This window comes from Caretta caretta, chromosome 9, assembly GCF_965140235.1.
Source record: "Caretta caretta isolate rCarCar2 chromosome 9, rCarCar1.hap1, whole genome shotgun sequence".
In the NCBI taxonomy this organism is placed as follows: domain Eukaryota; kingdom Metazoa; phylum Chordata; order Testudines; family Cheloniidae; genus Caretta; species Caretta caretta.
In genome coordinates, this window is record NC_134214.1 from 17,151,920 (window position 1) to 17,296,098 (window position 144,179).

The window sequence follows — 144,179 nt, forward strand, 5'->3', positions numbered from 1 at the left end:
TAAACCTATTTCAACAGTTAACCTGCTAATCTGTTGTTAGCCTTTAAGATGCTTGGTGCATTCACTTAAAATCTTATTGTTCCCAAAAGAAATGCAAGAGAAGGTTCAGAATTGCCTCAGCTCTTTTCTATAATACTTTGTTTCCTATTGATTTTTAGAAGCTACATACTTCTGCCATTTGGCCAGCACATAGCTCAGAATTATGTATCCTATTGGATTGGGAGGAACTAGAGGATGACAATCCTGTTAAGCATATTGTGAGGCTAACACAGGGATCAGATGGTTATACTGCTCAAGCTGACAGTTTACTCTTTAATTCTCACAGTCAGTGAGTTAACACCTCTCAGAGTGAATGCATGGTAAAGGGCGGACTTTAAAATGTCAGACATCTACTTATTTCTTTTAATGTCAGTCTCTGCCATCAGGAAACTTGCTAATGTTGTTGTAACTGTTAATCACCTGTGCACTTGCATTAATGTTCAGGGAAGGGAGAGAACCTAAATGAAGCAACAGTAAAATGGTCCAAAAAAACAGCTAACTTAATGGCTAAACCTGGAAAAACATTGAGCCGCTCCCACTAATCATTGCTCCTGGAAAGAAGTTCTCACCAACAAAGAGAGTTTATTTACCTTTAATGGTGCCTTTTCCTAAAGAGTATTATGACATTAGTTTTGAAGCCTTTTTAGGGATTGGAATAGTGTAAATTTTCCTTGTTGTGGACATTGTCATGGTTACTGGATGGCTTTATGTAATTTCACCATGAGTGAGAACATGAAGGCCAGGGCCACAATCTTCAGACAGTTTCCAGTATCAGATCTTGAAACTCATTTCACGAACATAAGTTTGCCAGCAGGCACCAGCTGGCATAGACCATAGAAACTTTTTTTAATACAGTTGTTCAACCCATGCACGCCTAGGTAGTGCTAGGAAGCATCCTATGCTCAAGAATAATTTTTCCCACCTGGGTTTTTCCATTCACCCAGCCAGGCACCTAACATGGAAAACCTTAGCATCTGAAATGTAATTAGTAGATCTAATCTGCAAACATGTTTTCTAATCAGGTGATTTTTAAGTAGCATGGCCACAGCCTAAAACTAGGAAACATTGGGTAAGTTGGCCAGTTTCCCCAGTAGACCAAGAGCAGGGTCTTGCATCAAGAGTCTCTCACAAAGTTTGCTAGGAAACATGAATCAGGTTTCAAAAAGTGGGTTTAATACAGACAGGCAAAAAGGCCCTCTCAGGCTGAAACAAAATCAGCAACATAATTATGACTTTTTTCTTTGATTTTATCTAGCAACAGAAGGCTGGAGACAGGGAAGTAACTTTGCAAGATTGGTGGCATCCAGAGGTGGTTTCTTGAGAAGAAGCAGGATTATTGCATGCTTTAGGGAAGGGGGATGACATCATTTTCTGAAGGAGTCACTAAGCACATCTGTCAGTAGTGGGTCTAGCTGGTCTTGGCTGGATTTTACCAGCCCTAAAGCACAGGTTCTGAATCATGCAGTGGTCTGCACATCTCTTTATGATTCTAGTACTACCCCATTGTACATCTTCATTGGAGGGGAAGTGGGGAGAGCAGCAAGGAGGGCAGAGAGAGACCCAAGGGATGAAATGTGGAAGGGAGCAAAGAAATGGAGGGGAATTTATGGTTAACAGAACCAAATGTAAATCATGAACTGGCCATGGGGAGTGGGGGGAAAGAAATCTTCTCTTATGTCACATTGTGACTGAACCTATCGGTTCCTTTTTGCCACCTCTTTGAGGTGTCAGTGCCCTGACACCTCCCTGCTTAAGGAAAACCCTCTCAGGCCAGGCCACTACCAAGACTTAGTCTTCCAGGGGACTAGAAGGGCCAGAAGGAGACACTGACCAACTAGGGGCCAGTAGACCAGTTAAGAAGGCTTTCTTGCACCTGCTTAGGGGAATGCTGGGTGAGGTGGGTGTAGGAACTGAGTGCCTGAATACTAACCCAGAACTCCAAGGGCAGGCTAAGGCCTTTGCTTAAAATGCTGCAATTAACTTTTATGTTCCTTTGCTCGTTTAATTGCACAAACAGCCAAATTCTCATTTGTTTGTTGTTTCACTATTTAAAGATTGATACAGAGATCATGGAATGAGCCGTACTGTTCCATGCAAGCTGCCACATTCGTCAGTGTCACCATTATCTAAGAGGATGATTTGGAGGGTCACTTTATCATGTATCATAAGAAATTTGAAGAGGACTATCCAAAAAAAATAACATCAAAAGTGTAAGTAAGTTATCTTTAAGATGCCTTGAGAACCCAAGAGAGTGTCTTTCTGAAGTCATTACAAAAGAGAAGGCTGCCCCTGGTATGTCTTAAGTTTCAGACATGCTCATGTACCTGCAAAACATAACAGGTTGTCAGTGGTGGTGCAGTGGTGAAAGAAACAACGGATGAAGCAGATCAGCTTCCATTCAAAGAATTTAGAAATAGGCAAAGAATTATTAATTCAGCTTGCGGTGTGCAACCGGCTGCAAATACAGAGACAAGGTGAGACAAATCAAATTGTTGTCACAAGAGGCTTGTCAACAGTAGGAAAATAATTTGAGGCAGAGAAGTCTTCTCTCCAATTTGACAGAAACACGGGATATGATTGACATGACTCAGCTGGTGACATTTGTGTTTGAAAATGGCAGTGTAAAGGAAGATATTGGACAAAGCCACCTGTGAAGAAGTAAACAAGAGGGAATGTTATTACAAGTTCAAGAAGTACATTATTTACAACAAAGTAACAATGGACCTGGCTTGTGTAAGCAGATGCAGCATCAGCTATAACTGGATCCAAACAGGCTTTATCACACTCTTCAGTCCAGACACTGATTTTCTGAATGGTCACCGCCTTAGTTGTCAGCCAGCATATTATGATGAGTAATATGTTTCATCAAGTCCATTTAAGTCAGGTCTTCCCCTATGCAAAATGAGATGAGATTGTTGGGCCAAGGTAGAGTTTAGCGGAGGTTTTTCAGTCTTTTACCTGAGATCACAGAATCAAGAAATGGAGAAACATGATCTTGCCAGCAAGGAGTTGTGGCCTGAGAACCTCTTGATGCTAACTGGTGAAGTGGTGCATAGGCATCACCTGGGTCTGGTATGTAACATTTTAGTTCATCAAAGAGTGTCATGTGAGGTCTCAAATAAAAGACGGTGTCACACTGGTCATCAGTATCATTGTGAAATGCATATATGGATGTTGTGTAAGAAGTCATTCATATACACTGAAAATGATGTTCTTAAAGGTGTGTGTTGAGGGACTGGGTACCAGGAAAGATGGAAAAAAAGAGGTGTTTCTCCCCGCCACAGCAGCTCCGGGGCTAGGGCTAGGGCTAGGGCTGAGGAAGAGGCATCTCTCCCTGGAGCTGTGGGGAGAGATGTGTCTCCTCCCTGTGCCGCAGCCCCAGGGCTGGAGGAGCCTCAGTGCACAGCCCTTGGTGGCCTCCTGCACTGAAGTGCAGGCATGCAGCTTAGCGGGAACTTAGGTTCTGAGGATTCAGAGATTGGTATATGTTTCTTGCTAACCTGTACAGAGAAATGAGGCTTGTTGCAAAGACCTGGAAGGCAGTGCTTGTGCTGCCAGAGGCTGGTGGTTTCAGGGAGCTGATCCACAGGAGGCACAGACAAGATTTCCTTAGGCTAGGGGCAGGTGGTGTTGAGGTGACTCGCAACCCTGGGTACTTCTGGGGTGCATCACAGGATGAGTAGCTGGACTTTGCATTTCTGATTGACATTGTTAAAAAGCTGACGTTAGTCAATTAAGAGCTTCAGGACAAAAAAAATTATGTTACACATTTAATTCATTCAGTGTGAAATTGGATCTGTGGATAGCTCAGATAAAAAAGCAATACAGCGCTTCCCAGCCATGAAAACCTACGTTGGAGAAGTTTGTAGAAGAGACTAAAAATTAACATAACTAGGGTTATGTCTACATTATGCCATTGTAGTGCAGACATGAACTACATGTACTACAACGAGTGTTTCTGGCTATACAGGAAACATGCAAAGATCATGCCTTATTAAGGATACTGTTTTTATATTGCATATAGAAGTCAATGCAATTTTTGTGCTTTGTGTCAGTTAGGTTAGTGTAGTGTGTCCTGTTGGGTTTTTTTTTTTTTTTTTGGTGCTGCCATCCTTCCAGGATAACCACTGCTAGAAAAAGAAAGAACGAAACAGGGTAGAGGCAAATTTAAAATACATATTTAGAAATGGGCCTTATCCTTTAAGTTCAGAACGAGACTTGTATTGGAGTACAGATTTTCCCAAAGTTCAGGGCTGTTCTGATGTTATGCTCAAGTTTGGCCCCATCATAAAGATAAGAGAGAGCCATGAAGATATGACAAGGAAAGGTACAAAAACTGCAGTTTAAATTCTCAAGCATAAATACCAAGTGGAATATGTCTAATTATCTAGTTCGAGAACAGACTCCAAGTTTTTATCCTAATCAACCACAGAAAAGAGAGTTTAAAGTTAAAGATCAATTAGGACTCTTCATAAATCATAAGATAGTATGGAAAAGCTGATCAAATTTCAATAATTAGAATTTATGTAAAGAAGTCTGTTTCCTTAATCCCACTTCTTTTGGTAAAAGAGGCCAAATGGAGCTAAGAATCCTTGTGAAAGAGTGCAGGGAGTTAACAGATTAGCCTGCACTCTGATCACTCTGACACCAATTAGTATTTCCCTCCCTCTTCCCTCTCCAAGAAAGGTGATTGAGGTAATTAAAGATAATTAGCTAATCAGGCTAGTAGGCTGTGTGAGCTAATTAGTCCATCAGCTCAAGATTGATAAAAAGACACATGTAGGAAGTGCAGCTGGTGGATAGGTGAAGCTAACACTAGTGCTAGCTGAACCCAGTCTCACAGAGGCCTCAGGGAAGGGAGACCTCTGCTCCTCTCAGTTCCTGAGGGAAGGGCCTAAAGCACAGGGGACATTGTAAATACAATAGTATTATTGCACGGGACTGTATGGTGGAGGGAACTCAAATAAATGGCACGGTGGATACACAACCAATAGAGTCCAAGATAGTTCCTATGGTGCGAAAAGGCAGGAGGGGAACATACCATGATACAGTCCAGTTATTTGTTTTAAGGAATCATGTCTGACTCCTCAAGACAGATTTAAATGTGCAAGTATGAGGCTGAAAGTGAAGGAACTGGAAAAATTAAATAGAGGACTAAAAGAATTGTCATTGACATTAATGCAAGATGGTTGATGAAACATGAGAGATGGCCTGATCAAGTCTGCAAGCATCCCTACCAGGGGGCAAACATTCCTACTTAATATCATTAATACTGCTTCTGAGAAGAGAACTTTGTGTCTGAGTTGCTGAAGGTGCCATCCAAAAATGCAGAGAAGAAAGTGACAATGAGCTTTTTGCCATTTGTTCAAGACAAAAATAAAATGAAAAAGAAGAATGAACTTCTTGGGTGCAATCTGCAACAGACTGAAATATGTCGAGTTGTGAATTCCACTTTGTATTGTAACCTCCCATTTTTGAGCTATATGCAGAGCATGTGTCTAACCTTCCCCAAGGCAAGTCTATTATGATGTGTTCCAGACACTTACCCTGCCCAAGAAAGGTGCCTGGCACCTCACTGAAGATCTACCACTGAGAAGCCATCATTGAGCAATCTAGAGACATTAATTTTGATTGTCTCTCAATTACTAGCCCAATCCCATGGAACAATGGATTTTCTAACAGGGGTGCCTGCATAGCTGCAGGTTTTGCAGCTTCTCAGTTTGGGCATACCAAAAACCCTCCTCCCTCATACTTCCTCCCTAACAGGGTCCTAGAACCCGGGCTCCAGCCGAAGCCCAAACATCTACACTGCAATTAAACAGTCCCTTAGCCTGAGCCCCACAAGCCCAAGTCAGTGGGTACAGGCCAGCCACAGGTTTTTAATTGCAGTGTAGCCATACCCTAAAGGGCTTGAGAGGTCTGAGGCCCTGTTTTGGGGAGCAAGGATAACTGGACTATGGAATCTCATGTCTCAAGGAAGGTTTGAGCCAGGGAAGTGTTTCCTAGAATCCCTGAGTTAGGAACAGTGACTAGACTCTACCCAGTCTCAGACCCAGTTGCCTTAGAAGCATTTGGGACCCTGCAATTGGGTCCACTTGCAACAGACTGGTAACTGTCCCTAGTTGGCCTGAGCCAGGTTGTGACACAGTCAGCCTAAGCATCCTAAGTCATCCTAAGCATCTGACGCATTAATGTTCAACACAAACCTTAATGAGAAAGTAGTAACACCTATCGGAGACCTAGAGCACGTGGTGGAGGTTCAAAAATTCTTCCAGAGTCACCATCGGACTCATAGTTGGTTAACTATGAAAGGAGGACAGATGCCCTAGTCTCCCAATGATCTCAGTGGGGCTCTTTGGAAGACTGTGTCTCTGCATTTGTATGTATGTTGAAATTTGCAGCGAACATATACTGGACTTTCACTGAAACACAGCATGCATGTTATACTGGAAGCAGTTCTACTAAGTTTACAAAAGCACCTGAAGGAGGTTTTGGAGCGAAGTGGCCGATTATAGTCTGATGACACAATTGCCTCAGTCTCAATGGAAATCTGACTTGATCTAATTAGCAACAAAGAATGGGAACAACCCAAAGACAAAACTGGAAAACCATACCTAGAAGCCAGTGAACCTATCCATGACCGCTCCCAAATACAAAGGTCAGAGGCTGAGCACAGAGCAGTGACCTTGAGTTCCTTTCCTTTCTTTTAACAGTTCATAGAGTCACAGATTTTAAGGCCATGAGGAACCATTAGATCATCTAGTCTGACCTGTATTACAATTTAAAACAGGGGCTCCAGATTTCTATCCCAAACCTATATTTTTAAAGGAGATTGTGTCACAGCTCATTAAATCAAAATGGTAGAAAATTATGGGTTTAAAATTATGGAGTATCCATGAATTCAGACTTGTCAGTTTTTAGAAGACGTGCCCTCCTCCCCATCTAGTCAGTGAAATACACAGCCTGACATCATTATTTAGGATGACTTTCAAAAGTACTTTAGTATGAATTGCTGATCACCAAATACAAACATGCTCAGTCCAGTAATACTTATTCTGGCTAAAATTCTATAGAATTTAATGGAGAGTTTTCCTGAAGTGAGGCCTGTAGGATCAGATCCGTTATACCAGATGGTACCCTATGGAAGAAACACTGATCCTTTGACTCTCTTGATTTCTAATTAGGTTTCTAGTAATTAATATAGTTTGCAGGCCTTGCATGAACTCAGCCAATTATCCATTCATGTAAATGATTAACTGAAAGGGGATTACTCCTGGCATAAGTTCAACCAAAATAATTTTCCAGCACTGAAAAGCTGCTCTGACAAACTGGAAAATGGTAATACAGTATAAAAAAATTGTAAATGTATTTTTCTAGCCATGCAATTTTTCAAAATAGTCTAATATCAAAGCACAAAGAACACAAACATGATAATATAAAGATACATTTCATATTATCAATCACACTTTTTTTCTTTTATGAAATCAAAGCACATTCTCAATGGCATTCTTAGGAATGGAAATTAGCAAAAAGGTCAATTCATTTTTTAAAATACTTAAATTGAATAAACTTTAGTCCCAATCTTACAAATGCATACTTTTGGGTGGACCCCTGTGCCATGTATATGAGAATGCATGCCTGGCACCTTTATTGCTACAGTGAACTTTTGGGAGGACCAGATAAGCACTCTAACGAGTTCATACTCTTCCTTCAGGAGACCACTACAGTGTCCTAACTGAGACAGTTGGAAGGTCACAGGCAGGGCTGAAGAAAAAGTTCAGTTTGTAAGTATTAACATCTCAATCACCTTCTATGGGAGAAAAATATTGAGGATACCCACACCATAATTTCAACACTACAAAACCTCTAGCAAAGAACATTTTGAATGGTATTTTTGAAATGTAAAAAACATTGTGAAAAGTTAAAATCTGAAGCCCTATTCCTGCAACCCTTGAATGCATGAGTAGTCTCATTGAGTTCAGTGGGATTACTTGTGCAAAATTACTCATATACATACATGTTCGTGGGAGTGTTTGGTATGTTCTCTGTAATACAATCACTGTAACTTCAAAGACTTTGTTTCTGGTCATTCTTAAAGACATTAGATAAATATTAGAATAAGGCGTTAGTTTAAATTTTCATAACACAGTGAAACCTGATTTAAACAGCCACTCAAGAAACCAGTGAAAACAGATTGTCTAGCAGAATCAGCTAAAGGCCAAACTCCAAAAACTTTCAGCTGAATTCAGTCCTCATGTATGCACACTGAAATCAATGTAGCTACACCAGTGAGGGTCAATGGAGCTGCTTCCTCTGCACCCATCTTCAAGTAATGACATTTCCTGCTAACTGTAGCCTAGCCAGGGTACTTTTCAGGGTTTCCAAAGACTTTTTTGCTGACTTTGCACGGTTGATGCGCATCTGTCTTTGGCAGGAGTTCCCTTAGTTTAAATGTAGCCAGCAACAGATTAGTGGATGACACAGCACACAAATTTGAAACAAACTGGGAAGAGGCATGAAGAGGTTATAGCAGTGAAGGCTGCAGACAATGAGATTGTTCCAGGAAAAGGAAATAAAATAGCAGATATACAAATTAAGGGGAGAGAAGAATGGGCAGCCGTAATAATCACATTAAAACAAGTTTATTTTCATCCAGTCTCCTTAACAGTGTTGTAGCATAACATTTTTATATAACCAGGACCTGAAATTTCTGTAAATAAGGTGTGGGACCAGTTTTGGGATGTTGTTTGGTAAAACAAGGTGATGATTTCTGATCCGGCACCACTGAAGTTAATGGGAGCTTTGCTATATTGACTTCAATGGACATAGGAGCAAGCCACAAGACAGGATCTCTGTCTTAAGAAGTTGCCTACATTAGAAAAAAAGCAAGGACCACATGGCCATTAAATGCTATAGTCTGAATTCAAAATAACTTTATTTTAAATTCTTGGTTATTAAATATATAAGTCCCTTAAATTTTGTAAAGACTTTGGGCCAAATTCATTTCTATGGAACTCCATTGAAGGGACTGGAATAAGAGTAGGGGTGACTTTGGCCCACTATACTTATGTTCTGTGTTATTTTAACTAGATGTGTTTTTTTTAAATAGGTGCATGAAATAAATAATTGGGAGGGTAGATTTATGTTAGAAGAGGCACTACTAAACTGAAGAGAAAATTCCCAAAATGATACTCAGTAATTAAGTACATGGAATATAGCATTTCAATGTTTGCAAATCCTTTTTCCAAATCAATTTGTGGCACTAATCTTCTAATGGCATTATTCCCTTGGAATATATGCTGGATTAAGGAGTCATGATGTGGCAAAGTACAAAAATTCAAATTAATCTCTCTATAGTGGATGCTCAACAGGATGCATTTTTAACTCGTTTGTTCTAGAGCAGGTTCTGTTCCTACCCTCACCCCAATTATTACACAGTGGAAAGAACACGTAAGCGTATTTACGTGGGGCACTCAAACAGTGGTGCGCTCACAAACCACCTCCCTGCATATCAACTGGGAGATACAGCTGATCTTTCATTAGTCAATCCTGCCCTGTCCAGTGGGGGTGCCCTAGTGCGGGAAGAAGACACAGAGTCTGTTCATCATGCAGCAGTAGAGCAAGTACCCAAGAGTGCACACTGGAGGGAAAGTCGACCATTGCACTGCTGGGTAAGGAGGACATGACCAGGCCCATACACTGCAATCTGCCGCACATGCTAATCCAGGGCACAAACTGTGCCATTCCAAAGCAATATCAGTGTTTACTCCACCACACTGCAGCTGTCTGTCCAGAATCATCCTGCTCTGCACTGGAATCACTCTGCTTCCCCCTTTCCCTTCATAGCTCCTGCAAGTAAGGCCACAGATATACCCTAAGGGAGGAGGAAATTAGGTCACTGACAAACTGCATTTCTAGGTGCTGTTGCTGTGGCACTAGATTTCCTGCACAATCCTTTAAAAACCTGTAGCAGTGACAGCATTTTTGAATGGACAGTACAACCCATAAAGTGTTAGTGTCAAAGCATTAATGTTAGCTTTAAACTAAAGAACTTGAATGAGTCTTTAAGAAATCCCCAAGCACCATGAGCACAGATTGTCACAAACTGCAATTTAACAGGCTCTGTGGCGTTGCAGTGAGAGTGCAGCGTTCTGTTCCATCAGCACCTGAGCCATTATTGCAGGAAAGAAGGGAACAGCTTGTCCACATTTCAACCCCCACCACTCAATTCCCAAGCAGGAAGGAAAAGAGCAAGGCATGGCAGTGGGTCAGATGGACTGGAGATGGTCTGACAGTGGCAGCAAATGTGAGATAAGGTGATCAGAGACGTGACATGAGATGTTTCAGAGTAACAGCCGTGTTAGTCTGTATTCACAAAAAGAAAATCTGTAGCTCACGAAAGCTCATGCTCAAACAAATTGGTTAGTCTCTAAGGTGCCACAAGTACTCCTTTTCTTTTTGTGACATGAGATGTAACATAGTGAGATGATAAAAGCATAGCTCACAGGAAGGGACCAGACGGAATGAGCATCTCCCATGCAAAGAAACTAGCATCGGGAGTCATGATAGCATTATCATTCCTGGTGTAGGATAATACTAAAGAATGGTAAAGGCCAGTAGAGACATACTTGGAGAATTATACTAGCTGGAAATGAAAAAGACCTATTAGGCCAACTCCTCCAACCCTTTGCCAGAGAAGTGTAGTGAGTTCACTGCAGTATATTTTCTATTCTTTTTTCCAGTCTAGTGTAAACACCCCACCCCAAGTACAACTGGGAGACTCTTTCACAGCCTAATACTGTCAAGAAGATTTTCCTGATACTCACTCCAGGTTTTTCCTGTCTTAATCTCATCCTGTTTACTCCTAGCTATACCCCTGTGCATCGCCCTAGATAATTCCTCCCTCTCCTTGGTGTTTAAACCATGCAGCTATTTACAGACTGGCATCATGTTTACCCACACCACCTGTCTTTTAGCCAAACTATGTAACTGCTTTTAAATCAGTCCCTCCAGCCCCGCTGATCAATTTTGTTGTTCTTTGCCAAATGCCCTCTGGTTTGCTAGTACCTTTGGTGGATTGGGTAGGTTTTGCTGGGTTCATGATTTATTATCAGTGGGCCTCTGTTTGTGATCACAGTAGCTTTCTGTGTGTTGGGAACATAGACTCCTCTGAGGATGGATTTAGTAACTCATATTCCTTAATTTTTATTAATGTATTATTTGAATGGATTTAATGCTCACTCAGGCCATTCTCAGAGTCCTGGAGATGAAGGTACTCTGTTTACCCACAAAACAGATACAACACAGGAAATGGCAGAGCAAGTTTCCATATATAGCCCTATCCATATGCCTCCTCCTTGACCCGGAAGAATTGCCTCTGCAGATGCGGGTTGTTCAGTTTCCGTGAGCCGTACAGTTCTTAGCCTTTCTTCTGTGACTGTAGACACAATTGCTTACCAGTAGTCAGGGCTGGATTTAGGGGCAAGCAAGCCAGGTGACCGCCTGGGGTGCCTGGCTAGGGGTGCTGTAAGGTATTCAAAAGTTTAACAAATGGAGGGGAGGGGGTTCCAAAGACACTCCTCGGCTGGGGCACTATTTGATCTAGGGCTGGCCCTGCTAGTAGTAGTCATGGTAGTATGTCTTGGTTGGTGGACTCTTGTCAACTAGGAACTGAACTGATATTGCTGTACAGTTAAACACACAGGGACAGCTCCTGCAAACTTTACTCAGTCAAAACTGACTTCAATTGAAGCTATGACTTAGCAAGGATTTCAAGTTTGACCCATAGAATTGCATCAGTTTACAATCCAGACAATCGAGTACCTAAGGTGAATGAAAATGAGCTCGCCTCTATTATCCCTCTTACGAAAACATTTCCAACCAAAGTATGCAAACTATTTAAATGCTCTGCTTTGCTTACACTCTTGCAGTTCTTTTGGAGTGTACTGAGGGTGAGTGAAGAGGTGAAGGAAACAAAGAGCTTTTTCTTCAGACAGTCATGTAATTTGATCTATAAACTGATTCAGCCCTTCTAAAATCAGCTGCTTCCAACAACCTGTGAGAGGTAGTAAGCTCAGTACCGAAGTACATGCAATGACTTCCTCATTTTTTTACTATTAATTTATTCTAAAAAGAAAACTGACAAGACTAGTGAAATGAATTATTCCTGGACCTGGTTATAAAAAGAGTGTTTGCTACATATTTTGCGAGACCTGACAGCTCAAAATCAGCAGAACAAACAGCCCAACAAATTGCAGTTGATCAACTGGTTTGCACTGAACAGCTGATTTCAAATTTGTGAAGACAGAAACTCTCTGCCAGACAGCAACAACCACAAATGAAAACAGCCAGACAAATCTGGCTTTTAAGGAAGAGAGAACTTCACTTCTAGAGCATGGTACATTCATTTTCCAAGCCATGAAAATGCTTTAAAAGGTGCAACTGATCCTTTATTTCAGAAATGGAAAAGACAGATACGTAACTTTGTCTATTACAAATATTGCAGTGCCAGTACATGAAAAGTTACAAATGTAAACAAAATTGCTTTACATCATGTATATATAATTCTGCTTTATATTATATCATTTGTTTTGTACATTGGTCATGAGAAACATAGTTGTGACTAATCATCTAATACATAATTGTATTTAAAAGTTCTCCTTTCCCACCTCTTAAGCACCTGTCACTTCACAGACTTTCCAACAAAACATCATGAAAACCAAATAAAACATTTAAAAACAAAGTGGCATAAAAATTAGCTGTATATAAAAGGAATGTTTGCCAACAGACTTTGTTTTACCATTTTTTCCTTCAGCCTAATTGCTGGTAAAATAGCATAAGAACTATATATGAAGGACCCCGTGTTCCTTGTGTTACTTTTCAATTTTGTTTTTCTTTTGAGAGAAGTAATGCTTGCACTGTACCCGAAATTAGTTGGTAAAAGAAAATGACAAGGCTTTTCTGGCTAGTGTAAATACAGAGGATAAAATCCTAATTCCACTGAAGCCAGTGGGAACCTTTCCAGAATGTCATCCCCAACACTTGACACTGAGATGTCTGTAAATAATTTTCATGTGGAATGTTAGGAAGGAGGTGACAAAAGAGCCACCCACCTAGGTATCCCCATCCGTTGACAAGATAAGGTGGCTTTTAGGACTACTATGCCCAATGAACCAACATAAAATGACACCAGTATAGCAGAGACTTAGGACTATTAGGTCCACCTGTGCAAAATACTGAGCACCTCCACTGTGGTGCTCAACACCATCAGCTCCCTTTGTAGGCAACAGAAATTGCAATGAGTTCAGAATCTGGTCCACTGAATTGTATACCATTGATACTGACATGGAGAGAATGATGGGAAAGTAGCTAAGGAATTCCTGATAATATCCACTATAGGGGGTGGGCGGATAACCAATTAATAAATGTTGCTAAAAACAGTTCTAACTATGTTTGCCAGTCTTCTGAAAGGAGCAAACTGGAGTTCCCAGGATAGATGTGAAGAGGGCATCTTGAAGCGATCCCCATTTCAGTTGATTATGAACCAGATCAAAAGGAAGAAATCCTCTGTGGAAAAGGGAAAACCTCAGTGCTCATCAGGCACTAGATTCTTCAGGGGCTTACACACTGGGAAATCTGATGGTGAAAGCAAAGGAGAAAGTGAAAGAGCAGAAATTGATAACTCTAGACCAGATAATCAGAATGAGAAGCAAGCTCCCTGTGTAGCAGGTAATGCTGATACCACAGTGATGGGTGCATTAGAAATAGTATTAAAGAATGAGTGCTTGGTTTTACTGCTAGCCAGAATCCTCTTATTTGTTGTTGATAGCTTATTTTGTATGTGTTGTTTTCTCCTGATTAAGCCATTATCTTGCTGTGCCTTATAATTTGAGAGACACAATGCAACAACTGGGACCCATGTTGCTGAGGCTGGAAGGATAAAGTTTTTGAGTTACCTCCCTCTTGATTCCTAGTGCCAGAAGTCAATATCAGAATCAGCTCATCGGTTGTAGAGTTTCTGTGGGACATCAGCACCTCAAGTGGTAGCTTGGTTTGCTTGCGTTAAAGGTCAGCTTCTGCACACCCTGCTGCTAGAAATTTTAAGACAACAACAAAAGCAGATCACAGAATATCAGGGTTGGAAGGGACTCAGGAGGTCATCTAGTCCAACCCCCTGCTCAAAGCAGGATATTTCTCAACACTTGATATCGTGAGGCTGGAAATCAATCTTCTAATTTTTGTGTGTATACAAGGTTGCTGTTAACCTCTGCACCATGGAAGAAAAGCTAAAGCTATCATTGAAAGGCTGGTGGAAGGTGAGGTTTGCAAAGGGGATGGAGATGGGGTGGAGAGGCAAAATGTAGAAAGAGGGGGTTACTGTTTTTTGTGCAGCTTTTGGCTGCTCATTTTTGGCCAAGGATATTTGCTGGAGGAGTATTTTTACATATTTGCTAAGCGTTCCTGAAGGTCATGATAGGTGCACTGTTACTTTATGTATGAATTGAAATGAATAAATAAGATGAAAGAGGGGTTGCTGAGCAGACCCAAGACCCGCCAAGAGCCACCTCAGTACCTATTGGGCATCCATAAAACGAGGTTAACAGATGGTAGAGACCGTGGTCAGAGCTGTCACTGAAGGACGGGGCAGAAGCCTTGTGGGATTGCACTGCAAGGACTAATTGAACTGGTGATGCTCTGTTGCCTGTGCTTCCAATCTGTACCAGCACAATAACAGGTTGAACCGAGGTGGATAGAATACTTGTGCAGGACGAGTGCAGGGATAATGATACACAGAATACATCCGCTTAGTGATTTACAAGCATTTTATGTGCTTGAACTGGTGCTGTTAATGTCAAAAGTCTCTAATGTAGACCAGCCCAAAGACTTCCAATGGCAGATTCTTCTCTCATTCAGCATCAGGTACCATCAACCAGAGCATGGCGCACCTGTTCCCATTACTTAGGGTAACTATGGACAATTGACATGGTCCAGAGGTTCCACCAGTAATCTCTAAAATGGGAATGCAGCCATTCCACAAATTCTGCCAGGGTCAGTATGTTTCATTATGTCTTAAGCGGACAGTTGTAGTTACACAAGACAAAATCTCACTGTAGTGGGGTGGTCACCCACTCCCGTCTTAAAGGGCTTAAAACAGCCTAGGAGAGGGCTGTGGCTGGGAGCAAGCAGTTCCCAGGCTGATTGGGGAAGTAGGCTCAGCTATGGCCACACCCCAATCAGGGCTCAGCTGGCCCTTATAAGAGGGCAGTGGGCCAGGAGCACACAAAGTATCCTCTAGCTGCAGAGAGAGATGGGTCTGGCTGTTGGGGAGCCCACCTCAGGTACCTGAGGTGAAGCAGGGCTGGGGAAGGCCAGAGGAGCTGGGAGGCTTGAGATGGGAAAAGCCTCAGGCTGCAGGCCTTGAAGATGATCTAAAAAAGGGTACTGGAGTTGCAGGGAGCAGCCACGGGTAGGCAGATGCAGCAGGTCCAAACCCCCCTTGCCTGTGATGATTGGCTTTTGTACTGCAGTCTGCCCCATTGTGCGGGGGCTCAACAGTGACTAGCAGTAGACAAAGACTGAGGTGAGGTGGGGATAGTGGGTGGGCATTCCCTGGGGAGGGGAGACTCAGACTGTGGGGTTACTGCCAGGGGGCAGCACCCTAGGGAAAGGGGCACTGGGGTCCAGGAGGGACACGGGGGCCAGCGGCAAGTGGGACACCGGCTTGCAGAGGGTGCTCTGGAGGCTAGAAGTGCTAATTCTGTGGCACCTCCTGCTGGTGTCTCACGGGGGTGAGTCTTGCCCTGTGACACTCATCAATAAGATTACTGTTAGGGGTAACAACAATCCTGGTTTTTGGTTATGCAGATGAACCTCCATATCTCATTTCCAAAACAAACACAACATCTGGTATGTGGCGCATTAAGCAGTTCATGCAAAAACTGGGTAAGAAGCCCAACAGCAAGAATATGGACCTAAATAATTGTGCATTAGATGCAACAGATTTAATGGAGCTGGGTAAGCAAGTTTTCCTACCTACTGAAAGCTTCTGGGACAGAGTTTTCTATTCTCATTTGCCAATGAAATAGTCCAACCCCACTCCTTTCTCCTCTCTTTCTGATAATGATACTTATTCAGTATTTTCATTTGGTGATCCCAAAGCATTTTGAAAACATTAAATAACACTTTAAGTCATGCAGCAATGCTGTGAATCAGGTAGATAGCCTTATACCCATTCTACAGATAGGGAAATTGTGCCTCAGTTTCCCTTCTGAAGACAAATCACTCTATCCTGTTACCATATTAGTTTAGAAAAGCACCTCTATATTAAGGCATATTGACACATAACATTCACAAATTAAGTGGGTTATTTTTGCTGCTGTTTTGTTTTTACCTCTAGTTCCTGTGTTTCTACCAGAGCTGGAGGAGCTCAATCTTTCCTGGAATGATTTTGTAGGAGGGGCTCTGAAACCCCTTGCTCTTCGGCTCCATCATATGAGCAAGTTAAAAATCCTCCAACTAAACAACTGCAGGTTGACAGCTGAGGATGTTACTTCTTTAGGTACAGTATGGCAGTTACATTTACTCTCCAAACAGCTTGTTACCAAGGGTCTATTGTGACCTATTAAATCTATACTTCTATCACACCACAGCAGCCAAAATCTCAATCCGTGTCTCCACACTGACAATTTAAACTCTCGGCTATAAAGAAGTGTAACTCACTTATACTCGTGAGTAACTTTATACATAAAATTAGTCCTATTGAGTTCAAAGGGACTATTCATGGGCAAAAAGTCTCTCACATGCAGAATGGCTGAAGAATCAGCTCTTATTTGTGCAAGAGCAACAAAATTACCCAAAGTGGTTTAACATTTTAAGCAACAGGCTTGAAAAGCCTCCTAGTAGACTGATCAGAATTGGAAGATCAAATCACAGCATGATCAGTTTAGGCCTTTTTCCTTCAGCAACAGATACAGAGAGTTCTGTGCAGATGATAGTGTACTGAGATCTTTTGGAAGAGACCTTAAAAACAGATGGCATCTTTTGTAAGAAATTTGGCTAAAATTTGCCTTCCTCTCACTGTTTTGCTGTAATTGGCTGCAACCGGCCACCCAACAAAGGGTGAAGTTCCATTTTAGAGATGGCATTTGTATAAGAAGCCCTGATCTTGCAAACACTTACAACTGAAAGTAGAATTTACTACTGTGAGTTCGTTGTGTACATACAAACGAAGGGCAAACCCAGTGGCGTTTGAGGCTCTGCAAAGTTTATGGATTATTTTGAAGTTCACAAACTGTCATGAGCTAGAGTCTGCTTTTAATTTATTATTTTTTTCACTCCTTTTTTATACTTTTTTTTCTTGTGTTTTATATTTTATCTGCCAGTGGATATTTTTCCCCCTCTATCCTGTCTCTGCCCCTTTTTCCACCGCAGCCTTTGCTTAAGGGGATGCAAACCTGATGATAGCTGAGTTGAACTTTCAAATCACGGCTGGATTTGAAATTAAGCAAAATGAACGTGTCCAGCATTAATTTTTATAGCTGTAAATGCAACTATAACGGTAATTGCTGTTTCAAGACTTTAGTCCAGATCAGGACTTCAGTTTTATTTTTAGGGCTATGGAATACCAAAGTTGAAGTCTGGAGGCCTGATTTTCATCTTGCTTACACCAATGTAAATTAGGTATACTTTCCTTGAAGCTAGTGGAGTTACCCTGATGTAAAAAAGGTTTAAGAATCAAACCGTAGGCCTTTGGCATGTACTTTAGAGCTTATTTATTTATCCGTCCATGATGCATTTTGAGAACAGTATGCACATTTGGTGATAAAATGGTTAAACTAAACAGGTGCCTGTTTGAATATATGTCTGCTTTTCAAAAAGCAGGGGGTTGCATTGGATGTGTTCACAGTAAGAAAACATAGGCCTGAAAACACAATTATTGAACCATACTCTTTCTTGTAGAAGCTCTGACTAACTTGTGTGAGAAGTGGAAGAAAACTGTTATTCATAGTCATTGTCCTTTATTTATCTTTAGGGTGGAAAAGGTGTCTGGAATGTAAATTGCTCCACCAAACATTAACACGTTGCACTGCTTAGGACAAACAGCTTCTCAATGCAAAAACTCTGGTCCATTTTCAAGATCTGGGAAATTATTCTAAGTAGATAAAAAAAAAAAAAATTAGGCCTGAAAAGCTCTGTGTAAGCTCGAAAGCTTGTCTCTCTCTCTGACAGAAGTTGGTCCAATAAGATATCTCACCATCTTGTGTGCCTCAAAAATTAGGAGGCATTTTAAGGGGTCTCTCTCTCTGACTTCTATACTCATTTAGTACAGAACAACAGGCATCGTTATTTTTGTATTACAAACCATATAGTTTTCAGAGTAACAGCCGTGTTAGTCTGTATTCGCAAAAAGAAAAGGAGTACTTGTGGCACCTTAGAAACTAACCAATTTATTTGAGCAGAAGCTTTCGTGAGCTACAGCTCACTTCATCGGATGCATACTGTGGAAACTGCAGAAGACATTATATACACAGAGACCATGAAACAATACCTCCTCCCACCCCACTCTCCTTCTGGTAATAGCTTATCTAAAGTGATCACTCTCCTTAGGGAGGAGGTATTGTTTCATGGTCTCTGTGTATATAATCTGCAGTTTCCACAGTATGCATCCGATGAAGTGAGCTGTAGCTCACGAAAGCTTCTGCTCAAATAAATTGGTTAGTCTTTAAGGTGCCACAAGTAAACCATATAGTTATAATTTATTATTAAAACAGTCATATGAGGATTTCCCCATTAAACTATAACTGTAAATTATCATGTTGGTAATTAAAAAAAACAAATCTTCCTTTGTTTTTAACATCCCAAAATTGCATTTACATGTAGGCTGACCAACTGATTTCAGTTGTGAACTAGTTTAAACTAACAACATTTTTTGTTTTTTCCCCAAAAAGGAGCTAGCCTTTTAACCATTGTGTACTATGGTTCATAACTATTACTTCAGTCAGAATGCACACTAGGTGTCCCTTTTGAAGCATGAGATTTGCAATTAAATATTAGCATTTCTTTGAAATGCTAACACTTTTCATTGCCATGCCAATGGCAGTAAAGAGATGAGATGACGCGCTACCTCTGAGTGCACGCAAGATGGCTGGTGCCTGCATACTTTGATTCAAATCCAGGTTTAACTGGAGACAGCCAGTTTGAGTCTAAGGGCTTGTCTATACTATCTGCCGGATCAGCAAGCAGCGATTGATCCAGCGGGGGTTGATTTATCGCATCTAGTCTAGACGCGATAAATCAACCGCTGAGCGCTCTCCTGTCAACTCCGGTACTCCACCGGAGCAAGAGGCACAGGCGGAGTCGACGGGAGAGCGTCAGCTGTCAACTCACCGCAATGAAGACATCATGGTGAGTAGATCTAAGTATGTCGACTTCAGCTACATTATTCACATAGCTGAAGTTGCGTAACTTAGGTTCCCCTGCCCCCTCCCTCCCACAGTGTAGACCTGGCCTAAACAATGTTTAAGTGGCATCTTTTTGCCAGAAATGATGCTTTTAAAGGTTCAAAAACAGCTATACGAGGACTTCTTTCTTCTTAGCTCTGCACTTATCCAAGATGGCCTCAGTGTTGCCAAATCTCATGATTTTGTCATGTCTCATGATTATTTTTCTTAAAGCTCCAGCTCCTGGAGTCAAGGGGATATGTAATGATTTCAGCCTTCATTCTTAAAGGAAAAAATAAGTTTCTAGCCCTTGTGGCTGTGGAGAAAGCTTCAAAATGTGACTCCAGAGCACTCTAAAGGCTCAAGAAGAAGGCAAATAAACACCAAATCTATTTTTACATAATCTCATGATTGTAAAGTCTATCTCGTGATTTTTGGTGAGCTGGACGTGTGATTTTTTTTTTTTTAACATTTGGGGTTGGCAATACTGTGGTCCCCAGATGCAGTTCAGAGGGAGTTGGAAATTTTCCCAGATGTCTACAAAAGCAGAGCTGTAAAGGATAAGCCATACAGATCTCCCATTTACACTGGTTTCCCTGTAGATTACAGAATCTGGGTCATTGACACAGGTCTACAGGGAAACTCAAGCAATGTGGTATTTTTTCTGAGGCCAGGCTAAGGGTATGTCTTCACTACCAATGTTAAAGCCCTGCTGCAACAGCACTTTAACATGGCTGTGAAGCCGTGGCACCAGCGCTGGAAGAGAGCTCTCCCAGTGCTGTAAAAAAACCCACCCCCACGAGGGGAGTAGATACCAGCACTGGGAGCCCGGCTCCCAGTGCTGGTGCACTGTCTACACCACCACTTTACAGCGCTGAAACTTGCATCGCTCAGGGGGATGTTTTTTCACACCCCCGAGCGAGAAAGTTTCAGCGCTGTAAAGTGGCAGTGTAAACAAGGCCTAAGTGTCAGGGGTGGAGAGTAGAAGGTGGGTGTGTGTTACAAGATGTGTATTTATGCAACAGCAAATCACCTCCTGACTTGCACTTTCTTTTTCAAAGACGAAAACACAACTGCATAATTAAAATGAGAATTAAATGACATCCTTTCATATTGTGTCAAACTGTATTTTTATCTTGTACTCAAAATAGTATCTAGAATGGTTCGTCTTAGACTTCTGGGCTCTTTCTAACAGGAGAGGCACTTGAAACCATTCCTCATCTTGAAGAACTGGATTTATCCTGGAATAATAACATAGGTGGAAAACTATCCCTCTTGACCAAAAGATTCCAGACAGGCTGCAAGATCAAAATCCTAAAATTTACAGATTGCAGTCTAACAACAAAAGATGGAGACTCTCTAGGTAAGTGTATTTCACATACCTATGTTGAAATACTGGCTCCTCAGACCTGCAACTATTTTGGTTTCAGTTTTGGCATTTTACAAGAATCAATATTAAGCTTAGTATTGATTGAAAGTTATTAAATTTCTGGCTGTCCACTATAACAGTATCTGTATTGGTTTCCAAAGAAGCCCTTTCTGTTAACCGTATGAGGTCAGATGATTTTGTGGTTATAGCATGGGGTTGGGAGGAAGGATTTCTGGGTTTGAATCTCAGGACTGCCTGTGATTTCCTGTCTGACCTTGGGCAAGTCACTTAGGCCAAAATTTTCAAAGCTGAGAGTCTAAAGTTAGACAATTAAATGTGTATTTAAGCACGTGCATAAAAATGGCCTGATTTTCAGAGATCTGGAGACTCTTCAAACAGAGACTAAGGCCTGGTCTACACTGGGGTGGGACTGATCTAAGTTATGCAACTTCAGCTATGTTAATAAACTAGTTTGCAAAACTAGCTGAGTTATGATACTTCTCTTTTCCCTCTACACCCACCCCATAACTGAATACTGTGTTCTTTTGAAGTGATTCTGTATTTTGAAAACCTTTTTCTGTCTAAAGGGAAACTTTTGTGCTATGAGCTAAAGATAAAGGATTAAACCTTCTTCCCACTCCCCAAAGCTAGAATAGCTCCAGTGGGTGGTCTGTATTCAATATATATAGTTTATCCTTTTGCATTAGAATGTTCTCTTCCCTTCACTGTTCCTTATATAGTTCTTTGTATTTTTTTCCACTTTCTCACCCTACTGTTTCACTGATTTTTATTTCTCTAGTCCCGCCTTACTCCTTTTTTCACTGTTTCTTAAGCAGAACATGAACCCAATGAATCTAAATCAAACATTTGAACCCATGTTAGTGTGTCTGAATGCAGACAAAACAAGTTGGCTCAATCCTGCTTTATAGTGGGGTTTTCTGCAATATCCTTCCAGTAAATCTGGTAACTAACCAATTCTGTTTTCCTTTTTTTTTTTCAGCGGAGGTTCTAAATGTCCTCCATGACCTTGAAGTATTAGATATTTCTTTTAACAGAAACATTGGCTGCAGTCTGAAGAGTATTGCTCAGGAATTGAAAAATGTGCCAGTTTTGAAAGAATTAAATTTGCACATGTGTGGATTAAAGCAAGATGGCTTCCAGCATTTAGGCTAGTCTAGATTTAGAGTGCTTTAGATTTGGAATACCAAATCTAAAACCCATCTAAGAAAATGTCTAGGCTAAAGGCAATGAAATAGGTATTTTGTGTGATAGAAATCATAAGAATATCAAATATTGATAGATAATTATTCTCTTCTGTTTGGGGACAGTCTGTTTCCTTTAATAAACAACTTTCAGCACCAATTTCTTGGTTCAAAGTCATCTGAAGGGGCTAGTAACACAGGATATGTCTACATTGCAATGTGAGCCCAGGGTTAGTGGGACTTGAGTCAGCTGACCCATGTTAGGGAACCCTGGCCTTAAGCATCTATACTGTATTTTAACCCTGGGTTAAGACTTTTGTGACCCATGCTCAAACTTAGGGCTCTGCACGCTGCAGTGTGGATGCCAGACCCAAGCCAAAAAAATCATATCCCAGAGTCGCTAGTGCTTCGCCCTCCCCACCTCCTGAAATGTGGCTGCTCTGGCCCTAGGAATGTGGTGCACTGTGGGGAAACTTTACTACCTGGCCTGCACATTACCAGGAACCAGCTTGCTTTGCAAAAAGCTTGACCGGTTCCCTTTTCCTTTGCAAACGAAGGAGGTTCTCTGATAGTATGCTTGCAGATTGGTGATCAGAACAGAATGGGTTAATGCTGACCTGAGCTGCTGCCATTTGCCAGGGAGGGCAGGTTTGAGGGGCTTCCATTTTCAATAGTGGTTTGCCAATTGTTGAGTTAGAGAGGACTAAGTTAGTTGTCCCATGGAATTGTGGGATACTTCTGGATGACTCCTGGAACCTGAGTCAAGCAGGGCTGTGACTACACTGTAAAGCAATAGGGCTTGGATCCTGGGCCCCAGCTTGACTTGAGCTTGGACCCTCCAGCCCTGCAGGGTTCTGGGTCCCTGGGTCCGAATCCTACATTATACTAACCCAGATGCCCAGGCTCAAGCATGAGCTTACATTACAGTATCGACATACCCTAAAAGTCATCACCTGAAGTCTGTCCAAATTATCTTTGTCTAGTTCCTAGCAGACTAATTATTCACCACACAACTCCATATCACAAGTGGTGCTATTTGGCACCCTTGATGGTTTTCTCAGTAAATAGACTGTAACATTAATGGGTATGAAGGGGGAGCTGCTCTCTCACTTTTGGGTGGTTCTTTTAGAGTAAGGTTGAGTGACATTGGTGGGAAGAGCTTTGCAATGTTGACTGACTTCTGATGTAACTACACAGAAAACCTCATTCTCCAGAGCTGTCATTCTGACACCTTTCACAAATATTAATACTAGAGTAAACAAACATTAAGTCCAGTCTGCCTTGTGTGTTAGAATAGTCAGTGACCATGAATTCTGCCTTTTTCATTTTAGACAGGGCTTTCCAGTACTTACCAGAACTAAACAAATTAGACCTATTGTGCAATAAAGAGATTGGTGGAGGGTTTAAGGATTCAGCAACTCATTTGGCCAGTTTTAAAGACCTAGAAGTCCTGGATCTCCACCAGTGCTGTGTAACAGAAGAGGACATGGTGGTTCTCAGTAAGAACATTGTTAGAAAATTCATTAAGAATATAAATGTTTTTAACTTTGAAAATTTCTCATAGGCAGAAAATGGACTCCACCTCCATCAGATTTTAATAGTCAGGACTAGTTTATCCACACAGATTTGGTATTGCAGTGATTGTGGTGAACAGCTAGCCTTTTGGTTAAGGTACAGGACTGATTATCTTGGGCTAGTCACATGGGGGCTGATCTTGAGAGGTGCTAAGAACCTGCAATTTCCCTCATTCAGCACCTTAGGACTTGCCTAAACTTAAATGCTACAGCAGTACCCCTGCAGCTGACCCATTGTAGCACTTCAGACACTACCTATGCTGACAGGAGGGATTCTCCCATTGGCACAGGTAATCCACCCCCCACAAGAGGTGGTTGGAAGAATTCTTCTGTTGACCTAGTGCTGTCTACACAGGGACTTAAGTCGGCTTCACTACACCTCTCAGGGCATGGATTTTTCCCCACAGTTAAACAGATTAAATTTTCTGGTGTAGACCAGGCCTTAGATAGCCTCATGTGTAAAACAGAGCTAGTAACAGTTACTTGCCTCTCAGATTTTGAGAGCCTTAATTCATTAATGCTCATAAAGTACTTTGAGATGCTTGAATGGAGAGAAAATACTGTTAGAATATTATTTTTGATAGGCCACAACACTAAGGGGCATTTCTCAATGCAAGTGACATAAGCCCATTTGGACAGATGTCCACATCATAGACACTAGTACCAACTAGGCAATCTTGTTTTTTTTGTTAGTTGATCACCCTGGAGAAACCAAGGGCCAGATCCTCAGAAGGTGTAGTTGGCATGACTCCCAGGGATGAATGCACATGAAAATTGAACTCTCCTGTGGCCCATAGTGGTAACTCCATATCAAGGCAGAAAAAAGTACAGTGGCAGGGTGGTGTGGGGAAAGCTTGCACTGCTGTTCTTTGAAGAAACTGATTTTATTCTCCAGGGCTTGTTCAAACCCTGTTCTAGAGCACTAATTTCACTTCCTATTACAGGAAATACACAGTTCACCTTCCCTCCAAGGAGATGGTTTAGTTTCTTTGTTTTCTGTTACCATTGTATTTTGACATGGATTTTAACCTTTAGAGTAAAAAAAAATAAAATAAAATAAAAAAAATCCCATGACTTGAAGCATACAAGCTTGGTCTTCCTATGAGGAGGATACTGTGAAAAGCTACAGATGAAGTAATACTAGTAAGGAGGGGAGTTAACTTAATCATTTTAGTAATAATTTTCAGTCCTGGTGATTTTTTTTCATTTGATGCACATGTAATAGGACTTTGATAACGAACTACTGGTATATAGTATATGAACATATACTACTTGAGGTTAGCAAAGGCAGTGAGATTTGGATATAGATTCCCCCATTAATTTTAATAGGAGTTGTATGTTTAAACCCCCTAGTTGGCTTTGAAAATCTTAGCCAATCTGTCTGTTGGAGGCTAGACTCTGACACCCTTACTCAACGCTAAGTAGTACCTACTCCTTGAGTAGCCCTATTGAATACAATGGGACTATTTATGGGGTAAAGTATTACTCAGCATGTGTAAGGGTGTCAGAGTCTGGCAGTATGTTTTGGGTTGAGTGATAAATAAAATTGTAGCAAATAAAACTACAGCTATATAGTCATTTAGGATCACGACTAATAAATATTGTGTATTTTTAAAGCACAGGTGATACCTTTACTCTCGAGTCTTCAGGAGCTGAATTTATCATCCAATAAAAACATTTGGAGTGTCTTCCAACTACCTTTTTAGCAGGCTCAGATTTTTACCAAAGTTGAAATCTGTGGTCGTCAGCAGTTGCTCTTTAGGGGAAGATTCTTTTGCATCACTAGGTAGGAATGTTTTTTAAACTATTATATATTCTCTGTATGCAGCAAGATGCGATAATGCAGTGGTTTTGCATTATCCTTTGATGGGATTCAGCAGATCTGTGGTTGAATTGTGGCTTTGGTCATGAGTAAAAATGTATCTTTTGGTCTCACCCTTGGCTCTGTCTGCCCATGTCACAAAACCATCACAGAATTTGACCTGTCTGCAAAGGGAAGTCTGAAAGTGGAATACCAGCAGTACTATAGGTCAGGACTTAAGTGCATTGTAATAGCTGCATTGTAATTAAAATGTATTAATTTTAGAAAAGAATGCTAAAGTGTATGATCTCATACTGTGCTGGAATTTTAATCATTAGTGGGCAGACCTTGTAGTAATTATCCATTTAATACTGATGTCTTAATATTTACCACTCCTAAGTGCAAAGGGATCTTGACACATGCCCATAAGAGACCCATAGTCGTGAGCATATACCTTTATGTTTGAGTAAAGTTTTTTTGCATCCGATGAAGTGAGCTGTAGCTCACGAAAGCTTATGCTCAAATAAATTGGTTAGTCTCTAAGGTGCCACAAGTACTCCTTTTCTTTTTTTTTTTTTTCCATCTCTAGGTACCAACAGAAACTTTCTGGCCTCCAAGTAAGCAGCATGTGTGCAAATCAAGAGCCTATAAACATTATAGTAAATGTTGCATACAGAAAAGAGAACCTGTTACTGCTTGCTCTACTGACGTCAATAGCAAAATTTCCACTGACTTCAGAGGAATCAGAATCAGGCTAGCACTGGCTTGAGGTCTTTGCAGGCAATGTGCTAAAGAAGCATAAAATGTTATTGAATGGTGATTTCTTGATATCTTCAAGTCAGCATTGTCAGAAAATGTAACGAATCTCACCTTGCATAAATGGGTTTGCAGCAAGAACTGCTCCCTTTAAATTGTCATAAAATGGTCAAAAGTGCTTTTTACATTAAATTTACTTCAGTGGGGCAGGATCAGGCCAATATTGCTAATGTAAAACAAAACAATCCATCTGTGATGGGTTGGGTTTCACCCAGGCCAGTAAGGGGTTCAGTTAACACCTGCCTTGCAGCTCTGGGTGCTTAAATGCTATGTTGCTGTGTGGCCCACAGACAGAAATGACCTATGCCTGCTGATGGTGAGGGCAGGGAGGGGCAGAGTGAGGGCAGCTAGCTTCAGCAATGTTCCTGAACATGCTCAGTCCATGTGAACATGCTCAATACAAGCCAAGCAGCAAATCTGTGAGGGGACACATGACCCTGTATGCCCACAGACTTGACATCAACAGTCCACATTCAAGCTTGCTGGTCACATCTTGGCTTTCACTTCCCTGTTACTCTGACAGGGGGTCTCAACAACCCTTCCAGCCCCAAGTTCTCCTGCAAAAATGTCTCTGCTGTAGGGTTGCCATCCCTCCAGGATTGGCCGGGAGTCTCCAGGAATGAAAGATTAATCTTTCATTGAGGATTATGTGATGAGACCTCCCAGGAATATGTACAACCAAAATTGGCAACCCTATTCTGCAGTGCACAGCTTCACACACATAGTACTCACAAAACCTTTTCAGGTTTGCTGCTCCTATCGAGACAATACACAGCAGCCTGTTAGTTTAACTGGGGTTAACATATCCTTCCCTTCAATCACAGTGCAAGCTGGTTTATAGTAAAACCAAAACAAATTTATTAGCAAAAGGACATAGGTTTAAGTATAGAAGGAATAAGGATAGAAATGGTTACAAACAAAAGTTAAAATACTCTACTTAGACTGAAACACAACTTAACAAACTAGTCTTTTGTTCATAGTTTTCTTACCATAGTCATTCTTCCAGTATGGCTGGCTAGTCCGTAGTCAGAATCCAAATACAAAGTTCACAGCACTTGGTTTCTTTGTCTGCTCAGATAAAGGATAACTTAGGGGTTCTCTCACTCTTTATAGCCCAGTAAAAATCTGAAATGTATACTTCTGAAGTGTATCCCCAGATCAAGTTCCTTTCCCCTGGGGCTGTAGACACAATGTTTAGTGTAAATGCAGGGCTGGCTTCTCTCCCACTTGTGATTTTTTTTTTTTTTACAATGCAAATGATCTTCCTGCAACCTCTGATACAAATGAATAGGCCTCTGTCCTTGGGCACACCTGGCTTGAGGGGTCGGCCCCTTTTCTTTGTCAGGAAAAACCTGTTTATCAACTACCCCTTTTAAAATGATTTAAATACATTTTAGTGACCTATTTCTAGCACAGCTGGATGCACTGAACTGGTCAGGCCAGCTGACACATCACTGCTGCGTATCGGGGAGCTCCAGGACATCTGACACTGGGATGCCCATAGGGTCACACGTTCCCAACCCCTTTTAAGGAAGACGGCTCAAGGACTTGTCTGTTAAATACCCATTCTATATGTGAAAAATCAAATGTTGAACTCTTTAGGGAGTATGTGAGATTTTATTTTGTCTAACTTTTACTGAGATCCAATAAGCCTATGTTCTAAGCACAAGTAAGTAGGCAACATACTTAAAACCTATTTTCAGGTGAATACATGGTGAAATGTCTACTAAGGCCACGATTTCTGTTAGTAAGCAGAAGTTCCTGGTGTTAATCTTTTCAGCTGAGACTGCCCTTCACCTCCCTGAACTGGAGATATTAGACCTTTCTTGGAATAAATGCGTTGGTGGGAACCTAAAGCTGCTTTTGGAAGCACTAAAGCTTGCAACGGAGATTCGAACGTTGAGACTGAGCAGCTGTAACTTGGTGGCTGAGGATCTGACTCTTTTAGGTATGTATAATGTGATGTTTACTAGCAGGCAAGCAGCTGCTGCATTTATACCACAATTCAGAGACTTGTTCCTTGGGTAGAGCAGATTTATGCATTAATCAGATGACAGGAGGCAGAATGCGGCAGTATCTTTCCACCAGGGAATTTTCATCCTGCTGATGAGGGATATTTACTCAGTACTTTACACAGTGACAGGGCAAAAACTGAAGAGTGTAGACAATACTGGAAAAGTATGCAGGGATCCATTTTAGCTGAGCTATTTGTATTACTTCACAAATGCAACACTTAGAAAAATAAAATGTACAATATAAACACTAGATTTAAAAGCGGCAAACAGTCCTGTGGCACTATAAGGTGCCACATGACTTAGTCTGGATCTGTAAAAGCAGCAAACACGGCTACCCCTCTGATACTAGATTTAAAGCCACTTCTGAGAAGTTTTATATTGCACAACCAGTATTTCCAGGCTCAATAACTCCAGCTAAATTATATTTTAACAGCATTACGTGTAACTGTAGTGGTGCCAAATCTCTGGATGTTAGGTGTTTTTGTGAAAAGCCCCAACTCCTGGAGTCCATGTTGTTAGAGGAGAATATCGGCTTGTTTAAAAAGTAAACTTTTAGCCCTCTTAGTTGCTGAGAAATGCTGGAAAATGCGAATCCTGAAGTCTCAAACACCAGAAATCAAATTAAAATTTCTCATAATTTTTTTAAAAACCTCCTGATTTTTAAGTCAGTCTCTTGATTTTTGGGGGCCTGACACATGACTTTTGAATGCTTGGAGTTGGCAGTACAGTAATAGCTGCTTTAAAACATTTTGGGTCGCTGTAGACCACACAATGGTAAAAAAATGCTTGAGCCCTATTGACCTTACAGCCTTCACTATTACTACCACTGACCAAATGGCACCACTGGTAAATTACAGGTCCTAATTTTCTTAAGGAAAACAAGACTTAACTCCCATTAGCTTTTCAGAATTAGGCATGGCTCTTTCAACATTTCTCTCGCCAGATCTCACTGTAAAATCTTCCTGCTGGTTTTGTCCTATGCTTGATGCTAAACTCCCTCTGACTGATCCATCATGAGGTTGCCACACAGTTTTAACCGAACACCTTTGTAATTCCTTTAGTTCCCTTTGAATTGCATGTTGTAAACTACACACCACCTTTTGCGATAAAATAGGCTTTGTGAGACCAATAGCAAGTATCTCTGATTTTGTTTGAGCAACATGTTTCGTATCTCTGAGTGAGTAACCATTGCCATGGTTTATTGCTAAAGGACCATAAATAACATGGTAGTAAAAGAGCACTATTCTTAGTCATATGATTTTTTTAAACAATATTTGTAAGTATATATTCAATGTGTATTCCAATATCTATTTCTTTCAGCATTAGAGGTCCAAGGTGGGCATCTAGCCAAATTACAGAAGCTAGATCTGAGTTATAATGACACTGTTTCTGATGAAGGATGGGCCACTTTCTTTCAAGGCTTAACTGCACTCAAAGAACTTTCAGAGTTGGATGTCAGTCTTTGGCCATCATCTTGTCCTGACTGTGGAATGTGGTTCAGCAAGTTGCTAACAGATTTGTCAAAGCTGCCTGCATTCACAGAGATAGGGATGCAAAGGTGGGCCCTTCCGGAATCACAGCAGAGGCAAATGGAAAGCTTTAATCAGGACACTAAAAGGAATGTTCACTTTGAGTATTGATGCAGGGCCTGGGTTTCTGAAAAGGCCTTTCCAAGTAGCACATGCATTCTGTATTCTGGGATTCTGACTCAGAAAATAGCCTTTTTTTTTTTTACTAGAAATCTGTTTTCATTGTGTCTCTTGAAATAGTTGCGAACTACACCGTTATTTAACCTGTGAAATACACAGATAAACTGCAAATGTCTGGGTATGTAAGGAAGGTCTGTCTTATATACATATCTAACCGTTTTTAATAAGCTACATTTAAAATGTGAGCCTCTTCTGCCTCATTTGTGGTAATGCTCTTTTGTCATAAATATAAAGGGAAGGGTAAACACCTTTAAATCCCTCCTGGCCAGAGGAAAAACCCTTTCACCTGTAAAGGGTTAAGAAGCTAAGATAACCTCGCTGGCACCTGACCAAAATGACCAATGAGGAGACGATACTTTCAAAGCTGGGGGGGGGACAAAGGGTTCTCTCGGTCTGAGAGTTGTTTTTGCCAGGACCAGAGCAGGAATGCAGGTCAGAACTCCTGTAAAGGGCTAATAAGCAATCTAGTTAGATATGCATTAGATTCTGTTTTGTTTAAATGGCTAATAAAATAAGTTGTGCTGAATGGAATGTGTATTCCTGTTGTCTTTTTTGTAACTTAAGGTTTTGCCAAGAGGGATTCTCTGTTTTGAATCTGATTATCCTGTAAGGTATTTTCCCATCCTGATTTTACAGAGGTGATTCTCTTACCTTTTCTTTAATTAAAATTCTTCTTTTAAGAACCTGATTGCTTTTTCATTGTTCTTAAGATCCAAGGGTTTGGGTCTGTGTTCACCTGTGCAAATTGAGGATTTTTGTCAAGCCTTCCCCAGGAAAGGGGGTATAGGGCTTGGGGGGGAATATGGGGGGAAAGACATTTCCAGGTGGGCTCTTTCCCTGTTATATTTGTTAGACGCTTGGTGGTGGCAGCAATAAAGTCCAGGGACAAAAGGTAAAATAGCTTGTACCTTGGAAGTTTTAACCTAAGCTGGTAAAAATAAGCTTAGGGTACCTGCATGAAAAACCCCCTAAAGTTCAGAGTGGGGAAAGGAATCTTGACACCCTTAGACATATCTGCTGATAGAAAGGTTGGAGCACCTTGGAACACTTATTCATAATTCAGGACTGCACACAATTCTGGCCCTTGTATGGTATGCCAATGACATATGGGGGCCATAAAAGGACCACAGCATAGGGGGCATGCTGGGGATCGGTGTGGGCAGGGCAGTAGTATGCTTATAACTCTCCATGCTGCAGCGATGCTGGACTGCAGAGCAAGTCATAGGCATTCTGGGTATGACTGTAACAAATTACAGGATCCCTTGGGGCTCTTCCTGCTTATGTGAGGGTCTGATTAAGCCCCTGCCACAGCCTTTATTGCCCTCTAGCTAGACTACTCTGTGTTGCCTATCTCAGTAGGTACAGCCATGGAGTCTAGCCATTACCATTAAGGGGTCTGATCCACTGCTCACTGAAAGCAATGGGAGTCTGTGATGCACTGTCCTTCTCACACCAGCCCTGAGAGAGTTGAATTAGGACAGGTGAGCCCAATCTATCAGTTAAGCTCCAAATAGGGGAGGTTTACATTGCTTGGAGAAAAAAGAAAAGGAGTACTTTTGACACCTTAGAGACTAACCAATTTAGTCTCATTTCATCGGCTGCATCCAATGTAGCTCACGAAAGCTTATGCTCAAATAAATTGGTTAGTCTCTAAGGTGCCACGAGTACTCCTTTTTCTTTTTGTGAATACAGACTAACACGGCTGTTACTCTGAAACCTGTCATTGCTTGGAGGACACTAATTAGGAAGAAGCTCAATTGTGAGGGAAGAGGCAGGGCTTCTATAAAGCCAGGAAGCTGGCAACAGAGATGAGTTTGCAGATCTTCTCCCCGGGATACGAGAGAAGATGTATGGTAGGAAGGGGTCCAGGGATGAGAGCAATAAGGTGGGTGTAAACACAGACCTTAATGGCTTGGTACAGTACCCTGAAGTGGAACCTAGAGTAGAGGGTGGGCCTAGGTTCCCCTACCATCCACTGCAGAGTGGTACTGCTAGGAGCTCTGAATGGGAAGACTAGCTTACTCCCACAATAACTCAGGCAGTCAAGACAGCAGGTGGGAGGCCTGCCTGATGCTGCTGGTAAAACCGAGACCTTAAGAGACTCCCCTAGAAGAGGAAATCACAGTGTGATCTGGCTGGAGGGCTGAATCACAAAGCAGCTGTGTTGCAAGTTTGTGGAGTGGAAGGAGAGTGGCATGTGGGAAGAGAAGAAAGGAGTTGCTGAACCAGCTGGAGCTAATTGCCAGCAGGAGGTGCTATCCAGTGGTGAGTAGAACACCCCCTGTCAGAGTCCTCCTAATGACTCCTCTGAGCAGGGGTGCAGGGATGGGGGTTATGGCCCCCATCAGTTTTTTACTAGCTGGAGGGTGAGTGATGGGTGGAGAGAGGTGGGGCTTCTGGGGAAGGGTGGTGGTGGGGTGCTTGGGGGGAAGGATGCCAGTGGCCCCCCACTTTAGGGAGCTTCTGCTCCTGCCTCTGGGTCCTGGCTCAGGCCCATAGCGCATGTATTACATGTTTTGATATGCAGCACAAGCCTCCCATCACATTCTCACAATGTCCCTGTGAAGTAGGTACTATTAAGATTCATCTTTCTGCTTTACAGATGAAGAAAATCAACACAAAGAAGTTGAGTGCTTTACTCTAGGCCATACAGCAAAACAGGGCAGAATAATCAGGAACAGAGTTTAGGATTTCCTGGTGCCCAGTCTTAAACTCAGCACATCTGACCCATTAAACCAAGGAGCTGACTAGTGTAAAGTAACCCTTCTGTTTTGTTTGCTAGGGCCAGACTCGCCTACCCTCGCTCATGTTAATTGCTGCCTTACAAAGGGCCAGATTTTGCAACATGTACTTATGTTGAGTAGCACCTTAGTCCACAAGATGCCCCAATGACTTTAAGGGGATTATTTGTAAAGTAAGGTACATTTACTAAGTGGTAGTATCAGAAGCTGCCCCCTAAGTGAGGAGTCCTATTGAAATCATGGGACAAACAGAGTAATAAAAAGTACTGCTCAATTAGCCCTGAGAACTCCATGCAGAAACCTTTTCCCAGTGGCAAAGACACACTAGGATCATTCTCAGCCCAAGTCACTTACCTCAGGAAGGAGCCCCTGCCGGAAACCACTTCTGTTCAGGAGTTTAGTATGTTGAAGATTCTTTGGCAGCATTGAGCACTGCTATACTGGGGGGATTAATTTCTGTAGAGGAAAATCCTCTTCTGGCTAGTCAATATGAGTAACAGCTGAATATGCTGCTGCTTTGTTTACTCTTCCCATACTGAATTACTACACTGTTTACTCTGATTTCATTGGGGTATCTCTGAACTTCCTTGTTCTTGTCACAGCTTGATTGTAAAAATGCACTTTACTATCCCTCAGGAGGCAAAACTGAGATCAAATTGTACGTTTGGTCAGACATGGCATAAAAAGTTAGTTTGTAATCAATTGTTTTCAGAAGAGAAATTCTGTAAAGGTGAGCATGGAACACTGATAATGCAAACATTAAAAAGAAGCAAAGAGCATCAGTTTATGTTCCACTCAGGATTAACACTTACTACTTGAAGCCTATGCTGTCAGTGTGTCCATTTCTAGCAATAAATATGCCAGGAGAATCTTCTAATATGGAGGCACTGAAAACATTCCAACATGAGTTTTAACACACTTTATGTGGCATTGAGATAACATTACAATGATCTACTGAAACACCTCTCTCCTTTGCTACACCTCATAGCAAGTATCCAAGACCTGACGAGTATTTTTCTGATATCTCCAAACCCCCAGCTTCTCATGATTGTCCTCAATGTGGAAACCCTTGTCCATCTGCAGGTTGTCTCTTCCCTTGATTACAGTAACCTCCTACAGCAATTCACATCTGCCAAAAGTCCTAGCTCTCCTTCAAATCCCCCCTCTCTTCCAGCAACACCCTCTTCAATCAGTCCTGTATCCTCCCTAACTTGAATTATTGTTTTGTGTCATGTCTCATTTTATTTAGTCTGCAAGGTTTTTAAGGGTCAAAAACATGACTTACTTATTTGTTCGTCTGGTTTTTTAAAAAAAATCTTACCAAAAAACCCCTTTGTATGAGCTCTAGGGGCCTTAACAGCAATTATGTTCCCAATCTATTAAAATATCATCTAGTAACCCAATACAATGGAAGTATTTGCATGCCAACTCAAAGAGCAGCAAAACTCCATCCCACTCCACCCAAAGTGCCCTGGCCCCTGCTTTCATCAGAAGACCTATTAAATAGATGACTTTTGCAGGGAGTTTTGAAGGTCAACAATCTATTGACCAAATCCTTAGTTGTGGAATGTAGGCCCAGCCCTAGAAACATTCTATCTGATTGCCCATGCTTCTTACATCCCTTCAGGGAGTACTGCATATCTAGGGTTACCATACCTCTGGGTTTTCCCAGATAGGACTCTTTTTTTTAATTCTCAGCCTGGGCAGATTTTTCAAATAAGAAGCAATGTCTGGGATTTTTGTGGCACAGCTCAGAAAGCACTGTCTCTGTGCCCCAATTGGTCCCTTCCCTGTAGCTACAGCTGCTGTATCCTCCCTACCCAGGCCCTGGCTCCCAGCTCTGGCGCAGGGGAGAGGCCCACAGGGAGGTACTGCCTCCTAGGCCTGTGCCAGCTGCCCTGCCACTGTGACAGGGAGTGAGGCCTCAGGTACCCCCTTTAGCTCCCCCACAGCAGTGTTCTCTTTCTGGGAACCTGAAATATGGTGACCCTACCATACCCCTCCTTTGTGTGAGCCAATGGGGAAGGGCCAGTGCCCTATCTTCTCCCCACCTCTAGTACATGCTGGGAGGGAGCAGGACTTCAATTATCGCCTTACACAGACCACCCAAGTGCTTCCACCCATTCATGCTCTGTGAAGCAGCATGTGGGCTAGTCACAGCCTGGCTCTCAGTTTCGATTCAGGCCTTACCCAGGTAAATCTCTCAGTGAAGTCAAGGGAAGGAAGCCTTGCCTGAGCAGTACTAAATCAAAACTAGGCAGTGATTCAGAGTATGGCCCTCTGCTTGTGGACTGTGGTTGTGTAAATGTGTAGTAATGTGTAAATGGGTTATACTAGCACACTAGAAATTGCTCTTATGAGCAGGGGCACATTAATATGTGAAATCCAGAAATCACAGGACCATTTTGTAGTTTTCAAATTCACTATGTGCTGCAAATAATCCTTTTATATGAAGACAATTTGCAACTGCGTGTATTGTTTTTGGGACTAGACATAAATCTGAGGACCTGACAATTTGCAGTTATTAAATGCTGTGACTAGACCTACTCAAAATTTTTAATTAAAAAGGGACATTTTTGCAAAAATCTAGAAATTTTGGATTTTTTTATAATAATAGGATTATAATTAAGATGTCCTGGTAGGAATAATTATATTTCACCTACCATTCCTCTTGTATTGTCAAGCGAGGCAGTCATCACTTCTCATGAACTCTTGTGTAGTATTGCTCTGTTCAGTGCTACAGTTGCTGTGTTTTTCCCCAGAGGTGGCTGCACCTCAGTGGTAGGCAAAGTGCTGTCTAATGGCATATGTACTTTTAAAACTCTATAGTAGTGCAGCTGCCCCAGGGGTCACCCAATAAAATTAATAGCAGGTTTAAAACAAAAGGAAGTCCTACTTCACACAACACATAGTCAACCTGTGGAACTCTTTGCCAGGGGATGTTGTGAAGGCCAAAACTATAATAGGGTTTAAAAAAAACCAACCAACTAGATAAGTTCCTGGAGGATAGGTCCATCAATAGCTATTAGCCAGCATGGGCAGGGTGTCCACATGCCCTGGGTGTCCCTAGCCTCTGTTTGCCAGAAGCTGGGAATAGATTGTGATTGCCTGTTCTGTTCATTACCTCTGAAGGTTCATTACCTGGCACTGGTCACTGTCAGAAGACAGGAAACAGGCCTAGATGGACCTTGGCCTGACCCAGTAGGGATGTTATGAAAACACAAAACCACTGTAAGACCGTTCTCATTACAGAAGACATGAATTTTAAAGTTTTTAGTCAGCACAGAGCTCCAGAGATACAATTCACTTCCAGTTAATCAATTACCCTTGTGCTTTGCAATCATATACATTATTTTACCGTCTAACCTCATTTAACTGGAGTCATTTTGACACATGCACAAAACTGGCCATAAAGCACCTATGTTATTTTTTTAATTCTAATGTTCAGTATTCTGGACATTTTACTATTAACTGTCCCTTACTTTCTTGCCTCTCCCTATATCTGCCCTCCCAATGTGCAAGAGCTATAAACAGTTTGATGTAAAAATCATATGGAATTACTACTTTTTGCCCTTTGCACCTTTGCCAGGCTTTTCTTTCCCCTTTTCTTTTCCTTTCTTATCTTTCTTTCCTTTCTTTAACAGTTTTTGAAGCTCAGCAAAAATTCCAAGCCCCTTCTGCACCATCTGCCCACGCCACCAAGCCTGGATCTGAAAGAGAGGATGGAACAATATTGTTACCTCGAGGAGAAGAGGGTGACTTCAAACAATTGAATTGAGCACTATGTCGGCTAGTATTGATGCAAAAAGCTGAATGCATTGGGGTCTGCTGGAGTAAACTGGGGTTAAATTCCTGATTAGACTAAATTAATTTAAATTAAGAGGACCTGCCAACCAACTAAATTATATTTTTCAGATTATTTCCATGTGCTATTTTAAAATTAAACTAAAATTTCTCTAAGGGAGGGAACACTCTCGTTGTTCTCTCAACTCTTTGGTCCAGGCAAGGACTTCAAGTGAAGAGAAGTCATCTTCCCAACTTCAGATGTCCCTATTTGGCTGTTACGTTAGCCCATGTACCCACAGCCAATTTGGACCTAGCTAATTGTCCTACATTGGGCCCCATAAAAGGGAAGTTGTTTCCTTTCGGATGTTGGGTAGCAATGTGTTAGAAATAAGAGACAATAACTGTGGGAAGGGAAGAATTTGAAGTACAGGAAAATCAGGGAAGGGAGGACCTGCCCTTTGTTCCTCATCCCCATCTTTTGAGCAGAACGACTTTACTGCCCACTGGTACTGTAGACTGAGCTTCTAATAACCATCTAGGACAGTGATACTCAAACCACAGTGGTTCAGGAGCCAAATTAGCAATCACCATTACCCAAAAGAGCCACAGTAATTCATTGTTTCTTTTTCTCTCTCTCATTTATATTATATAATTAGAATCTCACAACAAAATGACTGACCAAGTATTCTACAATTGGTTAATAACATAGTAAAAGCATCCTGATTGGTTGTTAATTATCATTGTTTTAATATGTGCTACAAAGAGCTGCAGGAGACATACTAAAGAGCCACTTGCAGCTCCTGAGCCTCAGTCTGAGTATCACTGATCTAGGGCTGTTCCAGGCTGAATCTCTGTGCCCCCAGGCTCTACAGTCTTGGGACTAGAGGCTGCAGCTTATAGCTTCTTTCCCAAGCGGGGACTTGGCTTAATGGATCTGCATTGTGCATGGACCCAGTGGCCATCCCCCTGCCAAGCCCACGTTCCCCATTTGGCAATGAGATAGATACCTCATTGTGTGCAATGGAGTGTCTGCTGCTTTACTGCCCCACCATAGCTGACACAGAATTTTTAAGATACTTCAGGGCCTTGCATAGCATGCCCTGTAGAATGTTGTGTCAAACACTGGATTATTAATAATGCAGTTTGTGCAGTGTAGTAGATCTCTTATGCCTTGTACCTTTGTAGCCTTGGCCTTTTGATGCCTCTTTTCCCGTAAATACTCCCAGATAGCCAAGTTCCCCTGGCTGCACACCTCAACTGGGGGGTCTGTCATAGGGTTCCCATCCAGCAGGACAAGCTGCAACTTCTGAAGATTGTCCAAGTTTTCTGGGAGTTGGAACAACTGATTGTTCTGAACAAGCAACCTTTGCAAACCTAAACAAATAAAATCACAAAACTGCAATGCACAGACTAATAATAATCTGGAGTGTTTCCCTGGGTGTGTTTACAATAAAACAATGTATTGCTGGGGTGTGAAATATTTACTGTGTGTATATAAATATTTCCCAGTACATCAATATATTATTTCATTCTATAGTACAAAGGGCCTAGTTCCCAAACATGGAGAGATTTTTCACAGGACTTCAATAACACCAATATGTTTGTTCTAATGGTGTGATCAATTTTTTTTTTCTACAAAAATATCAGCAAGAAGGGTGTTACTGCTGTTGTGCCTTTCTACTTCCACAGCCCTGAGTTATGAGTTTTTAGGCTTAGGCTCAAGGTAATTGCAAGAATACAAAATTGTTTTTCCCCCAAAATAAGAACTAGAGTGAAGCACTCAACAGAAAGCTTCATTTTCTAAATGATATGCCACACCCTGAGGTGGGTCACTGGCAATGAGAACTAGACTTGGGAGCTGGGGATCTTAAAGTATGATCCTCTAAGCTTAAAAGACACCTGTCTGTTAGCCAAGGCTGAAATCAGGCTTATTGACCTCTATTTGTGGCCCAACCATCATTAGGGGAGGAGAGAAGGCCACACTGAGTGGGTGTGGGTTACATAAACACCACCTACACACTGCATCTGTGCCTCATACTCAGTGGAGTTTTGTGAGGCAGCAAAATGCTTTCTTGGTAAGAAAGCTGCAAGAATTGTTAATTGTTCTACTTTGTTATCGACCAATTTGAAAAAACAATGCCACTTATATCTGCAGATCATTAACTTTCCCATGGTGTATATTGCATCTAAATCTATTAAATAGGGGAAAGTCTTCAACAGATCATCAGACAATAAGAATTTTTAATAATACAGATTACTCTACCTAGTCTCTCATTTGGACCAGGAAAGGTGTCTGGGTGAGAAGAGGAAGACTTTTGAACTCTGAAATCTCTGCTTAAACTTGTGCCCTTACAGACACAAATGCATATGATGTTTTTTCACCTTGTACTTGACATATGGAGTCTGGGAGTTCTTTAAGGAGGTTGTTGTGACAGTCAACTATTTCTAGGTTGCTCAGCAAGCCGATGGAAGGTGGCAGGTACTCCAGACAATTGTTCTCTAGGTACAGCTCTTTCAGATTCTGGAAAAAAATGTGCATGATTTTCTATTTAAAAAAGGATTTGTTTCCTTAGGGAGATCATTGAACAATGCACAACTGAACATCGGCAAAAGCAAAACATACGACTGGGGAGATAGCATTGTTAGGTGCTCAGATACTATGGTAATGAGTGTGATATAACTGGATAAATGTACCCAGCAGTGTTCTCTGAGTTTGAGCGTCCCTTTAAAGTGCCGCATGACCTATCAAGGCTTGAGAATTTTCTTCCTTTGCCTTGGTTCATAGTCATGTACATGCACTATGTGGTCCTGTCACTCCTGCATGCTAGCAACCTCTTGAAAGGTATAGCGACTGCTCTGTAGGCAGGCAAAGAGAAGGGAAAACATGAATTCCATCAGCAATTGGAAAGTGGCTTATTGCCTAGGCCTTGGGGGTGATTGAGCACCCAGTAAAACATGGGTTTAACAATGCTACAGCCCTGGTGTAGAGGCCCAACACATTTTATGGGATCAGAAAGATAAACATACATAACCTATTCCACATAAGGAGAAGGAAATAATAGAGAATCTATGTGAAATAGGTTATATATAATATAGATAGATAGAGATACCTAAGTCTTGGGTCCATCAACTTTAACAAGACCTGTTTGTTACAAATGTTTTACCCAATCCTACCAGACCTCAATGGACCCAGTTCTGCAAGGTGCTGTGTCCCATTGAATTAAATGGGACTTCAATGTGCTCAGCACCTGCTGTTTCCAGGCCCTGTACACCAAATCCCACTGAAGTCCATGGAAGGTGCACTTGTGGAAGGCCTGTGGGATTGGGATTCATTCTCTTCAAACAGCTTACTTCTTCTGTGCTTCTTTGTGGTACCAGGCAGAGTTATTATTGAGCTCCTCTCCCTCCTCTTTTTCTTACCTGCAGTTTGCTGATGTCTCTTGGAAGAGTCATGAATTTGATCCCTTTATCTTGTCCCAGATATAATTTCTCTAATGACTGAAGGAGAAAAACTTCCTCTGGAAAGACACTGAATCTGTTTCCAGTCAGACCAAGGCATTTTAAGTTAGAGAGTCCCGTCACCTCTGGAGGTATCTAGGCATGTTCCAAAACATACATTTTAAAAGAATACATTTATTTCCGTTAAATAGCTATGTTTTGTTATTTGTTGTTTGCAGTTCTGGGAAATATTCTGTCACATTACTACAGATCAATGAAGAATATCATGCTGGCCACATTCTATTACATTGCCATATTATGGCTGAAATTTTTGCAACATTTCCCTGCCATATTCCGTGACTGAAAGGTGTCTCCATGTAAACTTTATCTGAATTAGGCTATTTCTTAGCATATATGTTCCTTCCAGAAGAGGCTACCTGGAGAATGAAATGTAAGAACAGTTCCTGTGCTTCCCAATTCCTCTGACAGTATCTGTGTATTATAAGATAATTTACGTAAATTAAAATGTTAAATTGGATCATTTGCATATATTACCACTTCCACAAATTTAGCCTTCAAGGGAAAAAAAATAACACAAATCATGATCTCCTGGCAGAAGATGGGGAGGATTGCATTATATCACAAAAGGGAAATGTGTTTGATGCCCTAAGAGCAAGACACCCATTATTGTTGTTCATGTATTGACAGATTTCAGCTGTATAATTGTCCCCTAGGCTAGAGTAAGATAATGGATCTAAAAGCATTAACAATTTGTACATCCATTGTAAACTTGCCTCCTGCTCTGTTTCAAACAGTATGTCACATTTATTGATACTAGGCAAGTGCAATTATCAGACCGTTACTTCAGAAAAAGAGAGGAATAAATGGAACCAGGCCCTTTTAGCATCTAATCTCTGCTATTCAAAGCAGGTTACCATGTCACTTTTTAGTGGTTTGGTATTGGTTCCTTTTTTCCTGGCTGAATATCTGCTTGTCAGTGGCAGTTGGTTACAGGGGGTAGTGAGGCTGTCATGCACATCAGCATTAGGAAAGAAACGTTCTGAACATAATAACTATCAGTAGTTTTATTAACTGCAATTTTAATTAAGCTACCGCCACTCATCCGCTCCAATGGCTTTAAGAATGGGTTATTCTAGCACCTTGCTGCCTTTGGGTAGCGTATAGCAGTGTCTCATATCACAGCTTGTACATAATGCCTTATAACAGGGGTGGCCAAACCGCCTCTTGGGAGCTGCACGTAGTTCTTTTATAGTTAAAGTGCAGCTTGTGGAACCCACCATGTCATCCCTCACATTTTCCACTGGGTGTGGGGAGCTCAGGGTTTCAGCCCCACAGTGCAGTGGTCAGGTTAGGAGCGTCTACCCAGCGGGAAGTGGGGTCTTGGGGCATCAGCCCCACAGGAAGCACCTGCAGGAGCTTCAACAGGAGCAGGGCAGAAGCCCCGAGCCTCGGCAGACGCCTCTCCAGGCAGAAGCCCCAAGTCTTGGCAGGCACCTCCTGCAGGGCAGAAGCCTCGAGACCCCCACCGCCCCGCTGCAGGGCAGAAGCCCCAACTCCTGGCAGGCCTGCTAGGTTCTCAAACTTCTGAAGATTATCATCTGCAGCTCCCAGGGTCAGTAAATTTGGCCACCCCGCCTTATAATGAACACTGCACAAGCATCAAAGAAAATATCCTTCAAGTAAAGCACCGAAGTACAATTCTTCCATATCATATCATTCTTGGGCAATCTAGGCTCCCATCCTTTATGAAGCTCATGTTTTGCACCCCAGTACCTGCAAGGACCTTATTACAGGATTGGGGCCATCAAATACTTAGAGGTGAAAGAATTCTTGATGCCTTGGGATATAGTTTCAAGACTCCCGTTAATGTTAAAGGAAAACAATGAATAATTAGAATACCTTAGATAGCTCAATGCCATCCTGTACACATGTGTTAAAGAAGAGCGAGCTGTAGCTATCTGAATAGATTAAAAATTAAGTTGCAGGCCAGCTTTGGTATTGACACTCATTGAATGTGGCTAGCAGTGACAGTGAGAACTGCCAGGTTACTGATACCTAACTCCACTGCGTGGTGGAGGGTAGACTGAATCATGATAAACTGGCTCTGAATTGCAATGGAGGAGAAATGAGAAAGGGAAGGTAAATTATATTGCTTCTACAGCTGCCCTCATCCAGTGACTAATGTGGATGAGACCACTCCAGCAAAAGGCATGTCCCTAAATTGGGAAGAGAGAAGAGAAATTACAGTAGGAAGTCTCACTGTATGGGAAGTTGGAAACATTTTGGCTTCTGCATTGGGTAGACCTCTTCCCTGTAAAATAATATTCAACAGTTATAGTGGTGCTTTCCAGCCAAAGATCTCAGAGCCCTTTGCAAAGGAAAGTAAGTATTACCAGCTCTGTTTTAGAGATTGAGAGACTGAGGCAAAGAGGTGAAGTGACCTGCCCAGGATCACACAGCTGGACAATGGCAGAGCCAGGAACAGAATCTTTTGTTTCCTGCTTCCCCAATTAGTGGCATCTCTATGTGGCTGTGCTGCCTGGCATAAGGATTGCTGGGGTTTGCATACCTTAGAGGCTTACATATTCTTGAGTCTCACGTCCTTGAAGTCAGGCTTGTATTATTATTATTACTATTTATTATTTTAGCATCTAGGAACACCAGTGATGGGCCAAGACCCCATTGTGCCAGGTGCTGTACAAACACAGAACAAAAAGATGGATCCTGCCCCAAAAGACCGTACATATGATTATCTCCCTATGTTGTAGAGTTAAGTGGCTCATACTATTACATTTGAGATGCATATTAGCCTAGTGAATTTGAAGTGTATCTAGAATCCCACGCCAAAAATAAATAAATCAATACCTCACGTATTTGATTGTCATCCAGTGACAATATTTCCAGATTTTCCATAGCACAAATCTCTTTAGGGAATTCATCAAAGAAATTTTCACTGAGATCTAATATCTTGATACAGGTTAATCTGGTAAAGGAAGATGGTAGCATTTGCAAGCCAGTGTTTTTCAAATAAATGAGGCAAAGGGACATCCAGTGGCAAATCTGACGTGGAAACTTTTCCAAGTTGTTACCAGACAGACCAAGCTCGTTCATTTCTGTGAGCTGCTTGAAGCTAGGAGGGAGCCTACGCAGGAGGTTATTAGACAAATCAAGCACAGTCAGTCTCCGGCAGTGATGCAATGTATCAGGGACTGATAACAGGTTATTGAAAGCTAAAAATAGTTTCACTAAGTTTGTTAAAGATACAATCTCTTCTGGGACAAAACTCACTCGATTTTGTTCCAGATCTAGTATTTCCAGGTTAAGAAGGTGACAAAGCTCCAGGGGAAAGCTTTCAAATCTGTTTTTTTGCAGGTAGATCTCTTTAAGTTGTCTCAGATTCACTACTTCTTTAGGCAGATACCTTAGATTATTGCCAGAGAGTCCAAGCAGCTCAACATGATGGAGGCATTTACAGATCTCCACTGGGAACTCATCCAAGTTTACATCATAGAGCCTGAGCTGACGGAGAGCCTGCAGTTTGCTGATTATATGCAGCGAACTGTAAGAGAGTGGATTGCTACTTAAATCTAAGCTCTGAAGATATTTCAGCTCCCCAAGTTCTTCACATACGTTGTGTATGTAGTTCTTATTCAGATAGAGAACTTTCACCTTCTTAAGACGATGGATATCACCTGGGATGTTTTCAATTAAGTTTTTTTCCAAGTGCAATTCTTCCAGATCTTCCAGTTCAAAGATTTGTAAAGGGATAGTTGTCTGTTGCTTATTGGCTAAATCAATAAAAAATATCCGATCTGTGACGTGTACAGGTAGAGCATCCTCCTCTAGTTCTTTAGTCTCTTGTGTTTCCTGTGAAATCTGCAAACTGTCATTCTCAAGAATTGTGGTATCTGCTCTTGAGAAATGAACATTCACTGCAATGGCATCAGGGCTCTGCTGAATCTCAACCATCTGTGCTACTTATTTTTAACTCTAAAGAGAAAACAATAAGGAATCAGTAATACTCCAACTTTAACCCACTTAAATAAATAACAATCAAAGGATGAAATAGTTCAATATTTAGGGGCAGATTCTGACTTCAGATGCACCCATACCACTGAAGCTGATGTTACTCACTGACATCCAAAGCTTGAAAGAATGAAAATAAAGGCATTTTTTGGCCCTTAGTGTATTGGTAAAGGCACAAAGGGCCAAATTCAGTGGATGAAATGCTACTGAAGTCAACAGAGATGCATCTGCTTACACCATGACTGAATTTAGCCCAATGCGCCAGAAAGTCCTAGGTATAAAATTATTTGGACCAAATTTTGTTCTCAGCTACACCAGTGTAAATTTGGAGTAATGTCATTGAAGCTAAAGCAGTTACTGCAATTTATACCAGTGTAACCAAGAGCAGAATTTGGCCCTATATTGTCAAGTGATTTTAAATTGAATAAACAGTTCTTACATAGGTTTCAGAGTAGCAGCCGTGTTAGTCTGTATTCGCAAAAAGAAAAGGAGTACTTGTGGCACCTTAGAGACTAACCAATTTATTTGAGCATAAGCTTTCGTGAGCTACAGCTCACTTCATCGGATGCATTCAGTGTGTTCTGAAATAAATTCAACACCTTTTTTGAAGTAAGTTTTATGTGGCAGATCCTCATTTGGTGTAAATCAGCATAGCTCCATTGAGCTATAAAAGTTTATACCAGCAGAGGAAATGTGCTCATATTCTTAAAATGTTTTCAGTACAGATCAATTTGGATTTCTCCTCCCAAAATTCAGTGTTTTTTTCAAAGTTTCCAGTTTACTGGAGCACCAAACAGTGATACCTCCTGGAAATTAGATCTTTTCTATCATTAAAGTGTCCCGATTTTCATATTCTAGTATTGCTTTGGAATTTTTGCTCAACTGGGGCATGATCTTGATTTCAATGGGAGTTGATGAACCTAAGAAGCATCACGCCTTTATAGGCTCAAAGGCAGCAAAACACTTAATTTAAAGCATGTGCCTATGTGCTTTGCTGAATAGGAACAGGATTATCCACATTCAGGCTAAGGATGTGTTTAAATGCTTTGCTGAATCAGGACCAGAGAGTTGTCCTATGGGTTTTGTGCAACAGGCACCATGTTGGATATAGTTTTATGATTATGCTGCCCCTAGCATAATGGCCTCCAGATCTCAGCTCAGGCCTCTGACCACTACTATATTAAATAATAATTCAATAATAGCAGAGTTTTACAAATGATATCACCATTTTACATGACATTTATTACTTCTATAGTTTCTGACCAATATGGACAAGGTACGTGTCATTTGAATCATATGTATATACGCATTTAAAATCCTAGGATTGCAGAATGTTACTGAATAAAGGAAAATAGGGAATAATAGGAAGAGGAGGGGATTAGCTCACTTGCATCTGATGTCTTAAACCTACTGGGGTGGACATCATGATCCCACAAGTCAATGTTCAAAGAGTAGCAGCAGCAGCAGAGAAAGCAATGGGAGGAAAAACCAAGAGGCTGGTGGCTGACTCATTTACCTCTACATCATAATCTCACTTGAAAGGATGTCATAATCCCAAAGATGAGCTGTTTGCAAGCATCAGCAGAAAGGGAGAGAGGAATGAAAAATATACAAAATAACAAGTGGTATAGAGAAATTGGATTCAGAATGTCTGTTGCCCCATCTCATAAAACAAGAACAAGGGAACAATCAATGAAATTGAAAGGCAGCAAATTCAAAGCTGATAAAAGGAAATACTTTTTCACACAAGCCGTAAATTAGACTGCAGAACTCATTGTCACAGGATGCCCTTGAAGCCAAGAAATTAGCAAGATTCAAAAAGAGATTGGACACTTATAACAAGAATATCCAGAATTATAATAGTAAATGCTAAAAAAAAAAAAAAAGTTTTGGAAGGCATATAAAATCTCATGACTTGGGATTTAAACCAATCTCTGACTATTAGAGGCTAAGAGGAGAATTTTTAGGGAACAAATTATCCCTCATCTGCCTACTGCAGCATTTCTTGCATGTTCTTCTGAAGAATCCAGTGCTGGCTACTCCCTCAGCAGGATATTGGACTGGATGGACCACATATCTGATCCAGTATGGTGATTCTTGTGTTCCTATGAATGGAAAAAGAGATGGGGAGAGAGGGAAAGAAGCTCAGATTTGGAGACAAAGCAGTAGCCATCATAACCATGCAGTTTGGGATAAGTTGGAATAGTTCCAAACATGCAGGTTGGAATAGTTTTCTATTTTTGATGTAGAACCAAAGTTTGTGCACTGTCATACACCCTGCTTCTGCCCTGTGAGAGGCAGCAGCACATGTCCTGTATACAAGGGTAATATTAAGACAATGACAGACAGCAGAAAAATGTATTAAATGAGAGGGACCGATACAGACACCTGTGTGAACAGGCTGGTCTGCCCCTTTAAGGATGTCAGGAGGCCTGGGACCAACCTGTCCTGGTCAATCATCAGACACAGTGCAGAAGGGGCAGGAGCTCCTTATAAAGCTCAGCTGGAGGCCTGCAGAGTGTTGGGTGTGGTGGTCATTAGTCCTTCCTAGGTGGGGGAGACAGACCAGTAGCATACATGTGGTGGAGAACACAGGTTGGTGAAGAAGATGGTCCAGTGGTTACAGGACCTTGCTACCTGCTAGTTGTGTGAAGACAATTATTGACTGGTGGTTCTGGACCAATTCTTGTAGATCCTGCCTATGGGAGCCCAAAGTTGAGTCAGGCGGTTTTGGCCATCATCCGGGGAGAGACCTGAACAGAGCGGGAGTGTCCCGGGGGAAGAGCAAGAATGGGAGGTTGGGGGAAGCTCTCAAGGGGTCAGACTCCTGCCTAGCCCTAGATGTAGGGTTTCAGAATGGTTCAGCTCCACAGTGTTGGAGAATTTCCCTTGAGGGGGGAGAAGTCCTGGGGGTAGGTTACTGATCCAGCAAACCTGGGCACATCAAGAGAGATTGCCCAGTAATAACGTGCAATTATGCAGGGTGCTATTTCATCCAAGGGGTAGGGGGTTGGGACTGCCTCCTAACAATTCCTCCATTAAGCAACATGTAAGGCATCCATTAAAAGGACACACAAAGTGGGTCAGAGCACCAGAAAAAGGAATATTTCCAGTGAAGCCTGTTGGGGCACCCCTATCAACCCTCCAATTTCATGGTTCTGAGAAATTGATGCCATCGCAGGATGAGACTCAACCAATTCCAAGGCTTGTGTGAGGGGGAGAGGGAGGTAGGCAGTTTGTGGCTTTGCAGAGAGGACCCCAATCAAACATCCTCCTGTGGAGAGAACCCCAAGTTTGTGGCTTTTCAGAATGAACTCCTCTGTATGGAGAGGTATTTTCATGGCTGTGTAGGGGGACTCTGCTCCCATATGTTCTTCATGGGGAGGAATCCCCAGCTCACGGCATTGCAGAGCACCCCAGTTCAATGCATTCACAGGGCCAGTTTCACCCCGTTGCAGAGCGCTCCTGGGAGGGGTCCCCAGTTTCATGGCGCTCCGGGGATACCCCAAGCTAATGCATAGCATGTCTCGCAAGCGAGGGGCTTTGCTGGCACAGGGAAGGCTCCGCGCCAGCAACCGCTGGGTCTCGGAATCAGCCCGCCCTGCGTGGGGGCGTGCGAGGGTGACCCTCGACCGGGGCAGGCTCGCTCAGCGCCTTCCCTAGCAGTGCCCGCGGGGGTCGTTCCTTACCTGAGTGGGACGACGGGACGCAGGCGCACTGGAGAACCCTCCGGCCGCACGAGAAGCGCGTGCGGTCGCTGTCCCCATGGCAACCGCGGCCGGGGACCTGAGCTCGCGGCGGGGGCAGCGCTCGGGAACCCCCATGGCAGCGGCCGCAGGTAGCCACGGGCTGGGGGGGGGGTGCCGCCGGGGCCCCCGGAGCCCCCGGACTCTGACCCCCCAGCCCCGGGGAGCCCCAGGCATTCAGGGCGCAGGGGCCCGCCGGCCAGGGAGACCCCAGCCTGGAGTCACGGGGGCAGGAGGCCCGGTGCGCCGCAGGGGTGGGGGGCTCACGCCGCAGGGGTGGGGGGCTCACGCCGCCGCGTTTCGTGGGAGACCCCGGCGTGTAGGGTGCAGAAGCAAAGGCGGGAGCGGGCGGGGGAGGATATTCTCCACGGCGTCTCTGGGCGTGATCGGATCTGCCGCCCCCCTTGCGTGTAGGGGGAGAGACCGGCCAGGTGGGGCACGGCTGGAAAGGACCCACAGGCACGTAGCCCAGGGCCCCATTCTGCCGGCCCAGCAGCGCTTCCTCGTGGGCACAATGGGGCTGCCTCCATCCGCCGTGAAGGCGATGCACGCTCGGCTGGATCGGGCCCCTACCCGGTGAGCTGTGCTTTGCTGCGCCTGGTTTTTTTTTTTTTTTTAAAACTTCTTTGAAACTAAAACCTGTGAGGCATATCGTTAATGTTTGAAGCATCCACTTGTAATGGGCAAACAAGCGACTCTTACAAGCCCAACAGAAATAAGGGGAAAGCCTTTAGAAGAGATGGGTGTGTGTGTTTGGCTGTTTGTAGAAGGGGAATTGATTTATTTTTTAATATTAGGCTCTTTCCCCCGCTCCGTAGTGTGACATCAGAGTTGTCAGTGAGAGCACCTAGAGAGCAGTGTGATTTTTGTGAAATGACAGCTCACTCCTCTGAAGGTAACTTTATTGCTAGAAAAGTTATGCCATAAGTTAATATGTAATTTGTGTTGAAATTCTCCACTGCTGCATATTGACACACATTATTTATTATTTAAGGAAATATCAATATAAGATACAGGCCTTTAAGAGTATAGTCTAATTTAAAAGTAGATTAAAGATGATCAAGTATGTTGGAACAGTGAAATCTCTCTCTTGGTTTTGCTTAGTAAAAAATTCAGTACTCACACCCTTGGGCTTGTTATTTTGCCATGGAGGAAAGAATGTCTGGGTAGTCTACACTGCAGCTGGTCACAGGCAGACAGACTTGTGCTAGTCAGGCTTGAGCTATCGCACAAAAAATACTAGTGTGGATTTTGTGGCTTGGGCTCTCAGGCACTCCCAACCCCCTGGATCTTAGCTAGGGTGGCTAGCCTGCCTCTCCACCAGGGCCAACCATGCTGCTATTTTTACATGCTAGTTCAAGCTTAACTAGCATGAGTCTGTCTACCTGTCTGTCCCATGAGTCTGTCCATGAGTCTGTCCCAGCTGCAGTGTAGAAATACCCTATATGTACAATCCTATAGTAAACATTGTGGGAAGATTCTCTCAAGCATCCAAGATTTGTTCAGTGCAGTAGAGCAGAGGAGTGGTTCCTGATTCTGTGGGCTTGTCTGCATCAGCCCCTGTGTGAGTTAGGGCCTTGTCTTCAAGGTCTGACCCATAGCCTTTAACAGGCCAATCTGTTAATTTATGTAAAAACTCCAAACTGCCTTGTCTTCACTAGAGTTTTACTTCGAGGTAGGAACATGCCATTTTTTCCCCTAGTGAAGACAAGGGCTTGCCTTGAGTGCTCAGGAATGTATGAATAAACATGTACATATGCAAGGACAACATATAACTCTAAACTGGACGAAGGATGCTTAAGTGGTTGTTTTGCCTTTCATCTGTATTATGCTGTCATTTGCCTGATGCTGAATATTGATTAAAAGTGCCAAGTCTAGAGTCTTTCTACCAAGGTGGTATTTTTTTGTCCCCCCCTCCCCCAAGTTTGGAGATGGGATCAATCTTGCTATCAGAACTGCTGACTGTTGAACCTCAGCCCAAAAGGGGAAAATTGCTCTGTTGTTTATTTGTCAGCAGAGTTGCAGTTATTTTTAATTGACTTATTTTAAAAGTTTGAGTGTGTCTGCAACGTTCACATCTCAAGCTCACTACATCATTTTGAGGAACTTTGATTTCACTCTCTGAGTATCTGCCTCTCAGGACTGGTCTATACTACAAAGTTAGGTTGATGTAAGTTGCCTTGCATCAACCTAGTTTTGCATGAGATACAAATTTGTCTCCTGCGTATGTAAACACCCTGTTACAGCAACGCAGTAACTCCACCTGCCCAAATGGCATCAAGCCATGGTGGACGTACTGTGGTTGATCGAATACAGTGTAGATACATTGACCCTAACAGTCCTCCAGCAGCTGTTCCACAATGCTTGAAACTCACTGCTTTGGTCAGAAGTGTGAACTCTGCTGCCCAGGGGTTACAGAGATCCGAAGCTACCCACCCACCCTCACTAAAAACCTCACATGTTTTTGAAATGCCTTTTCCTGATTGCCCAGCTTGTGAACACAGCATGCACATTGTTGTGTGCAACTGCCAAACCGACCATGCTGGCTACATGCTCCAGATGCATTCCTGCCTGGAATAGACAAGAGGCATCAGATCTCCTTGGCCTGTGGGGAAAAGAGGCTGTTGAGGCTTGGAACAGCCACAAAAATGTGACAGATTACATGGGGGATGCAGGTGAAGGGGTATGACAGGAATCAGCAGCGATGACATGTGAAAGCTAAGGAACTGCAGGAGGCATACCAGAAGGCATGGGGACCCAACAGTTGATCTAGTGCTGAGCTACAGACCTGCTGCTGTTACAATAAGCTGCATGCCATACTTGCTGAGGAGCCTGAGAGACAGACCCTCGCTGTGAACAGTGAGGAGGAGGATGGGGGACATGCGGTCAGGGGTGTCCAACTATGCTGCGAGCCAGGACCCATTGGAGGCTCCACCGCCGTCTAGTCAGTGGCAGCAGCAGAGCTCGGGCGAGTGGGGAAAGGAGCCTTGGGTAAATGTGTGAATGCAGTTCCCATGACAGTGACTAAATGTACAGATGGTGCCTGACCCAGTGCAGCAGGAAGCAGGTATTGACTTTTCATTAATTTACTCCTCCTAGAAGAGGTAGTGGAACATCAAACCAGAGGTAGAGTTATCTAGTTTTCATTTCCTTGTAGAGTCAGGCAAGGGAGGCCATGCAGAGCAGTTTGTTTATGTACACAGGGATGTCCCTTGAATCCTCCTGAGAGATCTCGATGAAACTTTCATATTCCGCAATCCTCTCCCAAAGCTTTCTAGGGATGGCAGTCTCATTTCTTCCTCTGCAGTAGGACAGTTTCCCATGCCAGTCTGCAATGACTTCAGCAGGCACCATGGCGGTAAATAGGCTAGCAGCATATGGGCCCAAGTGGCTTCGGGATGCCAGCAGCAGCTGTGCTCTCTGTGCCTTGGTGAATCTCAGAAGCAAGAGACCAGCTAAAATCACCACTGCCTGTGGAAAATAGTGCCAGTACTCAGCACCATTGCCCTGCATTCATACCCATGGGGGCCAAAATGTTATTGTTTCATCCTACAGAACAATTCCCTCCTCATTTCCCCCATGGCCCTGCTGGGCCATGCTCACCATGGCTGGAGCTGGAGAGCAGTGCTGGGCACAGGCACTCTGGAGCTGAAGTGTCAATAAGCATGTCTTGTTTAAAACTTAAGGAGAGCAACGGAAGGGAGTTCTGAAACTTAACTTTCACTTTATAAATACGATACCGCTGGGTATTTTTTCTGTGTCTGCTACGGTTGTGGCCTGGAGGGGTCCCCCTCCACACTTGTTGAAAGCCTGACCTGGATAAAGAGGAAAAAGAAGATGACTCAGAAGGATATGTTCTCTGAGATCCTGCAAGACAGTGCCGTTTCGGACTGTGAGCAGAGGGGCTGGTGGGTGAATATATCTGACAGCATGGAGAAAGGCCCAGGAGTCCCAGCAGTAAAAGGAGAGGGAGGGAGCTGCACTAGGGCATAATGGGGCTTCTCCAGCAGCAAACACAGATGCTGCAGCCTTTTGATCTACAGGTTCAACAAGCATGGGCTCACCTCCCTTTGCAGTCAATGGAGAACTCCATGTTAGCACCTTCCTAGGCCCCCAACTTTCCATGTGGCATCAGGGGCTGTGTCTCTATGCCTCCCACTCCATGCTGGAGGACAGTAAGAACAGCTTAACATAAACTGAACTGAGAGCGCCCCAGTTGCTGTTTGTGTGGGCAAAATGGACTGAAATGAACATAAACATTCTTTCCCCTTGTAAGTTCTGTTAATTTATTTAGGAATTTTTTACTGTATTTGTTTTTTAATTGCACATAGGTTTTTTGCACTAGTTTTGGGACGCAATAAAATTCTATTTTTTGGCATCTTTATTACTTCACAACATATGCTGCAGAATGTCTGGAACTACTGAAAGCACCCACAACTTATTATACAGGACAACAGAACTCATAGGATCAGTGACAAACATAGTGTAATAATTATAAAGTTACAGCTAGCACTGCATATTAATAGGTGCATTAACAGAGAGTGTTACATTCATAAATGTACATCAACCACCACACAGGACCCTGCAGCCCCCAAAACTTCAGGACCAGGTAGAGAGCACAATCCACGACACCACATTACAGTACTGTGGTTAACTGTTAAAGGGCTCTTTCAAGGCCTCCTTCAGCTGCATAGCTCCATGTTGAGCTCTTCTGATAGCTCTTGTGTCTGGCATTCAGCATTCATTCTAAAGCTCTTGTGTCTGGCATTCATTCAAATTCAGCAGACAGCCACTCCACCTCCACCCTGGTGGCAACATTTCTCCCTTTGCCTCACAGATATTATGCAAGATATGACTGTCAGCTACAACCAGTTGGGATGTTTCTCTTACTGAGATCCAATCATGATAATAAACATGGCCAGATTCCCCTCAATCTATCATAAGCACATTCAGCTGTCATTCTGCAACTGCTTTCCTTGGTGCTGTTGAGATGGCTGGCTTCATAAGCAAGGGGTAGGCTGGGTCCCCCGGGATCACTACTGGCATTTCAGCATCGCCAATGGTAATCTGCTGGTCAGGAAAGAATGTCCTTGGGTGCAACTTTCTTGAACAGTCCTCTGTTCTTAAAGATGTAAGCGTTGTGCATCATCGCTGACCAGCCAATACTGATAGTGGGGAAGTGTCTCGGGTGAGCCCCCAATGCTTGTATTACCATAGAAAAGCCTTTCTGTTGATGTAGTCTTTGGCAAGATGGTCTGTTGCCAAAATAGGGATATACATGCCATCTGTCACCCCACAACAGTTTGGGAACTGCACTGATGCAAATCCATCCATTATGTCATGCACATTACTAAGAGTCCAGTCCTGTGTAGCAGGAGACGATTAATGGCCCTGCACACTTGCATGACAGCTGCCCGCACTGTGGATTTTCCAACTCCAAAATAATTTCCCACTGACTGGTAGCAATCTAGTGTTGCAAGTTTCCACAGTGCGATCACTTCTCAACTGTCCATGCAGCTCTAATTCTGCTGTCCCTGTGCTGGAGGGCTGGGGATTCAGCATACAGATCCAGAAATGTGGCCTTTCACATCAGAAAATTCTGCAGCCAAGCCTTGTCTTCCCAAATCTGCATTAAGATATAATCCCCCAGTCAGTGTTTGTTTCTCGGGCTCAGAAGCAGCATTCCACCATCTGCAGCTGCTCCGTGAACTCCACCAACAACACTGAATTGGTTCTCGCTATGTTCCACAATAATCTGTCCTCCAATAAATGTTTATATCCTCTGCTACTGTAGTTCTTCTTGAAGCTCTGCAAATATCAGAGGATCATACATCCTTGCATTTGCAATGCTCGTGACAAGAGTGTAGAGCTTTGTGGGCTCCATGCTTCAGCGATGGCAGTCAGTGAGAAATACTGTGCAGTTTTGTAGGATTTTTTTAAAAAGCACCAAAATGATGGGATATGGGTGGCATTATGGGATAGAGAAAGTTGCATGATGAGAACTTGACCCTTTGCTCCCAGTGATCCCTGCACAACTTATTCCTGCCCCACCAGGCACTGCTAGAATTTCCCAAAAGACAGTGTGCTGGATGATGGTGAGTCGCACACTGGAATGACTATGCACGGTGCACTGCTGTGCATCAGCACAAGCACTCCTGGTGAATATGCAGAGCACTGATGCAAGGAGCCAACATAATAACTGTGGCAGCTTTATGCTTGCGTTGACCAAAGTTTGTAGTGTAGACACGGCCGAAAAGTCAAGATGGCTCATAGTCCCAGATCGTAATACTTGACCTCGATGCTCGAAAAGGAGTAGCCTGAAATGCATTTTTCCACCCAGAAATGGCTAAGTGATTGAACTATTCCCCTGTGTTGTGGCCTTATCACAGAGATTCATGCATGTGAATCCTCCAGACTGCATTATTGCAACACGCACTCTTACCTGCTGTTAACGCTAAAGATCACTCTGGGCTTGTCTGTATGGAGAGTTAGTGCGCGGGAAATAGTGTAAATCTACAGTGCTCTAGCCTGCCATGTACTAACTGGCCATATGGAAACTCCTGCAGCACACTAAAAGTCTGTAGCGTGCTTTGACTTACTGCTGTCTCTCAATTTTGTAGAGGCCCCAGATTCTATATGATGGGCACATTAGAAATGCATAAAACTGTCTACTAAATTGCTTTTATTTTCAAGCTGTCATGTCAACTCATCTAAGTCTCCATAAACAGTATTTGCAAGCCTGCCAAGAGTCGAGCCAACCAGAAAACCCTTTCATTGCACACATGCTTGAAGAAGCTGAGAAAGCAGATATAACGTAAGGAAATAATAAATAGCATTTTTTAAATACTTCTGAAAGCTTTGGACAGTGTAACAGGACCAGGAGTGGAATGATGAAAAAGGACAGTTCTCTGGAGTCTCAGGTTTAAATACAAATCACCCTTTTTGGGTTTAGGTTTTATTGCAGGAGTTCTGGTTTAATTCAAGTTGACAACAGGTTGGCAAAAGTCTGTAGCTGCATATTCCTTCCAGGCAGAAAACTTAAAATGTACAAAACATTTAGGGCAGTGGTTTCCAAACTACGGAAGCTCTCATCAACAGGTACCTGAGAAAAATCCTGTAATGGCGGACAACGCATTTTATTTAGTACAGAGGTTCTCAAACTGGAGCATGCCCTGGAGGAATGTTCAGGGTGGGGGAGTGCGAGCAGCGACGCCAGGTGGCTTGGGCCGGCCCAAAGTGGTGGGGCTCAGGGAGGGACTCCCACCTCCACTGCCTGACTCACCGGGGGCCAGCCCCAGGCAGTGGCACTTGGTGGGTGGGGGGAGCGCCACCTCCACCCTGACTCACCTCAGCAAGCCACCCAAATTTGAGCTGAGCCTCCCCTTTGAGTTACAATTTTTGGATGTGCTCCCCAACACAGATAGGCCTGGCGTTGCCGCTCACCCCTCTGAACGTTCTCCGCCCCCCATGGTTTGAAAACCTTTAGAAGCTGTTGCTAAATGGAAAGCAGAAATCTGGAGGGACACGTGACTCCATGTGCCCCTTCCGCCATGCATCACCTCTGATCCCAGAAGGGGGGACATGGTGGACTACATTATTTGGAAAGGGTATGCAGCCTAAAAAGTTTGAAAACCATTGATTTAGGGTAACACCTCTGTTTTTCCTGGAGCAGTCTCTCCTGGCTTCTGATTAAGACATACCCCTTTTTATCCCTCTCTCCATACAGTTTATGCCCTTCTTTGTTGAGCCTAAGGCTATGTCTGCACTAGGACTTTTGGCGGTCAGGGGTGTGAAAAAAACACACCCTGACCAACAAAATTTTCACCGACAAAAGCTACTGCCACTTGTTGGGGTGGTTTAATTATGTTGGCAGGAGAGGTCTCTTCCGCTGGCACAGAGTGGCTACGCGAGTCCATAGTGTAGATATAGCCTTAATAGGTTCAACTGCACCTGATTAGCTACAGTTGGTTCGCTGAGCCATTCCTTTCTGGGAATTAAACACTAAATTCTAGCCCATTGTCTGACTTGATAGAGCTTCCTCCTAGGAACACCACTGGGGCAAGAGATAACTACCCTTTAGGCAGAGAAGTATGCAGTGTAGTTGAAGCCATGTTGGTCCCAGGATATTAGAGAGACAAAGTGGGTGAGGTAATATATTTTATTGGACCAACTTCTGTTGGTGAGAGAGACAAGATTTCGAGTCACGCAGAGCTCTTCAGGTTCTGGTGGGAAAGGTATTTCAAGTAACACAGCTAAATGCAAGATGGAACCGACTGTTTAACATAAGTACTCAGCACATGTTCTAAGCGATCATTCAAGGTAGAGTCGCTCGTTAACACCTCTGCAGTCATCGGATAAAAAGAAAGAGTTAGTGGGTAACAGATTGTTGTAATAAGCCATAAATCCACTGTCTCTGATTTTTGATATCTAACAGAGTAATGAATTTAAGCTCCAAGGCTCATCTTTTGAAAGCAGGTTTTCTTTGAGGATGAGGACTGATATGTCAGATATAGCGTGACTGCTTTGTGAAAAGTGTTCACCCACAGGTGATAGGGTGCTTTTGTCCTTTATCATTTCTCTGTGTGAGTTCATTCGAGAGCATAGTGATTGTCTGGTTTCACACATGTAATTGTTATTTGAGCATTTAGTGCACTGGATGATTTGATGGGCATGTATAGGACCCATGGATCTTGAAAGGTGTGTTGATTATTGTGGCAGTGGAAATATCTCTGCAGGTTTTGCATCTGTTGTTCTGGCAGGATCTGGTACTGCTTTGAGTTGGTGTATCCTGGTCTGTGGAGAGTTTGCTTCTGATGATGAGCTTGGAGAGGTTGGGGGCATAGGCGCCGACTCCGTGGGTGCTCTGGAGCTGGAGCACCCATGGGGAAAAATTGTTGGGTGCTCTGCACCCACCGGCAGCTCCCCGCCCCAGCTCACCTCCGCCCTGCCTCCTCCCCTGAGCGCGCCACCGCGTCCTGCTTCTTCCCCCTCCCTCCCAGCGCTTGCGCCGTGAAACAGCTGTTTCGTGCGGCAAGAACTGGGAGGGAGGGGGGAGGAGGAGGAACGCGGTGCACTCGCTTGGGGGAAGAGGCAGGGCCAGCGCACGGATTTGGGGAGCGGTCTAATAGGGCAGGGAGAGGGTGGAGTCGGGGGGGCGGGGGGGGGGGTGCGCGAGCCCCCACCGGTGCCAACAAAAGTTGGCTCCTGTGGTTGGGGGGTAGTTTGAAGGCCAGAAGTGGAAGTTCAGGAAAGATTTCTTTCAGGATGCGGGGGTCCCAATTGAGTCTGGGTTGTGGTTGTTTGATGGCACTGTGTATGGGTTCCAGTGTGGGTGCAGGAGGTCAAGTAGGGGTGTGTTGTCAGACAGGGTTTTATTTCCGCATTGAAGCAGGTTCTCTTGGGGTATTTGGGTGGTCCGTTCCATGACTTGATCTACTTTGGTGGAGTGTCCCTTGTTTGGTGAAGGCAGTTTTAAGTGTGCTAAGGTGTGTATCCAGGACTTTCTCCTTGGAGCATATTCTGTGTCATCTGAGTGCCTGGCTATAGATAACAGATTTCTTCCGTGTTTGGGGAGGTCTGAGGAAAGATGATGTAGAGAAAATGGAAAGAAGAATTGCTTTCTTCTGTGCTCAATTATTGAGAGTGGAGTGGAATAAAACAAAGGAAAGGGGATAAGGAAAAAGGTGAGAATGAACCTTTCAGAATAAGCTCCTGCATCATTTTGCTGCTAAAATTCTAAGTGGGATCTTGTGGCAGTACAGTGTATCAAGCTGCCAAAATGAACAATTATGAATTACAGCTAGTATAGCATAGTGCTCCATGGATTTTTTTGATCCAGATTTCACAATCCTGATAAAAATACTAGTGGAGGGAAAGCACCATTGCATCTCAGTCCCGTGATACATATAGAACTAATACTTTTGTATAGTGTTTCTTTCTCCTGCCATCCTTATGTTTCAAAGTATTCCTACATTACAACAGATTGACAAAAGGGATCACATTAAAAATAGCTGGAAATAACCGCTTACTGCCAGTACAGAAGGTTACGGATGAGGATTTTCGAATGCTTGCCTGCATCTTAAGCAATAACACATTTGTTACAGGTAAGTTGTCTCATTACTTCATATCTCTTTATAAATTGGAAACAAGAAACATTTTTGAGTATTGGTTCTTTCGTCTTACCTTTCATGTGGAGATCAATTAGTTATTAATAAGTGTTGTTAGTCTTATTTATTTCTGTATTCTTTGCCTTTCAGGGCTGGACCTTAGATATAATGTATTAACTGATGATGGAGCAGAGCATGCTGCAAAATTCCTTCAGGTAGTTTTCTCTGTGCCAAAATATTTGATTTTTACCTCAAGTTTGTGGTTTCATTGGCCATGATAACATTTATGTACAATATATTGGTGACAGTATGTGTTGTTTTGGAAAAATTCCAGAAATCTTGGCTTTTCATATCCAAATCCATCAATTTAGAATATCAGATTGCATTCATCATAACATTTTTGCAGTTGTTTCAATATATGTGGTTTTTACAGTACAGTCTGCAAAAGAGGCATTTGTATAGCATTTTGGTAGTATATTGTGCATGACAAAAAATTAACAGAAATGGACAAAAACATAATGTATATCCTTAGTATGTATGGAAACTTAAAACATAGGCTTCTGGTGCCATCTAGAAGCAAGCTATATATAGGAATCCCTGTAGTCTGCAACTCCACATCTATGGAGTCAGCTCATCGCTGCAGAATCATGCTCCGAACCTAAACTTTCATTTTTAAAAGAAAATGTATGTTTCTAGCTCTAATAGTTGTGTAGAAAATCTTGAAAATGTGATCAGTGTAAACCAATGCAGTATTGCTTTCCTGAGTCTGCTGACAGACTGAAACAGTACCTCTGAGGCACATACTATCCCAGTCTTTTCCCGGGGCTTTGAACTGAAACCTAAGGATGACAATTTAAATATCAACACTATTAAGTTTATTACTGATAGTCATTTTAGTAGTATTTTAGCACCAGTATCCCCCGTCCCGAGCTTCCTCCCACACCTCCCCAAGTATCAAAAGAAATACTTTCCCACTTGCCTAAACCTCCGATTTGCCCCTTGTCATTTTCTGTGATGAGGTTATTTGTTGTAGGTACAAAAACCTTTGGCATGTTGAAAACTGAATATGCAAATGATAGCAGTTTGAAGCTGGTCTATTGGTTAATAAGGATATTTGTTAGTTTTTGGTTAATCACTACTGTGTTCATTTTTGTGTTACAGTTGTTTTTAAAGGTTTATGCTCAGTACATTAATTATGGAGAAAACTGTTTCTAAATAAAATGTCTTTCAAAACGGTGTGAGGCATCAGCTGTTTAAAATGAAAAATTTCTCTGTAAAATGTATTTTTGAGTTTGGCGTCGGTTTCCTGTTTGTGTACTGCAGGAAAACGCAACCCTGTGCTACTTCAATCTGATGTTTAATGATATTGGCACCAATGGAGCCGAATTGATAGCTAAAGCATTGCATGTAAGTATTAATCGATATACTATAGTAATTTTGACAATAGCATCTGATTTGATATTATATTTTATGATGGACAAAACTAACTCTCTCATCAGCATCAAAGTTAATCTAAAAAATCCCTTTTTTCCCCTTATATACAGTATTTGTTGTAACAAAGAGATTGCTTGTCTTCTCAAGACAGACTGTTTCTCTGCTACTTTTAGATCATCTTTCAGAAGAAGAGAAAACTGCCCTCTTCAGCCATTGATATTTATTGATTTCAACTATAAAATAGCTGGATATCTCTTTGTGAAAATTATGAAACTGAAAAATAAAACCAAAATGTCATGTATTTCACCAAAATTTGATGGGGCAAAATTTCATACAAATCCATACATAGCCAAGATTTTTTTTATTTTATTTTTCCATTATGTTCTGAAACTTGCTATTGGATTACTATTATTTTCCTGTTTTTGTTTTTAAATTTTCCTTTTTTATGGTCACCTGATTAGCCTTCACATCAGTTTGTTAAGGACGTCACTGTATAACCTCACATATCAGCGTATAAAATGTGGTTTTTGTAATTTCATATTTAAATTGCTCAGAATGGATTTTTCAGCACAATTTCTGTTACAGTGGCACTGAGGAATTGAAAAGTGAAAATTATTGTGTATACACTACAGCTAGGGCCTGATCCAATGCCCACTGAAGTCTTGTCTTCAGTGGACTTTGGATCAAGCCCTTAGTTTGCCAAAAAAGAGGCCAATCTTGCAAAGATCTGCACACAAGCTTAACTGTCTACACATGAGGAATTCCACTGAAGTCAGTTGACTTCAGTGGGCTTTGATTACTCATGGGATAAAGGCAGATGAAAGACCTGCAAAATTCTAGTTTTCTACATTACAAAATTCAGCTATTAGCTAAATATGTGAAAAGACAGACATTATAATAAAATATAATGATGAATGGATTTAACTCTATTTTTAAGCAGTTTGTGTCTATGCTATCAATTTAGACACAAATATCAGTCTGGAATTCTTTAATAAACATATGAAAATTGGGAGATTATACTGGAAGCACAGATACCCATAAATAATTCAGAGCCCTCCCACCCTTGCAAACCCTTATGCTCTTGGTAGACTTTACTCAGGCAACTAGTCCCAGTGAAAAGATAGGCAGCTAACTTACTGTTACCAATTGGCTGTGTTCCTTACAGAAGATGACATTTTGTCTGTATGCCACAATTAAAAAATTGGTAGTTAAATGTATAATATCACAGCTTAGATCATTTCAGGAAAATCCTTTTAAATTTTCTTTACTAGAGGAATGAAACGCTCCAACACTTGAGAATGACTGGCAACAAAATTGAAAACAAAGGTGGGATGTACTTTGCTTCAATGCTGCAAATTAATTCGACCTTAGAGAAGTTAGATCTTGGAGACTGTGATTTGGTGAGTAAAGTAAAATTATCAACTTAAACTGCAAACTAATAGCCTTTCAAGTGTATTATAAAGGTCCTGTAGTTAAATTAGTGGAAGATGCCATCTGTTGCCCTTGTTTTATATACTGTGATATCTTCAACTATCACAAAATGTCCTGTTGCAAGTAACAAGATGCACTTGGAAGGGCCTGTAGCATAGTGTGTTTATAGGAATATGTGATGTAGTACATTATAGCCTCTAACGGTCAGTTCCTTTACTGCCAAAGAGAAAAGAGTCTAATATTTTTTGAGATTCAGTTTGTGTTATATATGTCATATCATCTAGAGCTCATCTAATTCATGTAAGAAAGAGATTCCTTATTCTCTAAGGGCTCTTTTCATTCTAAAGAGGCTTCTGGAGGGGTATGAAGCGTTGAAAGGTGCACTCCCTTTCAAGAAGTGCTCTCCTCTCATTATCAGCCACATTGTGTCAAAAGCAATGTTGTGTTAATGACCATGGGTGCCCCCAGCTTCCCCTAGGTGCACTCACAGACTACCCAGTCTAGTTGTCAGGCCATCCGTATAATGGCAGTGGGTTCTTTCTTGGAGAACAAGGTTGCTAATATAATATAATATATTATAATATAATATAATATTTGTGTCCATCCACCAATGTGATATATGCCATCATGTGCCAGCAATGCCCCTCTGCCATGTACATTGGTCAAACTGGACAGTCTCTACGTAAAAGAATAAATGGACACAAATCAGATGTCAAGAATTATAACATTCATAAACCAGTCGGAGAACACTTCAATCTCTCTGGTCACGCAATCACAGACATGAAGGTCGCTATCTTAAAACAAAAAAACTTCAAATCCAGACTCCAGCGAGAAACTGCTGAATTGGAATTCATTTGCAAATTGGATACTATTAATTTAGGCTTAAATAGAGACTGGGAGTGGCTAAGTCATTATGCAAGGTAGCCTGTTTCCTCTTGTTTTTTCCTACCCCCACCCCCCCAGATGTTCTGGTTTAACTTGGATTTAAACTTGGAGAGTGGTCAGTTTAGATGAGCTATTACCAGCAGGAGAGTGAGTTTGTGTGTGTATGGGGGTGGGGGGGATGTGAGAAAACCTGGATCTATGCAGGAAATAGCCCGACTTGATTATGTAAAGAGTTGTCACTTTGGATGGGCTAGCACCAGCAGGAGAGTGAATTTGTGTGGGGGGGTGGAGGGTGAGAAAACCTGGATTTGTGCTGGAAATGGCCCACCTGTTGATCACTTTAGATAAGCTATTACCAGCAGGACAGTGGGGTGGGAGGAGGTATTGTTTCATATTCTCTGTGTGTATATAAAGTCTGCTGCAGTTTCCACGGTATACATCTGATGAAGTGAGCTGTGGCTCACGAAAGCTCATGCTCAAATAAATTGGTTAGTCTCTAAGGTGCCACAAGTACTCCTTTTCTTTTTGCGAATACAGACTAACACGGCTGTTCCTCTGAAACCTGTCATAATATTTCTGGTGCTCCCAAACTGGAAGGTGAAAATGCCTTTAAAAATTAAAGGCATTACAAGCATGTATTACTGGGAAGATATAGTCACCACAGATAAACACAGCTCTTAGAAGCTTTGGATAATTGTACTTCTATGCTTGAGTAAAATCAGTTTAAGGGAGTGTCTCCTGCTTCACTATGTGATTATAAAAACAGGAGCATAACCGGCTTCTCAAAAGACAGTGTTCCTTTGACAGTTCAGCGTGTTACAGAAGTATGACTGAGGGGAAAGGAATAAAAGATCAGAACTGGCATCTACAGTAGAACCTCACTAATTTGACTTCACTGATTCACACACTTCATAATTTTCCTGTGGAAGATAATGCATATCCACTTAATATGAAGATAATTAATAGAAGAGTGTTAGCTTTAGTGAGTTCTCATCTACCCTGCCCCTCACCCTTGGCCTGGGGAGCCACGCATACCCACAATCCCCACCTTACCCCAGGGAGCTCTACCCTCCAAAACCCTAGCTAGAGAGGCCAACCCACCTCAATTCCAGCCTTATCTTAGGGACCCCCTACCCATGCTATCCTTTCCCTAAGGGCTATACCTTCCACAACGCCTACCCTAACCCAAGCCAGGGAGCCCCACTCTCTACAACCCTAGTCCGGAGAGGCCTGTTCACTTGAACACTAACCCTGGACCAAGGAGCCCAGTCCTAACGCTAGCCTAGGGAGCCCTACCCACCAGAACCCTACCCCTAGCTTTAGGAGTCCTACACTCTTAACCACTAAACTTAGCTGAGAACCCTACACTCCACAACGCTAACCCTAGTGCAGCGACGGCTACTGACCTGAAAGCTCACCTTAGCTCCACATCCCTAATACTAGCCCATTTTAGACATATGCACCTGAACACTAACTCTAGCTCTGGGAAGCCTACCCTCCACAGTCATAGTCCTAGCTGAAGAAGGCTTACTCACCTGAACCCTAACCCTCACCTGGAGAGCCCTGCCCTCCACAACCCTCACCCTAGCTCAATGAGGCCCACCTACCTGAATCCTAACCTTAGACCAGATAGCCCTGCATTCCATAACTCTATCCCGAACCCGGGGAGCTCTGCCCCCCTATACCCGTGATATTACTAACAGTTTTACCCCATGCATTGCGAAAAATTCTTCTTCTCTAGTTTATCAGATTCTGTTTATTTTTAGCAGGTCTCATAGTAATTCGTGCCTATTAGTTCAGTTCCACTCTCTTAACATCCTTTGCCTGCTGGTATTTCCAGGAAATGTTTGTATGTATTGCAATACTGCAGAGGCAGATGACCACTGAATATCTCCAAAACACATGGAGCTAAAAATAACAGTATTTCTAACTCATGTCAATTTGATATTTATGATCTTCTAAAAATACATCCTGTAAGAAGGCATGGTATCTTTGGTATGTTGCTTTATTTATATATTGAACAGGTTTCCCTAAAGAGTTTATCTGTTTTTGTTTTCAGGGTACACAAAGTCTAATAGCAATAGCAACAGTTATGAGCCATAACAAAGCGATGAAAGCCCTAAACCTAAATCGTCCTATACTGTATAGCCAAGAGGTATGTGTATATACTGTAGGGTCAGTTCAATTAAACAGATATATGCATACATAGACTCAATATTGATAGCTTTATGGAGGCCGATAGTGGTCTTGGACAGCGTGACTCTCTGGGGCTTCTTTATATGCTTGTGTGATAGCTGCCAGAGTTGTTTTTTAAGTCTTTCTGCCCAAGGAAGAGAGAACACCAACAAAAAGGATTGTAGACTCAGACTCAGGGGCCAAGATTTTCATACCTCCTTACCTAGAGTTATGCTCCTGAACCATAATTTAGGCACATGAAGAAACAGCCTTCTTTTCAAAGTGCTCAGTTCTTGACCTCAATAGAAGCAGTTGGATGATCATCACTTATTTAGGGGTTGTCTAAATGGGAATTGCAGAGTAAGAATGGCTTTTTTTGTTTAGCTTAAACTCCTTCCTAAGTGACATAAACAGAACCAAAGAAATGTCACTCTTAAAATGAGATAAGTGTCCATTTGGGGGGTTCTGACAGTATAACTGCATCAGTTTAAATTCACACCTTGGCTTTTACTGAAAAAACTTTCTTGTGTAGACAAGACCAAAGGTGCCTAATCATGGATTTAGGCTCCTGCTTTTGAAAAAATCTGGACCAGAATAAACACCACGCTATATTAAGGGCCCAATCCGACACCAATTGAAGATTATGGGAGTCTTCCCATTTGTCACTCCTCTCTGGTCTGTAGGCTTCTCCATTGTGTCTACCTGACTGAAGCCCCTTATAAATTATTGTTTTAACCACAGGTGATAACTTTAAAACCAATTCACTGCCTCTTATAGAGGCAGGATATATGTTTTTTTCTATACTTAATCCCTCTTTCAAAGACTTCTGCTCTTCATAAAATAATTGTTGATACGTATTTCTGTCACACCATTGACGTCAATGGGAACTGGATCAAGTCCTAAAACACTGTGTCATGGAAATTTGGAAAAGAAATGATCAAGGTAGATGAGAGAACTAGTAGTTGTTAGAGTATCGACTTGCCTGAGATTTACACTGCGGGGATATACAGTTCTGTAAATCTGCAGCCACATTTTGGTAATTCATTATTTTCCCAGTGATCACAATAAGAAATTGTTTCCTGACTTTTTGTATATCAATTTGTAATACATCAGAAGGAAGATGAGTTAAGGTCATATTCTGCTCTCGGATATGTGTAAACATCTACCATTGACTGCAGGGAAAGTTGTACTTGTTCCTGGGGCCAAACATCAAAGAGTGGTGTTTGGCCCTAAAAACTGATGGGATGTTAAAATGATAGTTTAACTGAGATTTTATTTTTAGGAAGAGTCCACAGTTCATATATCTCTAATGATGAAAAATAATTCTTGTCTTGTGGAACTGCATTTGTGCAAACATGAAATGAAGAACTTCGGTGTGGAGCGACTGTGTGATGCATTGTATGAAAACCGCAGCCTGCGATATCTTGACCTCAGTTGGTAAAAGATTCACCCTCTGATTTTGTTTAAACTACACAAATATAGAGTATATTGTTGCTGGTGAAAACTGTGCACCATGCAATATCAGTATAGCAGTATTGTATGGTACTTGCTACCGTTCCCTCCAGAAAAAATGTGATTTTTCTATGTGAGATGGAGAGTTGAGGTGGAAGCCATAGTTGGAGGGAATGCAACATTACTAAGGGATAAATTAGTATTTAGCCACAGCTGTGGGGGTGGTGCAGAGCTATGCCACCACAGAAGGAGCACAGAAGGAGAAAACATTCTGCCTCAGGGAGGTGCAATGCCCACTGTGTATATGGAGGAGCAACTGACAACACCCCTTTAAGGAGTGCAGCATCTTAAACCCTCCCCAGCCTGGCTGGTCAACTCTGCTATGACTCTGGCCACAGAAGGAGGGGAAGAGAGGTCTCCCTCTCGCCCCTCCCCCCTCTGCTTAAGGGCTATGCCATAGTCTAATCCTGAATTTACAAGCTTCAGCCTACGTGGTCAGCTATACCTCATTAAATCATTTCCCTGCCTTACAGGGGCCTCAGGCCTGAGTGCATTTCAGTCCCTCCTTCTCTTCTACCCATTGTCACGCAATAGTTTAGTCTCCTGCGGGTTTTAATAGTTTGGTCTAATTCTTGTTGAGGTTGGTGTGGAGGTAGGGTAGCTGGGTGGTGTTGGTGGCCTGTAATATAGAGGATGTTAGACTAGATAATCTGATGGTCCCTTCTGGCCTTAAATTCTGTAGTACTGTACACTTGAGTGAAGAAAGAGCACTTACTCTACAGTACATACTAATCAGACAGTGTCAAATTATGCCACTTTACAGAAGATGTAAAAAATCAAAATTGGAAGAATACAAAAAAAGACATTTAGGACCTGAACCTGTTACCCAGCAACTATTGGAAGTGCCTGCACATGGATTGGAAGAATGGGTTCTAAAAATCCCATTAATCTATTAGCTTGTGTTAACAGGTGCTAGTTTGAGTAAAAATCCAGTTAAAGTATATGTGTTGTAGATTGCTTCAACAGCTGTAAATTTCAAAACAGTTTATTCAGCAGCCTGAGGGGTGTTTTCTGCCTCGGAAGCAGTACTGAAGGTTTCTCAGTAAGATCCCCCCTTTTAAAATAAATATTTCTCTTTCAGTAATAAAATAACTCGTGATGGTGTGAAATTTCTGGGAGAACTGCTGAAACGGAACCAAATTCTGGAAATCCTAGATCTTAATTCAAACCGGATAGAAGATGATGGAGCCATCTACCTGAGTGAAGCCCTGGCTTTGTACAACAGGACTCTTCAAGCGTTAGTATAGATAAATCTCCCCAAAAGAGATTGCAGATGTAACTATTGGAAAATCAGAAAATGTGACACAGCAGTATATGAGTTGGTATTGTAGTACATCACTTTTTTATGCTAGTGATCCAAACTGCAAAGTCAAAGAGTTTCCAAAATCACACATGGATGGGGACAGCTGGGGACACTGATGATGACAGACCCATGGTTTCACCTGGGCTCTGGCAGAACCAGTGAAATGCAAGTCCAAGGAATGCTCCCCACTCAGCAAAGCAAACCTGAGTGTCTGGACTGGCTGGGTTGAACTGCTGGGTCAATCTGTGGGAGGGAAGTCACATGGACTCTCCTCTTTTGGGAGAACGGATGGTAGGAACAAGAAAGGCTAGGGGCAGAGGGAAGAGAGGGAGAAACATGAAGAGCTCTGGTATGAAACTGCAGAAAAACCTGAGAGTCTCTGGATTAAGTTTAGAAGTGTGAGCAACAAGGGTGATGTCATGGTGGGAGTCTGCTATAGACTATCAGACCAGGGGGATGAGGTGGACAAGGCTTTCTTCCGGCAACTAACGGACGTTACTAGATTGCAGGCCCTGGTTCTCCTGGGAGACTTCAATCACTCTGATATCCGCTGGGAGAGCAATACAGTGGTGCACAGACAATCCAAGACGTTTTCGGAAAGTGTAGGGGACAATTTCCTGGTGCAAGTGCTCGAGGAACCAACTAGGGGCAGAGCTCTTCTTGACCTGCTGCTCACAAACTGGGAAGAATTTAGTAGGGGAAGCAAAAGTGGATGGGAACCTGGGAGGCAGTGACCATAAGATGGTCGAGTTCAGAATCCTGACACAAGGAAGAAAGGAGAGCAGCAAAATATGGACCCTGGACTTCAGAAAAGCAGACTTTGACTCCCTCAGGTAACTGATGGGCAGGATCCCGTGGGAGAATAGCATGAGGGGGAAAGGGGTCCAGAGAGCTAGCTGTATTTTAAAGAATCCTTATTGAGGTTACAGGAACAAACTATCCCGATGTGTAGAAAGAATAGTAAATATAACAGGCGACCAGCTTGGCTTAACAGTGAAATCCTTGCTGATCTTAAACACAAAAAAGAAGCTTACAAGAAGTGGAAGATTGGACAAATGACCAGGGAGGAGTATAAAAATATTGCTCAGGCATGCAGGAGTGAAATCAGGAAGGCCAAATCACACTTGGACTTGCAGCTAGCAAGAGATGTTAAGAGTAACAAGAAGGGTTTCTTCAGGTATGTTAGCAACAAGAAGAAAGCCAAGGAAAGTATGGGCCCCTTACTGAATAAGGGAGGCAACGTAGTGACAGAGGATGTGGAAAAAGCTAATGTACTCAATGCTTTTTTTGCCTCTGTCTTCACGAACAAGGTCAACTCCCAGACTACTGCACTGGGCAGCACAGCATGGGGAGGAGGCGACCAGCCCTCTGTGGAGAAAGAAGTGGTTCGGGACAATTTAGGAAAGCTGGACGAGCGCAAGTCCATGGGGCTGGATACACTGCATCCGAGGGTGCTAAAGGAGTTGGCGGATGTGATTGCAGAGCCATTGGACATTACCTTTGAAAACTCATGGCGATCGGGGGAGTCCTGGATGACTGGAAAAAGGCTAATGTAGTGCCCATCTTTAAAAAAGGGAAGGAGGAGGATCCAGGGAACAACAGGCCAGTCAGCCTCACCTCAGTCCCTGGAAAAATCATGGAGCAGGTCCTCAAGGAATCAATTCTGAAGCACTTAGAGGAGAGGAAAGTGATCCGGAACAGTCAGCATGGATTCACCAAGGGCAAGTCATGCCTGACTAATCTAATTGCCTTCTATGACGAAATAACTGGCTCTGTGGATGAGGTGAAAGCAGTGGACGTGTTCTTCCTTGACTTTAGCAAAGCTTTTGACACGGTCTCCCACAGTATTCTTGCCAGCAAGTTAAAGAAGTATGGGTTGGATGAATGGACTATAAGGTGGATAGAAAGCTGGCTAGATCGTTGGGCTCAACGGGTAGCGATCAATGGTTCCATGTCTAGTTGGCAGCCGGTATCAAGCAGAGTGCCCCAAGGGTCAGTCCTGGGGCCGGTTTTGTTCAATATCTTCATTAATGATCTGGAGAATGGCATGGACTGCACCCTCAGCAAGTTTGCAGATTACAGTAAACTGGGAGGAGTGGTAGATACATTGGAGGGTAGGGATGGGATACAGAGGGCCCTAGACAAATTAGAGGATTGGGCCAAAAGAAATCTAATGAAGTTCAACAAAGACAAGTGCAAAGTCCTGCACTTAGGATGGAAGAATCCCACGCACTGCTACAGACTAGGGACCGAATGGCTAGGCAGCAGTTCTGCAAAAAAGGACCTAGGGGTTACAGTGGATGAGAAGCTGGATATGAGTCAACAGTGTGCCCTTGTTGCCAAGAAGGCTAAAGGCATTTTGGGCTGTATAAGTAGGGGCATTGCCAGCAGATCGAGGGACGTGATCGTTCCTCTCTATTCGACATTGGTGAGGCCTTTCTGGAGTACTGTGTCCAGTTTTGGGCCCCACATTACAAGAAGGATGTGGAAAAATTGGAAAGCGTCCAGCAGAGGGCAACAAAAATGATTAGGGGACTGGAACACATGACTTCTGAGGAGAGGCTGAGAGAACTGGGATTATTTAAGTCTGCAGAAGAGAAGAAAGAGGGGGGATTTGATAGTTGCTTTCAGCTACCTGAAAGGGGGTTCCAAAGAAGATGGATTTAGACTGTTCTCCGTGGTAGCAGATGACAGAACAAAGCGTAATGGTCTCAAGTTGCAGTGGGGGAGGTTTAGGTTGGATATTGGGAAAAACTTTTTCACTAGGAGGGTGGTGAAGCACTGGAATGTGTTACCTAGGGTGGTGGTGGAATCTCCTTCCTTTGAGGTTTTTTAGGTCATGCTTGACAAAGCCCTGGCTGGGATGATTTAGTTGAGGATTGGTCCTGCTCTGAGCAGGAGTTTGGACTAGATGACCTCCTGAGGTCCCTTCCAACCCTGATATTCTATGAAGATGCTCCCTTCCCACCAGTGACAAAGCCCTAGTAGTTTCCCTACCCAGCTTCTGACCCCTAAATTTGATCATCCACCTGACAAAAGGAGGCCAAACTTTACCTCGTCAGTGACTAAACCCTGGAACACTACTGCTGCCAAGCCCTTCCCTTTATGGCAAAAGTCCCAAACTCTCCTCCCTCCACCAGGCACACTTCCAAGCTGCTAAATTTTCTGGTTTACCCTTCCTACGGCCAATTCTACTAAAAGCCCTTTAAACTTTTTTCCATTTTACTTGTTTCCCCCCCCCTTGGTTTAAGTTATTTGTTGCTATAGAACAGTAGTTTCTGTTCCAAGTGTTTTTGCTGCTTGTTCTCATACTTGTGATATTTTAGCAAGTTCTTCTTTTTCCCTTATGGATGAATCTAAAATTAATTTGATAGTATTTTCCTCTGTATTATATTTGGTTCACAGTACACATCTCGAGTCACTCTAATGAACATATGGCTGTCAGATCTGGTTCTCGATTCATTTTAGTATCTTGACTGTTTAGGCCCTTTCCTGTAAAATGTTTTGCAAACAAAATTCCTAATTGCTGCATGGAGTGCCATTTAAGTCAGCATGACACATTGCAAGAATAAGGGTCTTCTTGTTTCAGGCCTTAAAAATAATTTTTCTTGAAGCCTTTTTATAGTTTATTTCAAGTTCACCAGGAGATTGTCTAATCTCTCCTACAGGATATATTTTATGTCTTGCAGAAAACCATACCTTTGGCTGGAGGTAAGCTCTGATCATAGGTGTTGCCTGAAGCCATTAGTTTTGGGGAGTAAAGATCAAAGGGTCTGCTAGATGCCTCTGAAAAACTCTCAGGTTCACCAATACAAACATACCTCTCCCAGCTCCAGGATCAAAGTTTAACTTGGCTAGAAACCAAGGCCATGCTTTAAAACAGACTAAATATGAGAGCTAGCCACCAAGCATAGGGTCACCTGCTTTGAAGAAATGAATTGTCAAAGTCTTTGGCAACCAAATCAAGGAAGTGCCTTGAGGAATATTAGAATTATATAGGACTTAGTAACAGATTTGAGCTATAAAAATAGTTTTTGTTGCTGATTTGTTCGAAATACTGTACTTAAGTGGTAGGAATCAAATGGCTTGGAATTTACTTATATAATTTGTTTTATTTCTTCTGTTTACTAGGTTAGCAGTAACGAGCAACAATATAAGTGGAAAAGGACTTGTTGCTCTTTCGGATTCAATGAAAACAAACATGGTGCTTTCCTACATTTATATTTGGGGAAACAAACTGGATGAGGCCACCTGTGTCGTAAGTGTTTTCTTCATCACTGATCTTTTCCACAGTTTATCTTCATTTTATACTAGCGCGCTCAGGAAAACTATTTGTAAGACTGATGTGTAGTTCATTATATTTTATTTTCTTGTAAAATTATGGTAGTTGTGGCGTAGTCTTCTCATGCCAAACAATTACGGGACAGGAAAAGTATACAAGCGATTAAAATGCCATTTAGTGCTGACCTAGTCTGTATCATCTTCTACTGTTCTGCTTTGCACTTTCTAAGCCTCTGGCAGGCAGAACGTGTTAGAAGAATGTTAAATTTAAATCCTTTGCATTTGTTCATTTCAGGCATTTTCAGACTTAATTAAAACTGGCCGCTTGAAACCAAATTGTACAGACGTGGATCCGTATGAAGTGGATGGGCATGAATATCTTGCAGAACTCTCTCATGGCCTTAAAAGGCATTACTATTGGACACCAAGTTATGGGGAGGTTGATAACAAAGATGCTAATGCCAGTCTTGCAATAGGAGCAGTTGCGGAACATTTGTGAACAAGGTAACAACTTGATGCATTTATATCTATCAGCTTGAGGGTTTTTCTGGCTTATTTCTTTGTAAATCAAAATGTTAGTATGTAGTTTCTTGAGGAAGTTATTTTGGAGTGTGCCAATATAAGTTTGAAAAGTACTAGAGATAAAACCAACTCAAACTGAGTCCAACGTGAGCTTTTTAACAAAGTATATATTGTTGCTGTAGGCAGTGGTTCTCAACCTATTTAGCATGGTGGGCCACATATAACACAGAAAGAACTGCATGTGGGCCGCATCCACACAATATACATACTACCTCTATGCCCCTGAGGATGTCATATGGGCCACAGCTGTGTGCTGATTGGGCTGTGGGTTGAGAACCACTGCTGTAGGTAAACAGAAGTTTGGTAAATGATACCCAGACTATGATTAAAGGACTCTTATGATGAAAGTGCATGGATTTAATTGCATTCATTTTTTATATAAGGAGAGAGGATAGTCTCTGTTACAGACTATTGTCTCAAGCTTCTGTCTTTTTCTCTGCCCGCTCATTTAGTCAATATGATCCACCCTCTAACAGAGGAAGAGCAACCAACTGTGATAGCAGTACTTTGCACTAGTATCTTTCCAACGTTCAGCACAAAGTTGGGGGGTTTTTTAAGTGACAGCTTGTAATGCCCTTAAATAGAAAGTGTACATTGGCAAGAAAATCAGGCTTCTAAAATAAAGCAAAATTGTCAAGTAGCTACAGCAATGCACTTAGAGAGCAACTACGCAAGTATTATTGTTAGTTTGACTCTTAGTGCCACAACGTTGCTCTCCTAGCGCTTTGGGACTACTTAGGGCTCCGCTGTATGAGGCAGAAATATCCAAGAGGGTATTGGTACTGATTGTGTGTGCTCACTTCCAATTTACTCTTTGAGTTGCTCTCAAAAATAGTTACACTCATAAGGGGAAGTAACAAAATCTGACTGACGAGATACTAACTAGCCAGTTGCTGTAGAACTATGTGTTACCAAGCAATCGCTAAGCTAATACGGCAAGCTCAGAGGATGGCTTGGGCTTGTCACTCTGTGCTGAGCCAAAACTCCTCCTCCTTCTAAGGGTCTTCAAAAAAAGATGAAGGCTAAGATAAAATAGGAAGAATTGGGATGATTTGGTTACATTAGATGGTCATATACTAGCTATGTGGACAAATAACCAAGTTCAAGAATAACCTTGGTTCTCTGTCATTTTAGATTAAGAGAACTGGGGCAGGAGAAACTTATAAATATTCTATCCTGTAAACCAGCTTCTCATTTTCTCTGCAAGACTGTAAATAACTTCAGTACACTTCTTCATTGTTTTTCACATTGAAAGGGTTGGGAAAGCTCATTAAAAATATTTAGCACATTTTATTCCACTTTTTCCCTTTCGTAAAACTTAAGTACTTCAGAACAGAGATGGCCCTACTTAAATATCATAAACATACTTGTTGAGGTTGGACCAAATCAGTTTTACTTCATCTTCCAGACAATAACCACGTATTATCTTGCATTTTATAGAAAGGAGAATGCAATGGAACTTAAAGAATAATTATACAAAACTTACCATTATTTAATAGCATATAAATGATTCTGAAGCAAAGGTGATAAGAGACTGTACTTTAACAGAGAATAGATGCTGTTAGAGTTTGGGACCTGGAAACTGCACCCTCTTTATAATCCCCCAAGATAACAGCTTTACAGGAATAATGCAGCTGGATAGACCTAGGTTCCAACTATCACTCTGAATAGAACACTCAGTGGTGTAGACCCTGGCTGTGGAGTTCCTTGTCAGAGATCAGTATGAGCCCAACCAGTTCATGCCAAGGCATAAAATATGCCTTTTCAATACAGTTTTCCTTCAACACAATTAAAAAAAAAAAGCCATGCACAAAGTTAGCCTTAGCCCTGGAAGTGGAGAGAGAGACGTTGGGCTTTTGTGCCTGTTAGATACTATGCAGCTCAGAATCACTGTAATGACTTAGGCCAGTGATTGATCTGCTCCAGTATCCTGTCTCCCAGTGTCAATGAGAAAGATGCATGTTGGCCCATAACACACAGCTATGGAATAGCCTGCTTCCAGATAACGTTTCTTCCTATTGCTAGGTAGGCCTGGTCTACACCAGAGTTAGGTTGACGTAAAGCACCTTACGTCAACCTAATTATGTCAGTGTCTACCCTACAGCCTTGCTCCCGCCGATGTAAGTGCCCTACTACACGAACATAATAAGTCCACCTCCACAAGAGGTATAGGGCTTATGTTGGTGTAGTTAGGGTGATGCAGTGTCTGTTACTTACATAGGCTGTTGGCTGTCTTGTCAGTTTCATGGCACAGCCGTGAAATTGACAAGAAAGCGTAGCTAGAGCCCAGCTGTCACCCATCTCCCTGGAGAGCTGGGCATCTGGACCCCACTTCCGGTTGGGAGCCAGGGCGTGAAGCCTAGCGGGCGGGAGGCAAGCCAGGCTCCCAGCAGGGAGCTGCCAGCAGAGTTGAGAGACTGGGCTTCCCACACTGCCCCTCTTAGGTCGGTGGTAGCACTCCTGGTGCGCCACCAACACAAGCAGGGTAGTGTGGACAGGCACCACCAGAATAATTACCATGGTGGCTGTAAGTAGACATAATATAGGTCAACTTAAGTTTCTAGTGTAGACATACCCTTAGTGGTAGGTTTATTTTAGAAGCATGATAGTGTGTTTATATTCTTTGTCAAAATTTAAGGTAGATCATCCTCCCCTTTTGCTGCACATTTATGTTCAAACTACTTCTAATGATTAAATTAACAACTTACGGATTGTTATATAATGATTAATGCTAATGATGGATAATTTTATTCATAAAAGTAATGTAAGCTTAAAATAGGCTGTGATAAGTAACCATGACTCTGCCAAAAGCAGTGTTTTAATTTTAATTGGTTTGATGAGAGCAATAACATCACAAACAAAATGTGAAAGGATAAATGGCATCCACTTTGAAAATAAGTGATGTGTATTTTCAAAGAACACCTTCACTACACCTCATTATTTAACAGTAAGAGCTTTAGCCTGTGACAGCATTCTGTTCCATTGACATTATCCGCAAAAGTTGTCCACATATCTAACACCACTAATTCCTTCACATACTTTTTATCAGAGAGTGCTATAAGATGACTACTTCTAAATCTGTTACAGTACTTATTTCAGCAGGTTTCTTCAAATTAAAATAGTCAAAATCACAAATTCTGTCCAAGGACTAAGTTATCTTGTATATTTCTGAATAAAAAAATTACTATAGGCAAGAAACTACTACTTTATTCCTGTGAATAAACTGTAATAGCTAAAATGCTACCTAGTTCTCATCTTCGGCACTCCAAGCACTTTACAAGGGGAAACTGAGGCACGGGGACGGGCTATGATTTGCCCAAGGTTACCGAGCAAGTCAGTAGCACAGTGCTTTAGCCAACAGGCTCTACTGTCTCCATAGAAAAAAATACAAGTGATTTTTAAAAAAAAATTAAGATATCCTTTGTAGAAGACATTCACTGCAAAGTAGTTTATATCTGCTTTAAAACATGGGGGTAAACTTACATTGTTTTGCACACTGCTTTGCATCTTTCAGTGCTCAAAAATAATTATAGTAAGTAGTATTTAGAACAAATTTTTTGTTCCTTTACACCCAAAATATTGCCTTGTAGCAAGGGACTTGGGTGGTTTTTTTTCTGTTGGAAGGAAAATATAATGAATGATGCTGTTCCCAAATAACTCCTATACAACTGTATACAATGCTAAGGGCTGTCTCTGAGCCCTCTCTGATCCTAGTGTAGTGTGTTGTGATAGTGGTTATGTTAGACTGCTTCCCTCCTCCTTTAATTACTACCCTTTGTAATTACAAACACCAGACACCAGCTGAGGGAAAATTACAAAACAAGTTTATTAAAGCCTAACATAAACACTGCAACCTAAGTATGTACACCCCCCCGCCCATGGGATTATAAAAAAAGAATTGAACTATATACACATAGCAGAAGGAAAAACACTTTGTATATACAGGAAAAATACTTCAAAAATAACTTAACCCAAATCGATTACTAGTTCTTATCTAGACCTATTTCTGTAAGTCTTACCAATGGCGTCTCAAAGTCCAGTCTTGTAATCCTTACTCTGGGCTTTTCTACACTTGGAACTTACCAAAAAAATTATTGCAGAATAGCTATTCTGGTATAACTCCCCATTCTGGAATAGCTAGCTATTTTGGTAAATTTCCAAGAGTAGACAAGCCCTCAGGCAAAACTTCAATTGAAGTTAGTGGACTTGCTGAGATTTGGATCACACTTGAGATCGTCTTTAGAAGTCTTTTTCAAGATTTTAAAGAAATTTTAATGGTCCCGCTTTCATTTTTCAGAAAGGAGAACTTTGGTTAACTATTAACGGCATTTGACTATTTAAGACGTCCACGTTTTCCCCCATTCACTCTTTACATGGACCATCAATCCTCTTGATATAACTTCCAGCTCCAAATTGAACTTGAGAGCAGTAAGCCGCCACATAAGAGAGGCATGGAAAGTACTCCAGGCATTGCCGCAGATATGCAGGACAGCTCTCTCTCTCAAAGTTCTTCAGCACCCAGCTGGAACACTCCTATACATTTTTTAAAATTATATGTTATATTAAATTAATATATTTAAGGGAAATCAACTCAGCAGCTGAGTCATTTTCATCAAAGTTGAGGATAAGAATTGGTACTCAAGAGTACAGCTCATTAAATTATTGCTGCAAGAGAACAACTTTATCAGAACCTGTGTATTCTGTGAAGAGAGGTTTAAAACCGTTGTCTTGTAAAAATGATGATCCTCCTGTGTATAAAGAAAACTAAATGAGTAATATAAAGCAAATGTCACCTCTATAAATATCTAAACTGGATCCAGTATAAATCTAAGCACTGTTGTTTTTTTTTTTTAAGTCTGACATGTAAGAATACTGTAGTAATCTAAAATTTTAGAAATATAAGAACAGTTGAAACAAACATTCTTATGGAATGCATATTCTACACAGGAATGTGTTTTTCAGAGTTAGTTTGCTCTTCTGGTAACATATGCGTTACTCAGTAATTCTGAACAAGTTAAACTTTTTTTTTTTAAAAAGCAGTAAGGACATCAGAAGAGATGTACTTTAGTACATTTAAAGATGAACTTGCCAAAGAGCAGTGTAACCATATAAGTTGGCAGAGCACTTAAGATGGCTTTTCTTTTGTGCAATACTAATTATTGAAACTGCATTCATCTTTATACCTTTGCTGTATTTTTGGTAGAAAATGCAGCCTTAGATCTGGTCACAAGGAGTGGACCTTTGTCACTTATATTCAAGGCCCTGCTTTTTGGTGCGATTCTTCAGTCACAGAATTACCAGTTGGACACGGAATCCTTGAAAGATTACGAGGGGAAAAAACAAAGATTTCAAAAGAATGAAAAAAGCCACACTGCACCACTGAAAACCCAAAATGATTCGTCCAATGTCCTACACCCGTGTGCTGAAGGATAGTAGATGCTGGCAAATGCTGTGGCATAGACATGATGGAGACAAGCAAATACTGCGAAGGTCAGGAAGCAATGACAAGGATTGGCTTTACTGCAGTGAGAAGACTCTTGGGAGACTTGGTTGTACTTCATAATGTCCAGTAACCCTCAACAGCAAATTGACCGCACGTAATTAAGAATTAAACAATCAAAAACAGTATTACACATGTCACATTTAAAATGATAAACAACAAAAGATGAAAGGTCTATTTAATTTAAAAGGTACAGACAAAGAGTAAAAACAAACACATGGATAAAGAAAGCAACAAATAAAAGACAGAGCCATGCCCAGGATTCAGGGTTCCATTTGCAGAGGATAAATCCACTAAGAAATTTTTCACAAAGCCCTTTTAATTAAGGTAAAGATGAGTTTTAGGGAGTAGAGTAGGAATTATATTAATAGGTATCTTCTATGCTCTTCTGTTTACCAAGGCCTAGACCCTAGGCACCAATGCAGATAAAATGATATCAACAAATAAACAACCAGCAAAGAGTGCACTTAAAAATATCACAGATGCTGTTTTTGACTGGAGAAAACATGCCTCTGTGGCTCTTTATTTGATTATTCTTGACAGTTCTAAGATTGGCTTGGTGAGGCATAAAAACACTCCCACTAATCACAATGGAGCTTAAGCAGTGACACTGTCAGACACCAGAAATGCTGCTTGTTAAAGAAAAAGCTAATATAAACTCCTTGGGTCCGGCTTACAGACAATGTGGTTCAAGCTGCAGTAGCCACATTTGGATATCAAAGGAAAACTCCTGAATGCTAAAACCAACCAGAGTATTGGAAAAAGCAGAGGAGTGCATGAAAGCAGATAGAGCGGTGAAAAGCAACACAAGGGCAGATCAATGAAGAAACATTGAAGATCTAGCAGCTGAAGCTGCTGCTATTATGGATGTCAGGGCTATTTACCAAGTGATTAAAATCCTGTGTGTCAATTTCAGAATAGGACATGGGCCAATAAAAAGCAAAGATGGAAAAATGCTTACAACTAAGGTAGAATAGAAAAATAAATGGGCAAAGCATTCACAGAAGTCCTCAACAGACCAAGGCCGACTTCAGCACCAGACTTCCATTTAAACATGCAAACCTGACCAACGTGACGTTACCATCAGTCCAAGAGAGATGATAGAAGTACAGGCCACAATCAGGAAGCTGAAAAAAATAACAAAGCAGCAGGAGATGATCAAATCACTGCAGAAATGCTAAAAGCATTTGATACTATCACCTTAATGAAACTGACAGAGCTGTCCCATAAAGTTTGGGAGAAAGAGAAGCCTCCTGACGAATGGAAACATGGAATCATTGTCAGAATGTCCAAAAGGGGTGATCTTATTGACTGTAACAACTGGAGAGGAGTTACACTACTCTCTTGCAGGGAAAACCTTCGGTAGTGTGATTCTAAACAGGAAGAAAGAGGCAGTGGATGCAAAGCATAGAAAACAGGCTGGATTCAGGCCCAAGAGATTCTGTGTAGACCAAATATTCAGTTAAGGACCACCACAGAAGAAAGTATAGAATGGCAAGGTCCCCTCAACAATTTCACTGATTTTTTTTTTTCAAAGATAGACCTACATTATGGACTATTCATTCTTCACTCCTATGGAATCCCAGCTAAAGTTGTAATCATCATCAAGGCCATGTACAGAGATGTGAAGTGTTCTGCAAAGGTGGACACCCAGACAACTGAATGGTTCAGTATGGACACTAACGTGAAACAGGGCTGCATTTTATTGCTGCTGCTGTTTGGCACTGCCATAGACTGAATATTGAAGAAGTGTATTAGCAATACTAACACTGGTATAGCGTGGGGGAGTTGACAAATGTCTAGAAGGCCTAGACTTTGCTGATGATATCATGCTGAATGACACCCATGAAAAGTTACTAATAAAGACAGACAACCTTGCAAAGAACAACCTTTGCCTATCTTTGTTAAGTCCCTCTAGTACGGCAGTTCTCAACTGGGAGTCCACGGCCCCCTGGGGTTCCATGAACCCTTTCAGGGGGGCCGTGGAGCCCTAGCACAAACAAATCTAAACCAAACATCTTTGAAACCTAGATTTCAAGCAGTAATATTAGATGGCAAAAATATCAAGAAAGTAAACCCATTCATCTACCTTGGCAGCACCATACTGACCACTACACATCACAAGAAGGAAGTGACATCAAGAATAGGAAAGGCACCCACAGCATTTACTAACCTTAATATGGAAATCAATGAGAGATAGAGCATGAGACCAAAACTGAGAATTTTCAATTCTAATGTAATCTCAGTGCTAACATATGGCTGTGACAGATGGAGATCTACCAATGGTTAGACAGAAAACTAGACACCATTGAAAATAAGTGCCTATGAAAGATTCTGGACAGTGAGAAAGACTTCATTACCAATTAAGAGATCCATGAAATCATCAATCAGCAACTCATTTCCACCAGACTCAGAAGGAAGCCCTGAACATATCTGGGGAATGTACTCTGGATGTCAACACAAAGACTCCACATGAAAACTGTTCAGTGGAAACCAACTGGTGTGAGGAAATAAGGAGTCCAAGAGAAACCTTAAGAAGAACCCTTAGCAGAGAGGACAGAGTAGTTTGTCTCAGCACCATAGAGCAGACAGAAGCAGCAGCAAAAGACAGAGGAATTGAAGACCCTAATTTCTGCCCTGTATGCCAACCCTTGCACAAGAATGTTAAAAAAAAACAAAAAAAACAAAACAGAACACCACCACACATTGTGGCATAAAAAACAAACCATTTTCACATGGGTCTTGCTACAAACCACAGCAACTGCCTAAAACTGCACTACTGACATGGGAAATAAAGCAGTAGATAAACACTGCATTTATTTTTAAGGAAATGTTTTTCTATTATGCCCTCCTGAATTCTGGCATGGAATAGTAAGAGCTTATTGTGGGCAACCCCAAAGTTTAGGGCCTTGGATCAATCTTCTTTACTAAAACACCCCCATCTTTAGCTTTCACTTAATTTTTTTAGAGTAAATTTATTGATCATTTATTGTAAACTCTTCAGGGCAGGAACTGATGTGTCTGTACAGTGCTTAACCCAAAAGGGCTCTGATCCTGACTGGGAGTTCTAGGTGCTACTGTAATATTAGTAACTATGATGATGAAAGTCAGACATTTGCTAGCCATGTCTCCTCACAGCTAACTCAATATAACTTCTTACTTAAAATAATCTTAATCCAATCTGACCTACACCATTCATCATATTCCATCTTTTGACCTCTCCTGAGCAGAAGACTGTCACTTCTGTCAAACTACGAGATGTTTGGGGGATGTGGATAGATGACAGCTAGGATCAAACTCATGTTTGTCACATCTGAATGTGAATCCAGGCCTTGGAAAGGGAAAGGCTATGTGCTATCTAGCCTCTAAATCATTGCTCAAGGAAAAAGCCTCCCTCACCTGTCATGGCATTTGCCCAAAGCTTTCCATCTAGTCTGACTGGCAAACAGCTGCTTCTGATTAACACCAGTAATGCTTCAAAAACATTTCACCAAAGAACTGGCCCAGTTGCCATCATATACTCCTCTTACATTGGCCTGGAGTTGGGAGCCTGTGTTTAATAAATTTGTCATGCAATTTTTTTTTTTTATACAAGGCTGTGTACAAGGACCACACCTGTGAGTTAAGGTATTTAAAGTAAATTAACTTACAAAAATATGGCTTGAAAGTCTGCTCACAAATGACACTAACATGTTAGCTCTGTATGAGCATTGGAGGAGATCTCCAGAGTACAGTTACGTATCTATTTAGCACACGTTTCTTAAGGCAGGTGCTCTGGAAAAGTATTTCCTCCTAGGAAAAGTCAGTGGTCAATTACAATGATAAATATGATTCCGGATTAGCAAAATTTAACAAGAAATGAGAAACAGCACTGCACAGTGTAGATACATTACCAAATGTCTTCACTTAAAAGAATGAGAAAGAGTAAGTCCAACAGCTTGGATGATTATGTTCACCTTACCAATAATGTGTGTGTTCACTACCAGGATTGTCTTGTTGGTTCCCATATTGCAAAGAGTCAGTACAACTGCTGCAGGAAAATAAACTGAGGTTCTGAATATCCAGTCACAGCAGACCTCAGCAATGTGTCTGAGGAAGGAGACTGATTACCAGTTATAGGCAGCAGCATCTGATGGTCTTCAGTCCCAATGGGAAGAGGAAGTGTTAAAGACATCTCAGAAGGCTTCACATCTGCAGACTCTGACAAAGGGCTTTTTTGATTTTGAATGGATTCTTGCTCATTGTAGGAATTATCAACTGTGTTAGAATCAAGGGTAGTTTCAGATCCTCAAAACAAAACAAACACAATTTATAACACATTCATTCATGAGGAAAAAGTAAAATGCCTGCAATTAATGTAAGGAAAAGTACACTTGTGACAGGAAAAACCATTGAGTGGGTGAGGTAAATTAAGAGATTAACCTTTTTTATCCCTCAAAAAACCTCAACAGTCCCCCACCCTCAAATTATAGAATCATAGAAATGCAGGAGTGGAAGGAAACTCGAGAAGTCATCTAGTCCAGTCTCCCTCTCCCCCAACCCTGGAAGCAGGAACAAGTACACCTAGTTCAGTTCCCTTAAAACGCTTTGTTACAACTATTCTTTTCTAGGGAACAAAGACTGGATAGAGAATTGCTCAAAATTTATCAAGGGTGCTCTGTAGCACTGCAAAGCTATCCTTTTAATCCAGCTGGCTGGTAGGCTTAAAAAAAAGAGTTTTTTAAGTGTAAGCATTTGGGGTGTCTGAGAATGACACTGCCTGAAACTCAGCCATCAAGCCAGTCTGAGCTTAGTCTGAGCTTTAAGTATCAAGTCCCTGGTGCCCGTGTCCAGGTCATGACGGCTCGAGAAATGATACATCACAACAGAGCCTCTGTTATCTGGGCCACAGTAGAATAACAAATCCTTAAGGTCACAGTTTATGGGGAAAATCAACAGGGATTCCTTGAAATATTCTAGCAGTGGGCTGTAGAACAATGGGCATGTCAGGCATCATCTCTTTCAATTAACACAGTGCTAGGAAGAACAGAACTTTTGCAGAAGAAGGTTATTTTTACACAGTCACTTTCTAGAGTACAAGTGCACTTGAAAAATCAGTTTTGATCAGGTCTCAGCTGAAATGGGTGACAGTGGACCGTTCATTAAAAACTTTCACGTCTCCCCCACCCCGAATCCTTGTAGGGCGTTGATTCAGGCCCTGCTGAGGCTGGATAAGGATATTAATTAGTCGTGCCATGCTAATACAATATTATGGTAGCATGCAAGGGCCACACACTAAGCAAAGGTTTGCAGTTCTCCTGTTTATGCTACTTTAACTCCCTTCTCTCTCTGCCACCACTTCTGCTTCTTTCTTACCTCATCGTCCATGTCTCCACATACCCAGCCTGCACCACATTCCAGCTCCCCCAGCCTGGCCCTCCTTTGCTTGGCAGCCTCTACTTCCCTTTCCCAACCTGTCTCTTCACTATTCTTCCAGCTACACTTCCAACAAACCCTCCCCAGCAGCTTACAGCTTGTCTCTCCCTGACACTCCCTTCTGTTATCTTCCTGCTTTACTAGATCCTCCCCACCCATCCTCTACATGCAGTTTCACCAGTCCATGATCCTCAAAGCTGCCACGGCATGTTACTTCTCCTTTCATTCTGCTAGTCTCTCCCCTGCACTGTCTGGGCCAGCCCCCGTGATTTCTTTTTTTATACAACTAGAGGTAAGGGAGTTATGGACTTAATGCACTTAAGTATGGACAGATGTGATCCACTGTAAGAAGGCATGCAGAGCCAGTCTGGAGGGAGGTTGTTTACATTATCATCTTAACTGCCCACATACAACTCCTCCATGCTCAATACTGTAAGCTATCTGTATACCAAAGTTACTGCCATTCAAACACTTGCATGTACATCTAGGAAGAACAGGACTAGGTATAAATGAGAAATCTTTTTTAGGATAGAATTCCTAATTGTAAGTGTTGCACCAGCTGTCTATCTAAGCTTGTGTGCCTGTTAATCCAGCTCAGACATGGATTAACTTGACTATATAAAAAAAACCCGAACAAACTCACCATCTTTAATTATTGCATAAAGGAACATCTGGGCCTACAAAGAATCAGGAAGAGTAATTCCTGGAACTGGTGTGAATCATTCACCTCAAATCTATACCTGTGAGAGCCATCAGATGTGGGGTAGAGCCATACTGAATAGGATTCTCAAAATTCTTTTGTGACCCAGATGACTTTCACAGCTGTCTTAGAGCAGAAATCTTTCACAGTTTTATTAGATGAGACCAGATTTTTAAACGTTAATAGTCTTGTCAGCAGCCCCCCACTCCCTATTGACAATAGTGGCTTAACACTGTAGTAGTCACTGCATTTTCTTTAACATCTCCCCAGGACCTTCCATTTTAAAGCCTGCTTTTTCCAATCCTTATCTGAAAGATTTGGGTGCCATTAGAGCAGATATTCTAGGCATTAAACAGACCTCTTTTCTTATCTAATTTTATGTTACATTTAAAAACACTAAAGCAGAATTGTTATTCTTTGACCCCAAAAATTCATTTTTACAAGACTAATACTTACCTGTGTGAACTTTTGTTTTGTGCTTTTTTAAATTTTTTATATCGGTGTAAGAATTTCCACACAGTTCACAGATAAATGGCCTTTCACCTGAAAAATGGTTTGACAGTTAGAATTGCAGAACAGAGAAAAACTATTTCTTAAGCTGTCTATAGGACAAAAGGCAAAATAACTGCATTGAAAATTACTTTAACAGCTTTATGAACTAAACCCATCTAAAAACAGTATCCAGAAGGAAAACATTCAAAAAAAGACAAGATGAAAATGGTGACTACAGGACTGACTGCTTCATTTGAAGCAGATCAGACACCCAACTTGTCTTTGTACTAATGTTTATCTGAAAATTAATACTACAACGTGAATATTTTCTTTAATATTTAAATAATTCCCATGTTACTCTATATTACAATGCTTTACAAATAGACCACACTTTATAATCCAAGGAATGGATAAAAAAGTATAATCTCTATTTTACAGTTGAGAAAACAGAGACACCAAGAGGTTAAGTGACATGCTGACTCGCACAGAGAAAGTTTAGCATCGGAGTTCCTGATTCCCTACTCTGCTGAAGTCTTGTTATTTTAGATTTACAACAATTTAGGTTTATTTAAAGAAAAACTATCTAATCAATTTTTAAATGAGTTAACACAGATACAGTGTGTCCTCTTAATTTGTCTCAATTATAGCACAGTACATAATTTTAAATGCAAAAGATCATACTGAAAAAAATTTACAACACAGGAAGTGGCCTATCCAGAAACTGACCTGTATGAGACCGAAAATGTTTGTTGAGCTCTCCTGAGGAAATAAAACTTTTGCCACAAATACCACATATATATGGTTTCTCTCCTGAAGGGTACACAAGGCGGTTAGTATTTCAATATACAGATGTGTATGTAAAATACATATTAAACAGAGTCAGTGTACAATGGTGTGAAGAGCTCCCCAAACCCCAATAAAAATTCAGATTTGCACCACTAAGCAACCCTCAAGGAAAAGCCCAAGGAAAGAGCCAACACAACTCTGGTCCTTTCTCCTATACAGAGTCCATACCCACTAATGCAGACTCCATTACTCCACTCCCTCCCCAAATCCTGCTCTTTAGACTCCATTATCACTAATTGCTCCCTTCACCTCTTCCGCTGCAGCCAACCCTCTCCAAGATGGATCCCCAATTTAAACCAGCTCACTCAGCAGCCCACTTATCCTCACCTGTATGTTTTCGTGAATGAGTGATAAGAGAACTGGATACTGCAAATGCTTTTCCACATGTATCACACACATACGGCTTTTCTCCTGTATGGCGACGAACATGGTACGTCAGCGTACTGGCCTGAGCAAACCTCTGCCCACACCTATCACACACGTAAGGCTTCTCACCACTGTGCTTCCTAGTAAGAAACACACACCTTAGAGAATCCCACACAAGGGAGAAGAGGACACAAGATGAAAGGAACTTTGTGTTACACCAGTTAATATCTTATATCTGGCCTCACTATGGTGATATTTTGTGGCCTAACAGGAGTAAGATTAAAGTCTAGTTTTCAGATGGAAGTTTCTCACCCTCAGGGACTGCTCCAATTCCCAAAGTCAACGGAAAGAGTCCCACTGACCTCAGTGGCTGTTGGATCAGGCTAAGGGCATTGCACAGGCAATAGGTCAACCCTGAGAAGTAAGCAAGACTTGTGTCACTCTAGTATGAAAGCTGACTACCAACAACGCTGACGGCTACTGCAGAGAGACACATTGTACTCTCCCCTGCCAGAGAATATAAATGGACTCATCCCTTCACCAAAACAACAATGGCAGAGTAGTTCTCTTCTCTCAGTATGGTTAGAAAGGGAAGAAATTACCAAATGCAACAGGGGTGCTAGGATGAATGTTCCCACATGGACTGCTGTTCCAAATCACTACCTTGGGTGGAAGAAGCAGGCCGAGTACATACATTAGTCTGCAATGAAGACCTGGAGCTGAAAGTAGGGAAGGACTGGGAATGACAAAAACAAGTACAACATTTGTTTAGGCCTGATCCTGCAAGTGCACACACACACTGAACTTCCTGAGCAAGTAGTTGTTTAAGTCAACTATTCTCATACATGAAACTAAGCTTGTGCATAAGTGTTTGCAGGATCAGGGCTTTAGTTAGTACTTTCACTCACCTGGCATGGATCTTCAGATTGCTTGAAGTTGCAAACTGCAGATTACATACATCACATTTATACGGTTTCTCTTCTCCATGATGCATACGACTGTGGAAAACTAGCTGGCATTTCTGGGCAAAGCCTTTGTCGCACAATTCACATTTATATGGCTTCTCCCCTGGGAAAGAGATAAACTGTTACCTTTCCACTGTCTTGGTGTCTATGTAAGAAAGTCTTCAGTTAAGTTAGTTGACCCAAACTCAGGAGTTGACCCTAGTACTTCTTGTTTAGTGATGCCACATAGCACCCAACAATCAAGCAGTTGAGTCTGCACATTATCAGAACTGCAGCAGATAATTTTTTTAAAGCATCACCATTTGAAAATTCTCCGGTAATTAACTATTAGTTTTAATAAAATCTATTCTTCACAATTAATACTAGCACTGCATTGTCAGTAGGCACAGAATCATTGTAACTTATGCAAAATCCTAGATATTAGAGCTGGAGAAGACCTATTAAGTCGTCTGGTCTGTCCAACTAGTATGTTCTTCTGCTCTTGCTAATATTTCTGCTGCAGCATGCTAACAGCGGTTCCCTGACCATCCACTATTTTTTAATAGATATTATGGTATTCTCTAATAAATATGTGCTAAGTACTATTCCTAGGTCTCATGTGACTGTATCGTAGGAGAACATGAGTTTATATTACTATAGTAGTGCAGAATCTGTTAGTAGGCAGAGGTTTCAGAGATCCTCAAATTTAATACATAATGCCATAGATCAAGGCTTGACAAAAAAATAAATTACCAGACACCTGCTCTCTAGAGGACTAAATCTGCCATCGAGTGGCTGATGCAAATGATAAGGTTTCCCACCCGTCCATGCGAAGTCCAGGTGCAAGAACCAGAAAAGGGAAATGCACTGCTGATGTTTCTACCAAAAACACTGTCCTTGGACCCTTCTCAGGGGCTCCGATTTTCATATTAGACTCTGGCTAGTCAGCATCTGGTAGATTTGAAGCCTTCCCCCTTGACTACTGGAAGGGAAAGGAGTTCTTCATCTGCCCATCCTTACACCCTCTTATTTCCTCCTACTCTAACTCCTTCCTGAGATTCCTGGAAATAGCTCCACTGCCTGAATCTGCCCAAACGGGAGCATAATGAAAGTGACATCATTTCTGGAAGTTTCACTCCTCCCCTAGAGTCCTGAATAACAGCAGTAAAAGGCACCTGTGTGTAGACAATTTTACTCTGTCACCTACTGAGAAGGCTATGAGCAGCAGCAGCAAAAGCACTGGGGCTCTCTGCAGACAGCATCAATTCACATTTGGAAAGTTATTCTCATAACCATGTGCTATAAACTTTTTGTAATTAAATTAAAGCTCAGATTTTGTAATAATGTATGGCTTAGCCATGCACTATAACAAAATATCATTGTCGAAGTTTCCTACTTGCCACCGGAGATTGGATTTTTCAACCCGAGATGTTATCAAACTCATTCTGGTACATCAAGACTTAACAGACATAAATAGCTGCACAAATTACTATATTGTGTACATGATGGAAATCTGAAAGACAGTGAACTAATAAATTATAAATGCCATTAATATGACACAGCTTGAAAGGATAGTCTGATCTCTTGTATATCAGTCAGACATTTTCTGCATTGGACTCCACTTATTTACCTTACAAGGATAAAGGACTGAATCAGATCTGCTGGGACTTCAGGAAGTCACGGTATTCCCTACAGGGTGCTTTAACTGCAATGCTATCCTTTCTAGCTCTACTATTTTTCTAGACACATTCATAGTTTCTATTTTAAAATATTACAGACTGGTGGAATGCAATTAGCACTGACCAGCAGTAACCATCCAAATATACAGAACATCAGCATGAAGATTTGAAGCTTCTGAAACAACATATTAGAAGAAAATAGGGCTCCTTTCTAGTTATTCTTCCCCATGCTATCATTAAAAACAAAAGAAGCCCTTATAAACAAGACGACAGCTTACCTGTGTGCGTTCTGACATGTGTTTTCAGCTGATTACACTGTGTAAATGCTTTCCCGCAGAGTTGACACACATAAGGCTTTACTCCTTTGTGTATTCTCATGTGTCGTCGTAGACTACTGGCTTCTGAAAATATTTTCCCGCAAGTGTTGCATACTGGCTTGGCCTTGGAGTATTTCTGATCTAGTTCTTCTCCGGCGCTCTCCAGTTGGTAAGAGTTCTTTTCACTAGCTATATTAGACATACTGTGTTCTTTCAATGCACAGTTCTGCTGTGGCTTCCCCCGTTTTTGTTTCACTGTAATAGTCTGAATCAAAACATCTTGTGCTGCAAAAGTTTCACTTTCCACCACAGACGCTAGCTGTAGCTCTGAGTTATCGCTGCCTTGGGCAGCTTGTTCCGTTATCTGTGTGGCCAGTTTATTTGCATCTAAAAACATATCGACTGATGAGTTCTCAATTATGTCATTCTGATATTGCACTGGTTTATTCTTCATGTTTTTCTGAGAGTTAAAAGTCTTTTTTCGCTTCCTGGTCTGAGCAGATTTCTTTTCTAAACCCACTTTTTTTGCTTGTGGCTGAACTGAGTCTGCAGAAGGGGCATCTGATTTCTCTCTATTATTGTAATCTCGAAGAGTGAGGAGGCAAGTTTGTTGGTTCAGTTCAATGTTTCCCGTAATACTAGAAATCTCTGTAGAGGAGGGATTAGCAATAAAAGCAAAGTCTTCCATTTTTATTTTACATTTAGTGACCACCTCCTCCACTTTGAGATAGTCAGCAGCCTGGTGAATTTCTTTAACATTCCAACTGCAAGGAAACAAGGCTAAATGACAATATTCTGGACAAAGAAAACCTGTGTCACTGAGAATCAATATAAATAAATACTAAGACTTTTACAGGTTTCAGAGTAGCAGCCATGTTAGTCTCTTTTTCTTTTTGCGAATACAGACTAAGACTTTTTTTTTTTTTTTAAGACTTTTACATGGCTGTTCTCTTATTTAAAAATAGTTTCATGGTTAAAAATTATAACTGTCAGGAGAATCTAACAAAATCTAACTTTATATCTTTGATATTTTGAGATTATTTAACACTGATATATGATAGGAGACATATAAGCTGACAAAAATAATAATTCTATAGTGGTTTCATTCAAGAATCTCAAAGCATTTCACAGACAATGAATAAAACCTCAACACCTCTGTGAAGTATGTATTAACCCCGTTTTACAGACAAAATTGTTTTCAAATGGTCATTACTGTGGATCAGTGGCAAAGACAGGAGTAAAACCCAGGAAGTATAGCTTTAGGACACTATACTTTTGTTATACCTGAACAGAGGTCAACCTATAATGATTTTAAAAAAAAAAAACCTTCTAAAAATATGTGTTATACAGTATTCTAACAAATAATTATCTCTGGAGCTTACAATGCTTGGAAACAAAATCAGTGGTAAACAAAGTGATTTTATTATGGTAATAGGTTCCCCAAAGGACAGATTTTAAATAACAAAGCTATTCTCCATCAACACAATATACAACGCAATTACTTTCAGTACAATAAAATGATTAAGAATGATACAGATCACTTTGGTCTAAGCTTATATGGATTCAGTATAAATGCAAAAGGGAAAAAATTATGATTAAAAAAAAGAAAAGTAGTAAAGTGCAGAAAGTCAGCCTAAGTTTTGATATTCTGAATATTCCTTCATGTGAAATAATATCCAATACTAAAGTGAGTAAAACAGAATTTACCACAAGTGTTCTTTCAACCCCTTTTTTCTTTTCTCCTTCCCATTCTCCTTTCTTGTCTTATCTGTCTTTCTTTCCTGCCTTTCTTCTTGTCCATCTATTTTCTCCTCCTCTTCCACTCTCTTTACCTCTCTTCATTAAGGGCAAGGCCGGCCGTTACAGAAGCATTCTAAGGATGCTGCAGTGGTTTGTAAAAGCACTTTCTTAAAGAAAAACTGCAGTAATTGGTTTTAATAGCTTAGAAAGATAAATATTAACTACAGAATAGTATCTTGAACACAAACCCCGAAGTTAGTTCAGCATTAGGGTTGCACAGTTCAAATCATAACAAGCCAGGAAATACAAAACTAAGGTTCCATCTATTGCATTAACTTGTCCACACTGCTGATGGAACATTAAATTTTATTATATATAAGGTACATGATTTTACCACAAAAATATATATCTTAAAGATACACAAAGAATAGAAAATACCGTGGAAACTATTAAAAACTAGACATTTATCATGGTACATGAGCTATATCCTGGTCTAATAGGGACTACCAAAAATACAACAGTATAAAAAGTAAATACAGTGGTGCTGTAAAAAATCCACATTTTTAATAACGCCCACTGTACTACATATGTACAGTGTGGCAGAACTAATGATGCTCTTACATTGTCTGACTTTTTGTCATTTTATTTGTGCAACCAAGATGCTGTACTGACAGTTTCACATTCAATTTCTGCCAGAGTGGATCCAATTGCAGGATCAGAGCCTAAATAACTAAAACCTGCTATTTTTGGTACTCAGAGGTAGTGATTAGAATACCTTGTATTATATAAATTTTCCTCTCAAGCACTGATTGCAGAGTGAAGTTGTCTGTGGCTCCAATCTTTTAACTACTTCTGCATGGAAGCAATTGTTTTCTTACCCCACACAAACAACAGGAAAAACTGACTACACACAAAGTGCTGTAAAGTGCACAAAGTTAATAATGAAAAAGATGGAGAAATATTTGTTCTCTAACCACTTTTGGGTACAGTAATAAGACGTGTTACTTGTAACAGTAACAGGTAAAACAAATTCATACAGAAGTCTAATTTTTGAATTGATGGTGTCCCTAAACTATCTATCACAAGGTGAATAGTCCCTTTAAGAGGAAATGGATCCAGTTCACCTGTGACTAGTTAGCTGCCTCCCAACAGGACCTGACAGAAGGCACCTTGCCTCTATACAGACCATGGCAGCAGTTGAGAAAAGGGAGCATGTAAGAGTTACTAGGAGAGTGCTACATAAGACAGTGATAGTTGGGAGCTTCTTGTGAAGAGAAAGAAATGCAGAAAACTGTTGGGAGAGTGAAGCAGATGGGAGCTATTGGAAAGAACTAGTCAGATGAGGAAACCCTGAGAAATAGAAGCCTCAAGGTAAAGGGGAAGAACTAGCTCAGTCAGCGTAGGCCAATCCCATGAACTAGAGAACTGATTCTAGAGGGAGGTTCCCATAAGAAGGGGTAGGACTTGCAAGAAAGGAGCCTGGGGAATGAAATACTGTGGAGAGTCCTCCAGAGATGTGGCAGCCTGGGCATAGGAATTAAAGAAGAGGGACTGTTTACTCTTGGGTGGGCAGCCAAGAGTGTGGAGCTGGAGGATTGCTGTATTTCAACCTGCCTTATTTTGGGGTTTTTGAGAACTGTATTTCTCAGAGGGACTTGCTGAAGGTTGGAATTCTATTAATAAGTTATACCTAGAAGCAGAGCTTCACTTGGACATAGGAAAGGAATGTTGTCCTTCTGGGTGAGGAAAGGTGACCTTCAGGGTGATCCATGGAGGAAAAGATGGGCAACTCACTCAGCCCCAGAGATTGTAGGAGAAATTGAGGGAGGACTAGCCCTGACCCATCATGGTTGCTTACATCTGGTGAGCCCTGTTATATCTTCTCTCAAACTTTGGTATTTGCCTTTCCTGCTTATGCAGCTAGGTCTGGTCTATGTATATAAGGAAAAATGGGCTCCTGTACAACCAACATTACTGTGGGGGTTATCCTTCTCCTCCCAGAAATTAAGTAGGATATATTTTTAATCTCAATCCAGAGAGCCAGAGTCACAAATATGAAAACTCCTACCAGCAAGTCATTTGACCAAATATAGTTTGAAGATTTATATAGACACTATGGAAAGTTGATTGTAGTTAGAGAACATATGCCTCTTAATATGGATGTGAATTGTCTGAATTGTCACAGACACACTCTAAATGGCATCTGGATGGCTTACACAAATTAAGTTTTATTTTTTTAAAATATATATATATATATATATATATACACACACACACACCCCTAATATAACACGTGAGATCAGGGTAGCCAAGGTGAGTCTGGTATGCACATAGAAAAAGGCTTTGGTGTAGAAATTAAGTAGATGACTGGGAGAGGAGACAGAGAACTACAGCAACTCAATCTGAAAAATAATTAGGTGACAGCAATTGTATAGCCTAATAATGGGTTTAGATACCTTAGCAAGAGAAAATAGGAAACAAATTTCAGGTCTAGACACTATCACACACTTTGAATAGAAAATAATAATAGTGTTCCTTTTGGTTCATATGTAGTATTATACATGCATTTTAAAAGCCATGTAGACAGCTGACCTTTATTCTTTGGTATGTACTGTATCTGAAATTAAATGTGTTCTTCCATAATTTATGGCAAAGAAATCAGTACTGAATCTCTTTAACTCAACCTTTATTTAAAAAAAAAAAAAGTATGTTACCTGTCAAGGTTTAAGTTTCCTGTGTATATAAACTCCAGGAGTTTCTGAAATCCATCAGCCTTCACTTGAGTCTGATCCAAAACCACATTATTGTCAGAGGCATCCCTGTAAAATGCACCAAAGTACTCGCTGAAGGAGGCAAGCACGTTTCTGTGAGCTTTGAACTGGAATTCACCAATAACTACCGTGCAGTCACAAAGGAAGCCTGCCTCTCGCTGCTTGTTCAGCCTCTCTAGAAGGTGCTCACAGTGATGGGAATACTGCATTTTGGTAGGGGGATGGAGTGTCTTGGCCTAAAGAAGCAAAGAAACTTGTTAACGTACTGTGTTTGAAAGACATGAAATTACAGTTGTAAAGTGGGACACTGTCCAATACTGTTCCCATGATCATTGCAGTGCAACTCACTTTTTTATATTTTGCTCAAAGGACACTATATTAAACAGCAAGAAACAGAGCACTGGATCCCTCTCAGTGTGGGACCGGTTAGTCTTAATGCATATAGAGACAAGGTGTGGGAGGGAAAAGGACATATTGTGCATGTGGGGACACATTTTCCCCTGCCCCCAAAATCTGAATACTAGGTGAATCGTTCATTGGTCCAAGTCTATCAGCCTGATGCTTTTATAGAAATGGTCCTGTAAAATGAATGTTAAAGTTTCTAATCAGTGGAGTATCTCCTGACAGAAACAGATTTTTTCCATTGAACAGATCATGGGAGCAGTTACTAGGAAACTACTGAGTACGAGTGCAACTGTGTGGCAGTTGGCAAGATGCAACCTCTTTGTGCATAACTTTCTCTAGGTATACAAGGGGGATAATGTTTACTTACAGCCATGTCACAGGAGTGCTGTGAAGATCAGGGATCCTATCAACCTTTTTTTTTTTTAAATCACTTTCCCTGGCTATACCTGAGTGCCCTGGCTAGGCACTCTTCGTACTTGGCTGTCAGTAGCCGCTGTGTGTGTGGGTCATTAACACAGCAACGAGAGAGAGGGGGGAAACATCTGTATAAAGCCAGCACATTTGCCAGGTGGGCTGGGCAGCACCAGGCACGCCTGCCTCGACCCAGCGGCGGGGAATGAGAGTAAAGTGCCCAGCGTAGACAAAGGCCCAGGGCTGCTGCTGTTTGTTTCTATGGCAGCGTGTCAGCGGGGAGGAGGCACCTACCCCCGCTCCTCAGTTAGCTGCCTGGGGCGGTTCCTTTGCCCAATCCCCGGCCCCTACAGTTACTTGGTTCGGTCCGGTTCCCCCGCCAGATGGTTTTGTCGCATCCCCAATTCTCCCATCACGTCAGCCCCCGCCCGACTCCGAGCCGGCTGGCTCGGCCCAGTCAGTCCCCTCCGAGGAGCGGCTAACGCGGCTCTGTCTACACCCACGTATACCCCGGGGGTGGTTGGTTCCGTCCCGTCTGCCGCTGCCACCACCCCTCCGGAGCTGGGCGATTTAGTCCCGTCCGCTCCCACAGCCCCCCAAGACTGTTCGATTCGGTCCCGCCTGCCCAATCCCCAAGCGGCGGAGCCAGCTGAGTGAGGCCCAGCTCGGGTGGGGGAAAACTGTACACACACCTGAGGAAGGGGAAACCGAGTCCGTGCCCCTCAGGCCGCCATTTTATGATGACAGCACACGCACCGCTTGTCCGTTTCCGGAATATCACTTCCGGTCCCAGCCTGGGAGGTCTCTGCCCCCATCCACATTGGAGCCAACCAGGCTCCACGTTACGTCGCTAACAGGACCTGCCTCCCACAGTGGCACGGCGTCATCCTCCGGTCTCGGTCTTGTGGGGCTGCGGGGGATGGTGGAACAGAGGCGGTGGGCAGGGCGTGGACAACAATTCCCATCGTGCACTGCAGCACCGCGAGCGGGAGCCCCGATTCAGCGTGGAGCAGTGCACGATGGGAGATGTAGTCCCGGTAAGGCTGCCCCTCTACTCAGTGCGGGTGGCGGGTCATGTGGCTGCCAGAAATAGGCCTCCAACGCCGAGGTCTGGCAGCTCGTGTTACAAAGTCTGGGCCGCTCTTTCCCGTGAGTCCCACGTGTGATTTACAGAGGGGTAGGGGCCCAAGCTGCGGATGACCTTGACTAGGTGGCATAGTTTACCAGTTACACAATATAGCCATACTGGTGTAGCCCCCTGCAGGGATACTCTTATTCTGTTGTCCCAGTGGCTTTTTCAGGTTAGCTTAAACTTCTTCCCAAGCAACACAGAAAAGTGGCTGTCTGTAAGTTATGTAACACATTTTTGGGTTGTTGTTGTTTTTTCCAAGACCCACCTATCCCCTTGTACCACTGAAACAAACACTGTGTCAGGCAAAGTTAAGGGCCTGCCTAGCCTACCCGCCTCCTCTCCAGTGCATTACATAATTTATCAGCAGCCCCAAAATGGCAGCTTCATAGCAGAATTGGGAAGCCTATATGGGGGGATTAAAATGATATAATTATATTGGTACCAATTATAGGAAAAACTGATGGAAACGACTTAGGTGGTTTGGGTACAGGAAAAGAAGATTGTGGAAGAATATATAGGACACAGGGTGTTACCCTCCACTTCCTCAATGTAAGAGAATGTTTGGAAGCCTGCAAACTAGGTGGACTGATGTCATACAAAAGAATTTGATTAGCTGCAGAGTTTCTGAGGAACTGCTTCAAGACAGACTGGAATGGAGAAAAAGGATTCAAAGAGGTGACCCATATAGATGGTACTAAGACTGGAAGAAGAAAAACTATATTGGTTTAAAGAAAAGGAGTACTTGTGGCACCTTAGAGACTAACCAATTTATTTGAGCATGAGCTTTCGTGAGCTACAGCTCACTTCATCAGATGTATACCGTGGAAACTGCAGCAGACTTTATATACACACAGAGAATATGAAACAATACCTCCTCCCACCCCACTGTCCTGCTGGTAATAGCTTATCTAAAGTGATCAACAGGTGGGCCATTTCCAGCACAAATCCAGGTTTTCTCACCCTCCACCCCCCCACACAAATTCACTCTCCTGCTGGTGCTAGCCCATCCAAAGTGACAACTCTTTACATAATCAAGTCGGGCTATTTCCTGCATAGATCCAGGTTTTCTCACATCCCCCCCACCCCCATACACACACAAACTCACTCTCCTGCTGGTAATAGCTCATCTAAACTGACCACTCTCCAAGTTTAAATCCAAGTTAAACCAGAACATCTGGGGGGGGGGGGGGTAGGAAAAAACAAGAGGAAACAGGCTACCTTGCATAATGACTTAGCCACTCCCAGTCTCTATTTAAGCCTAAATTAATAGTATCCAATTTGCAAATGAATTCCAATTCAGCAGTTTCTCGCTGGAGTCTGGATTTGAAGTTTTTTTGTTTTAAGATAGCGACCTTCATGTCTGTGATTGCGTGACCAGAGAGATTGAAGTGTTCTCCGACTGGTTTATGAATGTTTCAGAGGAACAGCCGTGTTAGTCTGTATTCGCAAAAAGAAAAGGAGTACTTGTGGCACCTTAGAGACTAAGGTGCCACAAATACTCCTTTTCTTTTTATGAATGTTATAATTCTTGACATCTGATTTGTGTCCATTTATTCTTTTACGTAGAGACTGTCCAGTTTGACCAATGTACATGGCAGAGGGGCATTGCTGGCACATGATGGCATATATCACATTGGTGGATGTGCAGGTGAACGAGCCTCTGAGAGTGTGGCTGATGTTATTAGGCCCTGTGATGGTGTCCCCTGAATAGATATGTGGGCACAATTGGCAACGGGCTTTGTTGCAAGGATAAGTTCCTGGGTTAGTGGTTCTGTTGTGTGGTATGTGGTTGTTGGTGAGTATTTGCTTCAGGTTGCGTGGCTGTCTGTAGGCAAGGACTGGCCTGTCTCCCAAGACTTGTGAGAGTGTTGGGTCATCCTTTAGGATAGGTTGTAGATCCTTAATAATGCGTTGGAGGGGTTTTAGTTGGGGGCTGAAGGTGACCGCTAGTGGCGTTCTGTTATTTTCTTTGTTAGGCCTGTCCTGTAGTAGGTAACTTCTGGGAACTCTTCTGGCTCTATCAATCTGTTTCTTTACTTCTGCAGGTGGGTATTGTAGTTGTAAGAAAGCTTGACAGAGATCTTGTAGGTGTTTGTCTCTGTCTGAGGGGTTGGAGCAAATGCGGTTGTATCGCAGAGCTTGGCTGTAGACGATGGATCGTGTGGTGTGGTCAGGGTGAAAGCTGGAGGCATGCAGGTAGGAATAGCGAGTGGTCAGTTTAGATGAGCTATTACCAGCAGGAGAGTGAGTTTGTGTGTGTATGGGGGTGGGGGGGATGTGAGAAAACCTGGATCTATGCAGGAAATAGCCCGACTTGATTATGTAAAGAGTTGTCACTTTGGATGGGCTAGCACCAGCAGGAGAGTGAATTTGTGTGGGGGGGTGGAGGGTGAGAAAACCTGGATTTGTGCTGGAAATGGCCCACCTGTTGATCACTTTAGATAAGCTATTACCAGCAGGACAGTGGGGTGGGAGGAGGTATTGTTTCATATTCTCTGTGTGTATATAAAGTCTGCTGCAGTTTCCACGGTATACATCTGATGAAGTGAGCTGTAGCTCACGAAAGCTCATGCTCAAATAAATTGGTTAGTCTCTAAGGTGCCACAAGTACTCCTTTTCTTTTTGCGAATACAGACTAACACGGCTGTTCCTCTGAAACCTATATTGGTTTAAGTTCACACCTTGCCTTAAACTGGTGTGGGAGCAGGGCCCTTGCTGTGTAGACATGGCCTCTTAAAGCAAGGAGCCAACCTTGAACTTAAGATCCATATCTCAAGCCATGATTCAGCGAGTCTGGTTCCAGGTGGTTGGTTTAAACCTTTTTCCAGCAAAAACATACAGAACTCTTTAAACATAGTTTCTGGATGTAGATTGCAGTGTGAAATATGTACCCTGAGACACACAGTCACATGCATACATATATTCAAACTAGAACATGGAGAGGCACACAGCCATGCACAGAGAACGATGCACAGAGAACCATGTGCACGCACTCTCACAGATAACTGTTACAGTTTGATAGTAAGATCTGATTAGTTAGTTAGATCTTCTCAGATGATTGTGCAGCCTTCTTGGCTTCCTTTGCCTCATCTAGAAAGGGAAATTGAAGGTCTTTATTTTTTACTTTATGCTACCTCTCAGCTATCTTATCTGTAAATGATGGGAATGCTGGTTGCTTCTCTCCACACTAGTGTTATGAGGCCATGGTCAATAATTAAGGTTGTGAAGTGTACAGAAATATTAAATGCAGTCAACTGATGAAGAGATGAGCTTCTGGGTGTCAACCTGGTGCCCGTTCCCCTAAAGAGTACTTTATCAGAAAGATGTGCACTTGTGCTCTCAGATCTCTACCTCTCATCTCTACCTGAGAGTGGTGGGCAGGAATATGGACCAGTCTGTACAGTTGTGAATAACTTCCTATTGACTAGTAGTTTGATCTTCGTACAGATACATTGCATTTAATTGGGGGTATTCAAGTGATATATTTCATGTGGATTTTTAACTCCTTTCCCCCCACTCCACTCACTTTTCCAAATTTGTGCACAAAAATCATTATAGTTATGACTTTTTTAAAAAAAAAATAGGTTACTGGAGGGAGGGGAAGAGCTGTGTCTTGGAAACCTCTTGATCAAATGAGGTTGAATTTGCACCATAAACTACCCCGGTTCCTTAATTGGCTGGCACTATCATTTTCAAACGGATATGATGATGTATGTGGATTTTAGCAAAGTTCTGCTTTAAACAAAAACTACATTTCAACTGTCACAGTAACTGCACTAAATGCATATCTGACTCCTCTTAGACTCATTGAGTGCACCCCTCTTAGATCTTGTGCCTCATGCCATCACCTTCCTTGGATTAGAATCATGGGGTTCTTCCACTCTACTGCCCTGGCTGCAGTCCCTGGTTATTGTGATTACCTCAGAAGGTCTGACTTACGTTCAGCACTTGCAGTTTTCTTACCTCTAGGAGCAATGACCATGGTAACCAGTGACAAGACAGCCTTCTGAAAGCAAAGTATTATTTAAACATGAATGTTTTCTCTGAAATGCTCTATTAAAACTATAGACTGTATGTATGTCTAGCTAAACAGGCATCTAACAATTTCCTATATGGAGGACCTAGTAATTCTAACTTCCTACAGACTCTTCTTCAGACCCTCTCTCTGTGTCACCTTGTTTTCCTCGGCAGCTCCTGGAACTGACCCCTTTCCTCTCACCTTTTAACTGTTCAGACCTGGTCTACATAGCAAGTTAGGTCAGTTTAACTACATCAGTCAGGAGTATGAAAAATCCTACCTAAGGGCACGTCTTCACTAGCAACGCTAAAGTGCTGCTGCGGCAGCGTTTTAGCGTTGCTTGTGTAGTCGTGGCAGAGTGCTGGGAGACAGCACTAAAAAACCGCCTCCACGAGGGGAATAGCTACCAGTGCTGGGAGCACGGCTCCCAGTGCTGGTGCACTGTCTACACTGGTGCTTTACAGCGCTGAAACTTCCTGCCCTCAGGAGTGTTTTTCCCCCGTGTAGACGGGGGAAGAATTCTTCCATTGACCTAGCTACTGCCTCTCAGGGAGGTGGATAACCTACACCAACGGGAGAACCACTCCCATCATCATAGTTTGTGTCTACACTCAAGTGCTCAGTGGCACCACTGTAGCTTTTTAAGTGTAGACAAGCCCTTTGTGTTCTTTTGATCGCTAAGCTCCCAACATGGAAAAACAACTGTATCATATCAAACTGGTGTCTGGAATTACACCATTCTGTTGTGACTGCCCCTCCCTACCATGTTTGCTGGGAAATTATTTATCTGGATCCATTGTATTGCTTTAAGCTTGTTTTTCCCAGAGCCCCTTATTAAGTTAGAATAATACATTCAAACAGGAAATTTGAATAACCCAACATAATTCTACAGTAACTTTATCTTACTGACCAGGTCACATAAAGTGTTTATAAAATTATTACATCTCAGTATCTTTAGCTTATTATAACATAGCATCTTCAAGGCTGTCACAGCAACTATAACTAAAGTGCATCTGTGGCTGACCCATAAATAGGAAAAAGCTTTCACAGATCCATTAAGGGAATGTTAATTGGTACAGTCTAGAGTTAATGCAGATAATTAAATATTTAATTAAGATAGTAGAATACGCTAACGGTTCTGTTTTACTAGATGAACTAAATTAAAATCAGTTTTATTTGCTGTTAAAAATTTTGAGCTGCCTGGTGTGTCTTCTTTGGTTCCGTTGCTTTTGTTACCAATGTCCCTACATTTCACATATCAATAATATGAATGAAAGTGACAATATTACAATAGTTATTTATCAGCACTAATATTGCCTGTCAAAGGTTCAGACAATGCATTTCAGGCTAATTGACAAAGATAGCAAGATATGTAAGCCCCCATCTACCCTTTAAATAGATGCACACAATTACAATTTCTTGTTGAAAATCTAATGGCCAATTGTATTATCACAATATATATGTTTTAACAATTGTTTCCATTATTACCATTGCAAAGTGACCTATTTGCTACATTAGTTTTATTATTGCTTGCTCTATTATTATTTGTTGTTTACTGAGGACCATCAGTATGCTTTGCACCATTTAATTACACATAGGAAAATATGGTCCCTGCCCAAAACAGCATACATGCTAAGGCCCCAATCCTGCAATCCTTTATGCACATGAGCAATTTTATTTGAACTCAATGGGACTATTCAGAGGAATAAAGCTACCTGTGTAAATGTTTGCATGGTCAGAGCATGCATTAGAAATACAGTTAAAACAAAGAATGTACCAGCTTTTTCTTTCTTTCTTTCTTGAACATTGAAAGTCTTTGCAAAAGAAGTGTTTCTTAAGGAATTATTTGAATAATTAATATCAGAATAATAAAAATAACATAATAATAATAATAATTAATACTGTATGCTAATTTTTATTTTGTTATCCATGGAGATCACGGGATGGTACAGAAGGCGTCAACTTTAATGTTAGACAAATTTAATTGTTAACAAAGAAAAACTAGCAAAATAATAAGCTGCTTAATATTATTCACTATTTTCAGGGCTTTGATATTGCCCTTAGGCTCTTCTCATATACGAGATATGATTTCATTACAAAATACACATAACTGAAACCTAAAACGGTGCTCAAAACTTTTAATCAACTTCAAATTGTGTATTTTTGCACTCATTTAAACTGCTGTTTAAAAAGAATCTAACAAAACTATTAATTTGAAACAGATTCCACTAGTGTACATTCAAGTATGAATTATTAAACAAAAACAAAACCGGAGAGCTGGCTGGTCAATGCTATAAAGCACTTTACTTTTTCGAAGATCTTATCCTGACAAAATGAAAGGATTAAAATGGTACCAGTCAAAGAGATTTTAAGCTGCCCCTTTTGGAAATGTTTTTTTTTTTTCCCTAATGCAACAGTATCCAGCATAGTACAATGTATTTAAAAGAAGTCTTAAAACACAGATTTACGGACAAAACTGTTTCCGCCCGGTTTCGAACCGGGGACCTTTCGCGTGTTAGGCGAACGTGATAACCACTACACTACGGAAACTCGCCTGTTAAACAGTTTTGAAACTGTCTCTTTTATGAATGTGCTGGAGGACCCTGAGTGTTCTAATAAGAGTTGCAATGTGCAGGACCTTTATTTACAACGTTAGCGCCATTTTCCGGAGAAGCAACCCCTGCCTAGATTCAGGTGGACGACACTTGCATCTGACCAGGTCTCCAGGCACTCAGTGGATCTGACCAGGTCTCCAGGCACTCAGTGGAGCGCCTAACACAAACATGGGTTAGACTGACGCAAAAATTGCTTGAAACACCACAGTGACAACAGTTGGGGGGGGAGGGGGGGAGCTCTCCCCGGGCCACTGCAACGGGGCTCCACGCGACTGCGCTTCTGGAGCATGCACGGCCCCCTCCCGTGACTATGGACTGGCCCCTCTGCTCCGAGCACCGCATCCCACCCACCCATCAGGCATGGCACCCTAGCGCCCAGCAGGGGCGGCACTGAGGACTGCAACACATCATTGGGCAGCACCCACCGCCGAGGATACAATTAATCGATTCGCCACTGAGTAGGCATCAATTTATGCCTCCCCTCCCCCCCCGCGACTTTCCCGGGCGTCACGTGCACAACAGAGCCCCCACTCCAGGCGCCCCCCAGGCCCGGGGCAGGCGCAGCGCACCCCCTCGCGGGTGAGGGCTGCGTACGGTATGTATCCCATACCCCCCGCCTCCGCGGCGTGCGCAGCACCGCCCCGCAGGACGCACGACCCTGGGGAGCGAGTATAATAACTCCGGGTTCCCTCCCTAAACCGGGTCTGCCTCGTGTGTCCCTTCGCAGCCTGACCCGTGCCCCGCTCTGGGGACTGTAGAGCAGGCAGAGCTGCATAGGAGCGCCTACAACGTTCACATGGGCCTCAGAGTAGCAGCCGTGTTAGTCTGTATTCGCAAAAAGACAAGGAGGACTTGTGGCACCTTAGAGACTAACCAATTTATCTGAGCATAAGCTTTCGTGGATTCCACTGAATGCATCCGATGAAGTGAGCTGTAGCTCACGAAAGCTTATGCTCAGATAAATTGGTTAGTCTCTAAGGTGCCACTAGTACTCCTTTTCCTTTTACGTTGGGCCTGTGGCTAAGACGCAGTCGCCCCCTTTTGACACCTACCCAGCCCCAAGCGTCAATCTACTCTCTCCAGTGCTTGGTGCAAAGACTAGGGGCAGGGCTCAAGAAGGACATAATCTTCCTTTTTGGCATTTTCAAAGGCTACCTGTTTGAAACAGATACACAGTGCGGGTGGGAGGAGCTTTAATTTCGTGATCAACTTTGTGTTCCTAAGTAGTTAAGCATGATACATATAGTTTGACTTTATTTTGAGTCACACACATGCTCCCCCCCCCCACTGGCATACCACCATTTATGTTTATTTTTTCCTTTTATAGATTGGATGGTTGGTGGAAGATATTCCTTCAACAACTAGAGTGTATTAAAATTAATATCTGAATTCTAATAAACTATTATTCCTGTAGATTAAGTGACTCAATATTCGTTTAGTACTGTAGTATTAAAGGGAGCTCAGTTTTGGACTAAAATTTAAATGTTGTTAAAATAACTTAACCAAAAATCAGTCAAATATTTAAAATAAATAAATAGATAAATTTGTTAGTCTCTAAGGTGCCACAAGGACTCCTCATTATTTTTGCTGATACAGACTAACACAGCTATCACTCTGAAACCTGCCAAATATTTCTGTTAATTTAAAAAACAAGGACAGTAAAAGCAGGATTTTTTGAAATCAGAAAGCAAACAGTCCCCCACTGATGTTTGTATCTAAACAATGCAGCATTGTGATAGTAAATAGTGGAAGTTATGGCTCTGATCCTACAATTGGATGCACGTGGCTGGACCCCAATAGCCACCTACACAGACCCAGTTACAAAATCCTGGCCTTAATTTGTAGGACCAAGAAAAAAAGAACATTATAGCAACACTGAAGAGGGTAAAATTTCTCATATAAAGCTGAAAAGAGCTATAAGAAGAAAAGTAAATGTTGTATTTATATTACCAATAACATATACCTACGGTGTCTTTAATCCCAAAGAATAACAAAACCCTTTACAAATTTAACAAATTGACAGGCAAACTATATATATACAAAAAGAAAAGGAGTACTTGTGGCACCTTAGAGACTAACCAATTTATTTGAGCATGAGCTTTCGTGAGCTACAGCTCACTTGAGCTGTAGCTCACGAAAGCTCATGCTCAAATAAATTGGTTAGTCTCTAAGGTGCCACAAGTACTCCTTTTCTTTTTGCGAATACAGACTAACACGGCTGTTCCTCTGAAACCTATATATATACATATATATATATATATGAATCACTTCATTCACCTCAGAAATGTTAACATCTTTGGAATGAAATTCAGCCACTATTTAACAATACCACTCAGTTTAGAGAAAGTAAAGAAGACTGTGCCCAATTAAAACTGTTTTGGGAACCTAGACTGCAAAATACAATTGCCTGAGTTGGAATTTGTCTTGGACACAATGGTTAACAGCTTGACTCTTACAAAAAGTGTCTTGATGATGATTTAATGACCTCAAATCATCAAGACCTCATATCCCATATATTAAATTAAGCTGCTAGGACCTGTCTTAGGCAAAAGCAAAATAGGCATCTACTGAGACTTGTGTATTGGAAAGCCAGAGAACTAATTCAGTACTCTGTGGATCTGTCCAGCCTCCCTTTCAAGCAAGAGAATAAGGAGAGATTCCCCACCATTGTCCAGAGCAAAGCTTGGGTCTGACCACATGATTATGGCAGGCTTGCCAGTCTCAAGGTGCTGCCTGCCCTAAAGGTGTGTTAGAAGATTTCATTACTGACTGAGAGGGAAAAGTCCCACCACCAGAATTAACACCATCAATTCCCAGTGGCAACTTGCAGATCTTGGACCTCCCTAGCAGATTATTCTAATTATTTTTAAAGTATATTAATCAAATTTAAAAAAGAAAAACCCTACCCCAATCAAATATTTTATCCTAAAAAAGAGAGAGCCCCAGGAATGTTGTTATTGCTATTAGTTTTCATATGGAAGGCAATGAGGCACTCAGCTACTACAGGTTTCAGAGTAACAGCCGTGTTAGTCTGTATTCGCAAAAAGAAAAGGAGTACTTGTGGCACCTTAGAGACTAACCAATTTATTTGAGCATGAGCTTTCATGAGCTACAGCTCACTTCATTGGATGCATACCGTGGAAACTGCAGAAGACATTATATACACACAGAGACCATGAAACAATACCTCCTCCCGCCCTACTGTCCTGCTGGTAATAGCTTATCTAAAGTGATCATCAAGTTGGGCCATTTCCAGCACAAATCCAGGTTTTCTCACCCTCCGCCCCCCCCCCCCCACACACACACACAAACTCACTCTCCTGCTGGTAATAGCCCATCCAAAGTGACCACTCTCTTCACAATGTGTATGATAATCAAAGTGGGCCATTTCCTGCACAAATCCAGGTTCTCTCACTCCCTCCAAAAACCACACACACAGCTACTACAGTGACAGGTAGCAAGTTAAATCATGGGGCTCCAAGCCAGCTCCTCCAGCAATCAGGGAGTTTCCCATGCAGGTAGTAAACAGTTGGACTTTTCTTAGCTTGATAAGAGCTGAGGGGGTGTCTTAGCAACCAGGGCACTACTCCTGTATGTGCCTCTGTCATAATAGGAGGGGATTATCACATGAAGGGGAAGTTGCTGGCCCTCACCACTCCCCAGTGGCCTGTGCGGGAAGTGGCAGGTGGAAAGCCACATCCTGGGATGGGGGATCTGTTACCGGCTGTGGTTATAGACAATGGCTCGGGCCTGATCAAGGCAGGCATAGCTGGGGACAAGGAACCACGTTTCACCTACAGCAACATAACAGGCCGGCCTAAAGCCAAGGCTGTGATGCTGGGGGCAGGCCAGAAGGACCTCTATATTGGGGATGAGGCACAAGCCAAGCGTGGGATCCTCTCCATCAGGTATCAGAGAATGGTGGGGGCTAGGCCTGGGGAAATGAGGAGAGCAGGCAAAGGAGTGGGTTCTCTCCACCTGGTCTAAAGAGGGGGACATGGAAAGATGGAAAGTGGGTGGGGAGCAGGCCAAGTGGGGGGGTCCTCTTCATTGGGTACCAGGTAGGAAAGGAGATGACAGGGGCCCCTGCCCAAGGTGGAGAGGCAGGTTGCTTTAATGAAGAATGTGTCCATCAGGTACTGAGGAGGGAGGAGGAGCTATCCCTGCTCATCAGGTACCATTAGCCTTGTGGGAGGAATGTTGTGAAGCAGCAGTTAGGTGGATGCAGGGTGAGCTGGGACAGGAAGGCTGGCATCTGAACAAGGAAGGAGCATTGCCTCAGACAGCAGTCTCTTTTGGAGGCCTCTCCTCATGGAGAGAGTTTGGTACAGGAGGAAGAGTTTTCCTCTGTACTAGTCACTTAGATGTTTGATCATGGAAGGGGCTGCAGAAGGAAACTGTTGAAGAACCTGCAGGGCCTTTTCCAAATGAAAGGCTGTTGCTATTGGCTTTTGCTCTGCACAGACTGATACAAGCATCCCAAAGGTAAACACGAGACAAGGCCAAACAAGGTCAAAAAGTGGGAGGGAGAGCAAAACAAGGAAGAAAGAATAGAGACTAACAGAGGAGGCTGGAAGTGTGGAAAAGAAGGGAAGGGGGCCACAGAAACAAAGAAAGAGAGGGTAGAGACAGAGAAAGATGCATCTAAAATTCTGTGCAGTTTGACTGCTACATCTTTATGAACTTTTGCAGCTGGTGTGAAGGTTTCCAAAGGGCATGGGGAGGTGTGCAAAACAATTTCATCTGCCATGTAGCTATGTTAGTGCATTTGGGTATAAAAGAGACATTACAAACACCTTTCAGAGTAACAGCCATGTTAGTCTGTATTTGCAAAAAGAAAAGGAGTACTTGTGGCACCTTAGAGACTAACCAATTTATTTGAGCATAAGCTTTCATGAGCTCCAGCTCACTTCATCGGATGCATACTATGGAAAATACAGAAGATGTTTTTATACACACAGACCATGAAAAAATGGGTGTTTATCACTACAAAAGGTTTTCTCTCCCCGCACCCACTCTCCTGTTGGTAATAGCTTATCTAAAGTGATCGCTCTCCTTACAATGTGTATGATAATCAAGGTGGGCCATTTCCAGCACAAATCCAGGGTTTAACAAGAACGTCTGAGGAACAGTGGGGGGGTGGAGGGGGAAGGAATAAACAAGGGGAAATAGGTTACTTTTTATAATGAATCAACCATTCCCAGTCTCTATTCAAGCCTAAGTTAATTGTATCTAGTTCGAAGGTAGCTGGGAGTGCTGGTAGCGTAGGGCCTGAGGAGGGCCTATTATCCTTGAAACACACCTCATGTCGACACAAAAGCAGTTGCAGGAGTGCACTGCTGCAGTTGTCCTTCCCGAGCACCATTGTATCCTGCATCACCCTGCCCCACTGCAGTGCTAATGTAGATAGAAAATGCTGTAATTGCAGCTGCACCTTTTCATAGGCCTAGACTGCAGCTACACACAATAATACGCTACTGCTCTTGTAATCTCTTTAGCAGTTGCAATGTACAGTGTCTCTTGTATTTCAGACTACATTCCTGTGATAAATTACTGAAGCATCTATTATTTTTACACATTAGAGTTTTCTGTTTAATAAGGTGTGATGCATGCAGTTTTCGGGGTTTTCTTCTTTAAAAAAAATAGAGAAGCTTCCATAAAGCATGTGCTACTTTGTATATTGAAATACACTGAATTATACAGTTCCAGTTTTCTTTTAAATGGTATAGCACTTCTCCAGTTGTGGATAACTCCTACAAAACACTGCTTTAGGGACCTGTGCTGGAAACATTGCACCCATTTTACATTAGAAGTACAATGATTGGAAAGAGTGGTGTGACATGCTGAACAGTTTTATATTAGCCAAGATGGCTAGTTTGTGGACACACCACACCATTACAATTTACAGCAGTTCCACAGGAACCACTATAAAATATAATGGTGCTTTTCTTTGATGTAGATAAAGCTATTGATTGACAATGCACCTACAAATAGGTGGGAAGGTTGTGTAGGGAGTAGTAGCAGGGAGAGGAATTAGAGGAGGGAATAGGAAAAGCTCTGGGTTAGGAAAAGTGGAATTCAAGGGATCTGGTGGAGAAAAGGAAGCACTAAAAGAAGAAAAAGAAAAACTGGAGAGAATGAAAAGAAGAAGAGACTGGAAAATTGTACACAACAAAGAGTAAAAAAGGAGACAGAAAAAGGGAAAACAAATACATAGATCTCTCAGGGCTTGTCTAGACTAGCTTACCAATTAGTTCAGATAAGCAAATGTGAGTGTAAAGTGCTAAACTAGATACTCCACAGACATTTTTTTTGGATACAACACACACACACATAGAATCATAGAATATCAGGGTTGGAAGGGACCCCAGAAGGTCATCTAGTCCAACCCCCTGCTCGAAGCAGGACCAATTCCTGGGTGACAGATGCTGGGAGCGGGTATGGGGAGCTGCTGGGGAGCTGCTGACGTATTAATGTGGCTCTTTGGCAATGTACACTGGTAAATTCTGGCTCCTTCTCAGCCTCAGGTTGGCCACCCTGCTTTACACTCTCTATACTTGTTGAGTGTTATCAGAGAGTAAGGTAAATCTTCTAGCTACTAATCTACTGGATGAATTTTTGAGGTCTGGCAGAAGAAATACTCCCACAATAATGTTTAATAAACATACATTATCAATAGTGAAATTAATAAATTGTAAAAGATTCATATTGGACTTTTCAGTAATATTTTAAAAATCATGTTTACATACTTTTTAAAATGTAGGTCCTAATCCTGCAACGTGCTATATCCCTTCTTAGGTGTGCTGAGAGTTAAGGATGTTCAGCAGCTCTAGGAGGCAATCACCAACTTTCTTGAGCACAGGCCATTATTCATTTTATTTTTCAAGTAAATACTTGTGACTTAAGAGTTTTATATACAATACACTTCATGAAATGCTATACTTGGGAATCACCAGACAAGGTGAACCTGGTAAATGGTGAATGCTGGGGTTATGGGCATGGTGATTTTGTTAGGAAAATGTTGCCTTTGTTTTTCATCTGTTTGAACCACATGTAGGTACCCAGTGGAACATGGGATTGTCACATCTTGGGCAGACATGGAGGCTGTGTGGAAGAATGTCTATGACCATGACCTGAAGATGAAGGCAAGTGAGCGGCCAGCACTGTTCACCGAGGCACCGCTCAACCCACTGGTCAATCGAGAACATATGACAAAGGTTCTCTTTGAGCGCTTTGAGGTACCAGCCCTTTATGTGGCCATCCAGGCCGTACTGGCACTCTATGCATCAGGCCTTACCACGGGCTGTGTGATGGACTCTGGTGATGGCGTTACCCACACTGTACCTATCTTTGAGGGCTACTGCTTGTCCCATGCCGTTCTCCGGCTTGACCTGGCTGGCCGTGACCTTACAGACTACCTGATGAGGATCCTTAAAGAGAGTGGTGTCTCCCTGGTCAGTACAGCTGAAAGGGAGATTGTACGAGACATGAAGGAGAACATGTGTTATGTGTGTCTGTATCCAGAAGAGGAGATGGCTAAGAATCCAAGGGAAGTAGAGAAATCTTACAGGCTGCCTGATGGGCAGGTTATTAAAGTCCAAAATCAAAGGTTCCGCTGCCCTGAGACCCTTTTCTGCCCATCTAATATTGGCATAGAGGCCCCAGGGATTGACAAGCTCTGCTTCAACACCATCATGAAGTGTGACATTGACCTGAGGACCAACTTTTACTCCAACATAATCCTGTCTGGTGGTTCCAGCCTCTTCCCTGGCCTGGCTGAGCGTGTAACCAAAGAGTTAATCCGCATGGTCCCCAGTGACACTGAGGTGAAGGTCATGGCTCCCCCTGACAGGAAGTTCTCTGTTTGGATGGGGGGCTCCATCCTCTCCTCCCTCTCTGCCTTCCAGCAAATGTGGATTACCATGGCAGAGTACAGGGAAATTGGGCCTAACATAGTGCATAGAAAATGCTTCTGAAATCCAGTTGTTTTTAAAAGGATCTAACTGAAAGTGTTGTGGGAAAGAAAAGAACCTCAAATTATAGTAACCTCAAAACTCTAGGAGGCCTATGCCTGTAGTATTTGGTGAAAGACTAATAAAAATCATGACTCTGGGTGTGCTTGTTCTAGAATATATCTTTATGAATATGTATAAAATGTTCTGGATTTCTAGCGAGAGAGTTCTTTACACAAGGACACAACAGTGCGGAAAACAAGTGAAGTAGATGAAAGTGACAATTTTACAACAACGGCTTTTTAAATCTTATCCCATTATTACTGAATGTATGTATAAGTGTAATATCCCCACACTTTCTAACAAAAAGAAAAGGAGTACTTGTGGCACCTTAGAGACTAACCAATTTATTTGAGCATGAGCTTTCGTGAGCCACAGCTCACTTCATCAGACATTTCCATTACTAAAATGTAATATTGAGCAGGAAATAAATGAGGGACACAGGCCATTGCAATGTTATTATGCACATATTTGGTAGATTATTTTTCTAGCGAGACCTAGTTGGAAGAGAGATATTTACAGACGAGAAACTCCTTTCTTTTGAGTTATGACCACAAAATAAAGAGATCCACTTTGTTTTCCTTTGGTTGGAACTAAGGTCAGCCCAAGCGCCTGCCTCATTAGGGAAAATTCTCCCTAGAATAGGTAGAAGAGAGAACTCTGGCCAGGTGGATTTGATGCCTATGTTGAAGAGACAATAGCCTCTCTGGCCCTAGCGATGTGGGGCCATTGGAGTGTGTGGGTTTTGTGGGGGTAATTGGGGGGAGAACAGAACGGGTTTCCTGGCCATGTGACTTTTGTGACTATGGAGCAGGTGAGATAAGAACACTACAAGCGGGCCACTTTACATAGCACCGCTGCTGCTAGAACTGGGCTAGGCGAGAGAAAGAAAAGAGACTCTTAAACCACGTGGTTTGCTCGTGGGCGGAGTCAGGTATTTCCAATCTCCCGCGAGCGATACCAGTTCCCCTCCGCGGCCCGCCAAGCCAATGGAAACAGAGGAGACTCTCGCTAGCCAATCCATGCGCGAGGGCGGGACGGTGGAGGGTATATAAGATCCGCTGCAAGGCGGGCTCGAACGGCGGCGCTGGGGGGGGGGGCCCAGTTTTTCTAACCCTAAGTTTAACGTGGCCCCTTCCCCGCCGCAGCCGGCCGCTGTTTTACTCGCTGACTTTCAGCGGCCGGGGGGAGCGGGCGGAGACACCAACCAAAAAACGTCAGCGAGGGGTCCTCCCCTCCCACGCCGACCTGGGCCGGTGGTGGGACCCGCCAGCGAAGTCCCCGCCGCCCCGCCCTGGTGAGGCCGCGGTCAGCCGGTTCGCGCCACTGCTGCCGCGAAGAGTTCGTCTCTGTCAGCCTCGGGGGCGGCCGGGGTGGAAGGGCGGGTCCCGGGCGAGTCGGCCGGGAGAGCAAACGTGAGCGGCAGCCCCAGGCAACCGCCCTCCCCTGAGCTGTGGGGCCCGCGGTCGGAGCTGCTCTCAGACACGCCGAGTCGGGAGCGGAGGCGGGCCCGTCTCCTACAGCCGCGCGAATCTGCCCCGGGCTCCGTCCGCCGTGAGGAGACTGCTCCGCTGCGGTGCCCAACGACGGGCGAGCGGTTTCCTAAGACCCCCGCTTTGTTCTCTCCCCGGCCCCCCCTCAAAACACGTGCCCGGGGCCCTGCTCCGTGACCCCCGCCCTCCCCCAAACGCTCGCCTCCGGCGCCCTGCCCCCCCAACATACGCCCGGGGCCCCACTGCGTGACCCCGGCCCCACCCCGTCTGTGAGTGTCCCCCAACATGGTGGGGGCCTTGCTCTCTGACCCCCCCACCTGCCCCTGGGACCCCACCTCTCCCAGGGTCCTGCTCTGAGACCCCAACACATGCACAGGGTCCTGCTCTGTGCGCCCCCCCTCCCCCGACACCCATGATCTGTTACTCTTCCCCCTCTGGCGGCCCCCCCGCCCCCAGCACACAGGGCTGTGCTCTGTGACTCTCCATGCTTGGTAGTGCGTGAATACGGCAAGAAGGGCCACAGGTTGGCGCGGGGTGTGTGTGTGTGGTTGGGGGAGTAGCAGGGTCAAAGCATGGTAAAGAGGTTGTTGGGAGAAGGGCGGCCCACAGAGACCCAATTTCATTATTTGTGGACTTCCTGGATCCAAGAGGAGAGCTGCAGGTAAAAACAAAAGCAGGGCTTCTGGAGCCTTGAATGTTCAGCCTCTCTTAGAGGAGAAGCCTCTTTTTGTCCAGGAATAATAAAAAAACGTCAGGCTGAGAGTTAATTTCCTCTCATTGGCCCATCAGTCTTGCCATGTATAGTTAAACAAGACTTTTAATATTTTTTTGAGTGCTGCAACTCAGACATACATGCAGTGATACAGGCTCGTGATATTAAACTGATTTAATTTATGAAGCAATCTAAGTTATTAATCTATCAGGATGCTTTTACAATGTTAACCAATTGCAGTTGATAAAATACGTGGTCAGTCATTTTCTGTGGAAATACTCTATCTGTATTTAAAATATGAATATATAGTACTATTGTAAATGAAACAATGAATTCACACTACAGTGGCTCTTTTGATTGCTAATTTGGTTCTTTGAATCACTGAGGTCTAAGTATCACTGACATGGAGGCTAATTGTGGGAGAAATGCCACAGTCCTGACTAGACAAGCACAAAGGAAAACTGTCTATAAATAATGTCCTGGGTTGTGCAATGGGAGGCATGATAAGGAGGGTGTCGAAGGTGTTCAGGCTTGTCTTCTGTTTACCTCTTTCTACAGAGCCTGGGTTTTGCTTAGGGTATGTCTCCACTGCAAGCAGCAAAAAGAAAAGGAGTACTTGTGGCACCTTAGAGACTAACCAATTTATTTGAGCATGAGCTTTCGTGAGCTACAGCTCACTTCATCGGATGCATACCGTGGAAACTGCAAGCAGCGTGGCAGCTGTGCTGCTGTAGTGTGGATGCTACAGTAACAGGAGTTTTGCTGTTGTAGTAAATCTATCCCCTTGAGAGGGGGTAGCTGAAAGATGAATTCTTTTGTCAGCCTCACGTGTCTACACTGGGCCTTGGGTTGGCTTAACTGCATCTCTGAGGGCTGTGAATTTTTCACATCCATGTGATTGCTATAACCAAGTCAACTAAAGTATTAGGATCATATTTTGGATGAATGTGTATCTTAGGCCATGTTTACACTATGGGGCTATACTGTGTTGGCATAACCCCAAAATATAGATGCAGCCTACGCCGATGGAAGGGGTTTTTCTTTTGGTGTGAGAATACCACCTCCCTAAGTGAGTAGCTATCTCAACCTACATTTTAAGTGTAGACCAGGCCTAAAACTCGGTGCAGGGCCTAACTGCATCATATAGCTGCAGTTTAGTAAATTGATGTTTGACCAGCACCACCTAGTGGCTGTTTTCTTTCTTTAATGTAAAATGAGGGTAGACTAAGGCAGAGTGGAGAAAATACATGCTACGTTTCCAAAGGAAAAGTAAGAAAGCTGTGTGTGTCTTGTGGATTGGTAAAAGAAAACACATCTTTCTGTTTTGTATGTATAACAGTTCTAATGAATTTGTTCTTACTAAAAATATAAAGCTCTACAACCCTTTACCATTGTCCTGTGGTCCAGTTTCTTAGTTCAAAGTAACCGCTTTACTCATTTTTATTTGATAAGTTAGGAATATCTTTTGTTTTCTCATCTATAACTTTAGCTTAACATCGATCAAATATTGCTTTTGGGACTTGCAGCTAACCAAAGAGAAGGCAAGTTTACTTCACACACAACAAAACATCCTAAAGTAAAATATTTTCAAGTGAGGGTTCCTACCCTTGTGTCCTTCAAGCCTCTCCCTCCCTCACCTCTCTTTGACAGCAATTAAATAGAATTGTATGGGGTTCCTACTTGAAACTACACAAGTGTCAGTCCTTGCTTGACTATGTTCATTGCTATAAGATGCTTACTTCCCAAGAAACTAAACATGTCTCTGCCATGTCTCTGAATAGTTGGAATCCCCTCTGCAAAAAACCTCACTCTTTTTTCTCCTTTCAATTCTCCTGCAAGTTAAAAGTAAGCAGGGAACAGCTCACGGTACATATTTTCAGTCTTATGTTTAACATGCCTTTTTGTCAGACAAATCTAGCACTAGATGAAATAATTACCTCTAGACGTGCCATTAGTCAAGGTAGGGGAAAGGAAGATGGAAGTGCCAAAACTGGATGGAAAGAAGGGTCCGGATGAAACAAGTGAATCCTGCCAAATGCCCTAGGACCATCTAAGGTGAAATTGGAGAAAAAAGTCCACAATTAAATATACTTGACTGGAAAAGTCCCAGTCTGACCAGGACCTAATGCCTAAGAAACAACCCTTGGGTTGATTTATTGGTTGGGCAGGATGTTTTATAAATTAAAATGAATAGGGCAAGAAGTGATTGTTCAAGTACTTGGGGCCTAGGTGATGGTAGGCTTTGTTACTTGTAGCTTGCAGAGGTAGATGTAATTCCTATTCAAAGGAGTGAAACATCAGCCGTGTGCTGCAATGATTTAAGCCTCCACATCGTGTGCCTGGAAAGCTCAGTTGTGTGTGCATTGCTGTTGGCTAGCCTGGGGATGGCAGTGGCAATGAGTATGGTGAGATCTTTATATTAGAGAAATGAGTGAGCCTCAAGCATGTGCTGGAGTTGACTGCTTTTGCAGGATCTCTAGAAAGCAGTCAAGAGACCTTCCCTTGAATGTTGCTTCTCTCCCTTTCCCCATCTGGCTGGCCAGCAGGGATGTGCTCCCTGAATAATTGGGTACTCTCAAAATCCCTGAAAATACTCCCACTTGGCTCTGAAAATCACTTGGTTTGAGTTTGTCAGCTATCTCACCAACATAAAAATGTTGGCTAGACAATTTAATAGCTAAGAAATGGTCCATATGGACTAGTAAAAAGATCTAGAATTGTGTGTCTGCATATTGATACCACCATCCACCACCACATGATCTTCTCCTGTGGCATTCTGAACAGCAAGGGAAAGAAAGGAGCCTTGAAGACCCCAGAAGGGAAGAGGATAACATTGTTTTCAACAACTTTAAATAAAATTGGAAATTTTACATAGTTCATTATCCTCAATTTTTTTAAAATTCTTAGGCTCCTACTCTTACTATGTTTAATTTGGTTTTCCAGTCCAGCGTATGAAAATAACACTGGGCCAAATCTATTCCTTGTGCACCTCATTTTAGTGGAGTTTACAAATTATTTACAAATTTCAGGGAACTTAGGTCTTTGTGAAACTGGGGAGTATATTACTCCAATTTTACTTCTATTGGTTTGTACGGCAGCAAGCAAAATTTTGTGCGAGATGGCCGCCTTGGGGTGTTACTACTGATGATTCTACAAAAAAAAAAAAATCAGGGGGAAGATTCAGCTATTGTGGTTGTGCTGCCTTCCCAGATACACTAGTGCTTTACCACAGAAATGATCCGAAAGAGCACTGCTGTGGCTTTTCAGGAATCAAAATAACTCAAGCTCTCAGCAAGTTTTTGCCTTAAGAGCTTAAAACTATTTGTAAGTGGCAGCCACCACAGAAAGTGAAGGAATTCACACTTGATAGTTCTCCCCTTGATGAAATTCAACTGGTACCAAGCAGCAGCCCCTGTGAGAGTGAGCAGCTTGGGGAAGCAGGTCTGCAATCGTGTCATCCCTTGCTTCATTACATGTTTCAAATTTTAAATTATTTTTTTAAAGCATAACATGACTTATTTAACACTTGTGTACAGTGCCACATGTACACGTGCTGTGGGTAAAAAGAATAAAGACATGATCCCTGCTTCGAGGACCTCATAATCTAGGATAGGTATGACATGATGTGATACAAGGAGAGAGAACATCACTCAAGGGGGGAAAAGGAGGATTTACATACAATAAGGTTATGAAGTTGCTTACATAAGGTTTGCATCATGTTAGGATTTAATTTTAAAACATGGCCCCACTGTGCCAGTGATTTATGCATGGAGGTTCTACTTTAGGCAGATGGGTAGCTGCCTTTGGTATTGTGCCTCTTTTTACCTTGGCGTATTCTCCATAGTGGCAGGGAGATGCTGTGGCTAGAGGGCAGGCTGTGGGAAATGTTCTCCATCACTCCACCATCCCTGTGGAGCATCTGTAAGAAAATACAGCCTGGGGCTGTTAAATTTCCTTCAGAGACCTTCTATGCGGTGGGTCACCCCTTTCCTATTTCAGGACAGTGGAAGTGGCAGTGCTGCTGCCAAGGAGCTGGAGGAGGAAAGGGATCAGAGAGTTAGTTTGCAAGTGCAGAGTGCTGCACGGAGGGCCCTCTCCTCCCATGTATCTCCCAAGAGCTGTGTGGTTCTTGAACGGGCTGCAGGTTCTGAGGCATTGAGACATCAGTTCCCAGTAAAAGAATTTGGAGAAAACTCTGTGATAGGCACCCCATTGCATTTCTTTCCCTCTGTGGGTTTCTGTCACATGCGGGATCAAACTGGGCCTTTGTTGTTTTCAATTTAAAAAAAAAAGAATTTACTATTTAAATAGGTTAGTGTGGGAGGAATGGTTAGAAAGAGGGGAGTTTGGGGGAGATGCCGCCCAAAGGTGTCGTTTGGTCTGGTAAAAGCATGAATCCAGTTAATTTCTTAGAAGCAGCCCCTCAGCCCACTTGCATAAAAATGGTAAATTTGCTGAAGTGCATCAGGTAGGAAGAATAACAATGCAATAATATAGAAAGAACAGTAAAAACAGCAGGAATGTCTCAAACTGAAGACCTGAAAATGCTACAATAAAATGAATCTTGATGGCCCTGAAGAACGTATATGTGCTGTTTAGTTTGAGACATAAAAGTATGCACATTTCCCCCTCTATTTTTAATATGCTCTTTCAGCTGCATGTTTTTCAATATGTATTTTGGTTTTGTCTGTGGTTCAGTGGATAGAACACTAGACTGGAGACAGGGGACCTACTCTCTATGCCTGGGTCTGCCACTGGCTTTGTGACTTCAGTCAAGTCACATAACTTCAGTTCCCCTATCAGTAAAATATGAATAATAATACATAACCACCTAAGGGCTTATCTGTATGCAGAAGCTGCACAGGTTTAGCTAAAATTCAGTTAAACTGCTGCAACTTGTGTGTGTGCATGTGTGAACTCTCCTATTGGTTTAAAATTAGCTATATTGGTTTAGTTTGTGCCTGTAAATTTGCTGACACAAGCTAAACCAATATAAGTCAGATTTAACTCATATAAAAGTGGTGTCCACACTTAAAGTTGTACCAGTTAAGGTAAATTGATATAAAATCACATCCTTAGTAGGTAAACTGGTACACCTTTTTGTGTAGACCATACCTAACAGTGAGATCTATGCTTTAAAAATATTTTATAAGGGCTGCTTATTAATATTATTTATTATAGTTAAAGAAAATTCCAATAAAATATATATATATTAAAAAAACCCGAATATTTATGTGGTTGTATAAGAAAATTAAGGTAGAGTTTAAACTGAACTACAGTATTAAGTCTAACAAAACAGCTTGGTCTTTACTTGTGAAACAAACAAAAAAGTGTCCTGATGAGGAATAATAGTTATCAAAGAATGAAGAATTGTTTTATTTAAAGATTGTTTTAACTACTGATGAATCTGGCTAAACATTAAAAGAACTTAACCTAGTCCTGTTCATACACTAATCTAAGGGTACATGGACATTTCTAAAATGTAGATGTGATGTCAGATATATAGATATGAATCAGCAATGGGAGAGATGTAGCTTTTTTAACCATTGTATTGATTTTTGGAAATAATCTTTATATATAAAATGTTATTAAATCAAATCTGCATAATTAATAAAAATAGGAACTGAAACACATACTGGCTTTTCATATTTATATATCCCTTTTTGCTTTGCAAAGATCTGCATTTTCAAGTTGACACTCTTGATTTAGAAAATTGAAGCCAGAAGGATGGATGTGTCATTCAAAGGCTCAAGAATTCTCTGGTTCCGGTAGGTCCATTATGCTATCAGCTGTGCAGGTTGTTCTCACAGTTCAAATTAATCTTTTTTTCTGTGGATTGCTGGATTTTTTGTTTGTTTTGTTTTGGTCCTTGAATTACCTAATTACATTGTCTTTCATTAACCCCGTATTTACTGTCTAGATGTTATTTGGACAAATGTGAATTTGCAACAAAAAATAATGAAATGACTTAAATGCTTTTACTCTAGCCAATTGAAATTAAGTAAAATAAAATAAAAATACTATTGTATCTTTATAACACCTTGCAACTTCTGTCTTCAAAGTGCTCTGCAAACATAAGTATTGTCCTTGCTCTACTGAGGGGAAAACTGAAACTTAGTGAAATCCTGGCTCCATTGAATTCAACACAAAACTCTTATTGAATTCAGTGGGGCCTGGATGTTGTCCCCAGAGAATTCATAGACTTGCCTGATGCCACATAAGTCAGTCCTAGAGCCAGTATTAGAACTCAGGAGTTCCTATTGCCCAGGCCACTAGACCAAGTTGCCTCTATATGGGTGAAATTCATCCTTGTACAGAGTACCAACCAGGTCTATGCATGTTTGAGAGACTTTAGTAGTGTGTAAGCTTTGTACAGACAGCACAGGGATGAATTGTTTCCTATGTGATCATTGTTTGCCGCTAACAAAACATAATAAAAATAAAAGTTCAGGATCAGGACTCAGGTTATCTTAAAATTAATTATCTTTTTCAGTGGGGTTTCAGCTTTTGAAGTCAATGGTAATTAAGAGTACCCAGTTTTATGTGCACAAAAAAAAGCAACCTTGGACATTCAGCTCTTAGTTGTATTAGCCCCTAATATAATAATGGTTTAGGAGCAGAACTATTTTTTTCTTCCCTTTTGTCCAGGAGAATGGTACAGTTATGCAGATTTCTATTTAATTAGTTTCTTTCCTATAACTTTATAAGCCTTTGTTTTTACTTTTAAAATCAGTGCTACGAAGCAAGTTTGTCCTAGCTGTACTGTATAGATCTTGGCTGATCTATCATATATTTTTTGAACAGTAGATGGCAACATCCATTCACCTGTAGCAAAAACCCAACACAAATATTCAACACATTACACAACCTAATGTACAAGTCTGAAAATATCAATAGTGTGAAATAGAACCATTCTTAAAATGATCATTTACAGTTGTAGATTTAAAGTGAAACAATTTATATGAGCCCTGATATGCTATGATTGTGATTGTTTTCCAACTCAAAAAGGGGTTACAGTGAAATTGCAGTCTGCAATTGCAATTGTTGCAGGTTCCTCGTTTTTATACTGATTAGAAGGATGTTTGTTAAGCTTTGCAGCAGGACACCACTGTGAAATCTCATTCCCGAGCAAGTATGGAATAAGCATATATTTTAATATATACTTCCGTTAAGCTTTGTAAAAGACTAAGGAGTGTTGTTTGAGCCCCTTCACCTGATTGCAAGCAAGATGGTTAATAGTTTTGTCTCAGATATCAGTTACGCTTCATAGTTTGCACTGTGCTTAGAAAATGTGCAAAATGTGCTTACCACTCAAGGTGGAGAATATGATTTCTAGACCTTTAACTTTAGGATTTACCTTGAGACGTAAGAGTTTGAGATCCTGGCTCTGTTGAAATTAATGGCAAAACTCCCATTGACTTCAAAGAGGGCAGGATTTCACTCATTATGTTTCATAATTTGTTCGGATACCATGTACCTAAATAGATAATGGCCAAAATGTTCAAACCTGTGTACCCAAAGTTAAGCTCCTAAATCTCTGTTTAGGTACCAAAATATGAATAACCTGATTTTTAGAAAGTGCTGAGTACCTGCAGCTCTCATTGACTTCAGTGATTTTTTTATTGCTCAACATTTCTGAAAATCAGGTCACTTTATTTGGTACTTAAATATGAAAAAATTGAAAAATTAAGCCAATGCAGATATATAATAATATGTTTCAATTTCTTTTACTGTTTAAATAATTTCACTCTTTGATTCTGTGAAATACCTGGTTTGCTCTGCAAGTATGAATGTCAGTCATGTCAGGTGTGAGAGTGAGTGGTCTAACTGTCTGTTGCCCAAAGTTACAACCACTTCACAGCATTGATTTTCAGTTATAAAATTTTCAAAAGTTCTCATGAGTTATTGTAATAATTAATGTTCTGAGCAGACAACAGATGTCAAGAATAGCAGTTTTATTGAGAAGATGACCAGACTCTTGTGTGGTGATAATATACTGAATTATGGATCATTCACAGAAGTGATAATATTGTATTGGTGGCATATTTTTTCTCTAAGATTTTGTTTCTTTTTGATGCATATCTGGGTCAAGTGAATCGTACTGTTGAATGGTTTGCTGTGATTTGTGAGGGGGAAAGTATGGTACAGAGGATAGGACAGGAAATTAGGAGATGTAGGGTTTAGTCCCAGCTATTCTGTTGAGTCCCGTTGTGCCCTGGGACACTTAACTTCTTGGTGTCTCCATCCATAGAATGGGGATAATGATAGTTACCTTCTTTTGAGATCTACAGATGAAAAGTGCTAATTATATTATTCTCTTAATCCCCCTGACCCAGAGTAAAAGCTCAATACACCCATATTATTTTTTGAGGCCAGGCCTTCCATAATGTGAACATACCTTCTAACAGCAAATTCTCAGGATCAGTACAAACCCATCAGGCTACCATATTTGCACTTAATTCTGTTTCCTTCAGCCTAATAGCCTTCTAAAGAGCAGAATTGCATCACTCCTTCCATCACACTAATATTCTTTTATATTATTTTAAAGAACTGTATCATGGGATCTACTATATTTAACTAAGTATGTCTACCATACAGTCCATGTTTTTCATCACAAGAAGCATCTTGAACTGCTTATAACACATAAAGTATACATTTGTCTTGTTTTAGAATAGCTTTATGCTGTTCAGCTGCTTTTATGTCCTCTTCTGTGTCTAAAAATAAGTATGTTTAAGTATAATTCTGAAGTTTTTATCTTCTGTACCATCAGCTTACGTTCTAGTTACAATTTCATATTATGCTTCTCTAGGAAGCTTTGCACAAGCTTAACATGACAATTAAGGGAGTGAACTGGCAAAAGTCTGCTGATTTCTCTCCCTTTCCTTTCACTCTTATCTCAAATTCTCTAAGGTACACCTCTTTATCTACATGTTTCCAAGAAGGTGTTCAGTTAATAACTCAGACGAATTGTGGCTGCTAGGATCCTTTCATGTATTAATTTAACTCTTCCTTTTAAATAGAGTGCCAGAAAATAGCTGTTTTTGTGTGTTCTCCATTTATTCTGGCTGGATTTTTTTATAGTGTTGAAGTCACGTACTGCAGCCCTTTGATTCTGCTCCCAAGAAATTATCAGAGATTACAGTAGGGGCGTTACAGGCAAACTGGGATACTCACTGCAGTATTAAATAGCAATTTTGTTGTGTACTTATGTTGATCTTACTGTGTTTTTATTTATAGTTAAAAGGTAAACCTACAGACTAGGACATGTCTGATCTTGATCTGATTAAGCAGAAAAGTTTGTAGTTGTTTTGCTGCCCGGTTTCTAGTGGCTGTTGCAGTTTGTAGAGGACAATGATGCAACACAGCTGACATGCACAACAAAACTCATTTTTCAGTGTAGACAATCATAAGACTCATTAAAGGGCAGAGATTTGTTGGCTTCTATGTGCTAAAATGTTATTTAGTAGTTAAACAAAGCATTGTTTAAACACACTCTGCTCTTTCATTAGATATGACCAAGAGTATGTTTAGTTTCCATCTTGTGACAGATACTGCAACCACAAGCAATGCCTTTGGGGACCATATTGTATTAAGTTGATGTATCACTGTGGGCCAGGGATTGTGTGCAGCACTCCCAGGAACCAAAAACAGTGGGGTGTGATTAAGGTGAATCACTTAGGTTGCAAACACCTTTAGAGAGGTACCCCCTAATGGGTAGGCTTGCATATGCTGTTTCAAACTAGGTTTTCCAGAGATCAACAGAGAAAGAAAGGGTTTTTGATATAAAAAAGGCTGAATTTAAACTGGCTCAGGGCCTTCTTTCAGATCCAGCAAATGGACAGGACTTTCTGTTCTAGGGAGCACTCCAGTCCTACCTACTAGTGGTCCAATAAAACTGATGGGTGATCTCTGGCAGCTTTTAGCATGTGTATAGGAACGTTTATTGGTTTTGTGTGTGTTTTCTGTGTAGTGCTTTTACCTTAAGAATAAATGTGCTTGCTTAGAAAGGAGTTGTGTGGCAACTTATAACTGGTGGCAATACACTGTTCGTAGTACTTGGAGAGAAAGCAACACACAGGCACTGGCTGTCAGGAGACTAGCTTGCTGCAGATATCACAGTGTATGTCAGGGCGCTGTGAAGTTTTCCTGAATCCCCAATCAGAAAGGACAAGAGTCCCTGCTTGGAGTCAAGTAATGGCAGGAGACCTGACTGGGAACTCCTGGAATGGTACCTGGAGGAGTACAGGTGCAATTACCCTGGAAGTGTGACACATCTTTGTTGGTGTAGCAGCAAGTTTAAGTTTAAGATGAGAGTTAAAATGAATTGATTGTTATTATAATAAATTATTTTGGCTCTCATCTACAATTTAAATGTAGCTGTCCCCCTGAAGCACGTAGATCACTGTCAGTGTGGATTAGGAGGTGCATAAAAATGTACTCAAAGTTGTCTAGGATTGGAGCTGAGAGGATTCAGCCTCTCACCAGGCTGGGCCATTCATTTAATAAATATGAAATGAATATAAGCTTACCATCAATGTTTGGATAATGTTGCAGTGAACCTAGTTAACTGGCAATTTGTGAATAAAGGAAGAAGTTCCCATGTAGTCAAGCTCCCATATAGTCAAGTTTTAGTCTAAAAGGAAAAATCAAGAATATTCAGCTGAAATGAGACTGGTTTTAGGGGTCTGTGTTCTTATAGGTATGTTTAATAATAGTTGGTGAAAGTTAAATCAGCCTGCTTCTGCCAGTTTCATCGTATTACAACTAAGTCCCTGACCATTACCATAAAACAGTCTCCAGCTCTAAATTACAACCAGTTTAGTATTAACTAATTTGGGTGGAACATCAAGCATGTGGTATTGTCAAATATTTGGGCAGTGTCATAGACAGTACTGGAAGATACTCGAAAGATGTGGATGCTTGTGTGTCAGCAGCTGCTGCCATGTTTCAGGTCCTTCAGCGGCTTCTGTGGGGATGTCCTTGCTGTGGAGCTTGCTATGAAGCCACAGATCTATAGAACCATGGTTATACCAGCTCTGTTGTATGGAACTGAAATCTGGGTGTTGAGAGAGGCTGAAGAACACTGGATTGATGTTTTCAATTCTTGTTATCTTTGTCAGCTGCTCCATGCCAACTTGCAGGACAAGATAAGAAATGTGGATATTTGAAGCCAAACCCAGCAACTGCCTCTATCAATACTAGCTCTGTTTCGGTGGTGTTCTTAGTATGGACATATTAGACTGGAAGACCAAAGAATTCTGAAGTGTATACCAAGGAATGCCACTACATGGCTGCTGACCACATAAGCATCAAAAGCTTCAGTGGTGCAATAAGATTGTGATTGATGGGCATAAATACACTGACCACCTTAGGTACCTTGCCAGAGATCGATCTGGGTGGTACTTGATTTGCAAGGCGGCCATGTCCCTTTGGGATTTGCCATGATAATGGTAAATGTTGAAAATTTTGAAAAGTTGCATTTACATGACTTACTTTCCTTCATCCTAAATTATGGAGTTCAATTCTACAGTTGAGGTCAGTGGCAGAATTCTAATTGACTTAAATGGGAGCAGGATGAGGCCCATAATACAATCAATCTCTGTACATCTGGAGCAATCAGAATGAATGATAAATATCGGGAAATGCAAACTGGGATCCTGCTCCTGCATTCTTTGTTCATGCAAACACCTATGGACTTCAGTGAAAAATTAGCCTGAAACTGGCTTACTGAATTGGGATCTCTGTTTTATAGAAAGAAACTTAACCAGGACAGCTAAATATTAAAAAAATTTCATGCTTCTAAAAACAGGACATGAACATGTTTTCAGATCTTTGATATGTGTATTGAGGGTGATAATATTGGTGATCTGAAAGTGAATGTATGAGAGAGGTTGTTAGTGTGTTGGAGTGACTGAGTGTCATGATGGTAGTAGGCTAATGCCTGAAGACTGGTGCTGTGCTGCGTGTGAGTGCTGCCTTAACATATGATTTCCTTCCTTTTCAGAGCTTATGTTGTAAGGAAAAATGCTTGGGAAACCTCAACTCCAAGTTAATGATGTTTTTGTATGGTGGAATTTCCTAGTGTTTAAAATAATACATATTTAGGCTGGGGAACCAGAAGTGGAAACTTGCTGAAGGGCTAGTGAGAGGGTCTAGATGGGTGTGGGGGTGCTGCAGAGTTTGTCAAATTATTGTATCATCTCCCTTTAAAACTTTGCAAGCCTGGTGGAAAGAGCTTTACTGATGCTACAGCTTCCTCAGTCTGGCACTTTCGTATGAAACTGCAGGAGCCTGGTAGACTGAAAGCTTTGAGTGCTGAGCAGAGAAAAAATAAATGTCATTTAAAACTTTCTCCAACGGGAGTGAAAAGTTTTAAACAGAGCAGATATTACTGCTTCCCTGGCCCCCTGTTTTCCCTAGCGCTGCTTTCTAGCCAGTTCTTCTTCCAAGACCCTCAGCCAGTTTCCATCCCATGCTTTAAGTTCTAGGCAGATACTTTCTCCTCCCCATTTACTGACGTATCCAGTGTTCCCCTGGTAGACTATTAAATGCTTAACTTTTATATGTATAGGCTAAGATATTCAAAACCACTTAGGGGATTTAGATGCACAACTCATTTTAATTTCAGTGGGAATTGTACATCCTAAAATCCCTAGATGGTTTTGAAAATTTCAGCCAGAACTACTGCTTGCAAAGATTGTACATATAAAAATTATAATAGAAAATATATAACTATATAAAACGTATATATCAAAAACACATGTGCTTATAATTTACAAGTAGAAAACTTTACATGGTAGTAGAGAGGGTCCAATAACAGGGATGTGGAAGCAGCAGTAGGGGAGCGCTGGACTCAAGGGTCACTGGTCAGGATGCAATGGGTAAAGAGATGATCTGGTCATGAAGGTCACAGATTCCTTGACTTTAACTGCTCTCTGAGACTGCTTTGGTTTCAGCCCCAGGTGGCGGGGCTGTCAGCTGCAGGGGCGATGGGGGGGAGGGCTGGGGCCTTCAGCTGTGGGCGGCGGGGCTGGGCCTGTCAGCTGCAGGTGGTGAGACTCAGGCTTGGGCTGTCAGCGCTGGTGGCGGAGCTGGGACTGTCAGCCCTCAGCCCCAGGTGGCGGAGCTTGGGCTGTCAGCCCTGGGCAGGGGGTCTCGGACGGTCAGCCCTGGGCAGTGGGGCTCGGGCTCTGGTGTAAGCCACCCGTGGGGGGCCCAGGCATCAGCTCTGCCATGACTTTATCCTGATTTTGTACATTTTTACCATGACAGTTTGATGAATTTTGTTTAATTTTACCATGACAAAATTGTATCCAGAGTAATGGGCAAAGGGGCCTTCCCAGGGGCTGCCTGGAGAGAAGATCCTGTTTTGCTTGCATTAGGAGATGCAAAATGTAGGTATTTTGTGCACCTAGAAAGTCTGGAGGAGAACAACACCCCTTGTGCAGCCTTTCTGACATTCAGGGGGCATGTTCTGAGAGAGGATCCTTTCTTATAGCTCAGCCAGTGAAGCACTGGCTACATAATTGGCTGTGGTGTAAGGACAGTCGTTTTGATGAAAATGCTTTTTCTGTTGGCCTTTCTATGCGTGATTCATTGTGCAAAAACACATTGTACAAACCATTTTTCATTGGAAGTAATTGATGAAAAATTAATGATATGCCTTGCAATTAATCATAAATTACATTTTATGACAAATTAATTTGATGAAAAATATATAGTTAACATCTCTGCTTAAATGGAAATTGTTATTCTAACAAAATGAAATAAATACAGTTAAAATACATGAACATTAATAAGCTTTTAAAAATAGCCAATTTCTTTGCCCTCGGGAAAGGCTATTCCTCACAATAGCATAACTGTATCTTATGGACAAAAGTCTCATATGACCTCTATAAAGCCAAAGAGCATCATACCCTCTTCAAGAACAGAAACATGAACTAGTGGTCAAATTATTGATTCTATGGTAAATTCTTTTGGGGAAATATTTATTCCATGCATCATGATTGTACATAACACTGAAAATACCAAAGCACACATAGCGCTGGGTATTCCAGGGTCTTAAAAGGACTTCACAACATACTGCAGGACTGGCATATTTCCAGGTGTTTTTCTACCACACTGAAGTTTATCAGTCAGTGGTACTAACATTGTATATGCCATACAATGCCATAGAGTTGTCTGTTGAATTGATGGTCACCCTTACACGATGAAACTCTGTGTTGTAGGACTTGGTTACAAAACTGTAATGGCTAACATGTTTGAAATATGGTTTAGTCTTGCAGCATAGATGGGTGCAAACCATCTTTTAACCATATTCCTGAATTATACTACAGCCTTGCCCAGAGTGTTGCCTGGTTCAGAATGCGGTTAAAGCAGGATAACTGCAAGATTGAATTATGTTATAACAAATGTCAACTCTACCTTGTTGTAACCAGCTCTTGCAACACAGCAGATTTTTCAAAATGTAGAGAGGGCCTAAATTTTTTTCCATCTTGATGCTGAGGCAAATGGAAAGACAGGTGCTTAGGAAAAAAACAAACCACTGTTCCGTTGCTGTTCACATAATCTTTTTCTTTTGCAACTACTTAGCTTGGCTAAACTCTTGTTGGTGCATCAAATCAGTATCAAAATGTAGGACAGACATTGGAGCTGGTTGTGCCATTGAGAAATTATTCTTGAATGACATGTTTGACTGTGAAGAGTAAACGCTACTCATTGGAATCTGGTAGTCAACTCAGTGATTTACCAACGGGGTGGTTGTTTTTTTTCCCCTTTGGTCATCATTGTTGGAGATCTGTCTTTAAACCAGCTATTTCTAGTTGTTAACAGGTATGTATGCTACTTGGTTGAAGACTTGGGAACCAAATTTGAAATCCAGAGGAGACGTATTACCACTGTCAGAAAGGCATAGTTCTTAAGCTGTTTACAGGTTCCTAACTAAATACCGTGTAATGCTCGACAGGGAAGAATACATGTGGACAGCATTTCTTAAGACATGCTTCAAGGACAAAATTAAAATACTTCCATAGGGTGTAGACATCAATCACCAGAAGGATGTTCTTGTACACCAAGTACTATAGAGTATAGCTTTCCAGTGACCTTAACACACTGGCCAACACAGGAGCTGCTTTAGTAATTACAGATTACATTAAGTATCAATCAAAAGCCACCATCCAACTAGAAGACAAACCTTTTATGCATTATTAAAATAAGATCCTTCCCAGAAGATTTAGGCTAATAAAATTGAATTTAATAATGCAATGAGTGAAACTCAAGTTTAAAAAAAATTTGGTTTCTCCTTTGTTGATAATATCCTAAGAAATCCTATATTTTTTATAATGCATAAAATACGTAAATCTTTGAATAATCCCTTGAATGGATTCACAGTTCAGTCACACATTCTCTCAGAGTTTCCCTTTATTTTTATTGTAATTTTTATTGTATTTTATTGTATATTTTATTGTGAAATAATTGCTATTATATATCAGGTATGCATCATACTTATTGCTACAGATTAAAGATTTGAGGTGAGCTCTATGTAATATTCCAGCTAGTTACAATATGGAACATTTTTCTACAAATATTATGCAATGTTCTACAAATATTAGCAATGTTCCATACTTGCTAAAAATTAGGCCCTTTGAAGGAATCTCAAAATCACTAGTCATTTATTAAAATCTTGGTCAGTGCATACTAGTATGTTCATATATTACTGATGTTGCAATTGTTAGTGGACTGTAGTACAGGAAAGGGGCCTCTTTCATAAGAGTTCATAATATTCAATTTATGATTTCCTATCAGTCTAATCTTTAAAACAATCTACTTATATAGCATTCACATAAAAGTTATAGGTATTTTGGAGAAGACAATTGTAGAATATTTTCTACATTATATTAGTTTTCAATCTTTATCATCCTGAAAGGTTTGGGATTGGCTCCGTTAACTCAACACAGAATATTTAGAGCAGGGGTCGGCAACCTTTCAGAAGTGGTGTGCTGAGTCTTCATTTATTCACTCTAATTTAAGGTTTCGTGTGCCAGTAATACATTTTAACGTTTTTAGAAGGTCTCTTTCTATAAGTCTATAATATATAATTAAACTATTGTTGTATGTAAAGTAAATAAGGTTTTTAAAATGTTTAAGAAGCTTCATTTAAAATTAAATTAAAATGCAGATCTTATCAGTTTAGTGTGATCCTTGCCGTTGCTTTTCCTTGCTGAGTTTTCCAATGTCTGGCACGTATTTGGATACTTTAAGCTGCACACAGGCTTCTGAGTGATCAGTTGTTGACGGGCTCAGAGAGGGACAGAGGACAGATTTCATGTGTGAAGATACCTGTTCACGCAGGTATGTGGATCCAAATGCTGAAAGCATTGCAAATGCAATTTTTTTCAAACAGTTAAATTTCACTGGCAGGGACATCCAGCAGGTCAGAATAGAGGCCCCATGATCTCTCTCGGTAGCTTCAAGTGAACTCTCCAGATCTCCAAACTTTAATGCCCACAATTCTGAGCTTTTTAACTGAATGAGCTGCATTTCGAAATCTTCAACACCCATCCACTGAAATACAGACAAATCCAAGTCTCTTTTGTTGAACTTTTCAGGTTTAATTAGAAAAGAAAGCATTGAGCCAAATTGCTGGAAATCTTTAAATCTGTCAGAAAATTCTGATTCCAGTTCTTGCATGTACATTCTAATCTCAACGTCAAATGCAGAGCGCTGTTCCACGTGGCGTGATAGTGATGTAAGCAGCAAACCAGGACTTAAAAATATCCCAGCACAGTGGTGCTGAAACAATTTTTAAGGTGGGGGTGCTGAGCTGTGCCCCCTCTTGCCCCTGTCTGCACTCCTCACTGCCCCAGACTGGGGTCAGTGGGCCACAACTGGGGCAGCTGCAGAGCCCTGGGCTGGCGGCTGGACCCTGGGCCGGCAGCAGAGCCGCCCTGGACCGGTGGCTGGGTCCCAGGGCCGGCAGCAGGTTGAGCGGGGCCAGCGGATGGAACCGCAGCTGGCAGGAGGCCAACAGCCGGTACCCCAGGTCAGCAGTGGAGCCCCCGGGACTGGTGGCCAGGACCCGGGCAGTGTGAATGCCACTGAAAACCAGATTGCGTGCATGCTTTGGCACGCATGCCATAGGTTGCCTACCCTGATTTAGAGCATGGCTCAAAGCAGAATATTGTATTGATTCACTGGCTAGGTAGTACAAAAACTCTATTTTTTTATAAGCAAGGACAGATGACAGATCAGTTTCACAAAGTTTCATTTTAGGAATAGATAAGCAAGGTTGCACAATCTTGCTCTTAATTATTAGCATACTGAAGAGATAGGAAAGTCATATGCAGTGTCCATGTTGAGGGCATGCCTAAATGGGGAAAAACATGGCTGTCTTTGGTTTCAAAATGGTAGGAAAGGTTATAACTTTATTTATTAGAACACAAATATTTAAGCCAGTGATATCTGTTGATCCAGTCCAGCTCCTATTAAAGTAAATGGAAAGTTCCCCACTGACACCAATGGGAGTTTGTTCAAAATTTGTCATTTATAAATTCAGATGCATAAAATATGTACAATGCTGGTGAACAGGGATGATTCCAGTTCTCTTATGGGTCAATAAGGAAAAAGCTTCTCTATAACACACACCATAGCCTTGGCTTTTTTGTTCAAACACTTTGAGAGAGGATAAGCTGGTGGGTATCCTCCATACCTTTGCACTGGCCAGAATGGCACTGCCAGTTAATGACACTATCTTGGAGCCTGCCAGGACAGTATGGCATACCCCTCCCACATACACAGCTACCCCCAAAGGGGCCCAAAATGTTACTATGTCCCCACCAAGGGGTTCCTGTTTTCACACCCTCTTCCAAATTCCCTGGTTGTCCAGGCGGCGACTGAATGAGCCAAACACCAGCTCCCTTGATCTACACCAGCCTATAAAGAGGGCAAATGCTTGGACCTTTTGGGACGCAAGGTCTTTTCCTCATCTAGTCTTCAATTCAGGATCGAAAAATACCAGGTTTATTAGCCAAATACGATTTTCTGAATTACAGTAAGTTTGAGGATTTTACCAGTAGCCGGCCTCAAAAAGATCAGGCTCGTTTTCAGGTGCTTATAGTTGGTAGCTAGGATAGCCCTCTCATTGGTCGTGGATGCACCAGCTACCTCTTCCAGGGCCATGGCTATAGTTATGCGTAGGAAGTCTTGGCTCCATTCTTCTGGTTTCCTGAGGGAGGTAAAGAACACCAGTGAAGATGTTATTTATGATTAATCTCATCTTTTTAACCAAAAGATGAATGAATCGCTGCATACCCTCAAGGACTCCAGAGCCAGCCTTCGTTCACTGGACATCTACACTACTGCTGTTGAGAGCAAATTCCACCACCTGCCATCCTCCCAACACTACAGGTTCCCCATTTCCACCCTCAGACCATATGAGCCCCGGAGGAAATGCCAAAAGACTCATAGACCTCACCTTCTTGGGCCGCCTTCGCAGGCTTTGACGTCGCAGACACAATCTCCACCTAAGAGATATTTCTGAGGCAAACCCCAGAGCCACCAACCACTATGCCTACCACCTCACGATCACCCTATTCCCTTTGGGGGTCGTTTAGCACTCTTTACCCACCCTTGGAGTGTAATAACAATACACAAATGGATGTTGAACATTATTCACCATGGCTTACAATCGAGTTTGTCATGCTACCTCCTCCAAGACCCTCCCCTCCCTGTCCCTCTTTAGGGACCACTCTCATGACAGCATCCTCACCCAAGAAACAAGCTCCTTACTATGAGGATCAGTAGAATGTGTTCCCCCAGAATACCAGGGAATTGGGTTTTACTCGACTTACTTCCTGATACCGAAGAAGAAAGGCAGATGGAAACAAATCCTCGATCTCTGACATCTCAGTCCTTCCTTCCTTCCAGGACAAGATGATCATCACCGATGTATCCCTGGTGGCTGGGGAGCCCACATGGACAATCACATGACATGTGATTTCCCCGAGAATCCAGGATACCCATAAATATCCTGGAACTCTAAGCCGTAAGGAAGGCATGCCAATCCTTTTGTCTGTACATTCATTCCCATCACGTTCTTACCATGTCGGACAACACAACCACTGTTTTCTGTATCAACAAACAGGGATTGACCGCTCTATGTGCAGAAGCAGCCACACTCTGGAAATGGTGCATCAATCATCACATCCTCTTGTCTGCAGCCTGTCTTCCAGGGACACAGAATGTACTCATGGACTCACTCTGCAGACATTTTGCGATCGACCACGAGTGGGAACTTCACAGTTAAGTTACACGACATCTTCACCTGATGGGGGGCCCCAACCTCTCCTGCTGCAGGTACTGTATGAGATCTGACGAGGCAGAGCGATGGTCATTCTGATCGCCCCCTGCTGCCCCAGGTAATTCTGGTTTCCCAGTCTTCTCCACATGTCAGCCTGCCCACTGATTTACCTCCACAACTTCCCTGACCTGCTGACCCAGTATGATGGAGAGATCAAGCATCCCAATCCACATGCACTCCACCTCAGAGCATGGTATTTGGATGGGCTTCTGCTTTAGAATGCATGTGCTCTGCAGCTGTGCAAGACATCTTCTCTAGCAGTGGGAAGGACTCCACTAGGCAATGTTACCAAGCCAAATAGAAATGTTTCTCATCTTGGTTCCAACAGAAAGGAGTTTCACCTGAGTCGGCGGGAATCCCTCTCATCCTGGGTTATGTTCTGTCCTTGAAGTCATCAGCTCTTGCCCTCAACTCTTTGAGAGTCCATTTGGCAGTGATTAGTGCATTCTATCCTCCATTGGAAGATTGGTCCATATTTACACAACCACTAACCGCTAGCTTTTGGAAAGTCCACCAAAACTTTCTCACCTGTCCAAACAATCATGCCCCAATGGAACCTGAATCTAGTTCTTTCCATGCTAACAAAACCATTCTTTGAGCTGTTGGCATTGTACTCCATGTCCCTCCTTTCCATGAAAGTTGCCTTTGTTGTTGTTGTCACTTCTGTGAGTTGGGTTGGCAAACTTGGTGCTCTGATGGCAGACCCACCTTTCACGGTTTTTCAGAAGGACAGAGTCTCCCTGCATCTACACCCTAAATTTTTACCAAAGGTGGTCTTCCAATCCAGTCACATACCTGTTTTTTTCCCGAAGCCTCACACATCCTCTGAGGAACATTGACTCCATTCCCTAGATGTCCAGCAAGCCCTGGCCTTCTACTTGCAGAGAACAAAATCTATCAGGAAGTCCCCTAGACTGTTTGTTTTGGTAGCAGAAGGACTCGGAGGACAAGCCATCTCCACCCAAAGAATCACCGAGTGGATTTTGGGTTGCATTAAACTCTGCTACCAACTGTCAGGCCTACCTCCCCCACAGAGGGGAGAGGACTCACTGCACGAGAGCTCAAGCCTTGACCACAGGATGTGCCACTTATGGACATATGTAGGATAGCAACATGGAGTTCTGTGCACACCTCTGCAGTGCGCTATGCCCTAGTACAGGACTCAGCAGCAGATGTCTCCTTGAGTATGGCAGTTCTCTGCACGACCATTCCATTCTCATCCTCACATCCTCCTCCAACTTAGGCACTGCTTGTTAATTACTTTCAGGGGAATACAATAGGGACCATCACTCGAAGAAGAGGAGGTGTCTTACCTGTAACTGGAGGTTCTTTGAGATGTGTGGTCCCTATTTGTATTCCACTTCCTGCCCTCCTTCTCCTCTGCCACGGATTTGTTTGATTCACAGTGGAGAAGGAACTGGAGATACAGTCGATCTGCCCTGCCCGTTATCACCTTAAATGGAAGTACAAAGCAAGCCAAGGCACATGCATAGACAAACGGGCACTACTTTCAAATTCTCTGACTCCTGGTGCATGGTGCGCATGCGTAACCCTCAGAAGAATATGGATAGGAATCACACATCTCGAAAAACTTCCAGTTACAAGTAAGTAACCTCCTCTTTTAGAGGGAGTTTTGATTTGAAATAGTCACAATGAAAAGCAGGAAGTAGTGCAGTAATGTTCCGGGAGGCAATCTTATCTAGTGGTCTGAGCCAGGTGATTGGACACTTCGATTCTGTTCCTGCTTCTGTGGTTGTGCTTTTTGACTTGGGTAAATTAATTAACCTCCATGTACCTCAGTTTCTGTCTGTGGGATGGAGATAATAGAACTCACATTTGTGAAATGTTTGGAGAGCATGAGATGAAATGTGTTGTGTAATCTAATAGTAGTAGCAAATGTTAATTTAATGACACACGACTGACTAGTGGATTGCAGTCTGTTTTGATGAAGTGTTGTGTTATATTCACTTTTCTTTTTCTTTCAACAGATCTGGGAACCTGCAATGTGTCATTTTAAATCATTTTGTCCTCAGCATTCACAGATGAGTGTAGATTCCTGCCTCCAAATATTTAAAAAATGCCCAGACTCTATTACCAGGACATACCCTTAGTTACATTCTTGGGATCCTGGTTCTCAAAAATTGGAGCTTAAAGCCAAGTCAGTGGTCCGGTTTTCAAATATCTGAGCATTTAGCAGTTCAGTTTGATTTTAGTGGAACTGTTGGGTACACGGCACTCTTTAAAAATCAGGTTACTTATTTAGGAACCTAACTTTAGGCTCATATTATTAAAAATCTTGACCTGTGTCTTTTCTTGTGTCTCTTTCAGAAAGGGTGCCCAAAGCAGAAAGCAGAGCTATCGTATGCCAAATTCAGCAATCAGTGGAGTTGTGCTTACTTACACCAGAGGTGAATTTGGCCCTCTGTCTTTGTTGTGTGAGCAGAGATTCCATTTTAATACATTACAAGCTCCCAAGAAAACCTTTTAATTGACATTTTCCACACATTTTCTTCTGTTTGTTCTGTCTTTCGGTTGAGTCGCATTTCCCCACCCTCTGCCGTACACTAGAATTCTGGAAAAACTTGCTCTCATGCATAATGAAGGAGGAGAAGTTACAAAGGAGGAATGTATTGGCTTCAGTCTCTACTCCTGGTCTCTATCTTGCTCTACAAGCTCATACAGCAAGTGTGTGGTAGAGCCAAGAATAGAACTTTCTCCTGATGCCAAGCCCATGGCCTTAACCCTTTCCTCCCATGAGAAATCTAGCCGCCTTACTCTATTTCAGTTTCCTAGATGTCGCAAAAAAAAAACCAAACAAAAAAAACCTTGTATTATTTTGGCCTATAAATTGATCCCAGGGCTTGGGGGGAGGAACAATGGGGATGGGAAGCAATGAATGAAGAACAATATAAATATTGATATGAAAATAAGCACTTACAGAGCACTATGTCTTCTCAAACTGCTGTGCATATAGAACTATTTAAACCTTATACTAGATATTTCAGCTTATTTAAGTTGATCCTGAGTGAATTGCCCATTTTAAAGTCACTATAAAAAAATCTATCTAAGGCCCAATTCTGTACCCACTGAAGTCAGTGAGTGTTTCCATTCTCTTCAGTGAGTGCAGGAACAGACTTTAAATCAGTAAAACTATTAGTGTGACCACAGTGATCTACAACTCAGAAATCAGATGTTGTGTCCTGGCCTCTCTTTCCTCCACTGCTTTTTTTGGGCCTCAAACAGACAACTATATATTTCCAGACTCTGGCTGTTCGGTCCAAGCCACCCTAGAGAGATGAGCCCTTCCTCCACTTTCTGTTTGGTGAGACCAGCCAGTGGAGATCTTCTCTCCTGCCCTTATTACAAGGATCCTGTTTTCATCTCCCCTGGTAACACCTGCTGTTTTAGTGATCATATTTTGTGTGTAGTGTCTATCTTGGGAAACAAAGGGCATTCAAAGGATAATGAAGGTACAGTGGATTGGCTAGTGTGTGTGTTCAAGTGCAAATCACTGCTCTGTCATGGTCCGAGTCTAGTAATGAGAAGAGTATGTCTGAAGCCTAGTATGAAGATAACACCAGCCAAGTTCCAAATACTCCCCACTTTTCCTGCACTCAGGATTGCAGCAGAAAATTAAAGAGCAACAATGGTCTTTAATAGTGTCTCCTGAATCAGCACCCATGTCTTCAAAAACAGACACTGCCTCAAAGTGTGAAAAGCAAACCCACTCCAAAATAGCTAGCTGCACAGATTTAAAAGGAGCAGAGTATAGGGCTGATATGGGGACTCATTTTGCAGTGCTTTTCAGCAAACTTTTCATCAGATTCATGGCTGCAGCTGGCCTACATTAGCAGGCTCCTTTTCAGGATTTCTTCCCCAGAAAAGCACATTCACGGCCTTAAGAAACTGCAGAGCAGGGGGAAATGGATGATCTCCTAAAAGCTGAAGGATGCCAAGTTGCCCTCACTCCCAGGAATTTGGATAAGTAGCCAGACACTCATGTCTGTGACCGCACATTGGGCAAAAATCTGACTTCTCAGTTTTAGCCAGTTCCATAATATGAACAAGCAGCAGCTGCTAAACTTCACATAAGAAAGTTCATTACCTTGTTAAAAGGAAATCCCTACTTTGTTTGCTCTCACAGACAACGAGCAGCATAGTTATACATGATGGGCCCAGACTTGCCGTTTTAATGCAAGTAAAACTTCCACTGAAGACAATGGAGAATTTTGCCTATCTAACTGAAATTTTGCCTGTGAGAGCACTGCATGGTCAGGCCTTGTATGTGCTATTGTTAAGTATGAAAATGCAGCCCCACAGGAAGATAAAACACACAATGGATCCTTTATTAACCAATATAAATAGTGTGAATTGATCATTCTTGACCTTAATTATATTTTGTTCCAGGCATATGTATATATTATTTAGCATGATTTTTAATTATAATGCAATATAGGAACCACAGTCATGGATCGGGCCCCATTGTATTAGGCACTGTACAAACATAAAAACATAGTCCTTGCCCCAGACAGCTTACAATTTAAATAATGGAACACAATTGGAGGTCCAATGAGATAAACAGGGTGGGAATATGAGGGAAGAAAATGAACAGTTGAACAGAAAGGCACAATTTGTAGGTCATCAGTTACATAATTCTGGTTATTTCCACCCTCTGTCATTGCTTTACTGGCAGATATCAGCTTGGCACCAAAAGTGCCTGCACATTGCATCTATACAAGAAATTCTCAAAAGAGAATATAGGAAGTGATTGTTGGGAAGATGCCCCAGATATCTATATTATCTTTTAGGAGATTATATAGTTAATAAACATCTTTGGCAGAGAAAATTTAGCACCAGTGTCTTCTGACACATCAGTGATATAAAAAATGAAATTGCCATAATAGTAGGAAGGACATGGCATTACTTCAGTTTTCTCTCTGAATAGTTCTTTATCTCCAGGAATTATTTGTGTATCAGCATTTACAGTAAAACCCACCTAAAAGCCATTTTTGCTTTGAAAATCTCCCCACCTTGCTTTAAGCACATAAGTTTGAAATTTTGGCTTGTATCATTGTAATCCATCTTTGGCAGTGATGTCCTAGACTCAGACTGGTATACCTCATTACTCCATCATGTAGTTTTTGTGCATGTGGTTTTGCTTTTGATGAAAGAGCTCTCAGACATAAAAGTTGCTGTGAAATAGGCTTAATAGGCTTTCCTGAAGAAATAAAACTAAAAGATTAAACCTGAGCTATCTCTGGAAGTGCAAGAGAGAAAGGCAAAGATCTTTGTTCTGCAGCCCATCCGCTGGAATCTTATGGCCAGTTTGGTTATTATCATTTATCCTTCTGAAATGCTGATTCAGGAAGTCACTGATACCGATGATAGCTTGATCCAGGTGCTTTCCATTGATGGAGATCTGCACTTGCTCAAAACTGAAATAAAATGGAACACTGCTGTGGTAACACTGTCTAAGGAACTTACCGAGTTTCTAAACTGCTCCAGACTGCAGAGTCAGCAAAATGTGTGAAAGAGAAGCCTATGTGTTGGCAACATTGTGTTTGATCCACTGATAATTGACAACACTGAAAACTGCTCAGTTTAAGGGAAACCACACATTTACTTGGATCATCAGCCAGGAATACATAAGGTTTATTTAAAAATAACTATTAAAATTCTGATTATTTACATTTTTTAATGAAAATTGCCATCTGCTGTTCTTCCTGCCACCTAGCATTTGTTATGTCATTTACTCACTTTCTGATTTTGGCGCAGCCTTAACTTTTTATAATGCTTAATAATAGATTTATTCAAAGCTTAAGCAAATCTTAAAGCCTTTTAAATCTGTCTGGATGTTGAAACAGAAGGTCTGATTCTAATTTCACACTGGTGTGAATAAACTGACATTTACAGTCCATTTCTTTAGAGAGACCAGTTTCAAGAAGCCTGTCCCCAGAGCTGTATCTGTTTAGTTCTGCTGTCTTTATGCAAAGGGACCAGATTGTGATACCCTTACTCACATTAAATGGTACATTCACTGGGTCACATCAAAATCAAAGTAAACAAACAAAAATCCTACCAAACCAAAATGCTATTCTATCCACACAGTTCTCTACCTGGGAAGAGGATGAGAGAGAGAACCAATCACACATGACAGCTGTTAGTCATGATGCTTAGTGCACTACTGGAAGGCATTCATACTGTGGTGATGAGTGCAGTATGAGAAGCTACAAAGAATAGAATAGATGTTAGTGGGGCTCCTGGTGGAGAAGACACCACTCAGTATAAGGGTATCATAATATGACCTTTGAGTTGTACCATACTTCATGAGGGGTCCCACTGAAAACAGTGGGCCTTGTGGAATAGGTTGGTGGTCAGTGTGAGTAAGGGCGGCAGAATTTAGTCTTATCTTTTGGGATTCCACAAATCCAGGATTGTACTTGTTTCTTCTTGATCACCTACATCTGATGATGTAGACCCAGCTCAACACTGATGGCAGTATTTGGCTCTACAGCTGAATATAACTAGCAGAATATCAAGTCAAAGAAAGTGATTCTCATACTGGTGAATGAGGAAATATACACACTTAACTTCCGTTAGCATTAATGGAGAGTTATCCGTGTATATTTTCCATGCCTCAGTGGCAGAATAGACTTCAGAATGTGTCTTCATATTAGCCTCAATAGATCTGAAGTAGAAATAGTGATAATACTCAAAAGAAGATACAATTAATTATTCCCTTTTATTTTATCTTAAAAATAGTCCTCTTGCTAAATCAACCATGGGTTCAACTGCTGTGTAAAGATTATTTAATGTCTGTGTGTTTGAGTAGTAACGAATGTTATATGAGTTTGTGGTGTAATTTTTCAAGCAGAAAATAAAAGGATGAAGGAAAATGTCTGAAATACTGGTATAGAAATGAGTCCTAAACAAAGCTCTTTTGTTTAAAGCCTACAGAGTGACCTAAAATATTTGCCATGTATTGTAGGGCCTAATCCTGCTTTAGAATGCATGCCTGGAGGTGTGAGTTTTTCTGAATAATTTCTGAAAGTGAATACCTTAAATTTGCCTCTAACATATACTTTAGCTTGTTTTATTCATTTAGTTTTAGTAGATTTATTACTTTATTATGTTGTGACTAATCTGGCAATTCTTACTCAGGCAAAACTTCCACCGAAATAGCTGGAAATTTTTACTGAGTAAGGATTAGAGGATTGGACCATTTGTAATGTTATCATAAAAATGCCATAACTGGCCTCCATTTTCTACTGTTTGTGCTCATAGGTTTTTGTGTTTTATATAGCGTTGTTTGCATGTTAGGTACTGCTGGCATCGAAGAAAAAGTTTAATTAAAAATACTATAAAGAGTCCAGTGTAAAAATCAAAGATCCAGTACTTTGATACCATGGTAATAGGTACCTTAGAAATACCATAGATGGATTATATAATAAATTATTCTTCTCTTGTTTCTCTCTTCTTTTGTACTTCAGAGACCATAACGCACAAAGTTTTAAAGGAGAATAAATAGTAATTTTTAAAAATTAAAAAAATGGTTTTCCAGTTTAAACTAATTGATCAAAAATGATGGAAATGATGAAGTGAGACCTCAAGAATAAATATGAACAAAAACATAATAAAAATTGACTAGGAACATAATCCTGAATGCTAACATAAATCCATTTCCATTGTAACAAATGTGGTTTAATTTAATCTCCAGAATGTATTACTGCCAGAAAGAATAGAATTGACAAGCTCTAATGCATTGGTTACTCTTAAAATTCCACTTTAACTATTGACCTGCTGATGGTGTCCACCACTGAAAAGACTATCTTAATTATCAAAGTCATCCATCTCAATAAAGTCTGTGCATGTGTATTATTTACAGATTATTCCTGAAGCTACTAAATGACTCATATACAGACAAGGGATCAGGAGTTCAAATTATGCTATGTTATCATCAGAGTACAACAGTGTGATCTTGGGTCATGTGTGAATTTGACCTCTTATGAAATAAGTGTTGGCTGGTACTTAGAAGAAAGGAAAAGCTATACTAGTATAGTTATACTGTCTACCTAATGGCCTGATCCTGCAAGGTGCTGATTGCCTCCTGGGTGGTGCTGAGTGCTCTCAACTTCCACTGAAGTCAGTGAAAGTTAGTGGTGCTCAGTGCTATGTTTTTACATACACGAAAAGAGCAAACACAGTATTTTCAGCTGAATGACTTTTGTTTTAGATTGAGTATATCAAAACCAAGAAAGGACAAAAGTAAAGTCTTCTGGAGAGCAAAATTTGTGTGTGTCTTTGTTACAGGCTGGAAACCACTCTAACAGCTTAACTGCCCAATAAATTAAGTTCCAGCTAACCTAGTTTCTAATGCATTTTAACCATCAACCAGTGTGAATAGTTGTAAGGAATGTTGGTACTGGTTTCAAAAATGTTTTCTGACCTAGCCTGGGTAGAATTGTAGTTTTAAAATGGTTTCTGATTCTATTAAATAGTTGTAAAGTGTTGCCATGTTCTCTTAAGTCATTGCTGTGTTGCATCCTAGAGGTGGCTGCATTTCAGCGATGGATGGTGTGATCCTAGTATATCGGGGTGAAATCTCAGAAAAACTTCCATTGACTTCAGTGGGGCCAGAATTTCACCCCAGATTATTATGTAAGTAAAGCACTTTGTGATTCTCGAGGATGAAACATGCAACATAAACATAGATAATATTTATTAACAATTATTTTACTATAATTTATGAGTCCCTACTCTGTATTACCCAAACCTTGCTTTGGGAATACTGTAGGAATTGAAGAATCAAAGGAAGATTACAGAGAAACAATGTGTTGGGTCATATAGTCAATCCTCTGGCACTTCTTTTAAGCTTAGGAGTAAACTGCAAAGGAGAAACAAACCACAGAATACAGAGATGCCTTGCTTCATTTTGAAATCTACATTTGGGGTTATATTTTAAATACTAATAATTTAGATCTAAAATTGCTGTAATTAGGTTTAGTCTAGTAAGTAACCATTATTATTTTTCATGGAGGGAAAAAAAGTTTAAGAATCTCTTGTTATCAGTGTAGACAGACATTTTGTTCAATTTTGCAGGTGGCCAGAAAGCTATCGGTGCACAGTCCACAATAAGACATGGACTGGTGGATAACACAGACACCATAATACACAGAATCTTTTCCATAAAATGTTAATGTTAGGTCTTGTGAACCTGTTTCCAGTGTCCGTTCAAGTGGGTGCTAAAGACATTATATTCTGTAGGGTATTCAATTGGGAAGACCTATATCCATTTCTGGGAAATATTGTTACAGGATCCTACACAGTTATGCCCTGCATACAATTTCATCAGGAAAGGTAGTGCCCTGTAAAGGGTTTTGACATGAAGCCTGTGAAAAACGCTGTATAAATGCCAATACAATGCGATGCAATACAAAACGTCACAAAAATACTTTATTAATTAATTCTGACACTGTGTTTTTTGTACTGGAATGAAATAGGAGTGAAATATAAATGTGTTCCTTACATTTTAAAGAAAAAAACAGGTTTGTTGGTTTTACAAATATGCTAGAGTTTGCCTTACTTAGTGGCTCCTTAGCAAGAAAAGCAGAATTCTGTTTGTCTTGTAATGTTACTACAGATAAATGCAAATAAACCACTGACTTAGAGGAACTGGGAACATTCTTGATGATAGAGGCCCCTGTTCTGCTCCCACTAAAGCAAGTGGGAGCTTTGCTCTTGACTTCAGAGAAAGAGGACTAGGCCCAAAGAGGACTTTATCAGTGTAAAGACTTTACCCTATAGGGTAATAGCTCTTGTATTCAGTAATACTAAAATCTTACTTAAATAGCTCAATAACCAAAGAAATAGCTTGCCCAGACTTGCAAGCTATTGTACAAGGTTGTTTCAAAGAGTGGCTTTAGTACAAGAAACATGCTTTAAAGCAAGTATTTTACTTACCCATTAAAACAGATCAGTTTGGGTTCCTTAGTACTGCTGCTTTTTGTCTCTCCCTTCTCCCCTCATCCCTCCCCAGGAATACAGTGCATTACTTTATGGCTCCAGCACTGGGGACCTCCTCCACTCTATGTTTGCCATGCTTCCCATAGGAAGTCCCTATTTCAGAGGCTGAGGCATAGGCAAGAGGGCACCAGGTCTGACCACAGATTTTGCACTTGATGAAACTGAAGTCTGAGCAGACCTCAGCCAATGGTAAAACTCCCATTGACTTCAGTGGAAGTAGGACTGAGTCCATAGTGGGTCATGTACCCATATTATTATAGTGTTAATATGTGAGGGTCATATAATTAGGTTTTCCCCTGCCTTGCTTCTTCTGTTGAAATTATCCTTTACTGTACCCGTTAGTTTGCTGTACCTTGTCCTGTTCCTTTCAGATATAGGGTCCAATCTTGCTATTACTCAGGCAAAGCACTCATGGGGTGAAATTCTGGCCACATTGAAGTCAATGACAAAATGCCTATTGACTTCAGTAGGTCCAGGATTTCACCCATTGACTTAAATGGCTATGAAGGAGCTGTAGGATTGGGCCCATACGCAGAGTCACATACTCTATTATTTGCTCTGTTTGTTTTATCTCCCTGTGATAACATTTTATTCCAATTTCACTTAACATGAAGTTCACATTCTGTTGATCTTTCCACTTACACTTTGAATTGCTGTATTATTCACATTTGTTTAATGTTTTGTTTACATTCCAAATATTTTTTCTTTTGTTTGCTGTAGTTCCCCCACCCCTTCTTTTCAATTTTCCAAAATATTGTGTCTGCACTATGCTGTCCTTTTAAGAGCAGGGCAGGCTGGGAATCCTCTTCATGATATAAAATAAAGGTCAGCAGTAGGAAATCAGTCTAGTCTTTGGTAAAGGAAAGAGTTGCAGACCTTGAAAGTTTGAAGGTATTAGTATCTTTTAGTGGCATTTGTTTCTAATAAAAGGGGCTTGGTCTTGAGTTCTACTGCTGTTTAGGCTCTGGGATGCAGATGAATGTAATATATGTTTGGTGGAGGAGCCAGGAGCACTGGGATTTCCTGCTAACCCGGAAGAGGACATATGCCACTTTCTGAGAGTGAAGGTCTAGCACCATTGTAGTCAATGGCAAACCATCTCACTGACTTGAATGAAGCTAGGATTTTGTCTTTAATATTTAGGATGTAGGGCTAGGGCCTCTCTAATATGTCACACTCCTTTTGCTAGACCATACATCTGTAGACTCAGCTCACACTGCAGCATGCACGAAAGAGATACCACTCCAACCTACACAGGTCAGCTAACAGGAGTGCAAATACTGTCGTAATAAGTATTGCAAAGTCCACTTTCCAAGATTCCCTCGAGCTCCACCCTCAATAAATGCTGCATTGTAATATAAAATATATAAATCAAGTGTTAAGTGATGGAAGTGAGGAAGCATCTCTCAACATTCAGCCTATTTTTATGGTCATCTCACCATGTCCATGACCATCATTATCCTAATGCTCACTGCTACCTGCTGCCCTATAACTGTCACTCTTCACCTGTCTCTTCCTTGTCTCTCCTTTCCCCCACCCCCAGTTCATCCACAGCAGTTTCCTATCAGCTTGTCTCCCCACAAAAACTCCTCAGCATAGTCTGACTATATAATTAATTCACTTTGAAAATGTAACAAGATCTATAATGCCTCTGGGCTATGACCTTGCATTTGTAACTTTAATCCTCATTTGCCCCACCTGTCCCTCTGTTTGACCATCCTTTATCTTGTCAGATCTATTCTTATGTTGTAAATTCTGGCGGGGAAAGACTATGTTCATAGTGTATATCTAAATTCTGACTTATAGGAACTCCGTGAATAAATAATAACAAGCAGGTTATCCATAATTGTGCCTTAGGGGAATCCTTTCATTGAAACACCTGGTACTGGTCAGTTAAAGACAAAAAACCCTACTAGATGAACTAGAACGTTAATTTTTATGAGATAACAACTCAAAGTGAATCCAAGGTCTATCTGAATCCTTCAGATTACTGTGAACCCAACAGTGTCTGGTCCCAGCTTTGGTCAAAGGTTTGCCGGGGTATAAGCTACAGAATGGAGGTTGGGGGTAGACTTATCTTTATTTTATGTACTGTCCGCCTCCCAGCACCCTAACATCAAGCCTTTACTGTATTTATCCTGACAATGCCCCTCTGAGGTAGGGAAGTACTATTATCCCCATTTTACATATGGGGAATAGAGGTGAGAGATTAAATGACTTGTCCAGAGTTATAGAGCAGGGAATTGAAACCAGATCTCTTGCATCCCAGGGAGTGTCCTAACCACCCTCTGATCCTTTCTTCAACCTCCAGTCCTTTTTTCTTGTCTCCTCCAGATAGAAGCCTGGTAATTTTCTCCCCTGTCTGTTTTTTCTCTCCTCTGTGTGTACTGTGAAATCCACAGTCCTGCTTGTAGCTGTATGTAGTAGGCATACATCCTCCATATCGTTTTGTTCCATATTTTATTCCTCCAGTGCAATATTTTGTATAGCCTACTGGCATCTTGTATTTTGTTCCTCAGTAGGGACCAACTACATCCCGGGTTAATTTCACAAATTTCAGCAAAGGTTATGCCAAGTATGGGTTAGCTCCCAGGCTTCTTTGAGACATCATGCAGGTTGTGCTTTTCCTCAAATATCTCAATCTAACATTATATACATCAATTAAATCAGTTTAACATCTATTTTCAGTTAATTGTCTTCATTGACCGCAAGAGGTGTCAGATATTAGAGGTGTCAGGAATACCATCTTCCCAAGCCAAGCCCAATGCTGCCAGGTAAGGCTTTTTCTTGGAGGAGGAAAACAAACAATCTTTTCCCCATTACCTTGATGGTTTACCTCAGTACTGATCGGTAATACCCAACTCCAGCAATACTAATGTGGATAGCAGAAAGTTCAGACTTTACCCCTAGTTAGCTCTTATCTTTAAAGTGTTTGGAAACTTGTGACTATAAAATAATAATCACTATGCTTATACTGGACCTGATTCAATGATCATTGAAGTCAGCCTGGGGAGGTCTTTCCTTTGACCTCAATCAGCATTGGAGCAGGCCCATTGTGTAATGCCTGATAGTCATAATGGATGAACTTCAAAAGGTTCAGAGCCTGGATGCTTATCTGCACTCTACAGATCTATGAGATCAGGGTGGAAATCTTCTGTGAACCATATATTATAATTTTTCAGATTTCTACGTTTGATCCCAGCTGCAGCATGGGCAACTCTCCTGGTGCTTCACTCCCTCTGGGACCCAGAAGGGCAAGAGAGAAGGACTGCAAAAATTACAAACATGAAGATCTTTCCGAATCTTAACAGAAAGGTGAAGTTGGAGGTAGGTTTTAGAAATGGATTAGTATTTAGGGCAACAGTTTGGGCGGAGGTGTGTTGGAAGTACTTATTTTACTCTGAACTGGCTGATCTAGTCTTAAAAGAGACACATATGCCTAGCTGGGGCATACCGAGCGAGAACAAGGAACATATCTAGAGGGATACAATGGAGGCTAGTGATGTCTGCAAATGGGAAGGTGCATTCAAAGACTTATTTACAGAAGCTGTTAGGGATCATACTGCATCTAGCCGTGTAAAGAGCAGGCAGTGTCTGGAACCTCCACTGGGTATATAGCTGCATACACTTTACCTTCACGCATGTAGACCTACGCACGTGGTTTGTTAAGCTCCATCATCAGCCCTGCTCCTGCTGCTTTCCTCCGGCTCCAGCTTTCTGCGGGGATCCCAGAAAGAGAGAAGGGGGGCTCCTCCGGAAAGGTAGCCGCAGGAGCGGAGGGGAAATGAGCAGGAGCATGC

At 41.8% G+C, this 144,179-nt stretch overlaps 5 protein-coding genes and 1 non-coding gene across 19 annotated transcripts; 3 read left to right on the top strand and 3 right to left on the bottom strand.

Moving 5' to 3' along the window:
- Positions 1-13,506: 13,506 nt before the first annotated feature.
- LRRC31 (leucine rich repeat containing 31) lies at positions 13,507-30,331 on the top strand. The gene is given in 10 exon segments (XM_048864108.2): positions 13,507-13,767; positions 15,904-16,053; positions 16,436-16,597; positions 20,674-20,841; positions 21,848-22,015; positions 23,381-23,548; positions 25,241-25,302; positions 25,304-25,409; positions 28,021-28,188; positions 29,576-30,331. Coding segments are annotated over 10 exon segments (1,662 nt in total). The 5' UTR covers positions 13,507-13,577; the 3' UTR covers positions 29,896-30,331.
- Positions 30,332-35,945: 5,614 nt separating this feature from the next.
- LRRIQ4 (leucine rich repeats and IQ motif containing 4) lies at positions 35,946-47,804 on the bottom strand. Of its 4 annotated transcripts, XM_048863356.2 has the most exons (7): positions 47,666-47,742; positions 45,971-46,081; positions 42,816-43,940; positions 39,912-40,085; positions 38,874-39,012; positions 37,669-37,865; positions 35,946-36,415 (listed from the first exon to the last, which is right to left on the bottom strand). In XM_048863356.2, exons 3-7 carry the CDS (start codon positions 43,917-43,919, stop codon positions 36,266-36,268), a joined length of 1,764 nt encoding a protein of 587 aa, XP_048719313.1. In that variant the 5' UTR covers positions 43,920-43,940; positions 45,971-46,081; positions 47,666-47,742; the 3' UTR covers positions 35,946-36,265. The 4 variants fall into 4 exon arrangements, with proteins under 4 accessions (XP_048719313.1, XP_048719310.1, XP_048719314.1 ...); XM_048863353.2 differs by lacking the exon at positions 45,971-46,081 and having other exon boundaries at positions 47,666-47,804; XM_048863357.2 differs by lacking the exons at positions 45,971-46,081; positions 47,666-47,742 and adding an exon at positions 45,493-45,961.
- Positions 47,686-84,331, top strand: LRRC34 (leucine rich repeat containing 34). Of its 6 annotated transcripts, none has more exons than XM_048863359.2 (12): positions 47,686-47,814; positions 48,541-48,617; positions 54,416-54,536; positions 57,704-57,825; positions 57,979-58,043; positions 59,152-59,235; positions 60,534-60,662; positions 63,638-63,733; positions 65,036-65,190; positions 66,347-66,502; positions 70,700-70,826; positions 71,145-71,781. In XM_048863359.2, exons 2-12 carry the CDS (start codon positions 48,596-48,598, stop codon positions 71,346-71,348), a joined length of 1,281 nt encoding a protein of 426 aa, XP_048719316.1. In that variant the 5' UTR covers positions 47,686-47,814; positions 48,541-48,595; the 3' UTR covers positions 71,349-71,781. The 6 variants fall into 6 exon arrangements, with proteins under 6 accessions (XP_048719316.1, XP_048719315.1, XP_074988223.1 ...); XM_048863358.1 differs by lacking the exon at positions 48,541-48,617 and adding an exon at positions 83,977-84,331 and having other exon boundaries at positions 47,702-47,814; positions 71,145-71,353; XM_048863361.2 differs by having other exon boundaries at positions 47,744-47,814; positions 48,520-48,617.
- MYNN (myoneurin) lies at positions 75,234-93,892 on the bottom strand. 6 transcript variants are annotated; one of them, XR_007358358.2, is made up of 10 exons: positions 93,710-93,892; positions 92,145-92,437; positions 87,652-88,454; positions 85,659-85,818; positions 84,712-84,890; positions 84,265-84,348; positions 83,503-83,589; positions 81,042-81,218; positions 76,615-76,746; positions 75,234-76,179 (listed from the first exon to the last, which is right to left on the bottom strand). XR_007358358.2 is itself a non-coding variant. In XM_048863351.2 (9 exons), the coding sequence occupies exons 2-9, from the start codon at positions 92,408-92,410 to the stop codon at positions 76,718-76,720; spliced, it is 1,785 nt and encodes a 594-aa protein (XP_048719308.1). In that variant the 5' UTR covers positions 92,411-92,437; positions 93,710-93,892; the 3' UTR covers positions 75,234-76,717. The 6 variants fall into 6 exon arrangements, 3 of the variants coding, with proteins under 3 accessions (XP_048719308.1, XP_048719307.1, XP_048719309.1); XR_007358357.2 differs by lacking the exon at positions 76,615-76,746 and having other exon boundaries at positions 80,893-81,218; positions 93,710-93,891; XR_007358356.2 differs by having other exon boundaries at positions 75,234-76,746; positions 80,893-81,218; positions 93,710-93,891.
- A 6,752-nt stretch (positions 93,893-100,644) lies between these two features.
- Positions 100,645-100,717, bottom strand: TRNAV-AAC (transfer RNA valine (anticodon AAC)). Its single transcript has one exon. It is a non-coding gene; the product is annotated as a tRNA-Val (tRNA).
- A 3,770-nt stretch (positions 100,718-104,487) lies between these two features.
- ACTRT3 (actin related protein T3) lies at positions 104,488-108,894 on the top strand. The gene is made up of 2 exons (XM_048864855.2): positions 104,488-104,690; positions 107,840-108,894. Exons 1-2 carry the CDS (start codon positions 104,488-104,490, stop codon positions 108,756-108,758), a joined length of 1,122 nt encoding a protein of 373 aa, XP_048720812.1. The 3' UTR covers positions 108,759-108,894.
- Positions 108,895-144,179: the final 35,285 nt, after the last annotated feature.

Excerpts from the sequence above, each read along its gene's own strand:
- ACTRT3 (XM_048864855.2), top strand. The coding sequence starts at position 104,488 with ATGGGGGATCTGTTACCGGCTGTGGTTATAGACAATGGCTCGGGCCTG. Across the intron at positions 104,691-107,839 it reads CGTGGGATCCTCTCCATCAG|GTACCCAGTGGAACATGGGA; the intron begins GTATCAGAGAAT and ends AACCACATGTAG.
- LRRC34 (XM_048863358.1), top strand. The coding sequence starts at position 47,742 with ATGGCAACCGCGGCCGGGGACCTGAGCTCGCGGCGGGGGCAGCGCTCG. Across the intron at positions 47,815-54,415 it reads CCCCATGGCAGCGGCCGCAG|CTGTCATGTCAACTCATCTA; the intron begins GTAGCCACGGGC and ends TTTATTTTCAAG. Across the intron at positions 66,503-70,699 it reads TACAACAGGACTCTTCAAGC|GTTAGCAGTAACGAGCAACA; the intron begins GTTAGTATAGAT and ends TCTGTTTACTAG.
- LRRIQ4 (XM_048863353.2), bottom strand. The coding sequence starts at position 43,919 with ATGGTTGAGATTCAGCAGAGCCCTGATGCCATTGCAGTGAATGTTCAT. Across the intron at positions 37,866-38,873 it reads CTCCATATGTCAAGTACAAG|GTTTGCAAAGGTTGCTTGTT; the intron begins GTGAAAAAACAT and ends TTATTTGTTTAG. Across the intron at positions 36,416-37,668 it reads AAAAGGCCAAGGCTACAAAG|ATCCAGGCTTGGTGGCGTGG; the intron begins GTACAAGGCATA and ends CCTCTCTTTCAG.
- MYNN (XM_048863350.2), bottom strand. The coding sequence starts at position 92,410 with ATGCAGTATTCCCATCACTGTGAGCACCTTCTAGAGAGGCTGAACAAG. Across the intron at positions 88,455-92,144 it reads GGAAACTTAAACCTTGACAG|TTGGAATGTTAAAGAAATTC; the intron begins GTAACATACTTT and ends GTTTCCTTGCAG. Across the intron at positions 84,891-85,658 it reads AATCTGAAGATCCATGCCAG|GAAGCACAGTGGTGAGAAGC; the intron begins GTGAGTGAAAGT and ends GTTTCTTACTAG.